Source organism: Halictus rubicundus, chromosome 1 (genome assembly GCF_050948215.1).
Source record: "Halictus rubicundus isolate RS-2024b chromosome 1, iyHalRubi1_principal, whole genome shotgun sequence".
Lineage (NCBI taxonomy): Eukaryota > Metazoa > Arthropoda > Insecta > Hymenoptera > Halictidae > Halictus > Halictus rubicundus.
Genome location: NC_135149.1, coordinates 11,327,205 through 11,444,060, shown reverse-complemented (window position 1 = coordinate 11,444,060; position 116,856 = coordinate 11,327,205). Strand labels below are relative to the sequence as shown.

Below are 116,856 nucleotides of genomic sequence, written 5' to 3'. Positions count from 1 at the left end.
ACGAACCAAAGCCCTGACCGTCTGCGACGATGATTTATAAGTATCAGGAAGGAATCTCGATTCTCGATTAGAGCATGCGTTCGTGACTTACTGTCACAGGCTTCAACCCCAGACGCGAAAAAACGCGCGAATAAACACTTTGCGAAAGTTAAGCGCAATGTTCCATGCTCGACATCAGAATAAATCGCATACAGTGCACTACAACAAACAACGCTTATCGCCGGTTTTTGAATTAGCGACTGTTAACAGATAGTGACACTTGATTCAGCGCCATTTTTAAATTGTATTACGAGAGGTCCAAGGTTAAGAATCTCTAGGCGATCATAATTTCTATAAATCAACATTTCTTGAATCCCTCCATTCTAAACTAACATTTCTCTGACACTTTAAATACACTTCCGTGGAAAATATGATAGTTTGTAGACTGTCGAGAAAAATGACTAGATCAAATAGAAAACGGTAACAACATGTGAAGATTTTAAAAATACTGTTCGATTATTTCCAACTAATTAAAATTGAATGAATGCTTTTCCAGCTCTGCTATCTCACGATTAATGCAATTTTTATTCTGCATAAAAATCCGCAGTCTAATAATTCGTATTGCTTTAAAATCAATGTAAAATAAAAATGGAAATTACGATGGAAAGCTTCAACACCTCGAATGATAAAAATGTTGTTTAAAAGCAAAAATTATATTATGAGAGTTTCTTTAAATTCTTTTGAACATTTGAATTTCGTAGCTCTGAACTATAATACTTCGAAGTACTTAAATTTTTACGGAATTTTTAGGAGAATCCTAATATGATAGTTACACCATAATATATACAGTAGTATACCATTCGAGGGTTGAATACGACCAAAGTGGGAAAGTTCAAATTTGAAGGATCAAATTGAATATTGATCTCTTTGCAAGAATATAAAGAAATATTGGAATATTGGTCTCAATCTAGTTGATGGTATAATTCATCTCTTTGATGGTCCCAGTAAGTGACAAGTAGCAATTTTCATTTACCCTGCAAGTTCGCTTTTTCGAAATTTGTTTCAGAGTATTTTTCTTCGGGTCCTTCGGAGAGGTCTAGAAGTTCGAAGGTTGGTTTCTGGACTGTTGCGAACCTCGATCAAGCCTGGATCCATCGTGCAACGTTTTCTCCCGTTTTCCATCGCGATACGCATTTAACTCGAACCGACTGCGCTCGGCACGTTGCCGGGTCGTCGTTGCGTCGGCGCGCCGTCATTGACGCCGACTCCGACGACCTCCGGCGCGTCCAGGACCGTACGACGAACCATCGAATTGACATTTCAAAAATTTCCAATCCACACTAGCCCTCACCATCATCATCGCACACGGCCACAACCGAATCTCCCTCGAAACATCCCATTTTTCCACGATCTTCCGCCGAACGACCTTTCTGAAACAAGCAAAGACAAACTCTCCGCGCACAGACCTTAATTACGATACAACAACTATATTTTACAGCCTCGCATTTCCTTCGTAATGGAATTACGTTGCACAACGGAGATACACAATCGGATATAAATAGAACAGTTTTCCATGGAAGATAAGATAAGCATCTACCTCGCAGATGAATATCGTGATCAGCCAATGCAAACAGCATTCCGTCCCGTCAACAGATGCCGAACGCGTCTCGAAAGTTTTTCATCCTTTTTCGAGACTGATATAATGGAAATTAGAGAATTTAACGGGTGGACAATAGAACGTTGAACGGTGTCGCGTCTCCAGTGTTTGATAATATCTTCGATAAATTCGCGATGATGATCACGAGCGCCCCCGTCGTGTGCAGCCCTGCGCGTAGGGTGACTCCGCCGCCATGTCGACGTTCACCCCTATAGTTGGTGCACGCCGCAACCCCCGATACGTTCCCAGTTGACCGTGAATAGAGAACGGGGCGGATTTCGCGGAGGAAAAAGGTCGGGCTAGTTTCGGGTCTGGTTTTGTGGAGAATAATCGCTCGCAGTAGCCGACGTGCCGGTTCCGTCGCGGCTGGTCGCACTCGCGAGGAGTATCTGGGCTATGAATGAAGACCCAACCCTTTCATCTCGAGGTAATTAACGGGGAACGGTTTTGACGGGTGGCTGGTTGGTCAACCGATGCGCCAGAATGGTCATCTTTCGTCACGTCGCCGGGATTGCGTCATTGCGAATCAATTTTTTCTTGGCCCCGTCGAGATCGGACGGACGTCGAACGATCGATTTATCAGGGAGCCCCCCGTGAGAGCTGCGGAACGATGACGAAAGTAATCCGAGTGCGTGAATATTCATTCTCTCGCCAACTATAATATCATTTCTCGTTTCTTTTCTTTCTCTCTCTCTCTCTCTGTCTCTCTTTCTTTCTCTCTAACCCCCTCACAGTCTCTGAAACCATTTTTTTCTTTTTCTCTCCACCGTGTGTGTGTGTGTGTCGTTTAAAATTATATTCTCGCTCGCGTAGCACGACCGTGTTTTGCCCGTGGATTCGCGGCCGCCGGACACCCGGTTCGCGGACAACGCACGCGACGTCGAAAGACGTCACACACCGCGAAATCTAGGACAACAGATTGCACACAGTGTTACGAACGACGCATTTGTTACGGGTACGTCCGACGCTCGAACACACCGCTTCGGATAGAAACGTGCCACGGGCACGCACGTTCTGCTTCTTCTCTTCACTGTCTCTCGACAAACGAATAAAAAAAAAATATATCGGACACGGACCGTACACGGAATTTTTGCATCCTCTCCCCTCTCTCTCGGAAACGATATCAATCTGACTGTTATGGGACCGTGTATAGTTCTCATCCAAACAGAAACAGAGACTAAAACCATACTCGCCAAAAAAAGATCAATAAACAAAATCCTACCCGACGACGGAGACATTGGTGTGAACGTGGTCTTTTACGTTTCGTAGGTATTGATAGTGTTACTCTTGTCCGTAATCCCCTGGCCAGGACCCAGCGTCTTTAAAATATCATGCCCCCGCGATCGAGCGTCCGTGGTGAGAAGGATAGTCCAGAAGGTAACGATACAACCCCAATTTACTTTTAGTCTGGTAGAACAATTGGTGCGCAGCGACGAGCATAGTTCTGTGTAGATTGCACCCCCGGTGCCACGGGTTTAGCTTATAGTGTGGTTAGCCGTGTGAAACGATGCTGGCTCGGAAGCTCCGCTGCCTCTGGCAAGGCGATCCCTTCAGCTCTGTCGAGATTTCAGAGATGGATGCCCATCCTGAAGAAGTATCAGGTAGAGCTGCCGCTCGAGTGCCCGTTCCACGAGAGCCGGGACATTTTCCGGCCGCAGCAGAAGGCCAAACACCAGCACAGACCGTCGCAATGGACCTGCGGACTATGCGGCAAGTCATTCTACGCGGAGAAACACCTGGATGCTCACTTCGATAACAGACACAAGAGCAACGTTAACACGGTACGGGCACGCGTCATTTTCACCCCGGATCACGAGCTACATTCGTCGTTCGAGCTCGCCTGTCAGGAACTCTTCGTTTTCCTCGCGACACGTTTGCGACCAGCGCTTGTTTCAACAACAATGCTCGTAGTTATAGCGTTCCATTAATGGTAGTCTTATACATTATATGAAAGAATACTGGAAAGTTACAAATTCTTCAAATGTCACATGTTACAATTTTAAGTAATATCGTGTACAATGTTAATTTGATTTTCCTTATGTTGAACGGAAAATGTGTGACGTTGGTCGTAAACGTGTTAACACCTCCCAGCGACTAGTCCATGATTTTTGAAAGCCATGGCTGAGGAGTTTTTAATAGACCTTCCAATAGTAACAGTAACTTCAATCATAAACCAACAACTCACCCTCAACGTAATCTAATAATTTAATAATTTCGTTTGAGATTATTGTATAAAAGGAGATTTTTAAAGTTCCATTTTGATACAGCACGATTATTGAAAAGCCTATCACAGGCTTCCTGTAGATAAAGTGTTAACTCTTCCGGGACGACGCTCGACTCTCGGCTTCTTCCTGCACAACCGAGTCAAACTGCAGCTGTCGCAGTCATAAGTTGATTAATTAGACTTTTTCATATTTCCCACAACTTCGAAGAAGCAAACAGTAACAAATAGACTGCGGATTTTGTGCGTTTATAGGAAAAATGAGCAGGTGATACTTCAAATGAATTTGACTGGCACATTATTTACAACCTATTGAAATTATTATTGATCTGTTTTCGTGTAACTCCCTTTTCTTGTAATTGATGCGGTCCATGATCGTCAATGATTTGAATGAATTAAGTTCGATAAATTTCACTTCGTTGTGACACAGTATCCATATTGGCATAAACTGTATTGTACAAGAGAACCTCGATTATCTAAACTAGACAGGGAAACGCGTGTTCGAATAATAGAACAGTTACTTAGTTACAGTAGTAGATTCAATCTTTATTGATTTGCTCAATGTGTTGCAGCTGAAAACGTTTTAGATTGGGCTAACGTGCAGCGGGTTGGAGTAATAGAGAATTCGGATACCAGAGGTACGGATAATCGAGGCTCTAGTGTATTTACGTTGATTGTGGTACAATTTTCGGCATCTAAATTTTACTTGCCATTCAGATTGTTTCGTTTCTTTACGACATTTCTCTACGCAAATAATTACAATTTGATTCGCGTTATTCTACTTTCGATAAATGCATCATTGTACATACAGTGTAGTGAACATTGAAAAGATAAATTGTATCTTCTAATTCGCCTTCCAATTAAATCGCAAGATAGAACGAAGTTTCTCTCTGACCCAGCAGAAGGGTGTCACCGTGTCATTCGGCACAAGAATGAATAGTTGAAAGTGTCGATTGATTATGCTCTTTAATACAATTGGTGACGCAAACTCGCCACTGCAATGCACTCTTCCATCGTTGCATCGTCAATTTAGAATTTTAAATACCGATTTTACGCAAATACACGCAAATGGAGCATCGAGTATCTCCAAGTCTGATCCAGTGTTTACTTGTACTACTTATTATTCAGACACACAATTTAACACTAGAACTACCGAGCCCTAAGCGTGACTTAGACTTATCCCTTTATAATAACAGCAAGCTTGAATTTGCTCAGGTTTTATACGATTTTTATGGTAACATGTACTCCAAAGAAGAGATATATTAAAAATTTCTCGTGAAAACGTTTTCATAGTTTTACTAATCGTGAAAGAAAAAATCATCCACCAGCCATTTTGACTGGTTCGGTAGTTCTAGGGTTTGTATATTTTATATTCTCGTACACAAGGCCTCGTAAACAGCAGAGATTTTAGATAACAAGCGTTGTGCAGTTAATTCTCGTCAACCGCAGACAGTAAAATGTTATATAAACAACACAGTTAATCGGGTTATAAGTGGCAACAGATTATTTTCATCGCAACTTAACGTGTTAATTCCTTGTCGAACTAGTGACACGATACGTACACTTATGCTAGCAAATTACTTCGCTTCCATTCATAGTAATTTACCAGGTGAGCTAACAACTGACTCCAACCTGTCTGACGATACGAACTCCTTCCCCGAAGAACCGACGTTGTGGGCAATGAACAAATTCTCTCTCTTTCCATTTATGCGACAAAAGAAGGATTCCTGAAGATTGTTAACACGCTTGTTACCTGTCAAAATTAGCCAAAAACGTGGAATAAGATTTTATTGTCCACAGTTTCGGTTCCAAGAAAATCGAAGTTAATGTGTCCGGTTACGACCAGTCAATTCTACTTCTTGCGTATACTTGTGCATGCGAACCTGACAACGAAGATGATACCATAATCCGTTAAAAAATTTACGAAATAGAGAGCAGAAAGACGAACAGAGAAAAAATGCTGGCCACCTAATATGTTCCCAGTCGACCCAGAAAAAAACACCTCTGATCGATCAAACTGCAAGCGATTTGACATTCGACATTTGCACTTCCAAATAGAAAGCTATAAATACCGTTACCAAGGGAAGCTCTGATAACTAGACTGCGGATTTTATGCATTCACGGCAAAGTGAAATACATAACAGACATTGGAAGAATCGGAGAATAATAACCCATTACGCACCACGATCCTCATTTGGGATCACGCACGCGGATTGCACTAAGGAATGGCATAAAAAGAACTAAACACATTCCAAGCACCGTCATCCCCAAATGGGGATATTTTTTCAATCGATCAGAAGAATAATTAATTTTTCACATTTAATTTAACCTTTGGCGTAAATCGTCTTGGATGTATAAATATTGTACTAACCATCTAGAGTAAAAATTTAAAAGATTTGGTACTCAACGGGTTAAGCGAATAAATACATTTATATTGCACTCCCGTGTCATACAATGTATACAGAAGATTTTTATTTTTCACAAAGATCCGCAGTCGACCGATAACGAACGTACTAGTAAATAAGAAAAAGTTTCACAGAGGAATATACCTGCTGATGATACAAATTCTCTGAGCAGGCGGAGGACGCGGTGTGCCTGGCGGACTATTGCGACATCATGCGCTGCGACGTCCTGGGCAACCGTGACTTCGAGAGCTCGCTGGTGGACGACGAGCCAGGACATCACAGCACGGACATCCAGGTGTGGAAAGAGAACACGGAGCAACGTTCGACCACGGTGATCGAGTGCAACCTGCGTAGTTTGTCGAGGACGCACCCGGTCGAGAAGTTGTGCACGATGTCGGACGGCGGGGCCGTCAGGAACATCCAACAGTACTGTCATCGAGAAGACAACGGGGCCCTTGAGAATCACCGATTGCCGGGGACGGCGTACTACGTTGAGATCGCCGGCCCCGACAATAAAAGCAACGCATGCGACAACGAGGACGACGAGGACGACGAAGACGACGAGGACGACGAGGAGAACCTGGTCGAAGCCGCGTTGCCCGCCGTGGACAAGAAGCAGAGACGCAAAAGCCTCCACCTGAGGAAGCTCAAGTCCAACTGCAAGCCCGAGGAGTTGCAGAAGCTGAAGCTGCAGTGCGAAGTTAGTTGGGGACAAGGGGATTTGATTAGCACTAGAATCATCGGGCATTATACGCGATTGATGGGCAAAGTGGTTCGTCTGATGGTCGCGGTGATTCAGTCCTGATAAGGAACATTGATCCTTCGGACTGCGGATTGCATGCATCTATGACAAAAATGTGTAGGCGAAACATAAAATAGTGGCACTATCAAAAGATTATAAGAATTCTAATTTATTATTTGTGACTTGTCCGAACTTCTTTATTCAGAAAAAAGTGTATGCAGGCCCTGTTACTTGCGATCGGTGTACACAATTTTTATTTCGCATAAAGATCCGCAGTCTAGTCATGACAAAACTACATTCATTCCGGTTTCTCGGAATTTTGGCTCTAATATACGTTTCAATGAAGAAGCTTGTCCATGAAATTCCTTTGAAAATATTTTTCTAATTTCGATAATCAAAACTGAAGACACGAAGAGGTCAGAAACAAGTAATTTCGTGGCGTGTTCGGTGGTTCTAGTGTTAAGCCTGCTGTTTCGAGTCGAAAGAACTGTCGAATATTGTCCCCTTAAATGTCACTGAACTTCTTCCGAATTGTTTGAAATGGTTCCATTCAGTTCTTGAACTCGCTAGCTAGGAGATTGTTCAGCCGTGTTTGCTTGGAAACTCGTTTTAGTATTTTCTCGTGACTGTGTGTTTGTTGTATAAAGTCTACTCAAATTTCTGCGAACCCTTCAGTCGCAGAAACTCGTATTCGTCTCGATACAAATCTTATCAACCGACGATAAGGATTGTTGACTTATAGAGATTGTAAAGCTTGATTCTTTGGAAACGATACGGTTATTAACACTAGGTTTACGAAGCACTGAAAGTGACTATTTAAAAAAAAAATATTTTAAAAATAACAAGAATGTGCTTCCCATTTTTTTTTAATGACATATACCCAAAGAAATAAATTTGTTAAATAATTCATGGATATTCTTTAGAATCATAATAATTTTAAATTAAAGATATTAGAACCCGTCATTTTGATGAGTCCCGTAAACCTAGTGTCAAATGGGACCATTTCTCTGAATCGATCATATTATGACTAAAGAGATAGAAACTGTACAAATATTTCTTTTATGACAAATGATTGCGTCTGAACAATGAGCTAAATAGAGGACGAGGAGCTTAGAGAATGGACGTCGAAGAAATTCTGCATGCGATTGAAAAGTACAGGTACTGGTCACTGTTTAAAGGTTTCGATCCCCGTAAAAACGCTTGACTAATTAATTCCGATTAATTAGAGACAACCCTTGTAGAAAGTGAACAGTATCCTCCGGCTAGATCCAATTTCTAGCTAATGTAATTATTAAGTTATCTATGATGTGCATCGAGACGCTTCCAGGTAATCGATACAGGCTGCAATTCGTAAAGTATCTAGACTATGGCTGTAAAATTGCAATTAGGTACCATCAGCATCGCTATAGTCGAACAATCGAGTCTTTTCAGCTTTGAGTTTGCTTGAAATATCTTTTCTGATGAAATATGCGATCGAACAAGGCTCGATTCATGTCCGGTTCTTGTAGTAAGGGTTAATATTAATTATGGTTGCTGTAATCACGATGATAATTTTTGTTGTCTTTGTAATATCGACAGATATTGGTCCGCGACTGCATTGCTGGGCTTCTGACGAACCTCTCGGTGCGGGACTTTCAAGAAATCGAAGGTACGTGGCTGCATAGCAATCGATAAAGTTGGAGGTACAGGGAAATCACTGACACAAAGTCTACCGACGCTAGATTCGATTGAGAACAATTTAAGTCGAGAACAGACTTGGGTAATTATCAATATTATTAATTGGTACACAGTCAATTTTTTACTCTTTGGATTTGGGATTAGACTTTAAAATCTGCATTTCAATTTTTCAAAAAGAGTTCAACAATATATTCGATGGGTCAGCAAAATAATAAAAGTCAGAGTTGTGCTAGTTGTACAGAAAAGTGCATTTAAAGTGCAACGTGAGACCCAGTTTCCTAGATTTTGAATGTGAAAGTTGATATTACTTTTCTTTCTCTAAAAACGACGGTTTACACTTTCATGCACATGTTTTATATCTGCTCGACTGTTTCTAAATTTTGTATTCTAATTTTTACACTATCTACAAAAACTTGAGGATTTGTCTGAAGTTGTAACATTGAAAAATTTTAAGATTTGTATTTGTTTAGAGATTGGTATTTATGTTATTAGTAAGGTCTCGTATCGGGTTTTAGGGGAGCTAAACCGCGCGATATGCTGGTATCTCAGCTGCGACAGGTACTGGGAGGACACGAAGAGGCAACAGAGGCACACACCTTGGTACCTGCTCACTATTTTTCTGACTATTCTGTCCACGTCGATTTATGCATGCTACTATGTCATCTGGGTCCTGTTCAAGTACGTACGTCGACTCCAAATACTTCTCAACATTCTGAAGCATGCATGCTATCAAACTGCATACATTGTAATCTCATGAATATTTCTTCAAGTTATAGATTAAACAGAACAACAAGAAGATCTGAGAGAATTATTTCTATCCACAGCTTGTTACTTTTTCAATCCATGTAGACAATTTTCTAGGCAGTGTGAACCCATAGGTGTTCCCACGATGCACTGGTGGTTTAGCGTAAAAGAATCGATACTCGAACGTTGAAATTGGTGTAATAGCGTTTCCAGCGATTTATCTTCGTTCTATATTTACCGAAGCGCAGCGATAAGAGAGCAGTCAATTCTAGCAGGATTTAACAATTTACCAATACGGTCGACGTGTTCGAAATAATCGACGCGTTTAAAACTGTACTCAAGGTCTCCCATAACAGCATGCAAATATAAAAGAAAAAAGAAAACGGTCCCATTTTCTCACGTCAACACGTTAATCGATATTGTTTGTCGCTAAATTTCTCCTCCCAACGAAACGCAAAAGATAAGATTGTATTTGTAAACACGGTCGCGTTCTTTTAAAGGGTGTTACCTCGTATTCTGTGTAAACATTTCTTCAAACGAATTCCGGACTCCGACATACAATATCTATCGAGCGATACTCGTATTATCGTAAAGTGTCACTTATCGCAAAGAATGATTCAGTTCGTTGCATTCTGAACGAAAAATCATTGTTGTGTGTGTGAGAGAGGGAGAGAGAGGGAGAGAGAGAAAGAAAGAGAGAGAGAGAGAGAGAGAGAGAGAGAGAGAGAGAGAGAGAGAGAGAGAGAAAGTGCTAATACGCACACGAAGATAAGCTCACTGAATATTACAAGAAGGCCATTAACATTGTTTCAACGCGGCCGTAGAATGAAAAATATCTAAAATGAATAATTAGCTACACGTGTTTTGCAGTGCTAAATCTTAATTTCGTGCGTCGGCAGTCGATCATAATTCTTGATGTTAAAAAGAAATTTACTTCAAAAATTCTTCGTACACAAGAACAATCTGTAGAGATGAACTAAAATTAACATTCTACGGATATGCTGCTTGCGTCAACCAGCTTCACGGCGTATACAACTTTATTTTCCTGAATTAGTTACACACATGCGACACACGGCAAGAATACAATCGACGCGATGCAAGAAATAGTTTAAAAATATTGCAAATTTAGTGGGAGTTAACCGTGTACAGTTTCGAATGTGGCCTTTAAAATGCTTAAGATTCTAAATGTCTTGAAAGCCTTGAAAGCATTGACGTTGCGCGTAGAGACATACTGTAAGCCAGACTGTAATATTGATCATGATTCATAACACCATCTTGCTAATGTCCTCCCACCTAATCGCAGAAGTGCTTCACGAAGACCTTTAAAAAATTCCAGGCCAACAATCGCCAAGACATTCCAGATTCGTTGCAAAAATATTTGCACTGTGTGCCGTTTAAAAATTATCGAGGTTGCAAAGTTCAAATTAAAATAATCAAAAAGTTTCGATCATTCGAGGTAACTGAACAAATGTTGCTACATGTTAACAGATCTTCTCAGTTGCAGTGTATAGCCTTTAAACATTGCCAAGGTTCCCAGAGTCCCAATTAAAGCAATTAAAAAGTTGCGATAACTCGAGGTAATTAAAAGTTCAGTGCAATATGTTAACAGAGTTTTCTGTAGTCCCAGTTGAAGCAATTAAAAATAGATGTAGACATCAGAATATGACAGACATCATCTCCTCAATTTCATTGTATCGAGCAGAAACAATTAAAAAGTCATTCGAATTAATTAGAAGTTCATTGCTACATTGTAACAACTACGATCACTTCCATTCCGCTGTCTACCCTTTAAAATTGTCAAGACTCTCAGGGTTCCAATCGAAACAATTAAAAAGTCTCGATCCTTCGATACATATCAACAGACACGATCTCTTCAGCTCCGCCATGTATTTTCTAAAAATTGTCAAGGTTCTTCGAGTTCGAATTAAAGCAAAGATAAATCTGCGAACATGATTGGAAGCTCGCTGCTACAAGTATGTTAGAAAATCCGATCTTTTCAGTTCCGCGGACGAAGACAGACTAGACGGAACCGGAAGTCTGGACTACAATGACGGAGATCTAGCAGCTGCGTCGTCGTTGCACAATCCGAGTGGTTCTGGGGAGGGTAGGTCGAGCGAACGAAGGAAATGCGATCTTGGAGACGAGAAGCTGCCCGGTTCGAACGAGGACATGCCTGACCATTACATTTACGTATCCTACCCACCAGAGCTAAAGCGGCGATTACTGGAGAGGTAAATAGACTGAGAAAATATCGGCTAAGTCGGCAGACGATCGTTCACCGAAATCGTACAGTGATCCCCCTGATTACAGCTGCTACAACAGAACCACTCGACTCTGAACGGGCTTGGGCCACGATCGAGAAACACGGCGAGCGACTCGATCTCCTTTCTGAATTTTCCTCCCCCGAATCTTCGTGTTTTCTATACCAACTGTGGGAATAAATTGTAAGATGTACACAAGATGCCTGCCTCTTCATTCTTACCCCTCCTCCAATCTTTAAAAGTACTATCTTCCATCTGCAATCCGTGGGTGAGTCACTGGAACTTTTAACCGAGTGACTTTTCAGTGATAAACATTTAGCGAGACGCAGCGTACGACAAATACAATTGACGTAACAACAATTGCGCCATAAGCAACGTAAATACAGTGTACTTTAGACTGGCAGACACGATATATCGAAAGAGTCACTTGTATTAAATTCAAAGTGTTGAAACTGCCTACAATGCCCGAGCTCGGCGTCTTTGTACTTGCGCAGAGATAAATCAATATAAAACTATCTAAAAATAGGAAACACGGAAACGATAGTAAAAGTAGACCAGAACTAAGTATTCAGTTGATGACGCAAGGGTAGGTTTTGAAGTCTAGTGCTTTCCTGACCAATCTTTCACGGGCCATTTCAAAGTACCATCTAATTAATCACTTCTTTCGAGATTACTGATTGAAAGAAAAAAAATAACCGAGCCTCTTTTTAACATAATAATCACTGAGAAGCCTGCAGATATGCTTGCAAATGCTTGTAAACAAAGTAGTAATCTTTCTGCTTCGTTTTCGACTGATAAGGAGATTGCAAACTGTCCGACGTGTTGCTGACCTAAACGGAGGCACTTTGGCCTATAATGAACGGGTGCGAGTAATGAACCACCTCGTTCGTTCTCTCAACTTTATTGAACCACGAAGACTCTAGAACCAGTAAGTCATTTTAATGGACCCGTCGGAGTCCCGCTGCGTGTCCATCACGCTGGACTGTCGAACCAATCGACGCACGCTGGCGCCACTCGGTCTCTGTTGCTCCTCCAACAGCCTCTGAGGAATGGCGATAGGTTGTTCAGGCACCTCGTGCATCTCCATCGTCTCTCTGGCCGATAGATCCTCGTAGGAAGCTGCTGCGGACGAAGGTCTAAAAGAGGGAAAGACTATAATACATTCCTATCCATGGCTGTACACGATGGACACACCTAAACGACTCGAATAATTCAGACGTTCGGTCTAACTACGTAGCTTTAGACTCTGCTGGTCTAACAGAAGCTCATGGCTCCATTTCTGATTGCTTATGAACACGATTCTAGACCACTGGGAGATTATAAGGGAGACATTGTGCTAAATCTAGAGTGAACACCACTGGTTCGTGTATAGTAGGGGATCATGCATACTTTATGGTGATTCCACTAAGTTTCGTGCATAGTTCTAGAACACTAGGAGATCATGAGTGAACTTTACACCAGCATTAGGTCATATCTATAGCAAAGATTCTTGGAAGACATAAGCTCCAAGTAATAGGAGATCATACAAACTTTATATGGCGATTCCACTAATTTTGGAGCATAGTTCTAGAGCACTAGGAGATCATCGGGGAACTTTATACCCGCTATTGTGCTCAATCTATAGCAGAGTTTACCGATTACTGGAAAACAGGTATGGCTCGAGTGTAGGAGGGGATTATACAAACTTTATGTTAATTTCACTAACGTTTGGAGCATCGATAAGGGGCAATAGGAGATCATAATGGACCTTTAGAATGACACTAACTAGATTTAGAACATTGTCCTAGAATAACAGGGGATTATAATGGAGCTTTCTCTTACGTTCCAAGGTAATAGGAGATCATATTGAAATGGTAACATTCTGGGAAACTTTATGGACCCTGGTTGAGGAATGAGTTCAACAAGTTATCATAGGAGCTTATTTTCCCTAATTCTTCCCTGCAGATGTAAATCTAAATTATAAATGTCCCATAGAACTAATCCATTTTGAGGATGCTGGAAACCCAGCCAACACTAAAACCAACGTTTCAGTAGCTAGATCTACCCCTAACTTCGGAGGATAAGGGACGTACAAATTGACAGGGAGTCGAGATCTATAAATAGGCTGATCGAATGACAACTCGGGACCCGCTACCAACGACTCGTACTTTATTGGAACGCAACGGAAGCAGTCGGCACAGGTCCAATCCTTCCCGAACAGCTCCCCCTCTTCGACAGTCTGGGGCAATCGATGATGCAGCGTCTCGGGCAAACGCAGGCCAGACAGTCCACCGATCACAGAGACGCATCCCAGTATCACGAGGGGCAAGACCAAGTTCTCCTTACCCTGCAAATGACGTAAATGACGCTCGATCCCGGACTGACCGAGGCCGAGCTCTGCCCCGATAAGCTTATTTACGATCACTCACCAGATAAGTAACAAAAGGAATGATGATAAGTCCGAGACCACTGATGTAAGCCGAAAAGCCGATTGCTACGCCGCGCAGTTGCGTGGGGTAAAGTTCACCAGCGAACGGATATATTATTAGGAAAGAGGCCGATATCGCCGATTTTGACAGCAGGAACAGAATCAGCGTGAGCACTACTGCGTCTAGAAGAAATCGCAATTGAACAGTCATGATGAACAGTGATAGCAGCTTGATGACGCTTTCGACCAGATGTTTTTAGCTTCTTTTACGACCCTGGTTGCATTTACAAATTTTAGTTTCTTGGTGAAGGTTCAACGTTTGGCACTTTGCTTCCTTGATGAATGAATAAACATGCACGACATACTTTATATTTTCTAAGAAAACATATCAAATTGGTCAACGAGGGGTTTTCTGTCGCCTTAGCATGTTGACTGCCGCCTGGATATTGTGTGTTTCATCAAGGGTCAAGGGTAGTCACGTGACTTTTTCAGAGTCAGCAGGTCGGTAACTGCTGTACAATTCCCATTCACAGCCATCAGACACAGACTTCAGATCTGTCTTGGTCTTGATCCGACGCCAGAAATGGGAGGAAAGTTTTTGGCTTCATTTTTCAGAGAATCAAGACAAAATATGGCTCAGTTTTTATCTAGAGATATTTTCTAGTACGCGCTACCCTCGGTTTCATCCAGAAAACTCATCCAATGGGATAAAAATGCTTGGATTCCACGTCATGTACATCGTCAATTTTTGGCATAATTCTAATGCTTATATTACAAAATATCTGCATAATTGCGTCAGCTCATAACCAGCGCGCACTGCATTGAACCTTCCCCTTTCGAATGAGCCCTTCCCCACGTAAAATATTCTCATATCAAGACGAAAATTTTCCTCCCGTGAAACCATTTTTCGCCTATTTTTGTCGGTAACGTGGTCACTCTACCTTACCGCGGATCTACGGAGACTTGGCCCTTATGGAGTTTGCACCTCACATTATAATCTAGTTCGTTTCAGAACGAATAAATTGACATATATATCTAGTGACATTAATTTTATGACAATCGTTTTCAAGCAAATGTGATCACCGTAGCAATGAATGTGTTATCAATCATTTTGAAATCCAAGCGTTCCCAGCATGAATTTCATTTAAATATCGAGAGATATCGATGAAAAGTGCTAAACATTGTACAGGTCCATCTCAAGCGTCATCAGTTGATGGATTAGGGGAAGTTAGGGTACCAGTCGAGAGGAGTACAGTGGCGATGCAGGAGACGCCAGCGACAACCATGCACAGACAAAGCGGCCATCGACGACCCCATCGATCCATCACCACCCAACAAGCCATGTAGCTGGGAATTTCTGCGAGGGATGAAAAGAAAAAGCTCAGATGCTCCTCGTTTCCCAACGCTGGCCCGTAATACGACAAGCCAACGTACACCATGTTGTTGGCGAACCTGAGGACCAAGAACTGTGTTCGATAAACTGTTTCTCTTAGGTCATCTCATAAATTGTGTCGTATTTCATTGAATTGCATGTGTACGCATATCAATATTTTATCTCTTGATTTCTGTCTATCTGAAATGTTCATTCGAGGCATTTAGAACGCTATTTTCCTTCACGATTATTGAGATTGTAAAGACGCATCCATGAAGAATTATTCAACGAACTCATTTCTTTGGAAATATATTATATTAAAAATGGCTAAAAATTTGAATAGACATATTCTCGTCATTTTTATAAAGTAATGTAAAATAGTCAGTTTTAGCGCTCCGTAAACCTAGTGCTTAATATTCAAAGATTAAAAATTCTAACTGAGAAATTTAAAGCATTGAAAAACAACACGATTGTCGTTCAATTGCAACCTGAATATCATAAATTGTTAGCTCGGATATGGAAACATCCCAATATCCCAAATGATGTTTTTAAACGGAGAATCCATCGCAAACGTTTTACGGCTTCAATCTGTTGTTGAACTTTGGATAAACTTCGCGACAAGACAATCTAGCAGTAACGTAAACACAGTCGCAGTTCAATGAAGCGTTCATATCATCAATTTCTTGATCAAGTTTACACTGCATTCCAGTCGTCAATGTCTCCCTCGACCGAAGTTCAACAGATTGCAACCAAGCAATTTTATCAACAATATCCCCAAGAAAATATCATGAACATTCTATCGTTCCTCTAATCTCATATCTCTGCTAATCAACTGATAATTATATAGCGAGAATTGCTTCATCGAAGTAGTTTATTGCGATCGGTCACTTGAATTTTGATTTACCAATTTAGAGTAATTAGACAGGTCTTCAGACGCATGTTTGGGGTCTTGAAGAGGGAAAGGACACCTGGCCCACTGCGTAATCGCTCTTCTTCGCTTTTAGACCGTGACATCATCATTCGCTGGCGAAGTTTCTGAGTGAAAGAAGCGGGTAGCTCTTTGCCGTTGACTTTCGCCAGGGTTTCGAGGATGGCGTTTGCTTCTACCAGCCGGCCTTTTGCCAGAAGCCATCTCGGTGACTCCGGAAGGAACCTGAAATGATCTTAGGCGGTTGAAAATGACATCGTGTGGACCAGTGTTCGTGCACAGTAGGGTGGTCTTTAATTTTTAATTCATTCAATTCTTTTTCAGTCTTAAACCTCCAAATTGTGACACTTTGCATCATTCTTTTCTAGGCTAGTCTTGGAGATATTCTCCTGAAATTTAGATGGTTTTAAAACCTATACTTTGAGGGGTAAGTTCATCCCCTAAGCCTGGATATCCTCCAATAAAAAAGATACGTGTCAAATGTTTTTAGATGATGTTCTGACAGAGTGCTGTAGCTAAGGACCACCATAATGGACAGGCACACAGTCATCTACTCACCACCAATAGAGGATGTACATGAGAAAAGGCGCGCTGGTTGTTATGGCAAGCGTTCGCCAGTCCCTTATCAAGTACGTCAATCCGGCTAGCATACACAGGCCCATTGTGTAAAAGCTGCAAGTCATCACCGTCACGAACGACCGATAGTTCGGTCCGACCAGCTCCAGAGCTGTCGCGAGAAATTAGAAAAGTGTTAGATAAAAACAGGTTCCAGTTTCCAAGCGATCGTTCCTTTCGCTCGTTTATCAGTTGCTCTTACATATGATGAAGGGTATCTGATAAATGGCCGGTATGGTCAGGCCCACGACCACACGCGTCGCCGCCCATGTCCAGAAGCTGTTCGATATCGACGTCAGGAATCCACCTGTGATCAGAGTCGCCAGACAGGTGAAAAAAGACAGCCTCCTGCCGATCCTAGCGAACAGAATACGACCTGTTAGACGATACACTCATTTCGAAGGGAAATGATCATTGATCGCGTTCTTTATTCAGATTACCTGTCGTTTAGGGTGCCAAACAGGTACACTCCTATGGGACCACCTGTGTTCAGGGCGACCAGGCCGATCGTTGGATAAATCGCATGATCGCAGACCAGGTCGAACTGCAAACGTTTCAACAGAAACATTAAACAATGCGTTATTCATTACTTTGAATATTTTGCTCTAATTAGATTTCTTTTGATTTGGAATTTTATAAGGTTGCTGCAAATGTTGAATAAATAAAGAAAAATTTAATTTTGAATGCAATCAAGAAACTTGTAGTTTGTTGACAGAATATGTTGAAAAAAGTCATGTTTGTTTAATGGTACTGTCAAAAATCAGACAGTCCATATGCGGCAACCTAATATTTGAACTTATAATATCTAGACTTGTAAATAAATTTTTGCGTTAATGTATCGAGTGTAGCGTAAGAGTGTCCTCAGCATCATAAATCTCAACATTTCAATTTTGATATTATTTTTTTTCATTTTGATATCATACATTGCATTGATTATGTGAAATTTTTCAGTCTACTAGGTCGGCACTCAAAGTGTTAATGAGATGAGATTAAAGATCGTAGATCGTCAGAGGAATAGGAACGTACATCGATGACGATCGAGGACGTTATCTCCGACATGTCGTACTCCCAGCCATGATCGCAGGGGACAACTGGCCACGATAAGTTCGGCATTGACGGCGGTTCCGTCACGATCGATATGTTTTCCGCTGTCCAATCGATATCGTATCGTGTGCACTGGCTGTACGTTTCATTGTCGTCCTAATCATGAAACCGATTGTTACAACGAGGCAATAGAAAGCTATTATGGGAGTTAGGAGCCAAAGTTGATACTCTACCAATAGCTACAACTCTACCAATCGCTCGGAAAGCGTGGAGGGTTGAAATGGGGGATGTACTTCAACAGAACTAATTTGTCTTCAATTGACACACCTGAAACCCACGATACTAGCGCTTAGAAAGCATACAGGGTTCAAATTAGCAATGATGAGCGTTTAAGACTTCGTTTACAAGTGGTTTATGGTCCTTTCTATTAACTAGAGCTGCTACACCACCCTGATTTAACCGAGGATTACATCAAATATGATAGATCCTCGTTTATCTGAAAATGTTGGAGAGTAATATTCTTTCTATCTACCATATCTACCTATACCTCATATATGCAATTATAATTGCACTGGCCCGGAGTTCAGATAATAGAGGCTCAATTATCAGTTCTCATGACTGACAGTAACAAAAAAAAAATTGTTCCGTCTACTAGAAACAAGAAGAAGTTCTACTGAGCAGAAACATGAAGAATATTTTGTAGATGAAATGTTCAAATACGGCTAAAAGGGGGCAGTAATAAGGATTAGGGGATTCGATCAGCTCCTTGCACCTGATGGGTCGGAATCGCGAGTCTTCTTCTACGGGACACGTCCAGGTTCTCCAATCCAGGTACTCTGCACCAATGGGGTGGCGTATTGGCCATGAACAGCTGATTGAAGGCGCAAAATCCGCAAGGTAAACACGCAGGAAGACACACGAGCCAAAGGAGCTTCTTCTGATAGGTGCCGAACTCGCCGACGGTCGGCAAGAGATCGTCAAGATCGAAACCATCCTACAAAAATCCTGCCTCTTAATCATAAATCATGACAATCAACAAATACGAGTTCCATCAAATACAACCGCTGACACGCACCGATGACGAGAAATACGAATCTCTATAATATATCCGTCAAGGTTCTCGATAACGAACAATATTTTGACAAATCATTGAACAAACAACTCTGTTATGCTTCAAAGACGATTGTTGTTTCGCTCAATATTATCTGTGTATACTGAGCACCGCAATCTGGCTGACCAAAGAACATCAGCTGTGTTCTTATATGAATACTTTGATAACTAGAACTAATTTGATGTTGAAGTCAATTTTACATACAGTGAATTTCCGATATAAGCCCCTACAAGCCTCGCGTTTACCGGTCCCTGGAACTACCCACACCACCGCGGGGTATACCCCGTGAGGGGCCTTAAAGCTCGAGAGTCACCGTCGCTGAGCAGTGTAACATAACACGGTCGAGTATATCGGTGTGAGACAAGAAGACCACTACTAATCCAATAACAAAACTTCTTTATATTTCATTATTTTTTTATGGGACTTTCAACAACATATTCGTTGCTTTTTTGAAATGAAAATGATACCAAATACGATATCATTCGAATCACATTTACACTAATTTTCCGTTAATATAATTGTAATGTAAAGCAACTTTTATCGCTCATTACACGGGTAAATATCATCGGAATTATATCAAATTTGGTTTCATTTTAATCAGAAAAATGCCACGAATGTGTTGGTGAAAGTCCCATAAAATAATTAAAAATAAAGAAGCTTTGTAATCGGATTAGTAGTGGTCTTCTGGTCTCACACCGATAAACCCGATCGTGTTCGGCGAGAACTACAGATTTCGTCTAAATGTCGCACGCCACAACTGCCAAAGGGACTTATAACGCGAATTCACATCTTGTAAATTGGTTTGCAACGGACTGTCTGGTTAGATTGCAACCCTAATCGCAATTTCCATCTATCGACAGCTTCGAAAATCACCGACAATACACGCTATCAAGATAAATTGATTGGGAAATCGTGATCCATTAAGATTCTTACGCCCCGATAACGAAAACCACCTAATAAATCTTTGTTCAGACAAATCACTTTGTTATGCATCAAGAAGCTGTCGTATTATTCGAGATTATCTACGTCCTCTGTTGCATCAGCAAAATGGCTGGCCAGAGCACCCTCTAGTCACAATGGACACTTTCATAATTAGATCTAACTTGATATCAAATACAAATTTGACGTCGTTTTCAATCTTCGAGGACTTTGTATCTGGAAAACTAACTTGTAAGGGATCGTATCGTTCCGACCCTTATTATGATTTCTATCGACCGCCAGCACCGAAAAAAAAAAGAAAATCGCTGGTGACGCGTCAAAGCAAATGAACGTCTGTCTGAGACAACTTACATCGTCGGCGTTGGTCGTTTGCTTGTTGTTGGCAGGCTCGGCGGATTGATAATCGTCCAGGTGCTCCATTCTGTTGAACTTCGGCCACGTCCACGGCACCGAAACGGTCGGCGATACCTTAGAAACGCGTTACGTGACGTGCATTAGCTCCCTTCCGTGGACGGTTCGACCTGTGTACGATTCGTTCCATCCTGGCCTCTTTCGTGTCCTCTTTTCGCCAGCTTGACCGTGACAGTGTCCTCCACGGACCGGGTTCGTGGTAGTAAACGTATTTAGATAGCGTGCCAGCTCTCGCAGTCGATCTAGTCAGTTCTGGTAAGAGACGGACCCAAAAGTAAGTAGTGAATTACGAGCACGTACGATATCGGTACCGAACGATTCACCTCGACTCGATCACAAAGACGCCGATCTCTATCGACCGACGCTCGACACTACCGTTCGAGGAATCTCGAAGCTCAAACGGAGGATTCTACGGAAGCGTGACGCGCGACGAACAAGGAAATACATATAAAGGAATCAATCCGTGTCGTGTTTCACTTTCTCGAACTGCGGATGGGAACGATCGGATCGGGGTTTTCACTCGGGAATCTTGATCGCGAACACACCGATATTGTTCATCTCCCGGATATAGTACATGAAGCGGTTCCGGATGCGTTAAGAAAGTTCGGTGTTCGCGCACGCATTCGCTGCGTTTCGCGCGCGGAAAGGGAAATCGAAGAAATGCCAGAGAGACGACGACTTCAGGCGGCGCGTGCCACGGGGTCTGCCCTTCTAATTCAATTGGGTTAAGGGTACTTAGAGAAGATTAGGAACACTGCTGACACATGCTGCGTGGCGGCCGCGATTCATTCTTTGGACACACCGCGTGACTCCTCGCGTCAGCCTGATCGACCATTCAATAACTTTCGATTATTATCCTTCGACCCTGGCCGGCCTCTCGAGCCACCGAACGCGCGCGGAACTGCTTCTGCTAACTATTGCCACAAAATTCATTGTCTTTCTTTTTTAGCAATACGCAAATCAAAATGTTTCCTTTGCGAGCGGCTTCTTGATTTATAGAATGAACCTACTCCTGATTTTTCTAACGTTATTACGAAAAAACAATAGAATGAAGAGAGACAAATAACTGAAATTGTAAACTTCTTGGTCGAGGCAAAAGAATCGGATGAAGAAACAGGCTAAAATACGCATTTCAATTGACACAAGACACAAATTAATTAGACATTTTCTTCAATGGTCTTCTAAAAGAGAGAAAATATTTAGATGTATCCACCGCGAAAGAACAGAATTTTATTTGAAACTAAAAGAAAGGAATTCATCGTCGATAGCCCCTGTTTGTTCTTAAAGATTTATGAACATGATCTGCGACACGTGTATCATTGTAGCAGCCGGTTCCCACGTGGGATAACTGCGACGCAAATGGGGAGGGGGGGGGGGGGTAAAAATGTGAGCGGATTTTTCTATTTTTCGTACGGCATCGACGATCACGGGAATTTACAGTACCGCGTACGGCTTCATCCTGATCCGGACTAATCCAATTGATCAAGTAAAGTAAAAGAGGAGCGAACGGGCAATTGTTAGTTTCCTATCGACCGGGTGTCCAACGTTTCCCGTCCAATCGCCCAATAAAATTTTCCGCCGGTTTCGGTCCGTCGATCCTGCTTTATCGAATCGACCGCGACGGGTCGAGGTGAACGATTAGTCGAAAACAGAAGGAGGGATAAAGAAAGAGCGATGCGAAAGAGCGACGGACTGGTAATAATGGCGTCACTGCGTGTGTACAGATTCAAATTGAATTTTATTCACGGTCAATTATCTCGGTTTTGTTTCTCAATTTTGTTTTCTGTGTGTATGTGTGTTTTTTCTGTTGTAGGTTCTCGCGAAACAGAAACGGAACGAAAAAGAATTTCATGCTAAAACAATCGTGTCGGAAGCAATTCGCGTTCCGGCCGATCGATAAGAGTCTCGCCATTTTCTCGAATCGGCAACGAGACATTGCATTTTCTTTTTTGTTTTTGTTTCTTTTGCTTTTTCGTGGGGTAAGATTTTTAGTGTCGTTCTTTTCGTTTCTTTCTGTTCAAGACGACGAATTGAAGATTGCGATGTTAATAGCAGATCGAAATGATATCGTATGGCACTGTCGCTTGGCGATTCGTAATTAATATCGGTGTTTCTTGCACACAGTGAGGAGTACAGCCAGCCACATTAATGTTTTTGCGAGAACCGATCGGCGCTCGCAAACAGATCCGAGCGAACCCGCGGAATCGTTCGCCGATAGCACCGAGATAAGAGATTGATTGGCCGAAAAAAGTGGAAGAATAACAGAAGAAACATAAACGTGAAACGGATTCGCTCGTTTTCGCTCGCTCGCGAACTTCGAATTTTTGCGCGCGAGCTCACTGTTTTTCGTTTGCCAATTTTTCCGCCCCTTATCTTCCGTTTACGAGAGGATTCCTCGCTGTGTCTCCGTACCATTAATGTGACCGATCCATACACGTTTCTTTTGTTTTTTTTTTTTTTGTTTTCGAGCACACAGTATTCCCCATATGGGAATTTATTCGCCTCTCCCAGTCACTCCACGATCGCTCTCTGCCACTCAGATTCAAGCGATACAGCCGAAGTCACATAGTCGTTGTCATTTAAAAATCCTTTCACAATGAACACAGGCTCCTCGCAAGACCACACGACTCTGACGCAGCAAACCGAAAAGGAAACGTGAAAAAACACGATTTGAGACAAACTCGAGCCGGCACATCCAGTATGCCGCACCCTCTCCTATTCTACGACTTTTACCAGGCGAACGAGAAAGGAGATCGCCTGGCCATGGTTACGCAGAATAAATTTCATTTTCTAGCAAAATAAAGCTCCGTCGCGAGAATGTTTTTGAGCGTTACAATCTGCTCTAGTTTACAGTAAGTTGGTGGCTCGCTTCTGTAAGGACAGCCACCTCGATCTCGTATCGATAACAAAAATAATCTGTCGAGTGCATCCACAGGCATCTTCTTCGTCGATTATAATATGGTCAAAAGTACCGCAACCACGGGTCATATAATTTATCCAAAATTATCTTGACTCGGTCCAAATAATTCTACGCTTCGAAATCAGCCAATTAATTGCTGGAGCAATTTCTTCTGCGAAATTACTAAAATAATTTTCTTCTATAAAATTGCTGGGAAAAATTTTCTTATAAAATTGCTGGGACAATTTCGTTGACGAAAACTATCATTGTCCATACAACAGAGTCTAAAAACTTGGTACCCGAGACAGCCATATTGGATACTCCGAGGCTTGTCAATCTCTCAGCTGTGCACAAAGTGTACTCGTCATCAAGAAATGACCATTCTTTTCGCTTTAACGAGTGCGCTCGTCGTGCGAGTCATATGAAAAAAATAATTGAGTGTAAATAATAATTAAGTGTTCTCAAATTCTCCTCTTTTGTGTTCTACCTAGTTATTTTTGTCGTAGTTTCAAGAAATCCACAATCTAATGTTTTTTACTTAAATTCATGTTGTCTTACAATATTTTAGAACAAGAACGAAATACGAAAGAACTGGGCTCAACCAGACTGATAAAACGTCTACAAAATTTTGCAACACAACGTAGGTGTAACTTGAACATTGGGCTCCACAGCTGAGAAATTAGTAAAACGATGCTCTGGTCACATTCATAGCAAACCAACATTTTTTCATTATACTTACTACATCAGCTTTTTTGTTTTATTCCAAAGAGAATTTAGAATCGTTCAGGAAAAGAATTTAGTGTCGAAGATCAATGTAATTTGAGGTGGTCCGTTACTTTTGATCATCACTGTATATTCAATTTAGGATTACATATCATCGAACGATACGAGAGTAGGCCTTGGTCGTACATTTCGTTCTTTTTTTTTTTTTTTTTGAATATCCCCATTAGTAGGGCGATTTGATGTGACTATCGATTAGCGGAGGAAAAATTGGAGAGGGTGAGCAAATTACATATTGCAGGCTAAAACAGGACTCCATCATTCAACACTCGTTCATTTATTATGGATTACTTTTTATGGTCTCTTTCTCTCTTGTTTCAGCCCACGTATATATTATAGAATCCGAATTGTTCGCATGCGTTAAATCATAAATCGTTGGTCCGATCGTCGATCGGCAGCACTCGACAGCAACAGCATCAACAGCAGCAGCAGCAACAACATCATCGGCATTCTCTCTCTTTCTCTCTTCGCATCGCCACAGAAAAAATTCAATCTTCTCACACGTTCTTAAAGACCTGCCTTCTCTCGCACTCTTTCTCTCTCCATTCATCACTCTCGCTCTCTATTTTTTTTTGTATTTTTTTTTTGTTCGCTATTAGCTATTTTGTGTTTTCGATTTTTTTTGTTTGTTTGTTTGTTTGCTTTCATCGCTAGTTTTCCTTTTAAATCGCACGGATATAATGCACGGCAATGGCGATCGATCCGCTCGAATAATCGAAGAAAAATATCGAGGATCTCACCATCCATACACACGCACATGTATACACGAGTAGGCGTTCGCGCGGGCATCGATCATCCACGCTTTTTTTTTCTTTTTTATTCTTTCGTCCCATCGCCGTGCAACAGTTTCTCCCTCTGACGCTTTGGAACAACAACAGCTCTACGCGTTGGCCTCGTGTTTCGCGACTCGATCGTTTAAAAAATATTATCGAAAATATTGTCTCGTACGTACAACGGCACCGCGGTCTCCGCGAGAGATATCGGAAGAATGGAGACGCTGCGTGCAAGTCCGGCGGTGTCGCTGAAATCTCTCGAAAAATAACTCGTGATCTGCGCGCGCGGAACTTTATCATTCTTGTCCTTTCACCACTTTGCCTTACTTTAATAACTTTATTGCGAGTGTCTGTTCATTCTCCTGCTCCTCATCCCCCTCCCATAAATTGCTTAAAAGATTTCAGTGACCGCCGCGCGAATTACGATCCCGATCGCGGAACAGCTCTCCGAACTTCAGACCGCGTCACGATACAAAATTTATATAACTTTTTTTTTATTTCCATTCGTTTTGCATCTTTCTCTTCATTTCTTTTTTTTTTTTTATCATTTACTTTTCACTTTACAAATTCCCATCCCGTGAATAGTGACGCCGCGATTCACGACGAATCACGAGCCAACTCCTCGACATCCTTCTCGCAGGCTCTCTCTCTCTTTCTCTTCATGGTTTCACTCTTTTTCTTTCTCTCTCTTCCTCTCTATCTCGCGCGCTCTCGCACACTCGCAGTCATACGTACACGCTTTTTAATTCTCCATTTTAGTCTCTCTCTCTCTCTTTCTTTCTTTTTCGTTCGGTCGCTCGTTCGCACAGCAATCAGTAAATTGAGTTTTTACTTGTTTACAGCGCACATCATCACTGATACAGCGTAATGCACACACCCTTCTTCTTTCTCTCCCTCTCTCTCGCACTTTATCTTAATAATGCTTATAGACTTAATTACGCTCTCACGTACGTTCCCTATTGAAGCATCGCACGCACTCTAGGAGTCTCGACGATGAAAAGGCTAACAACTAATAGTTCGATAAAGTATTATCGTGTATGAGTTTACTTCATCCGCGGAGCGCGGCTCCGGCGATTCTCTGAAAGGTGCGAACACCGTCGTTTCCTGATCCGTGAACTGCGAACTTGATATGTTTCAATAGAAAGCGAATTTTCAAAAACGTCGGCACTCGAACACAATTAACCCCCTGCCGTACAACAATGAGTCTAGACCCGTGATCATCTCAAACGCAAGCTACGAAACATGAACGTCGCTCCTGTCTTTTAGGATAAAATAAAATACTATTCTATCGCAATCAACGTTAACCCTTTGCACTCCATTGGCACCACTGTGGAAACATTCATAATCAGCTACCTGATAGCGATAACAGTAATATTATTTCTTTTTCTATTAGAATGAAGCAAAAACATTTCGAATTTCCTCCGAATAAAATTGTAGGTGCTCAAGAGAGCTCTGCTTGTAACCCTTCAGGGACGAGGATGTCAGTTTGCCTCTGCATAATGTTGCAATAATCCGCTCTATTGACATCGCCTCTGAGGGGTTAACAATTGGGGTTGCTGATGACATCACAAAATGTTTGGAGTGCCGAGGGTTAGGCATTCGAATAACTACAGTGATTTCTCTATATATGTCGTCAAGGCCAGGGTGATAAACGTCACGGAATTATCCCCACTACCGCGGGGTATACCCCGTGAAGCTCGAGAGGTCTCGGAGGCCGAGGAGTGTAAACATAACACGGCTCGGGTATGTCTCCTGGACGATACATGAGGTTGGCAAGACCCGCGCTGTTGGCATATATCGAGAATTCACTGTATTTGGCATACAATAAATACAAACTTACTTCTCTCTTCTGCGATACGAACGAGGATAAGTTCGACTCATTGTACCCGCGAAAATGATCGCACGGCAACGGGTTAAGAGACAAATCACACTCTGGTAGAAAAGGTTAATTCTCTACGTCCGTGAGCAATTTGCTTCTCGATGGAAAAACAGATTTCTCGCTGGTACAGCACAAATCGAGGAATTTGTAGGAAACTTTTGGTCTCTGTCAAAGTCATTCGAGTTCACGGGGACCGTCAGCGAAACGTGCTCGTCCCTACGTTATGGCGCTTCTCTCCGTTTTCATCGTTTAGGAAAGTCTCGATGACCCCGGGCAACGATAAGTGTGCGCGTTAGGCTAGCCCGAGTGCGTGATCGCCACTTGCCACGTTCTCGCCAGTGTGAATAGACAAAAATAATTACCGTAGGAGGAGAGCGAAATTGTCAGGCGCCCGAGATCACGAGGATGATTTCGTCGATCATCGCCGAGGATTCAGAGATCATGCTTTAGAGACCCGCGAGAACCACCGGCAAAAGCCGCGCCGCCTTTCAAGGTAGAACATCGACCCCTCGCACACGAGAGTCTCTCCAAAAGATCACAGTCGCGTATATAATATAATTTTCTTCTCTCTCTCTCTCTCACTCATTCTCTCCTCCTTTTGCAATCTTCTCATTTTTCGCTACTTCACAGCACGACCGGCGTTTCCTAGTTTCCTCGCCTTCAACCTTTCCAGGCCAACACATCTCCCACGACTTCCAACACATTCTTCTTGATCTTTCTCGCTTCGAACCAATTACCTCGAACCTGATAACGCGATTCGCACGTTCGAGAGCACCAGAAACAGGCTCATGCGATTCATCCTACCACTGATTCGTTTTCTTTGCGATGCCGAGAATCGTCAGACGAAATCAATCTTTGTGCTACCTTGCCGAGAGACTTTGGTGTCTAATGTTTAACCCTTGGATGCATGGGACCCTCGAGTCCATTTTGAGTCAGGGTTGCAAATGGTCCAGATCAAATTGTTACCTATTCACGATCAATATCGATCTCAACGAAAGGGGCTGCAAAATGTTTACAAGAAAATTGGTATGTAAGTGTTCGAATGTATCTAGCTATAAAAACCACCAAATACGTCCTTCTGACACTGATAATATAAAACCTCTAAATATTATAAAATAGTCTACACGTAAATTGTAGCAAATTATCCACATATAGCCTCGTTTTAATACTCTTCCACGTCTCTATACTACCATCTCCTACAACCGAAAAATGAGCAGATCATTGTTCAACATTCTCTAACGCAATAAACGAATGAATAGAAACTCTTGAGCAATGAAAATTTAGATCACAGTTTCGAACCAAGTCTACAAGGTTTAAGTTCCCTCTCTTTTCTAATTCGTTGTGCAGTTTATGTCCGATTGTCCCACCGCAGTGAAAGGATTAATCGCAAGATAGAAAAAGGTCTTGTAAACAATATAAAGATCGTCGATACTTGGGGGGGGGGGGGGTCTCTCTCTCGACAGATTTGCGAATCGCGATCACAGGCGAGCGATCGAGTTCTTTAGCAGGTTGCGAAAAAAAACACGCTCACCGCTCTTTTCTTCGTCGTGGTTCTCTTGTTCTCTCTTTCTCTCTCTCCCTTTCACTCTCCTCATTAAATACTCTCTTGCTCTCTCTCTCTCTCTCTCTTTCTTTCTCTCCATCATTCTTCCGTTCCGCACCTCGTTCACCCTTTCTCTCTTTCCCTCAATACTCTCTGCTACGTGGAATGTAAAATAAAAAGGATACTTTTCGCCTCGGCGTTTCATTTTTGTTTTCATTTATTTGTTTTTAAATCTTTTCGGGTTCTTCGTATCTTTATTTTGTTTTCTCTCTTGTGTTTTCGTTTGTTTCATGGGATTCGTGGTTCAGGCCGATTTTCTTCGGCAGGGTTTCAGCGAGGACAGTGACAATGTCTGATCGCGATATTTGTACGAAGCTCTGTTTCACGTGGAGGTTCTTTTTTTTCTTTTCTTTTTGTTTTTTAGTCAGTAAAGTGGAAGACACCGTGTGTGTTTCGTCGGGTAGAGTAATTTTCGAAAGGATCCTCCGCGAACGCAAAGTCGAATACATAGAACGAAAAACGAAAGAAGAACGGCTACAACAACACTGAAACGATACGGCGAATTCGCGCGAAACGGCAAAGAGATCAAGGTTTTTAGGCTCCAGTCTAGCCAGTGGCTCACCGAAAAACGATTTCACCCCCTCTTTCTCTCTCCCCCAACCCCTGTGTTTGTTGTTTGTCAAACGTTTACTTTTTTTTTCTTTATTATCCCTTTAAAAACTAGATCGACTCCCTCCTCCGTTATCCCTTACACGCTAAGTTTGGCAATATCGATCGTTAACAGTAAAAAAATTATATATGTATATATATTTATTTATACTCAGACGTGGAGCAGAGACTTTGTTTTCCATCCTCGATATGTAAAATCGTAAAAAAGATAATCAATTTAATAAAAACTCTTCTCTTTGTTTCTCGTTTCGTTTTGTAGTTCAGTCGAGAGTCCCACAATCAATTCCCTTTCCATCTTTTTTTTTTATTTTATTTTATTTCTGGTTGCCCGTTTATGTCGCGCTACGCCAATGCACGTAAATACTATTATTTTCTATATTATCCCATCGCTGTTCTCGCGTTCGGTTCGAAACACGTTTCGCAACGAAATTTCGTGTTTTTGTTCCTTCGAACCGGCCCCTCGATATTTTCGCGTTCGCCGACAATGGCAACAAATTGCATCTAACCGCGTTTTTCTGCAAGCTCGCGAGCGTGTGTCGATGTGTGAGTGTCGTTTCCGTATATGTTTGTGTGAGTGTTGTCACACGGAACGAGGCGTTCCCCGAAAAACAGAGAAAAACGTAGAAGAATTGAATATCACTACGAAACGATCGAAATCTCGAATGTTCAGTCACAATGTCTGTGTCTGTCTGTATGTGTACACGAGAGTGTGTTTCAGCTGGCAAAAGTATTTGGAATGCATGGCACTACCACAGCCACGTTTCGAGCCACGTGACGCAACGTCGTTTTATATTATTAGAGTGACCGTCCGTCCGGTTAATCTTTCGCGTAAAATGTTGCTAAATATCGCGGCCGTGCGAGACTCGAGCAGAGTCTCGGCCACGGATACATGAGGAACAGAAATTTCTACGTTCCCCGTTCTCGAACGTCTGCGAGACGTCTCGGTATCATTTCTGAGACGTCTTCGGGACACGACAAACCCGTAAAAATGAAAACGAACGTGCCTAAAGGGGTTCTCGCTCGAGACACCTTTTGAAATAACCTAGTCCAGGTCCGAGTCTCGAGTAATTCATCTATCAATTTGATTTTGCACCTCAAACCAATCGTGCTACACGATTACGGACTAGATTATGTCAATTACCTTCATCTGGATTCACGCGATCACCGTGATCGTCCGCAATGTAATACTACTCTGTGAAAAATCGGTCGCCTGATTCTCGATTGTTCGCCGCCCCCTTGCTCAAGAAGCTCGGAAGACCAATTTGTCTCTGATCATGATCCACGAGCACCGATGGGACAGGAAGAGAGAATGCTCAAAAATTGTACGGTGTATCGTCTCGATAATGGCAGTGCGGAAAGTACTCAGCCGACGTTCCTTTTCGTTGGTAACGCTCGTTAAAAAATCGACGATCAACACAGTGACCGCGTGAAATCATTCTCAGTTCGCGCAGGACTATGTGTGTATGATGTGTGTGTGTCGACGGGGGTAGTCGGGGTCTCGATCGTTCAATCGTATTATTTCTTTAGTTTTGTTTTGTCTTTTTAGTTGGATCGTTTCTTTCTTTTTCTTTTCTGGTTTTTTCTCGAACTTTCATCAGGCCGAACGAGGACTTTCGGTACAACTCAATAATTTATGCCAGCAAAATATTAATTTTAATGAATCAACAGCAACGGACATTCACATACGGGTGGGGGTAAAAGTAACATACACGTCATCATACTACAACAGATTCATTTCAATTCTCGCGCAGCACGATCGGACCAGGGGTCACCAAGGTTTCATCGAAGCTTACCGACCATTTATTGCCAGTTACTCGATCATCCCTTTCTCACCCTTACCTCTCTTTCGTTCTCTCTCTCGTTTAGCTCACTCGCTCTTAGTTTCTCTCTCGTACAAACACTCGGTTGCATCGGCATGTACGACAGACAGCATCACTCCGTCAAGCAACTATTTAATTTGCTCTCGCCCATTTTCGAATCACATCTCTCGACAACCATACATGTCGATACACGACCACATTACTTTCCCGTCGATTCCTCCAACGAACAGTTGGCGATCGTTTAAACGAGAAATCGGGGAAAAATTCGGAAACACGCTGTACAACACGTCTGCGAGCTTTAGCTGGCTAGAGTCTCGCGACGGATCAACATAATTTACTCTCCCTCTCTCTTTTTCTCTCACTCTCATCAAACGTTCTTTCATCAGTGACAACGATTCTTTATTTGTACAACATTCTCTCACTATCACTCTATTCTTGTTTACTTCTCTCCCTCTCACGCATACATACAGTTGATGTGTGTTCTCTTTCTCTCTAAAAAAAAAACTGAAAGAACATGGAAAAAGAAACATTCTCCCGTTCAATTGCTCCCACACGCTCATCAACATTATCAGGTTCCGCAGTCTCTCATGGTCTCCCTGTCGCATACTAGTGTCTCATTCTCTCGCGTTCCTCTTCCGTTCAACTCATTCTCTCAATCTCTCTCATTCTCTTTCTCACTGGCCACGATCACCGTCCATCGAGGTCGTCCTTCCCTCAGGTGCAACTTCTCAATCACGCGGGTAGAAGCCTCAGGCTCGTTATCAGGCATACTTGCATCACCGGAACATCTCGGGCAGGCTTCGGCCTTGGCCTTCATTCATCGGCAACATATCCACTTGCACTCCTCATCATCCGTGGTTTTCTTTTTCTCTCTCGGCATCCGGGCAGGCAGACAGGTATTATTCATTATTATTCATTTATCTCTCACTGCATATTATTTTTTTTTTTTGCTTTTTTGAAATCTCGACCAATGGGCTGCGCTCAGGCGCCGGTACTCGGAATACCGTCGCCAGACAGGGACACGTGCAGACTCATCACCGCATCATCGTCATCGCTTCGGAACGCTCACGCACATCCATCAACTCGCATCCGCACCATCCAATCTTGTTGTCTTTGTATTGTGTTTGATAGCTTTCTAGTCAAATCAAATTGCACGACAGTACAACCGTGGGGTGATCTGTAAACAACAAAAGCGAGCCAAATATCAATAACCGTCGCTCACCGGTGCAATTATACTTTTTGATTGTCTTTTTCCGGTTTTAATTCTTATTTCTCTCTCTCTCTCTTTTTATTTTAATAGGCTGGTTTCTGCACGGAGGCCTATCGATTGCAAAGTAGAGGCCACGCGAGACAAATTACTGTAAACCCGCGCACGCCCAAGCCACCCCCCCTCTCTCTGTCTCACTCTACCTCAATCTCGCTCACTTTCTCATTCTCTCTCTCTCTCTCTCTCGTTTGTCTTTGCTGTTCGGAGCTACCTATCACTGATAATCTCGCCCATATGAAAGGACACGCCGCAGAGACGGAAACGATCGTGACACAGAGTTGAAAGGGGCACCGAGAATGGATGAGACGAGCGATTAATCGATCATGAATCGGCACGATTAAAAGATGAGAGTACATTCACCACACATCGTTCACACGAGAAAAAGGCTCGGTAATCGTTTACCAAAAGGCACACATCTTCGATTTCAATGACCTTGAAGTGTGCTACAATGGTCATTATGCTGAGCCAACATCCCTTATACAGTCTAATACCTTATAGAAGTCTATACAACTTTGTACTCTGAGATATTGACACATTTTATTGACATTGAAACATTTAATAAAATCAGTCTTCATTCAGTCAGAGCTTCAGCAACTCTGCCTCACGTTACCTACGAATGGGTCAAATTTGGTATCGCCCTCACACCTGATTGTGAAAAATCGTTATTTAAGTGACAAACGATAGAAACATTTAATCATTAGTCACAAAATACATTTTTTTGATCTCAATACTGTCGGCACAATGTCTAGTGCTAAAGCTTCGAAAAATACAACAGTTATCCAACATACTTTTGTACACATTCTCCTAAACGAAGACCCTGCGGCGCAAGCAATGTGGCTCCGTAAGTTGGCCACTATAGCACACTCCAAGGTTATGGAAATCGACGAGGAGTACCTTTTTATCAACACGAACCAACGGTTCGACGTACAGGAAGGGGAATAATAGAAGAATAGGTCTACTCACCAACTGGACGTGGAGTTGGCAGCATTGTGGAGTTTCCGAACCTCTTTGGATGCCCAGATTGCCAAGGCCTTTGTCTTCTGGTTGCGCGATCGTTTAGCCTTATCTAGTAGGTCGGCGAGCGGTTTGGTCTCTGCGATTGGCAACAGTTTAGCCCCGAAAACGCTCACCAAATCGCCCAGCAGACCCACGGAGGCCGCGATGTTACCTTCCGAATGCTCGCGGTCCTGAGCTATCGACGTGATAAACTGCATGATGAAGGGAACATGCGGTTCAACAAGGGCGACCGACGCGTCCGAGCAGTTGGTCGAGTCGCCTCTGAGACCTTGAACGATACCGGTATAGGCCTCGAGGACGCCCTCTCGGAGCTCGTTCAGGTAGTCAATCATATCGTAGTCGCTTCTGTCGACCGTGGCCTGCGAGGCTTGCGCCAACGTTTGCAGAACAACGTCCAGATATTTCTTGAACTCTGGACCGATGCTGAGAGCGACATCACCGAAGACTGAGAAGATTTGCGGCTTCACGGACCGATGGACCGTGTTGTTGCCGAGGTTTTCCAGCAGCAGAGTCATGATCTCGTCGCAGTAGGGAACCATTTTGGTCTTGAGGGCGCGGCAGATGTCGCCGGTGAGGCCCACGGCGGCGCAGCAAACCTGGTACTCGGCGTGGTTCTTGAGCCCGAGGATGAGGTACGGCTTGAATGGGTCCATGTACTTCAGGAAACCTTCTCCCAACACCTCGACCAAGGTGGACACGGCCATCAAGGCGTCTTCCTGCACGCCCTCAGCTTTACAAGAGTTCGAGTTAAACATGGATAACAACGCCATCATGATAACGTCCGAAATCTGTGGCGCGTCCTCCGGAGTGACCTTGCGGAGCACTGACTGCAGGGTGGCGCAGAGCAGCGACTGGAGATCGTTGTACTGAGCCCGATCCGAATGGGTCTGGATATGCGTTTCCATTTGCAGTACCTGCTGCAACCTCTCCAAGATCACCATTGTCGTCTTCTGCACGGTCACATAACAATCGCGCGGCGAGTTCTTCACCATCTCCATCAGAGCCTCGTACGCGGCCGACCTCAGGTTAGCCTGTGCCCCGTCCGGACGATCCGTGGTCTCCAACAATCTCTGAACGATGTAGTCGAAGTACTGAGACATGCAATACGTGTCCGGTTGTTCTCCGTGTTCCGAACTCTCGGCGGACTCGTAGCTGGCCTCCGCCAGCCCCGTGAACGCCCAGCAAACGTTCGCGGCCACGCGAGGCTCCGCCTTCAAGCCGTTAACCAACGCTTCCAGCAGAGGTTTCAAATACGTCTCGTTAATTGCCGCCTCTGGTATGATCTCGCATATCCGACCGAATGTCCACGCTGCTGTATCTCTAACTGCCACGCTATCGTCGTACATCAGCTCGATCAGCGTCGACATGGCTTGCTCTACCAGCGGTTTCACCGTTCCAGGGTCCAAACCACCCAGGACCGATCCGAAGGCCATCAACGCGGCGTCCCGGTACCTCCAATCGGCGTTCTTTATGTTGTCCTTGACGAATGGAAGAACATGTGGGACGATGGCCTCCTCGCAGCAAGAAGACAATAACATCAAACACACTCCGGCTGCTTTCGAGGGATTCCAATCGTCCTCGTCATCGAACTCTTCTTGCTTGGTTAGTTTCTTCATTAGAACAGGTACCAGGTACTGCAGAGCACCCTTTGCATAATGCCTCGATACTTTGACCGGTGGCCTACCCCCATCGGACGCCTCCCCTTCTTCCATGGATAGATCAACCTCCTCGTCGGACACGTTCGACCAAAACTCAATTCCTTGCAGTGCAACCTCGTCGATATCTGATTTCATAGCTTCCAAGGTAATAGGAAAGAGAGCTGGGCCCATGTAGGGCTCCATGTATTGGTAATATAAAGACATAATTTTTACAAGACACTGTAAAGCAGCTACTTTGATCTGAGTATTCAACGACTGGGTCGCTTCGCATACTACCTCCATGATGAAGTTTCTCTCCCTCTGTAAGGACGAACGACCGAGTTACACGATAAAGCCTGCTGATCTAGAGAAAAGGTATATATTGTATACTAGATTTCGCGAGATACCTACCTCTATCTCGAAATTCCCTTTGGTAAATTCTAAAGAGTTGTAGAGCGCACTTGTTGCGGCCAGGCGAACGTTATGCGAAGTGCTAGACCCCTGCATGCCGTGAATAATTGCTGTGAGAATTTGATTAGACTGAGGTACCAAAACATCGCTTTCTATTTCTTGACATATGTAACCAATCGCCTCTAGCGTTGCCTCCTTCATTATCTCGGTGCTGTTTGGATTCGCGACATTGTTGACTAGTAGCTGAATAATATCACCCCATTGGCCAACTGGTAATTCGGCGACTGCGACGTAGGCGACGCATTGAGCCGCTGAACTTGGCCTGTTGTTCTCTGTCCCAAGTGCTCCCAAAATCTATCGACAAACCAATAAGTAAAATTATCTATGTTTTACATTCTGCGTACAACTAATTTATTCATTCATGACACTATCGGCTTACATTTTTCTTGATAAATTCCCTGATTTCTACAGGAATTGCCAACCAGCGTTGCTGGTACTGGTACTTCAACTGCGGGTCTTTGGACGTAAGTTGATTTTTAAGTTGCAGACCCGCTGCCATACGGGCAACAGGAGTTGCCGCTGCTGTAACCAGTACGGCGCTGAGTTGTTGCATGAACGCATGCTAAAAAAAATGGAAAAGACTGTTGAGAACCATAGCTAACTCGAATCAAGTAGCTCCCATCTAAACTAGACAACTTACGAGATTAGTTTGTGCTGCTTGCTCCAGAAAATTTTGAGCTGCCTCCAGCTCATTTTTGTCTGAAATTGCAAAACAGAAATCATGACATAGCGTATACGATGACTCTATCGATTACCAAGGAAAATCTGAGACTAGCAAAATATGTGAGCATGAAGAAATTGACCCCTAATGTGGATAAGGTAAGAAATATATTCAAGGAGGAAAACAAAAGACGAAGTAGAAAAACTGTAGACATTAGATCCTTGGCCTGCAAGTGTGTACATTTGATTATTTATTACTGGAGTACACGTAGAGTGAAGGAGGCATGTGGATCATTATTCATATATTTTAATATTTAATTAATGCAAGTAAAAAATGGATAGAAGGAGTTGGAATTGAGGTTGTAGTAAAAGGTAGAAAGACAACAAGATACCAGGGCTGAAAAGAAAAGAAAAACGGAGGAAATGATAAACAAAAAAGGCAATAATAAATACATAAATAAAATAAAGTGATAGTAAAAACGAGCGAACGAGCGAATATAAGAACGTACGAGATAAGGTAGTTTACAGATAAGTAAGATCAGGTTATTATAAACTTAGTCGCAATTTCTCGGTCGTACGATCGAAACGAATAAATATATGTATAAATCATCGATGTGAGAGGGTGTAACAGGATAAGACCGAACACGCCGTCGAAATTCACGTGAAGGATAGAGGTTAGAGAGACACGATGCATTGATACCCGCGCCGTGCCAACCGACAACGGGGACGTGCAGTTTCAGTAACCGTCACCGCGGGACAATACTTTTCCCGTCGCGACAAAGCCACCTAGCAACAGCCAAGCGGGGCCGACCACGAGACACGATCCTCTGACAACGATATCCTAAACGAACGACACGATCTAAACGCTGAGAAATAATCGACAGCCCTTCGAAACTAATTAACGCGAATGCGAGCACGGTGGGTCTGCACACCGGACAGAATACAAAAGGGACGCGCACGCGGCTGGACGTTACTTTTTCAGGCAAGGTCGTGCGAACAGGGTGAAGAACGATCGTCGAGCTCGCTGAACGAAAGCACGGTTCGTTGAATCAAACGGAACGTCGTCGGGAAGCCCGGCGGAAACGTTGGGCGAACGAACAGCCTCGATTTCATGATGTCGCCTGGCGGAGGCACACGAATTGATCGAACGGTGCTTACCTGACGAGACGGTCCTCTCGAGGACCTGGATCAGTTGCACCGCCATTGAATCCATCTGCATGATTGCGGCTGTTTCTCGGTGATTACCGTGCTGCTTATCGTGAACACTTATGCCCTGATAGGAAACGTCTCCTCGTCGCGACCGGCGGACAGCCACATGTAGCCACCACCGATTCAACTGGCTCGACGACGTACCCCCCTTCTACCCACTTCCTGCCAGTGCTCGGTTTCTGCTTCCTTCCACAACGTGCCGCGTAGTGATATCCGCGCCCTTTGATTATCTCGCGCCTACTACGCACCGACCCCGACACGACTCGCCTCGAGATTCGCCACCAGGTCCGGACGTCGAGCCGCTAGATGGATTGATACGTCCCACGACGGATACCGCGGGTGACGTCGACCCTGCCAAACCACTGTCACGAGCGTCAAATTTCTCCGACGCGGTCGTCGTATTTTCTCGAGCGCGGACTATTTTCTCGGTGCGCCGTGCGAATCCGCGCTACAACGCATGCGCGGCCAACGCTTGCACCGCCATCTTTACCGCTGACAGCGCCTCCCGCGACTGCGCACTCAGACCAGCCGTTATGCCACCAAATTTGAAACGCTGACGCGCTAGCACGACAAACGCTGCCACGCGATTCGCACTCGCGCGCTTCATTCGCACGCGCCATTTTATTGCTAATCGTGTCTTCGATTTCTTTCTCTCCCTCTCTCTTTCTCCCTCTCTGTAAACAAATTTTTTAGTTAGATTGCAGCTTTTAAGAGGAAAGTATTGTATTTGTTGTTACTATCCTGGGAAAGATGGATTTTTGTTTTTTAGAGACGGTGGAAAGTTCTTTGATTTTTAAGTAATTGTAGACGGCAGAGCCTCTAGTTTGTTTTTATAATAATACAATCTAGAAAAATGTATATTATACAAGATGTAGAAAAAACTTGTCAAATTTTAAAAATCGTTGCTTTTTTTCAAAATTAATTTAGTGGTGCATCTTCTTGTTTATTTTATATTACGATAAATGTTCAACGAAATGGGTATTGTCTTATAGAGAAATGTCTCTCGATAAGGAATTTGATGCATAGAAAATGATTTAGAGTAGGTAAAAAATTTAAAAAGAAAAAGGCAAAGTGCTTATAGGCCGATCTTGCACACAAGCGCAATACAATATGAGCATCTCACAATAAATCGTATCAAGAAATTGATTTCAACACAATTCGAGTCTAATATAGTCGAGAGTGAATAAAATTTTGTACTTTACAGCTTATAGGAAAAGAAACGACATGTGTTTTTATTTTTTAAGAATTACAAAAAGATTGAAGCCTTGCAAGTTTCCTCGCACACTGCGATCTCTTCTGGTATTTACGAATTGATATATAGCTGTAAAAAAAATTAATTTGACGGCAACTGCAGCCCAGCTTAGTCGAAACCAAACGAAAATGAGTACTTCATGGCTCGGGACGATTCGGGTATGTTGGCTTAGAAAATAGAGCTGCCACGTATAAGCCACGAGATGTACACGTTCGAGAACTGGTATGGAGCACCAGGTGCGTCTTATGCAAACTGGCTGTGCCCCTGACAACCGTCGTATTCCCTCGAGACTATTGACAATCCTCCCGAATACTTGTCCCGTCTGTGAACGAGCCACAGAAAAAAAAGGGGTTACAATGTCTGGCGATCTTGAGACGCTGCTGGAAGCAAAAAAGAATCGCAACGTCAAGGTTATTTTAATAGATTTAATGAAACGATATACAGAATACATTTGCTTTCGTAATGCATCGCAACGCATCGTCCGCGTGCCTTACCATCTATATCACATATCAATTTCTTTTATTTATAAAATATAATGGTCATAATGTTTTTTCGCACGTCATCCCATTTGAACTGCTTCCTTGTTCACATATCGAAAGTATATATATATATATAATATATATATAATATATTCATTTACTTCTTTTATATTAAACATTATATTTATATATTTATAATTATGTATATGTATATATATATAATATATTATATTTCATTATATTATATTATATTCAAGCGAGAGGGAACAGTGTGTGTGTGTAATTTTTATGGCTCGTCGCAGAATTACACCGAATCGGGCCGCGGAAAGAAGGTTTCGTGATCACGTGTGCGCACATTGTGAGGAGAAAATAGATTTTTACAGTAATCGGAAACATTGTTGATCATATCGACGGTCGTAGGGATGAAAGCCATTATTTACCATTTTTAGCTACTTCATTTCCTTTTCCGTTTATTTTATTATCGTCGCAGTGAACGATTGCAACGAGAACACACAGCGAGAAAGAGAGAGAGAGAGAGAGAGAAAGATTGATCGATGAGAGATTGATCTCGAACCTCACCTCCTTTTCAGTAGTACGGCCGTCAATATCGACGATCGATTCGTCATCGATTCGCTCGCTGTTTCGATCGTTTCGCAAATTCATCCCCTTCCGCTGACTTCCGCGAACGATCGCGTCGATGCATCGAAAGGGGAATGGATCAAAAGGATCGATGGATCGTCGGAATCTTGCGCCATAATATACAAATTTCTATAAACGGTACTTTCGGTGCAACATCTACCGTTTCCGGTGTGCGGGTGCTTGTGATTTTTGTGCATTCGTCGGTACGCCGTCTCCGCAGGATCGATCGATTGATCGCAAGAAATCTCCGTGCGAAAACCGACAACCTGCCGCATTTCGTTCGTGTTCTACCACGAAATGCCTCTCCGTTTTCCATCTACACAATAAATCTGATCACGGGATGGTGGAAACGATGGAAACGATACAAACGGGAACCTTTCCCTCTCTCTCTCTCCTCTCCTCCATCACTTTTGTGTTTGTATCACCTCGGACAAGAGAGAAACGATAGTCGAACACGGTTCGATAACGCTACCCTAATCAATGGACGGAAAGGGGAACGGCTATCGATCTCGATCTCCCTATCACAAGAATCTCACGCGAAGATAAGTGTGCGGCCGTACGGATCGGAGAGAAACGGAGTTCTTTTTTTTTCTTTCTTTCTTTATTCAAACGAAACACGGTAAAAAAAAGCGTGATCTCATCCGTTGATTGAACATTTATTGTTACATCGAGGGAAGAGGATAGTACACCTAACGGAATTGGCCGTTCGTTCGTTACAGCGATGACAATTAATTATTAACAACAGTGTGCTCGGACGATCTCGCTCCTCGTCGAGACAGATCCCTAAACACGATCATCTTTTTTTCTCGTTCGTCTCTAACCCTTCTCGCTTTGTCTTTTGTATCATCTCGTTTCTTTTTCTTTCTTCTCGTAATTTTTTTTCTTCTTTTTTTTTAGAAATTACACGTCGTAAAAAATAATACATCGCTTTAATTGAAGCGTCGAGTGCGGTACAGACGCAGCGGAAACCGGAACACGTTCACCACGAATCGATTGTTTCCGCTCCAATAGGGGACTGGAAACGGTCGCAAGGGCGTCCTCGAAATTTTCTTAAGTAATAGGAACGAAAACACCATTTCCCTTTGCCCGCCGCCGCGCCGGTGGAGGGCAAGAACCCGAGAAGCCCTCGAGACCATTAAGCGCTCCTTAATCGCAATTAGCCTAATAGCACCGTTTTTACTTGACAGATTCGCGACGTCGCTGAATCTCTGCCGGACTCGACGCAATCTACACGCACAGCCAACGATTGGTCCGTTCTCGATGAAACCATCTTCGAAGAACAGTCGATCCGAAGTTGATGCTCATTAATCGGAGAGACATCGGACCAGTCGCTTCAGCGTAGCGTGACCCTAATTTTCGACCGGGAGGAACGCTACGGCGGGCGTCCGTCGCGGACTTTCTTGTACCTTGCTTTCTTGCCGGGCATTTTGCTCGTGCTCTACGAACACCTGCGATCTCGTATCCATCCGCAAACGTCTCTTACACACCTGTCTGTGGCTCATTTACACGGAGGAAAGTGCTTTCATCCTGACCAAATTAGATCTTCCTTTAACACTTTAAGATTCGAATCATTTGTATCGATCCTGCGTTTGTTTCCCTTGTGTAGATATGAAAAATGCTTTGATACAACAATACTAATCTTTTTCATGCCAATAAGACTGAGGAACGAAGAAGCGTCCAATGAAAACGAATTGTTCGACCAACAAAACTGTTTCTACGTTAACCACAGCTAACCACAGTTAACCGAAAAAAAAATTAAATTTCGTGCGTGGACATCTTGTAAATAAATTGCAGTGCAAGCGGTCAAGTCCAATTACGAACGAAATCTGTTTTATTCAATTTTGGCAGAAAAATATAAATTCTTTCAAATTCGAAGTCGAAAGATCATGAATCATTTACTAGAAACTGAAAACTCCCAGATTTGAAGTGTTCGTTTCCTCGGACCGACATAATCGAATTCGCATTCGTCCTCGGATAAGCGCAGCTCTATCCCCCGTGTATTTTTTTTTTTTTTTTTCATGACGAGAGATCGCTGGTTGCATAGGGAGGCTGGCGAAGAAGAATTACAAAAACCTCATCGAACGAACAGTATAAAACAAATCGGTATTTTTCCAAAGGAACCATATGTTACAAAAATTTTTGCGTGCACGCGGAGATCGAAGGACAGAGTTCCTCACGAAGCGTCGAACATTTTGCGGATATCGCACGGCGTTTTAGAGGTTTATAACGTATACACACGTAATTACTGTAATATTACCTATTGTGCACGTACATGCAATATTTCAACGTGTTACGCGCCCGATTCCGTGAAACCTGTATCTGTTTCTGCTTCTGATTGACTCTTGGGTGCACTCTAGTGGTAATCTTGTATAACGTTGTATGTATATCGGTTGGATCGGTTTAGCTGTACATAGACAGAGGAAAGTGTTATTGCCGAAGAGTTCGCGGTGGGTCGTTTGCGAATACGCTTTTCCGGACTCGAGCCGAACGACGACCAATTGATAAGAGGGCCTCCGTTCGTCGACGAGCTAGACGACAAGGTTACGATACATTCTCCAGTCTCCCCTGGATCCTCTGGATCGCGCGTCGATCTTTCTGCTCGTTCCCCGATGTCGCCTCTCGTCTCGATCCTCGGTCGACGTCCACATTTTGTGTAGGCTGAGACTGCGGCGAGTAGAGTGCTTAAACGTTGACGGTGATCCTTACGCGTAGCGGACAATGGTAACACAAGGTGCTGGTAAGAAGGTAGCGGATGGTAACAGTGGTAGCAGCGGTAGTAATCGCCGTAAGATCGTGTGTAGTTTAACGCCTAGCGCTTTGAGTAGTAGTAAGTAATAACAGTAGTAAGTAGTAAGTAATAGTATAAGTAGCAGCGGCGCGGTATACGTATAAATAGGACTCTCTACGTTAGTTTGATTAAAAATAAATGTCATAACGTAATAGGTAACTTTATGCCGGACCTGTACGAGCCGGCCCGCCAGGCGACTACGACAATGGCCGCCCTGCGTTACGGCAACCTTATCGACATCGTCGTCGGCGGGCCGGTTGGTTTGGGATCCCGTTTCATTCTTCTTCATCTCGCCCTTAGCTGTCTAAAATCACATTAACGCAAGAGTAGTGGTAATCGGGCCGAGCGGTCTCGGCCGCCGTGACACGGAAGACACTCGCACGTTTCCAATGACGCTAAATCCACAATCGACACTTTAGGGGATGATGATTCTGGACACATGTTTTCATCGATCGTGGCTACACACAGACGTCTACGGGAAACGGAGGTAGGTGGGGTAGGGGGATGTCTTCGACAGTGTTCATTAGCATCATCGCGACGTACGAGTGTGATTACGATCACGCGCCTACGTCTAAACTGTCAACACGGAAGAGCAAAATCCGGGGGATTCATCAGTGGGGTTGGAGGGAGAATAGGGGGAGTCCAGCTGCGACGTTCCACGTCTGCTCTTCCGTCGTTGCGCTTGATATGTTGCGAGTCGTCAATGTGTTTGCTCTTCACTCCTCCACGACTTGTGTGTGTGTGTGTGTGTGTGTGTGTTTTTAAGTACGTTTAAATACACCGAAGAGAGAGGAGGATCGATGCTCGCCGATGCGACGGACTGTCGAGACGGAAGGACGTCGACGACGGGAGAGGCGTGGGCGTTCGTTGGCGGCGGCGACGTATACAAAGTAGGTAGAAAAGTGATAAAAATTCGTGTATATATTTTTCCTCATCGTTTCCTTTTGTGCACGCTTGCGAGAAATAGACGAACACGCCGACCCCGAACACCCACCGCGCCTCTCAACCGTCTAGACCCTAGGTCCTGGAACGATGACGAAGCCTTCTCTCTGCCTTCGCCTCTGTTTCCCCGTCGTTCCCTGAACCCCCGAAGAGTCCTCCGCCAGGACGGTCCGCGTGATCAGCTCTATAGTAAAAGAATAGCTGTTGCATCGTGTTAAAAGTAACCGCAGCAGTTAAGAGTAGTAGTAACGATAGTTTCGGGCAACTCGTCCTTTGGACACGCACATGTCCCTCGCCCTTTTGAGACATACACATATGTACACACGCACAGGGAACTTTCAAATAGTTAACCTTCGCCTAACTCATCCATTCGAACGTCCAATTACACGTTGGGAGCGTTGTCGCAGAGGATTGGGTGCACCTGATTCGATGAACAGGATCGAACCCTCGTTGAGAACCGTTCGAGGACACACGCATAGAACATAGTAAAAGCTACGTGGTACGTATAGAGCTAGGAAAACTGAATGGTGTTCTGTGCGTCTGTCTGTCTGTCTGTCTGTCTATGTGATGTACCCGTGTTTTCTCGTGTATCTGTGTATATAACCGCACGGGGTCAGCCTCGAGAGAGAAAAGAGAGAGAGAGAGAGAGAAAGAGAGTGTGTATGTGTGTGAATTTTTCTACGCGTTGATAGCCCTAGTCTAGGTCCAGAAGGCGAGTTAGAACGGCAGACTACCGACGAACATCTTCTGGATCAGCGGCGGCGCCGGGACCAGGTCCAACAGCTTCAGATAGAATATGTGCTGAAGACCTTGAACCGACAGACTCCTCAGCTCCGGTAGCTTGCCCAGTAGTCGGGAGAGATAGTGCGCCTTCTTCTGTGCCTCGGAATTGTAGGTCACGTGGTCCCGCAGGGAGGAGATGATCTTCATCTGCAGCTGCTCCATGCGGTGAGGCTCTTTCAGGCCGTACCTTTCTGCAAAGCCAAAGAGGACACGCATGATTTTTCTCGGTCGTCCATTTTATCCGTATCTTTGTAGGGTTTTATCTGTTCAGAAAGTATTAGCTTAGCATCTTCTATCGCGTCACCAACATGAACGTACCCTAAGGTCGCGTTCACATTGCAGCTTCGATTCTCGATAAGAGCGAAGCGTAGAAAAAGGACTCGTTGTTTTACCATGGAAATGTTCGCGTCGGAACAAAGCGAGTAAAGTCGACGAGCATCTATTCATTCGTCGAAACGTGCTTATTTCCGGTATAATCCTTTACATAATTTAATCCCCACCAAATTGACTATTTACAATCCTTCGCGATGGCTGTAGAAAAATGTATCAACAACAGACAGAGCTGTATCTTGAACAGCTTCTATCGACGCAACGATCGACGCTCTTCTCCGCCAGTATCGAAGGTGCGATGTAAACTGGGCGATAAGGCGTTACTGTATCTTTCCCTCCTTTTCCCCCCGAAGTTCCCGGTACGTAATCATTGCGACGACCGCGACACGCGTGGATCGATGTTGCGTGCAATCCCGGGGTCCGAAAAGCCGCACGCACGTGAACGCGCTCGCGGAAAATCACTGTGAGACGTATCGCGTGCAAGCAACCAACCAACCAACGACGCCGGCTGGCTCCTTTCGTCGTCGCATCAATAACTAACCGGCCGATGGATAAATAATTTGTCTCGCAGACGGACGCGCGTAATGAAGACTCGCGGCTCGGAATGGACGAGGGGAAATAGAAACCGATCCAATCGTCGGTATCCCCTTTTATTATAAATCGTGTTCGATCTCGAACGTAAACGGCCGTTTGTTCATTTAGTGCGTCGGACAACGACGACGGGCGGAAGAAAACTGTAAATTACAGACCGTTCAAATGGAAAATAGGACCGCTCAGCTAAATGAGAATAAAATCGTACTCGGGCTTTGTCGCGAAGGACACGACACGTTCCTTTCAATTAGAGTGCATTCGAATTATTGTAGAATTACTTTTGGCTGATCGAGAGTTGAAGGAGTCTAGAATTATTCGAACCGTTAACACGTTGACTGCCATGTCACCCATATGTGGGTGACGGAACTATTTGTCCAGGTTTTAAAATGAATTTTTACGTTAATATATTCATTGTACCGACTAGGATCTGTAAAATGCAAGAAAGTTGGAGGACTACTTAATATCATACTTAATTCATTTCACTAAATAACTTACTTCGATTTTATGGAATTTTTGAGGTTTCTAGTTTGGCAGTCAAAGTGTTAGAGTCCTGATCACGTCCTTCGCGCTCCTTTTAACCTCTTAAGCACTGTACACCACTATAGTGGCTTCCGTGGAAAGCATCAGCTTTTAACAGTAACGTCACTATGGCGGCTTTTGTGCCGTCCGCGGGCCAGGCGCGCGAGGTTAATCAGAATTACCAGAAAACTTTTCTTAGTCGAGGCAGGAGCCGAGTAGAAGCGATTGCGAAGGCTAAGACGCGTTTCTTTCGATTAGAATGATTTTCTTTGGACCGTAAGCTTACCAGTAACGAGGGTGAGGGCGCACAGACAAGCGAAAGCGCTGGTGTCCACATCTAACACGTGGAGGGCCTTGGAGAACTCCAATATACTATGCAGCCAGTCATCGAAGATGCGCTGGCACTGTTCAATCGCTAGTACGACACCGTTGCAGAACGTCAGCTGGGTGGGTTCCAGTTCCGTGCGATGCGCCAGTCTCAGAACAAAGAGCTCCAGACTGGCCGATTGGAATAGCAGCTCCTGGAAACGCACAGGGAAAAAAAAGAAACGACGATCAATCTCTGACAGTCTCGATCCGCTAATTGCTTGTGATCTCTTGACGGAACGGAAGAAAACAAAAAGTGAGAAACATCGGGAAGACGAGCGTCGTCCGTGAGAGAACGTTTCTCTCATCGGCAGCTCGATGCAACTGCCAGACAACCGGCCAATCGAACGGTCGATTAAACATGTCGTACACTCGTCAGGGATGACCTTTTAGAAAATGTACAAGCTATCGATTTCTTTAACGAAAGCTCCCCGAACGGATAATGCCCGGTTCTCGGTCGATACTTAATAAGAAATGGCATAAAAATTGCTACGCGTTTTTAGGTAGACTGAACTAGGTACCTGGTCCTCCCGCAGCAGATCCGTGAAGCCTGGTATCTTGTCAGCGAAGTTTCGGATCACGTCGATGGACGGGGTGAGGAGATTGTAGAAATGTTGCGTCTTCTCCGCGTCGTCGATCGGCGGATCGTCGTGGCTCAGTATTCGGTACTGAGAGTAGTCTAAACTGGCCGGCATAGTGTCCGAATGTGCCCGCAGCAGAGCCTTGATCAACGACACCGGAGAACTAGGAGGAGATTCCTGAGGAGACTTCGGCTTCGAGGGTAACCTACCCCGCCGACCCTTCAGCGAGTCCGTCCTGACCACCTGGGGAACACACGGTTCTTCAATTTTCCGTCCGGACTTGCGTAAATAATTTCTGTTTCTAACAGGATTCTATCAGGAGGATGTTGCATTAAAGATAACAATTCCAGATGGAATCGACAAGAACTAATGCTTTACGATGCTTCTTCACTTCGAAAAATTTGGGGGATCGGGATGTATGGTAAATTTATGCGAAAGGTGTAAACTCACCTCCTTCACCATGCCGACCTTCAAACACTTCTGGTAGCGGCAGAATTGACAGCGGTTCCGCCGGCGTTTGTCAACGGGACAGGCTTTTTCGGCCAAGCAGACGTACTTCGCGCCCTTCTGCACGGTCCTCTTGAAGAATCCCTTGCAGCCCTCACAGGTACGCACACCGTAGTGCTGACACGCCGCTGTGTCGCCACAGACGGCACACAATTGACTGGGACTCGGTGGTGCTCTCTCGTTGCTGGTTCCGCTTCCGGGCGAGAGAGAACTCACGGAACTTCCGGATCCGCTTCCGGCACGCGCTTTCGGCGACTCTGTGCTGCTGCTACTGTCAATTAAAGGATAATTCGTTAATAATCTGTGCCAGAGTGTCAATCGATAGAGAATTCATTGGCACTGTGCTGCTGCTACTTTCGGCCGAAAGAGTTTGACAATTCATCGACAATAAGGGACTGTCGGACATTCGGCAGCGAATAGTAGACGCTGTCTCTTCCAGATGCAATTTAACCTTTCGATCATTAGCTCGCAGGGGTTGAGCAATTATTTACCAGTGAAGATACACAAACACGGGAGAAAAACGTATTGCGGCAAATTACGGCGAAATGAGTTGCAAAACAACGCCGCGTATCTAATTAAATTGCACATTCGCGGAAATCGATACCATGTTTTGACGTAGGAATCGATTAATCTCGTCGTCGGACACGCGCGAAAAACTAGAAGCCACAATATATAGTACAAGGTGTGAGCCTTGTAATCGTGTCAATGCTATTAATCTGTTCTCGGTACGCGAGTTATTTAATCCCGGGATAATTGTGTAAACAAATCGCTGATCACGACGATCCGGATAGGTAATCAAAGTTAATCAAACGTCTAATAAATGACCGCGAAGTCGCTGAAACTTCACACGCTCCGCAAATCGTTCGCGAGGGTTGCAATCTGACCGTCGAGTATCCATCATCAAACCCCTTTAGTTAGGCTAATTTCGACGATCGCGAAAGGAGGTGTTAACCTTCTCGATTGGTCTCGTGGATTACATGCGCATGGTCGGCCACGTGGGGCACGTTTATGTACACCCCGTACGAAGAATGCTTTTTAAATTAAAAGTAAGCTGTAGCATGTTATCTGTATTCTCAAACTATTGAAATAAGACGGAGCCTGGAATATTCTCTTTAACAAACGTTTAAAGGTGACAGGGTCTATCAACCCTTTCAGTTCGAACGTCGATAAATCGACAACATTGGGTCTATACGTGTAATTAATTATGTGCATAATAAAAGATCAGTACATATTGTGTATTTCTCTGTTATTCAAGACTCCGATACTTCTAAGTCTAGTTCTCGGAGAAAGAATCCTCGTTTGAAAAAAACAAAGGTTTGAACGCCACGTGTTCACTCAAAAGTTAATCAGATAATAATAAAAATTCCGAGCCGGCCAGCAATCGCGAAGGACAGCCGCGAAAATTTTATAAACCCCAAAAAGGATCCGTGGGGGTTGCAATGTGCTGATCAAGTGTCCATCATTACCTCGTAGACTCTAGCCTCTGCGTGGGTAGCGACGCCCTCCTTGACCGGGACGTGCCAACGACGACGTTGTCAACGTTCGGGCACAGTTCTGTGGGAGCAACGGGGGTGGCACCTCCAGTGATGGCTGGAGGAGGTCCATACACCATGGGCACGCTGACAGCAGCCCCGTACGGCGAGTCTTGTCGATGGTTTGCCGGGGATGGGACAGCGGTTGTCGGTGTAGGTGCGGTTTCTGTAGCGAAGTATCCTTGATGATGGTGATGGTGTTGCTGTTGGGGAGGCGGCGGGGGCTGCTGGGGCTGATGAGGATGATGATGGTGGTGATGGTGGACCCCGCCGGGCTGCTGGGCCTGCTGCTGATGATCGTGGTAGGGGATCGTCGGCGAAAATTCGGTGGGATAGTGACCGGTGGCGCAGGGGTACACCGGGTTATCATAGCACTCGTCGTCCATCTTTATGCCGAGGACCTGGAGCTCTTGTCTGGTGTACCGTGGGGCCGTGTAAGTCTCTTGGAAGCTCGGCAGGGGCGTAGAACTGCTTGAAACGGGTTGGGATTAACCCTTTCGCTGCCAAACAGCTGGGACATGCAAAAACTGCCAGGGCCGATTCGATGTCTCTCTCGTGTAGGAATTTTACCGTGGCAGCTTTCGTATGTGCATTGTTAAATTGGCACGCTGCCAGTAAAAGGATCAACCTTAGACAACTATCGTCCGGGATAGCTCATTAACGAGAAAAATATTGTTACAAAAGTAGTTCATAAAGAAACAGTTGACGTCTAGAAACACTTGGCGGATCGTCTGATGTCAGAAGATTCAGATGTTCCTATTGTCATTTTCACAACAGTTGTCTATGGTTAAATGCCAGCGGGCCAAAAGCAAAATCCAAGTCTCAAAATACCATCGGTACCTAAGCGAGTCCGCCTGGACATCTTCTGGAAGCGGCGCCGCGGTCTGAGGCGGCTGAGGCGGTTGCTGGTGGTGCACTGCTGCCTGAGGCTGCGCTGATTCGTCTGCTGTTGGCACTCCTTGAGGATTACCGAGCTGCAGCTCCGGAAACGGGTCCAGCTCTTCAGGAAGGCTGCCCGTGTCCGATGGGTCCGTGTACGACGCGCTTAACAGGTCCGCCAGAGTACTACATCCGAAAGGACTCTGCGGGCAGACGGGCAAACGTCCTGTAGAATCATTGGTCTAGACCCTGGACTCTAGTCTAGGATTCCGTACACTCGGACGAGCACGTTGGAAATGCACAATCGATTGTAAAGTCTCGGATACGTACGAAGGAACGCAGTGACTCTAATCCTAGATTTTATGCGCAATTAAATCTAAAATTTCGAGTAACAACTGAACATGAAGATGACCGCTCACTGTATCCTCAGCAACAAGCAAACGAGACGATCGTTCACTGTATCCTCTCTACCGAAAATAAAGTTCAACTGAAGTCACTAGAAACCACCGGCGATTCAACAGTAGGAAAACTAATCACTTGAGGTACGCGTTGGAAGTCGGACAGCCCCGGACCCGTGCGAGCGGCAAATCGGAGTGCTCGACTGCAAGGCGGTAACATTGTTCGCCTGCAATTGCAGCCGGTGGTCGAGACATCGATGTACAGTTGAGGTGCGCAGTGAGGCCGTCGGAGAGGATTGGCGAAGCGAGCGCGTATCGCGTGTTGCCTATAATTCAACCGGCCGGGGAACAGTGAAACGTCGTAGAACGTCGCGAACGAGCACTCGAATCCTTTCTAATACGCGCACTGAACACATCAGTCGCTTTTTCTTGAATGGAATCGCTGCGATTCAGGCGGCTTGTCCATCGATCACGGAATCAGCAAAATCAAAATTTTGTACATTCACTGCAAGACAGCAGCAGCCATTTAAGAATATCTTTCTTCCTCGTAATAATTTGAATGTGTCAAAAGTATAAAATTTTTCTGCTGTATCAAATCACAGCGTAAACATGAACGCGTCCGTATCCGTTTTTCTCGTAAACGCATATTGACAACTTGCAAACATCAGAACTCAAGAAAATATCAGGAATGCAGTGCGGCTAAATCGTGGGGATGATGTTCTCGAATGTTTCAGAAGAGTTACATTTAGAAACGTTAAAAAGACAAACGCTGGCAGCGAACTAGTATTAATTAACTGGAGCAGCGTGTCGCGTCGTCTATCATTCTCGAACGTGATTGAGCCGCGATCGTTTGCGTCGAGCACTGACATCGTCGGACCCGGAGACGTTCCTCCGCACCGTTCAATTGTTATAAATAATACCGGTCGTGGTGCCCGTCCTATGAATACCCGGCTGACATTTCGCACAGAGATTATTCGGTTCAGCGGGAGATAACGCGATTAGAAGGAGATCGATGGGAATGGAGGTGGACATCGAACGAGTCACACACGATTCCGGGGAAACATCGACGACGCAACGGGGTGAAAAACAAAGCCGAGAGTCCTGAAGGAAAGAAGAACAACGCGAGGAAGCGCGAGCGATAAACAGGAATAGACGGGAGGACGTCGTCGGAAGAAAAGAGGGATGGGGTTGGATATTCAATTTGCCAGGTTGGTTCCGGTGTTGGGCTGACATTTCGTTTCATCGCTCCCTCGGGGACCAGCGATCGGAGCTCCAGCCTTCCATGGTCTCCACGGTCTCTAAACCGCCACCATTTTTCTTCACCACCCTTCGAGAGCTTCCTCTAAGCAATTACGACACGTAGCGAAGGGAACCGCTAATTTCCTTCGACCAGCTGTTTAACCCTTTGCACTCGGCTGTCCCCTCCAAGGCACCGCCATAAATTACCATACCAAGCGTCTTTGCTTTTCGCAAAATTGCTAAACGTTCCAAGCGTGAAAATATTCTAGATTCGACGAATCGTCCGAATTCGAGAATCCGAATAGCTTTGAGCGCAAAGTGTTAATTAGCCGCGGTGATCAGACATGATTCGAAAACAAGTGGGAAAATAGGGGAACGGCGGGGGAAGGGATACGAACAGGTAGGACGACACACAGGATCCGGGTACGTGGGCAGGAATGCAGATGGTGCACGATAAGCGAATGCAGATGACGATCAAGAACGCCGGGACGTAGGAGGGCAGATCTTGTTACAGGTCGGGCTAGACTCGCGGAGTTCGCGAAGTGCGGATAAGATACTGAAATAGTGAAAGTATCGCGCGCCTCTAAATACGGGATTCGATAATTACCGGCTCGACCAGGCCAGACGCTGCGAATTCCGCTGGGTTAACGCCGGGGTAATCGGTTTTCTAAAGATATCGAGCGGAAATTGTCCGCGTAAACAAACTAAAACATCGAATCGATACTGACAGCGAGCAGAGAAGGCGCACCGGTGTTGAGAAGTTAAGGAAGTCGAGCAAAACTGACTTCGCAGCGAGAGCGAGATAGAGAGAGAGAGAGAGAGAGAGTGAAAAGGTTGAAGAGGATGAGCCCTGCTCTTTCCTATGGTATCTTTAGATCCAGCTATTTCCAAGTACTAACCCTGAAGGCAACCAGTTTGAAAATTAGAAGAACGAATCTGGGCCTACGACTTTCTCTGACTGTACCTTAAAACAGCACGATCTGTTTTGACCCCGAGAGTCAAGGTCGTCATTTCGGCGATTACATTAAATGAACAGCTATCACATAAGGTACAACAGAAAGACTACTGAGTCTGCAAGAAATACTTCTACAAAAATATTTTTAAAAGATTTTTTAGACTGTAAAAGAGGTCCAGCCAGAGGTTCAGGATCTACTACTTAAAATTCTAACTACGAGTTTACTGTCAATCTCTGCCCTAGCCTCGAGAAACACTTCGTTTCTTTCTGGTCGACTAGATCGCTACGAGTGATCGTTGGAAACAAGAAGCTCCAGGAAATTGTGTCTGTCCGAAATGGTTCCGTCTAAGATTTGACAGTGGAGGTTGGTGGGAAGCACACGAAGGTGGGAGGATCAACTGACCTGTGTCTGCAGAAGAAGCATACTTGACGTGAAGGCGGTGGTTGTGGTGGTCGGAGAAGAGTGATTCGTGCAAGCGAGAACTGGAACGGTAGCTGTCAGGGGCCGTTGCTGCCGCTGGCGATGCGGCTGTTGCTGCTGGTCTACGTCGTTCCTCGTAACAGCAACCGCGCGTTGGCTACCGTTGCTGTTGTCGCTGTCGCCGTTCGGCGAATGTAGCTGCCCTGCAACAGAATACATCACCATGTAGCAACACCCTCTATCAACCCCCACACATTCTCCGAGCTAAAACTGTCCCAGTCCTTCAACTTTTCAGGTGACTCGAACAATTCTAACCGGAGTCACTAACACAATGGAATGGTATCAAAGCTGTGGCTGAATTTACAGTGGGTGATGGAATCGGCAGAATCAGTCGCTTCGATTAACGATTTTACATTGAAGCAGTTAATTGTTGAACGAAAATCGTGCTACGCTGAACGAGTAATTCTTCTTCAATGAATTAGTGAAGTTCAGGAATTGAATATAGTATCGGGTATATATATATTGTATAATTAATATGGTTACTGTGTGGCTCTTCGTCATCCCATGCGGTTCTCTCTCGAAGTGATTATTACGGAGACGATATCGATAATGAAAGATTTTTCTCCCTCTCTCGCAAAGATGATATTTAAAGAAGCTAAATAATTTTATAAAGTGAAAAATTGCCGGCCACCGGAGAGCGTTGATTACGATTGATGGACCGGTCGTCGTTTGATCGATCGTGTTCAATGGATGACGACCTGTCAGTGCCGATATTCGAAATAGCAGAGGATTGATTATAAATAATGAAACCGGTCTGTCTGCAAAGTTCCCGTCGCAACGAAGACGTTCATTGTTCCCGCCGCGGACGACACCGCTTAGAATGGAAACTTTTCTGACAAGCGTCGGACTCGTTTTGAATGCGTTGGCGATCGCGCGAAACGGGCTCGCGGACAACAACGAGAAACGCTTCGAACGCCGACGACCGGAAGAAACGGAGGAGGAACGTGTATTTTTTTTTTCTCCTCTCGGTACGTACAATATCTGTGATACTGAGAGCGACCGGTGTCCATGGTGATCATGTCTGCGTCGGATTCCGGGCGTGAGATCGCGCGTAAGATCTCGTGACTCGCGCGAATGATCTTAACGAGGATCGACTAAATTCGGACCGCCAGGCCAACGGTGGCCTGGCAGCCGATGGGTTTCGGAAACCACTTTCACTGGTTCGAAATTCCTGGTCGTCGAAGCTGGCTGCAGTTTTGACTCCTCGAATTGACTCGGATCGGCTTATCGGTGCCCCGAATCCTCGACGTCGACTGAGGTCCTCGACGTCGACGGTTCTTCATATATAGGGGATGCTCCGACACCCCGGGGAGACATGAAATCATTGGCATTTAAAGCGCCTAGGCCCTACACCGACAACCGCCATACCCCCTCGATTATTATTACGCGATATTATCCTTAACGCCCGGGGGATGACTGTGTCGACAACGAGCGCGATGCTTGGGTTTTATTGGTGCTAAAAAGGAATCAAAGTCACGCTTAGAAATTCTGTCCTACGTGTTTTAGTGCCTCGGACACCAGAATTGTTTGGCAAAGGGATTTTTCGACACTGTTGAAATTCCTGGGAAGCAACTAAATCTGTTTGTGGTCGATTGGATATCATTTACGATGGAGATCTTTTTGTGATGTTAACCATCCTAGTCTCTGCTGGGAGGTAGCTGAGTTCGAGGCACAAGAATTATTTAGTAAGTCGACTGACAACTCTCCTGATACTGTTGACACGTCTGAGACTTAGCTATCGCTACATTGGATAATTTGAACGTTATTTGAAATTATATCGAAATTACCCCTATTTTAGCTGGGACATTTAAGTCATTAACTTGACGAGAAATGAATTGAATAAAAGATTGACAGTTCATTGAAAAACGAGAGGACGCTGGAAAGCGATATGAAAATATGAATAAAGAGTTAAAATTAATATTTTTCTCGGATCAAATGTATAGAATACTATATCCAAGCTGTATTCATTTATTAATCGACGAGAAAAGCACTAAATCAACGATCTCTCTACCTAGGCCACCCCAATCGGACTCCTCTCTTGATCCATCGATCACTGCGATTAAACAATGTAAATGCCTTCGAGAATATGTTCGGCACACAATACAAGACCCCCAAAGACCCCGGTAACCCGATCGAAGTAAACAGATGTCCTTCGCACCACCCCGAGCGCAAAGATCGAAATCCTAGATAGTCGGAGCTCGGAAGTCTCGGGCTCGATTTAATTTCGCATCGGACCACCCAGTGTTTACCTCATGGTAAAAATCATCTATTCAACTCTCGACGCGATTAACACGGGGTGCGGAGGGGTGCAGCGCGATTCGACACAATAGCCATACCGATACGGCGAATTATCAAGAGCTGGAGGGGTCGTTCACCAGACAGCATAGAACACAGAACTGGTCTCTACGATAGAGACAACGATCTCCGCGCGAAAAAAGCTGTCGTCGTAGTATAAATCGGCCGGAGAAAAACGGGCCCACTCTCTCCCACCTCTAACCTTTCGAATTCCCCCCCCCCCCCCCCCGGCTCTGGGTAACCTGTCGCTGCGGGTAAGGTGGCCGGTTGCCAATTAAGATAGCTCGCTCCAAAACAATGAGAGCCCTATCAGACAGCGGTGATCGGCGAATCCGCTCTCGGTTACCGATCTCCCACCTACGGGAGCGCCTGCGCGCCTGCACAAATGAAAGACAACCGTGCGGCGTGTCCGTACGTATAAATGAAAGAGACACCGTGTGTGCACCTGAGACTGGGTCTGGCACACGTGCACGGAAGGACCCGATTAACTCTAGAAACGAGAGCCCCGAGAGCACCGTAGGCAGGGTAAAAGCAGAGGCAGCCCGGGTAGGGTAGCGAACGGAACGGGAAAGAGTAGGGCTAGCCGAACAGCGTGTGCCAAGTGGATTACACCGGTGTACACGGCCCTCCCACGAACCACGCCTCTCCACGTGCCACCACGTGCAGCCACGCCGCAACAAGCGCGCCGCGCCGCACCGCGCCGCAACGGGCTCTTCCAAACCGATTTACTCTCTCATGAATTAACCACGGCCGAACCCTTTCCCCCGCGCAGACCCTTCCGCTGAACGACGCGCCTCCGGCATGCGTGCACGATACTCTCCGCGAAGGAGATAACGGGTCGGGGTAACAGGCCCCGGGATCTTGCTCGGGATTGATGGCAGTGTGGGCTCGGGTACGATCCGATCGAACGGTTCTATAGTTGTGCTCTGTTGGTGCAGCGTTTCTCCTAGTTCCAGGTATGGACCCACTTATATTTTCGCGATTTTTCTTCGGGATTTTATCGGGCTGATTCGCGCTTTCGACCGCGGATTTGACGCGTTTACGAGAATAAAATTACACATTCGAAGAATTCAAAAATACTATTGCACCGTCTTCAACTCTGTACAATTTTTTCCAGTAAATTCTATCATTTATCCAGAGTTTCCGGACGTTCCTTATTTCGCGATAGAATTCTCCCGTTTCGTGTTTCGCAACGAATTTTTCTAATAAATCCTACCGCTTATATCAGACGTTGGCGAAGCATTCGTTCTTCTGCCGAAGTACTCTTTCATTTCATACGTCATTTATGACGAAAATGAGTAGGTGAAACGCAGAACAGTGAAATATTACGAGCGATTACATTAGTAGTGAGTTCTTAAAATTGTAAAAAGGAGAATAAAGTCTAGCGATTAACTCCGATCACATCTCGGACAGAGAATGAATATATCAAAAGCCCTACTAACACGAAAGGCAGTAAATGTTACAGTAAAAATTCGAAGCGACTGAGATCTTCTATGCATTTCCAGTTATAGAACACTTCCCTGATTCTTTCCCAACTAACTGACAGTTCTGAACCCGTCGATTCATCGAACAGGTCAGGAACGCGTTTCCACGTCAGCCGGAGGGCGCGACGATGACGTCGTCGAAGAAAATGAATCTATAAATACCGTCTTCTATCTCCGAGGAGTATTTTTCCCCGTGAAAAAGCCGTCAAAGAGACACCCGCCGATTGAATAATTCATGAGCGATATCAATTATCGCGGCTCGAACGTAAACGCTCGCGACCAAAGGAATAAAACCCTCGTGCTCGTCGTAATCAGCCGGATAATTTATCGATCATTTCATGCCTAATTGTGATGCGCGTCTTGTGACGTCACCTGTCTTCTTACCTCGAGGGAATTAGAAGCGCGGAAAGTGGGTCGTCGTCGTTCTCGGCGCCGGCAAAAAACTCACGTTTCGTGGCTCCGACAACTGTTACGCGATTACTTGAAGAGATTCGCGAAGAACCGCTTTGGTTGGGTATCGCTCGATAGCATCGTCCGGTCCATCAGTCACTGATAAGCGAAACCGAAGATGGCACGGAGATACTTTCCCCGCGATACCTACCGTCGACGACAAACGTCTTTCGCAATCCCCACGGATCCACGGAATTCCTGCGTCCGATTTCGCAACGGGAGAATCCCCGACGTGTTTACACGATCCGCGACCGTACAAGTTTTCTCCGGCTGCAACGCGGACGTCGATCCTGGGCGCGGTCTGTCAACAGCTTCCTGACAACGATCGCTCCGTCGTTAAAGTCGACGCGAATGATTTTTCCCGAGATTTAACGACGGGACCGCGTCCGTCAGACTGACGGACTTCGGGTTCCTCATTTTACGATTATTACGAGACTATAAAATGGTAAGTTGACGGATAAATTTGTGAAAAGTGTGTCTAGTAACTGGGTCCAATTGCGATAAAATTATCGTTAAAATTTCTATTCCTATATTATCCGATATAACATTTTTAACGTTGTGAAAGAAAATTGATTTTTCAACAGACTTCGAGAAAAAGGAGGTATGCATGTTCTTTTATCAGTTCTATCTGAAAGCCCACAGTTAAGTGTCCATATCAACACCCCCAACTATCGAGCTCAACATTCATCCCCATTTCTTAGAAATAAAATTTGTCTATATACAGATGAAATATTAGAGCCATGTCTATTACTGGCCAATAATACCTACACTTTAATCAATCTTTTTTCAACAACAACACCAAAGTCAGAGATTTCCTAAGTTGTACATTTATGCTCGATCCCCTCGTATACCCTAAAGTGATCATTTCTTCAAGAAAATTATTTTCGGAGAAGACCTCATCTAAATGAAAAATGTCTGTGCAACCTCATGGAAAAGGTGGATGTACGAAGGTGTGAGAGCGTCACCGTGGCTGACGTCTTCGAAGTAGAAAATAATTTAGTTAAAAATAGTGGGGCATTTAGCGGTCGGTTTAATGAAATGGCTCGTCTCTTATGCAGGCACACCTCGCCTAGCAGCGTTAGGCAGGCCAGGACGGCGCTGCGGGTGCGCGTGCGTGTGCACGAGAGAAAGTAGGACCTGATCGTGTCCCGGAGTCATACGACACATAATCGCGCAACGAGATATCTTCGATTCAAGCTCGCGCTCGGTTCGCCCACACGAGCCAGACATCTCTCCGGCTGGACGATCGTAATTAACCCTTTCACTGCTAAGTAAAGGCAATCCCGGTGCCGGATCGTCCTCGGCTTTCCTCTTGGATCGCAGTTTTGAGAACCTGCTGGCCCGACTCCGTTCCAAACCAGCTTTTCCGGCAGGACAGCATAAATTACGGAGGCCAAAAATTCGAATTAAAATTTCGATTAACGGCCGAGGAACACTGTGCCACATCGCGAAGAGAAGAAGCAGGTATTCGCCTACTTTCCTCCACGACGTTCCGCTTGGATCCCACTTCTTAGAACCTGCTGCTTTGACTTCGGATCAGAAACAGCGTTTCTGGCCATGGCGACGTAAACTACGTTACCAAAAAATTTGGATTCTTTTTTTTTTTATTAACGTTGCATGTCGAGGCACTGTGCCACATTGCAAAGAGAACAAGCTGGTATTCCACCTGCTCAACTTCTGCTGCCCTCCGATTCATATAAAAATGGAACTACCGAGCAAAAATAGACAGTTTTAAGCACAGTTTCTGAATGTGGGCGCCGAGAGGATCGGGTAGGCGTTCAAACTTTCCAGCGACTCTATTTTCCATGTTTCCAATCTGACCTTTCTAAAAGTCGAGTGCATAACCGCGTTTCGAAATTTTGACGATATATAAATAATCGAGCCCATAGGTGGTAGTAAACAAGTCTGTAAAAAAAAAACATCCGCTAGGAAATGTCGACGATTCAGGATTGATAGCGCTCGCACAGAGTCATACAGGAGAGCGAAGAAAAATTGGTACAGCAGGAAGCACGCTATAAAATCGAGAAGCTCGTTCGGCCGCGCGATTTCGAGTGTAACACCTGCGTGTAATTCGATTGGAAAAGAAGACGTTAATGCAAACTAGTTTGCGAGATTAACGCAGCGCGACGGCAGCGGCGATGATCGTCGATCAGTTAATCATCGCGGACGTTTCATCCCGTTAGTCCTGTAACAGGCTGGCGTTACGTGTTTTCCGCGTCAACTGGAATCACCAGTGAATCATGGGACCGATGTTCCTCTCGATACGTACATAAATTAATTTGAAAGTTTCCAGGCAACGGTCTAAAACTGGTCCGACGTGTGTGCAGGCCGCCGCAGCTTTCTCCTTCGTTGGATTTAGTGAGAGATCGACGACACCGTAATTAGGGGTTCTCGCTTCGAAAACTCTTCATTCATCCACGTAATCGCGGGCTCGATCTTCGGTAGATCTTCGGTGGATAACTTCTGATAATCTTCAACGGGATCGAATTACCGTATCCCACTTCGAACTCGACGAACTCGACCCCTTTCGCTTGTGCTCCGTGTTTCCCGGCCGCTCATGAAGTTAGCATAACAGACAACCTGCAATTCCTCGGAACATCGATCTTCCTCCGCGATACTCGGAGAAGATTTTATTCAGTCTTGTCCTGTGTCCGGATCGACTCGATCGTCCGGAGGACATTTCTCAAACGGTTGGTTCCAAAGTTTCTTATCGATCCTTTGCTGGTTGATTGTTTCCGCTGGTATAGTAATCGGTGGATGAAGTAGGCACGGATCAGTAGTTTTCTGCGTTTATACAGTTGAAATTGACTCCTGTTCGTTGTAATCGATGCGATTTTTCTATAAAAATCCGTATTATCATTTGCAAAGGGGTAAACGTGTGGAACGAACACACAGCTTGCCAGAACTCCCAGCGATAGCGGGATAGAAAGAAAGCGGCTGTTCGCGCGAAAAGAATCGATCGGTCCAGGGAACAATCCCGGCGGATAGCGACGGTTGCATCGGTTACGAAACCGTACGGAGCGCCTCGCTCCTGGCTTTGGATAATCCTGGCGTGCCATCGGAGAGCCCAGGAGAGCATCGGATCGTCCTGTGCGCGCCACTACTGAATGCAGTCGGGGCCGCATTGCAGCTGCACCCACGAGTCACAACATCCTTCGTCGTGTCGTTCCCTTCTCTCCTCTCTTTTCTGCTGGATGGTCGTGGTGTCACGCCACCGTACCCTTCCCACTTCTTTATTCCACGGCGCCTGGATGCACACACGTACTTACGTCTGCATACGCGGTGCACCGAGAGAAAGAAAGAGAGAAGGGAGCTGGATGAGAGGCGAAGCGAGAGAGACAAGAGAAGAGAGAAAGATGGAGAGAGAGAGAGAGAGAGAGAGAGAGAGAGAGAGAGAGAGCAAAGGAGAGTGCTCCGACCGGAGCTAAGCCGGTCTCACGGTAGTTCTTCGGGGTCAGGGGGCGATATACCTACCTACCTACCTATCAGCCTGGCTGCTCGAGCCTGCGTGTCGCAAGCGACTCTCCGTATCCTCCTTCTCTCTCTCTCCCTCTCTCTCTCTCTTTCTCTGTCTTTCTTCAGCAAACTATCTCTCCTCCCTCGCCTAGCCGACGTCGAACCTCTTCTTTCACCTCCATCGACACCGTAAGCCGCACTCTAACCCGGACCGCGCGAGAGCCGCCTCGCGAGAGCTAAACTCGCTTTTGTATTCTTATTGGCGCGCGCGCGCTCGCGCGGAGGAATCTTTTATCGGGAGAGGTCAATCCACCGGGAACGTATCTAATCTTTCCAGGGTATCTGGACAATTTGTTTCAGACGGCTTTCCTGGTCCCCGTTGCCACTTTCACAAATCCTTGATTCCGACGAGTACTCCTGCTTCGTCCTCGCGCGACCCAGAGCGGAGGATCCTCCGCCGATCTCGGCTCTGGAAACATTTCTTTCGAGCCATTCTTTGCGAACGTCGCTGAGCCGATGCGTCCTGGAACGGGCGTCTTCTTTGGACATGTTCATTGTGTCCTTTTACGACGATTTTAATTAAATTCGTAAGCAGCATTCGATCGCAGGTCGACCGGAGCTTTAAAGGAGCTTGCTCGGTGTAGCAACTCAATTATTCGCGCTCGAACACTCCGTTGCGTCGTGACACTGCGTCAACTAGTCCGGGAATGTGTCCTGCATGTCGACGCCCGTTCATTGTGTTCTTTCACGATGATTTTCATTATACTCTTATTCGTTTAACCCTTGTCCTTCTCGCGGAAGAATACGAAGAAAATTGTACGAAAAAGGGTGAATCTTCGTACACAGATACATGGAAAACGGCATCTGTGTTTCCTAGGGTGGTCAAATGATCAAACGTATTAGCCACCGAGTCTCGAAAATAGCATTGCTGTAACACGATTGCTTTGACACTGATTTTTTAAATAGAAATTGGGACACATCTTTCACATTTTCGACCTGGCAACAAATGACCCTTGACAGCTCTTCGTACATTGATCGAAACCCTACCAGCCGACCCGCCGATCCCCTATCCTCTTGAACTCGCTGCAAGCGATTACCGATTAATGTTCTTCTAATGATCAGCATATCGTAAACATCAAAATGTTCGCTTCGATCCCGACGCCAATTTATGAATCGCGCGGTAGCCTCGCGCGAATAAATTGGACGTGTTAATCGATGTGTCATTTATTCCAACATATGTAAATTCTGGTCGTTAGAATTAATTCTCGTCCTGGGCAAAAAGTCGATCGAGGATTCCCCGCGAGAAAAAAAAAATCCGAAGGAAATGGTACAAAGAAAAGAAGATGCAAAGAAGATGCTGACGCGGATCCGCGATACCGTCACGCGATGTTCGACCAAAATGTGTTGGCGAATGAACATGCTATTCGTCCGATGGCAGACAACACTGAAGAAAACGAAGATGAAGAGAACGAAGAGAAATTCAATTTCTAATGCATGCGAGAGACTTGTGCGAGTGCAACATCGATTAAAAGTTGCTCGTCGTTCAACCGGTGTGGAGGCAGCTTTAGATTCGACGCGGAAGAAAATCTGAAGATACTATGTAAGCGAGAGAAGATGTTCGCGCGGATTCTGCGATCGGTTCACGGTTTTGAAGAGAAAGCGACGGCCTTCGGGCGACTTCGATGCCAGGCTAGTCGAAACTGCAGGCGAGCCCGCGTCGTCGGATGATAAAAATGCCGGTTCTCACGGGGTTTAATGACTTTTGGATATCCCGGATTGGATATCCCTAATCGCACGGATAGGAGAAAGTCCCCCGTGCAAGCATCGCGTCGCGCCGATACGAGAGACCGCTCCATGGTCGCGAACGCCTCGAGCCTCGTGGTACGCAGGAATCTTGCGAATCATGCGAATCGCGATGCGTGCTATGCTGTGAACAGCTCCGCGTATCTTCGTTCGAACACCCAGTAGATCTCAGGCGAAAGTACAGGCTCGAAGGCGTCGAATAGGTTCCGATAGGTTCGAGGAGATTCGGACGGGCCGGGCTGTAAATTATCGAAGAATCGTGAAGCGAGAGAGAATCCGAAGAGATGATCCAGAGAGAAAGAGAGAAAGGCGTGCATAAATCATTCGACATAGAAAAGAATACCGGGGGCTCGTAATTGCAGGCCGCGGAATTTTACGAGGAAGTTCCGAGGCCCGTCCCGCGAAGTATAAAACACCGATCGACGATCCAAGCAACGTAATTCAACGGCATGCTAATCGACCGGTTAATTCCTACCGTCTGGTTTTCGCGTTTTTTTTTTCTTTTTGTTTTCTCTCTACACTCTCGCGTTTCGGCGAGAGACAACTTTTTCTACGACACTTCGCGCGACCATGCCGCGCATACCTCCGATGAAAGAATAAGCAAATAGAAAACTCGCCGGACGAGCTGTAACCCGACGGTGCAGTGTACGAGCACAGAAGAGCTTCGGATTTTGAAGTATGAAGTTGAACGATCCCCGGAAGTCCGAAGTCTGTTTGAACGTTCCATCCCTTCCAGCCAGTTTGTGTTTGTTCTTGACTTAAATGTATCAAAAGGGGCAAAAGCTTGTATGCGATTCAGAGATTGCGGAACGTCGTACAGTATTTTCATAAAGCCAGAGGTACTGAAGCATGAAATTCTGTTCATTTTTTAAGTTGGACAATTTTGTTGAGATCGGTCTAGTTAATGAGCCTCCAGAGAACCATAAAATAAAAGACTCAGCACATTTAAATCACACTCGATAATTCCTTGAAGATTTTTACACGTTACGAACCTATACCGCAATTTAAGCGGGGTGGAATTATTTAGAACATTTTTTAATGTTTCAATCACTTTGCGAAACACAGCGAGGCTCCCGGACATCTTCAGACATGTCCTGTACATATTGGGCATGTCCTGTACCTCGGGACATTGATCGAAATCAAGCAAAAATTGCAGGACATACACGGAGGTTCTTAACTGGAAAAATGACCGACCAACTAAGCAACACACAAATCGCGAATTGGGAAACATCGAGATCCTCGGACCCTTGAATGGCGAGTGACGCAAAATGGCCGTACGAAACGGCTCCACCCACATCCTGATCTTCGCATGCGTGTTCCAAGCTCGCATATATCGATCCTTCGGTTCCCTTCGCGGAGGAATAGAGAGAGAGAGAGAGAGAGAGAGAGAGAGAGAGAGAGAGAAGGAGAGGAGAGCAGGCCGAGCATCGCTTGGGGTATCTCTTGTCAGGCGTCGAGCTCACCGGGGCTAATGGAGAGATTTTCCCGATTCCGTGCCGCGACCATAAACTCTCCGGCGCGTTCCGCGAAACAGTACGCGCGAAACCATACGATACCTTGGAATTCGCCTCGCAACGAAATTAACGATCGGAGGTGTAATTAACGCTGTCGCAACTTCCGCGAGAGGATATTGTTTGCAACAGAGCCGTTCGATCGATTCTGCTGGACTCCCGAAACATACCGCGCGAATCACCATAGAGAATCGTTCTCTGTCATTCGGTAAATATAGACGAATAAGAAGCGAATTTGTTGACAGCCGATGTAGAAAAATGGAATTTTAATCAAGCGTTTTGGGGAACCCAGTAGACACGGTTATCGATCAATCCCTGTGTACAACGTTTCGAATGACACTGTGAACGTTTCATCGAGTTTTATATACGACTTATCAATCCTTTAAGGCCGAGATACAAGCACTATGCCGTGAAATATTCAGTCACCTTAAATTATATTTAGGCGCCCTCTTCATGCTATAATCGGCCGCGTAGATGCTAGCATGTGCCGTGGATGGTCGAAAAGTGTCCGAGGGTATATTTTTCATTTGACGTGTATATTATGCAAACGTCGAATGAGTCATCAAAATTCGTGTCATTTCGAAATAATACGTAACAGTTTCATGTCGAGAGGATTCGCACTGGGATCGCAAGAAACCCGCCGGTAGCAAAGAATCGAAAAGTTTAAACAAGAACTTGACGAGCCGATATAAAACCCAATTTATATACAGACTATACCGCCGGCTGACTGTTAATATTTTACGATTTCAATTAAATCGAAGTTAAACAACTGTAACCTGAATCTTTTTATGGGCGCGCGAAGATTTATGCGAATCGAAGCTATGAATCTACACGTACAAATTAATAATGAATATTTACTAGGATATCTCAAGCACGGGACGAAGAAAGGAGTGCAACGGAACAAACAAACGGCCAATTAAAAGACGAACCTATAAACTTTATACTGGCATTAATCCCTCGTATGCTCCCCAGAAGTAATTGCGTAAAGGCGGTACTAAGACAAATTCATTCGCGCTTTCCCTTACGGTCAACACACTGTGATTCATTTACGAATGTCGTTATTCGATGAACACTTTCTTCGAACACAAATAGGAAGAGATCGAGCATTTTACAGCGTCAAAATTTCGTTCTGTGGAATAACGACGGACCAAAGGACTGCGAAAACCACTGAATTCGAAATTTCCTCCTTCCAAGATCCCGAAATCGATACCGTTAACAATTTTAGTAAAAATGTACTTTCTCGTTACACACGGTGGGACAACCAATTGGTCCACGCTACACTAGTTTCCCCCGCATTTCAATGCCAAAAGAGTGCGCTTTGGATTGTATTGGGCGCTCGAAAGAATGCTATTGAGCACGTTCAATTAGACTTAGGCGGAGACAGAGCTAGCAAGCCGCGTTTCTTTCATCGGTAAGTATCGAGCTGGTCAGCTCCTTTCTCCGGTCTGCGCGCCGCATGCAACATTCTCATTAGGAATTAACGTTCGCGGAACCAGGCGGGATCGATCGAATTAACGCTAAATTGTTTCGGTAGAGCGCACCGTGGTCTGCAAGCCTCTTTAGGTGGGCAAATGGACCAGTTTTTCATCGGGGAACCGAGCACGTAGACCGGTATATATGCATTGGCGTGAGTCGCGGGCTCCGATACGCGGTAGCCGGACACGTGCCGATAGAGAAATAATTTATTAATATTCGCCGGTGTGGCTCCAGGTGAAAGGTGGGGGGAACCTGTGCGATCGGTGCACGTTCGCTAGGTCCCAAAACTAGTTTCGAAGCGGTCCGGCCTGTCCCGATCGCAATTAAGACCGGTCGAACCTGCCCGAGCGGACGCGCCAAACGCGGCCTCTTGCATAACTGTCCACCGGCGGAGTTTTGCAGGATGCGAGATCGGTGCACGAAACACGCGCGAGGATCATCTCGTAACACGATTCCCCTCTCTCTCTCTCTCTCTCTCTCTCTCTCTCTCTCTCTCCCGACGATCGTGTTCCACTCTCTCTTTCTCGTCGCGATCGTGTCTCCTCTCCTCGTCCGATCAAGCGGAAAGTGATCCGACCGCTTCGCATCGGGGATTTCTTCGTCTGGCTTATGCTCTTTTTTTTTTGTAATACCTCACAGCAGCGCGTCATCCCGCGGCCGCATTGTGGCCGATTGGACGCGTGAAACGCTCGAGGATTTTCCTATCGGGGTCTCGTCGAACGTTGGCTCTTCGATGACTCGCCAGTAAGCAGTTTCAATTTCTTCACGCGCGTCGACGCGTGGTGCCAGCGGCGGAGCTCGCGCATGTGCACTGTGGAACTGCAGCACCCCCTATTTCCACTTGATCTTCTTGATAACATTTAATACAAGGTGTTTGGGAAATCTAGTTGGAAATAAGGAATATAGTTTCTTTTCGTACGGGGCTTCGTTTTCGAGAAAATCGAGTTTGAAGATTCGTTAGGTACGCGTGGCACTTAGACAGAGTCTACTTTGTTCGCCCGATCTGGCCCGCAATTCTCATTGCCGCTTGTGTTTACAAACAATGCAGAGACTCCTTGTTATTCGCTAAAGTCATACCATATCCTAGACGATACTGTTTACAGATGCAAGCAGCAACGGAAATTGCGGGCTGGACCGTGCGAACAAAGCAGACTCTAAGTACAGTGAATTCTCGATATATGTCAATAACACGGGTCTTGCCAGCGTCGTGTATACACTCCTCGGAGTCCGAGGCCCCTCACGAGATATACTCCGCGGTAGTGGGGACAATTGCGCGACATTTCTCATCCAGGCCTCGACGACATACATAGAGAAATCATTGTACACGCGTACCTAACGAATTTTCAAACTCGATTTTCTCGGAAATGAAGACACGTATGAAAACTATAACTATATTCCTTATTTTTGACTCGATTTTATGTGAGGAATTCCCTCGCCGGTTGTACCACGATTTCCTGAAGAACACCCTGTATAATAAAAAGATACAAAAATCTTTCTCAACGGGGTGGTGTTCGGCTATTGTGTTCATGCGCACGTAGGAAGCTGAAACTTTCTGGAGCAGCACCCCCATTAATTTTAGCTACGAGCCGCCACTGCGTGGTACACATTTCGAAGCTATGGGATTGTTCTCGTGTTAGCCTATGCTTTATGTATATTTTTGGGTTCGTGCCGTGGCGATTATTACGTGTACACTGTGGAGGATAAGAGTCGCAGAACATGTTTTTCTAACCGTGCTGACGAATAAAATAATATTGTCTACAGTGAGCGCCGACACATGTTCCATTCGATTTTGGTTTACTAATAGGATTGTTGTGCTGTTCAATTCTGTAAACACGCTCGTAACAGTGTTTACCCTTTTCACTCGACGTTGTTGATCGCGCATCTAAACATGCGTTTTTAATTAGTCCTATCCTTATACTTTATTTAATTACCAGAGTTGCTTATGCACTCCATCGAGTAATTAAACAGACACTGAATTTATCGCGGTGTGTGCCTAAAAAATCCGTCCTTGACGAGATCGACCTTTCGATAACCATCTATCGACCCAGTTTGTTCATTGTCATTGTTTAACACGATCCTACATGCAAGCGGAAGAGTAATCGTGCCGCGTGCGCGTACGAGCGGGTTTTATTCGAACGGAAAAAATGGCGATACATATTCTTGTTTTGCCGATGTTTGACGATGATATGCACTAATTGTTTACTTTGTGCATTATTCTTTTTGTTGTCTCGTATTTTAGCCTAGTCATCGAATCGACGCGTCTTACGCGTCTTACAGACGAGCGTCGACGTTCCTTCTCTCTTTTTTCGGCGAAAAGATTGTGCACCTGTGCGACGCGGCGCGGCGGGTTGCGACACGTGCGCGATATGCACCGATTCTTGAGAAACCGGCGTAAAACGGATCACAATTTACGATTGCCACATTATAAACCGGGCTGGTTCCACGCGTTAAACCGTATCGTTCGACGCGCGGCAGATGCTGGACGGAGAGACGTTTTCGAGACGGCTTCTCTCGAACATTGCCGGGCTCAAGGACGACCACGGTTCTTCGTTCGTTTTCGATTAAACGGTGGGTCCACGTGCGTACGCACGCGATTTCGTCTCTCGAAAGTCTTCTCCTCCTCCAGCTCCCCGGTATACGTCCGACGTCATTTGCATAACGAATAAAAGAAAATGTAATAGCTTGTCCGCGGTTCTCCGGGTACGATTATAAATTATGAGCGTCTACCGCGGATGCAACACTGTTTTCGCGATGAATAATTAAGTAACAGCACGATGAAATAAATGGGTCCTTTGAGCGTCGAGCGAAATGTGTTCCCCTTCAGCATAAAATATAGCCTCGCTGGTTAAACCGATGTTTCAGGTGATAATGGCACATCATCGAGTCCTTCAGGGGCGGATCGTTGCATTAAAGATTACGCCGCGCAGGATTTTAAAAAGTTTCCACATCGCCGGCCTTGAAAAAACTTACTGAAAATGATACATCATCTTCCCGAACAAGGCGGACCATTAAAGGAGGACTTTTTAAAAATTATGTACATTATTTTGTCCTTCGGAGTATCGCGTTTACGATTTTGAGAAATGTCGCACGTTTGTCCATGAGATCATGTCTCCTTTCCCCGTTGTACCGGTACCGGTTGCTTGTCTCCTCTCACTCTCGTCGCGAAGATACCGGCCGATGATGTACGCACAGAGAGGGGACTAGGAACGACTTTCATCGAAATCGATGCAGAAACGAATTTTTAATCGAGCGAAGAAATAAAGAGAGAGGGAGAGAGAGACAGAGAGAGAGCGAGAGAGAGAGAGAGAGAGGAGAGAGATCGGTGCAAGATCCTGCGAGCGTGGGTTTCTAATCGTCGTCGTCTCAGCAAGCCACGAAGGAAGCTCGTCGCTCGGTGCCAATTAATGTTTACGAGGCGGTCGCGTCGAATTGACCCTTCAGCTTCAGCCGAGACGCGAGAAATATTTATGGAGTACAGGCTCCGGGAGACTTTTACGCTATCTCCGAGCCCAATCAAACCCGATCTTCTTCTCTGGATCTGTGCGCTCTGGCTGCGCGCTCATTTAAAGGAGGACGGAAGGATCGAGGCTAGCTCGTTATCCGCGGCCTTTTCGGATCCAGCGTCTCAAAAATGTATCTATCACTGTAAAACAAGCTGGCGTGCGTCACGGCTTCGAAAAATCATCCGACCATCGAGATCGAGTAAATTGATCCTACCAGTCGATAGGAAGAAGCCTCGTACGCTCCTCGGGAGAAAATTCGATCATATTCCAATTGTAGTCACGGATCAATTGCGAAGATTTTTTAACATGTTTCGCTTGAAACATGGACAAATATTTTGATGGCCCTTCAGTTTAAACAGAAATTGCGAAATATGAACACGTACAGAGTTTTCTATGACGGATAGTTTGTTCATCGATACGGAGAAGGTTCTAATTCGTTGCGGAAAATACTGAATATTATTTTATAAATAGTACTAGTATAAATATTTATTTTTATTTTTATTATTAATTTGTAAGAATTTTTGTTCGTGAGCACGTTAAGGTAACCTGTTTCCGTGGTAATTTCGACACGAAGGTTCGAATATATCCTTTCCACGGGAATATTTTTTAGAAGTGCTCCTCGCGGTGATATTTCTTTCACGCGAATCCGACGAAAAATTTTATAGAAACGATACGCGACTGTTTCTTTTATAGAACGGAATTGGTCTCCGAGTACAAGTCAAAATCGAGTGAAACATTGTACGGCAGGATTTTTTGCGCGGCTATTTTCGAGGACCGCGAGATCGTCGAAAATTGAAACGACAACGAATTCGGACGTCGAGAGACACGGAGCTTCGAGTTGTGCTTTCTCGGAACGTCAAAACATGCAATTTATCCTGTCCTGCTTTAAATATTACCCGCAGCCTGGAATTATTCACGGGGTGGGGAGTATAATTAGTTCGCCGGTATGCTAAATAAAACATCGGAACATTTGAGAACGTCGGAACGTGCAAGAAATAGAAATGTGTTACGCTCGTCACGGTGCTACGATGCGTCGTTTCGTTTTGTTTACTATACTCGCGTTCGTCGAATCTGCTTACGACAGAGGCGTAAAGTAGCTTGGATGTCGCTCTTTTAATATGCGTTTTGTTCCACGTCAATATGCCAATTCGTTCCGGGGGATATATTACGCCTCGAAGTGGAAGCTGCCACTAATAAGAAGCTAATACTATGCCGTGCGTGGATCTGAATGAAGATCATGGTACGCACAGTAGTATTACGAACCAGGAAGCAGACACGTGCCGTCAATGGAGACGAGCATAACACACGCCGAATATTTGCCGATGTACTCTGCACCCTGAGCAACTGTCATCGTCATTCTTCCCTGTCCCAGGAGAAATTTCAATTTCGCCCCCACATTTTCCAAAGTATTAACTTTCTCGTTACGCTCTACCATTTCACTCTTTGTCCCTCGTTCGCTATCCAATTAATTGCTCATTTCTTCACTGTAATCACTCCGATTACAAGCTTTTTTTATTCTTCCCCACACTGTTATTATACGAAATACAATTTAGAACTACGGCCGCGTTATTTCGTGCTAAAACGATCAAGAGAACAAGCAAATTTTTAGACGACTGTTACCCTCAATCGGCACAGATCATTTTTATTTTGCATAACCATCCGCAGATTATACGTTCCGTCTCGACTCCGTAATTTCTTCGCTTTCGGTTACAAGCATTTGTTTGTCCACTCTCGACCAGACTGGCGACACGTTGTTGTCAACTCTCTCTCCCCAATCGAATTCACCTAACTCGTCTGCAGCATTTAATTTGGTTCTAGAAAATTTTCGATTCTGCCAGTAGCGTGATTTTCCATGAAGTCTTTTATGCTCCTTCGAAAGGGACATTCGAGTTCTCGAACAGATTTGAGATTTTCGAAAAAAGAACAGCGTCATCGCCGAGGGCTCCGCGGAAAGACAGACGACTCGCTCGAACGCAGCGCTATCAGGATCGCGGATTTACGTAAGTGCCGTGGAAGCGGCGCCGGTAATTTATGCAACGTCTCCGCGTAAACAATAGCAGAAAAACGAGCCGGTTTACGCGCCGCTGCCGGCACGCGCGACGATTTATCGCATCGCGACGATCGGCAAAAGTTCCGGAGCGCGAGTCTCGCCATCAATTACCCGAACCTGTAGGTTCGCGGCGAGCGAACTGTACGACGACGATGTCTCGTCTTGTCTCGAGCACACACACACACACACACACACGCGCTCGCGCACACAAACGTATCGGCTACACAGATCGTCATCAAGGGGACAGGATGGATCCGCGGGACTCCGGAGACGAGACGTCGTCGTCGTCGTGGCCGTCTGCTTGAAAAACCACACGGCTAGATCCCTATCGGCTCGATCAACGCCGCGAAAGGCCGTAATCGCGGATCATCGGCTCGCGTCTCCTTCGCCGAGCGATCCTCCAACTTCCAAGCTTTTTCCTATCGCTGTCCGACCACGTTTGTGCCATCGTAACTCGCGGAAATTAGCGATCCGAGTGATCCGCGATCGCTCGCCAGACAAGGGAACACTGATAAATCCGTCGGAATTGGAAATACGATTTTCTAATGCGATTTTTCAATTGCCGCTTCGCCTGCTTTCCGAGATTTATCGCGTAACCGTGTAAACAGTTTCTGGTAGAAACGCGCGAGAGAAATTGACGGAATTAGAGAGATCGCTCGGACGTGGACGGAAAATGTTAGCGGCCGCATTTTTGTGTCTTTTCCTCGTGTTTCTGGGTTTTCCCGGAGTCGATCGAATCAGTCGCTGCAGGCAATTCAGCTGTCACCCAGTCATCTCTTCATGTATTCTTTCACGTTTAGCAAGTGATTTACTGCTTTTTTAGTTACGGCACGAAGCATCCTTTCGCAGTCGTGTGACCGAAAAATATGGCGTCACGGGACATGCAGGTACACGTTTAAAAATTCTTGGTAAAATTCAATGGTCTCGCTGTACTGGACCGCAGATGCATTTATGACAACAGGTGAGATAACGCAACTCGAGGGCCATTAAAAGAATTCCAAAAATATTGTTATATTATTCTCCACTTTTCGACAGAATTGAAAGAGAAAATACATGTGATCTTGACTTAGGTTTCGTCAAAATTTGCCCGGAACAATTTTTATTTCGTCCGAAGATCCGCGTGTATTGTTTCTAAAAATACGGATGACCAGTCTGTATATCCTCCGTGTATCTATGATTCTAAGCGTGTGACAGAACAGTAGAAAAAGTGTTACTCGAAACCGCTCGTCCCCTTGTCGAGGTACAACAGTCGAGTTTCCCTGATGAGCGCAGAAGGGTTAAATCGCGACGATCCACGACTATCTATTTCCAATTGCACCTGCGGTTCGCGGGACAACGAGGCCCGGCACCTCGAGAAAGAATAAACACGTGTCTATCTCGGGTTGGCAGCAAATTGCTCGCGAAATACGTGACTGTGCGCGGCGTTCGGCTGGAGCGAGGCGCACGAACCTCATGGGACAGGTAAGGTGTTAACGACAGTCCGATTGCATCACGTAGAACCTCCTCCGAAAACAGCGGTCTGCGATGCCCTCGCGCAGGTGAGCAAGAGGAGAGGATGATTACCTGTGCACAAGCAAGCAAGCAAAGCAAGCGACGTAACGTTCCCGACCCTTAACGAAGAGGATCGTCTCTGGCACGGCACGACCGGCGAACCCTCAATCTTCGCGTCGTCGGCGTGTAAATCAGCGGACGGGAGGACACGCGCGAGTGTTACGCGCGCGCTCGCTCGCGCCCGCGAGTTACAGGACGTGCTTGGCACCTATAGGCTTTTACTCGCGCGAGTCAGCTCGAGCGAGCGAGCCTGAGCCTAAGCCTGGAGAGGCCTGCAACCGGTCGACACGTCGAAGAGAAAGGATTTACCGGGGTCGCCGCAGTCTACGCGGCCCGTCACGAGGAAGATAACCGCCGACTAATAGGGTCACTTAGGCTAAAGCGTGTGTGTTCAATCAAAAAGAAACTCTGTCGGACAGGTTTCTTCGCGGCGCAGCGCAAGCGCGCGCGGTGTATTCGCCGCGCTATGCGCTACGGCGCGCAACTCACCGGGCCCGAGAGAGCCCCCGACCTGGACGAGAGGAGAACTTCGTGGGAAACGTTCGCGGATATCGCCGGCCGCGATCTTCTCCGCGCCGTGCCACGGCTGCGTCGTAAATCCACCGACGAGCCGATGCCTGACGAACGTTTAATCCCAAGCGTCTCTGTACCCGACCGTTTAAAAATATCCTGTCGCTAATGATCGACGTCCAGGCAGCGAGCTATTAATTAATACGCGGCGACAACCTGACTGAAACGGCCCGATCCTTCGGACGACACCTTTCTACCGGCATCGGTGAGGCAACGGTCGATATTTTGTCCGCGATCTCTCCCCAAAACCGAGTTAACCCACGTTGACAGCCTTGTCCGACGCGTGGGGACGTTTCGCCTAATTTGTTTTTTTTTCTTCTAATTAATTTTCTTCATTACACAACTGCCCGAGCCGATCTTCATCAGGATTCGCACGGTCTTGTTCTTTTGAGATCATCGAAAGATTTTATAATTCACTTGTAGTCACTCATGAATTCGACATGGAGCGATTCTAAAAGAAAGAAATGAGAAGGAGGTGTAGAATAAAAGTTTTTGTGAATAAAGCTTCGTTTTCGAGAAGATCGCCAGACGCGTTTGCGTAATTGCTCGAAAGTAGATACAGTTTGTCATGACCAGACACTTGCTCGATAACACCGCGTGCTGCGGTCATTTTTAGTCTCGCACTTCATTCCGTACTCTCGACTTATTTTTTCGACTCGTTATAGTGCGAGGATCGCTGTTGCCAATTCGCGGAACGATAGAACGCAGTTTCGATTTCGCATCGCACTTTTATTCACGGATTCGTTCCTCTGAACAGACACGTGGCACAAATACTTTTCCGCGATGAAATATATATGATGTCCCGAGCCGCTCACGTGAGTGAGTGCTTCCATGTATCCGGCGCTAATTGTCCGTGAGAAGAGTTTCTTCTTTCTTTGAACGATCGATAATCGTATTTAAATCGAGCGTGCACTCGCGTAAAAACTTGCTCCGCCGATTTCCAATCGGTTTTGACATGTCCGTGTTTGCTACCGTGCGGAACAGATACTGCGCGTGGAATTGCTACCGTGTTAACTGGACGGTCGACGTTTCATTTAGCAAATGGCCGTGCTGCACTGAATTCCTTTCGGAATCATAGAGACTTCCGTCTATTAAAGAGACTATCTAAATTACTGGTAATTTATTGGACATTTCTGTAACTGTTCTAATCAATTAACCGAATTATTCCTGGCGTTGCAATCCCGACGAGTGCATAGGGTTATTACGCCTACATATTTTTTGTGATCTGTTAACACATTGTTAAGCGGTCACGAGTTTACTCGAGCTTTCATGCCGAAATGTTGTTGGGACAATATGGAACCAGAAAAGAATATGAAAAGATATTCATTTCAATGCATCATGTATAAATAAAGTTTATTGCAGTTTATTTTAATTGTTTCACGTCCACATTCAATTACGAAATAATAGCTGACGACATGAGATAGCTTATGCGTAAATTTGTCGATCAACAATGTATTAATACAATATTTCCGATGTCCTGTTGTCGCTAAAATGTAATTTCGAGACTATTCTGTTTTCATGTCCATCTTTAGCTTTCGCTCAGTGATTATTACAATTAAATTTTCAACTTTCCTTCGCAGGACTGCCAAGCAACAAATGCATTAGCGAGCTACAATGTAATAAAAACCATAATGTTATTAAAACTGTGTAGACCGCCGATTAAAGGACTTCTGCCAATGTTATTAGCGTCGAAGTCTCGGCATCCTGTAATTATCGTATCAGGCGAGCCATGAAAAAGACAATTTGAATCTACCGTCTCATCATTCCCGGCGTTGAAAAAACAAATAATTACCCGATCGTTACACGCTTAACACTGGCTGCAGATGTAGTATTAATTGAACTACGCTGCACGAGAACTGTTCGATCCTCTCGGGTAGAGGGAAATGCGAACGGTTTCAGGTTTTAGGGTAATCCGAGGGGAATACGAGGAGAAGGAGGAGGCGAGAGACGAGACTGTCTGTTGCCATTCGCGGTCATCTAACGAGGAAAAATAAGCAATCGCCAGGTATGGCGACGCGATGGAATGGGATGGGATCGATCCTCGATCGGCAAAAAGTCTCGATCGAAGGAAGAGACCTCGTCGGCACGGCGCGAGGCCTTTCTCGATCCGATCGGTTCGCGGGCACGTCTGTTTCTGCTTGTCGGATGTCGCAAGCCGGTAGCATCGGCACGCTCGATTAAGCGATCAAAGATCGATTAAGGGATCCGGTTTTTCCGACGCTGTTTTCTAACGGCTGTCCCTCTGTCTCTTTCTGCTTCTCGCGTTCCCCGCTCGTGGAAACCAAGACTGCCGGCCGCTCCGGCACCGTAATTGAAATCGCTGACGCCTGTTTGCGCGACCGTGTAACGACAACGTGTCCGACTCGCGCCGCTCGGATGCCGGTTTAAGGAGAAATATGATAATAAGGCCGCGTAGAAAGCGGACAGACACGGAATCGGCCCGGACCGGCCCGTAGCCTTACACTCATTTACGGTTCAACCGATTTTCACGCACGAAATCTGCTTCTCTTTTCGAACGATCGACTCACGCTTTGGCCATTTTTCTTAGATCAACCAAATAAGGCATCTCCCTGAAACTTTACCGACTTATTTACGCATATTTTAACTACGTTCACGAATTTTTCAGGTCACTATAGTCAAAACTATAGCAGCTATTCACCGAAGAATTGGACTATTGTCTTCCGATAGAAAATGTAACTCTACCATGAACGACCCGATTAAACGTTCATTTTAGCAATTTTTCATTGACAAACTAGACAATGCATTTATATGAAAATTTACTGACTTATTTACACGTATTTTAACCACATTCATGAATTTTTTCAGGTCACTATAGTCAAAACTATAGCAGCTATTCACCGAAGAATTGGACTATTGTCTTCCGATAGAAAATGTAACTCTACCATGAACGACCCGATTAAACGTTCACTTTAGCAATTTTTCATTGACAAACTAGACAATGCATTTATATGAAAATTTACTGACGTATTTACACGTATTTTAACTACATTCATGAATTTTTTCAGGTCACTATAGTCAAAACTATAGCAGCTATTCGCCGAGGAAGCGGTCTACTTCCTCGAACGATTCGATTGATCTACTCCGTACAAACATGCAAAAATTACTGAACGTAGCGTAAGAACGCTCGACAAAAGCTCAGAAAAGCTTCATAACGGTAAGTTCTTTGGTACTCCCAAGAAGAATTTGCAAAGTATGTCCATCGAAGAAAGACGAGGTGAAGAAGAGTTCGGAGTGAACATTGGCTTTTCGGACGTCCCATTACGAAATTGGTAACGACGACAGTCTCGTGGCAAACGCGTTAATGACTCGCGTGTTTAATCAGTTTCCACCGGTAGTCGTAACTTTAGAATAGAAGGAGCTGTAGCTAATGGCAGCGATACCTCGCGCTGATAATTTCGTATTCGCGGCCGTCCGATGTTCCCCGATGACTTGATTAAGCGAGATATTATTGAGAAATTTATCGAGTTATCGGAACGACGTTACTTCGACGACGAAGACTGAAATAATATTGCGGCAACGGGTCGGGTCACTACAATATAATCCTTCGCGGGGAGCATTCTTTAAATCTTAATTATTCTATCAAACGCATTAATTATTAACCTGTACGAGAAACGAAGGAATGAAGCCGTGACCCAGTTGCATTCCGTAGAATGTAGAACACCGGTGCATCGCTTGGCGTGCAATTCGGCAGTAGAATGAGGTAGTCACTGGTCAGACGGTCTACGTTCCAGTTCCGTTTCTCTCGCAGCTGTTATATCACCGTCGTTATCGACGATTAATGCGTTAGATGGATTCGTTAGATAGTCCGTTAGATAGTAATTGTTATACCAACGGTAAATGCCTGATAAATTGTTGCTATCGTACAGATCACTTCAATTCTGACGATCTGAACTTTGAGCAAACACAATCAGCTGTTTCGACCCAGTCTCTTCAAGTTTCCCTTGTCTTCGTTCACTTTACCACTAAACATACTACTTGCCAATCAAATGGCCTGTTCCAAATCTTTAATTTTATAATTATCGACATTACAAAGCTGCTTCTTCCGTAAATTATAAAATTACGAAAAGTTTAAATAAGTCTTGTAATTTTTATAAGTCAACATGTACCAGTCGCTGATATTGTTCGGTGCGTTTACCGTTTCTTGCAAGTATGAATAAAATAGATTTTGCATGATTTCAATCAGGAGCCAATAGATCCTCCTAATAGTGTTCGTTCGTAAATCACCGTGAAGACGATTGAATCGCTAATTAGTTGCTTGCAAAACGATTTTCGACGAGTCTTTTTGTCAGAACAGCTTTCACGATGCGATCGGCGTTCGTCTCGTTTTAGGCGAATTCGAGTGCGGAAGTCGACGACCAGGCAGACGTAATCCATCGAATATCGTAATAGGTACCCTAATCCCAGCTTTCTACATCGCCCGGGGCGAGCGATCGCGCACGACAGCATTCAAGGGCCGATTTCCCATGGATTGCGTTTCCACTCATTCGATTCCCCATCGATTACGATAACGAACTCCGTCACTCGAGTTTCCCCACGCATATTCATTTAGGTCCGCCGCGGATCTCTGAACTCGGAGAGGCTCTACGAAGCCGGAGAGGATCTACAAACCCGGAGAGGATCGACGACGATCCGTGGATGCGTCGATCGAAAGTTTCACGCTTTCTTCCGTGTGTTCGGTGCTTGGCGATTTGGTAATGGGGAATTTCCAATTTCTCTCCTGTCGATGTCCGATTCAACGGGGATTCGTGACAAATTCGACTGTCTTTCTAGACGCACGATGGACAGATGATTTATACGCGGGGCAGAGCCGATCGCGTCAAACGCTCGCGAACCTTTCCACGCGAAATTATTAATGGACGTGTTACAAACGAGGAAATTATTCAACGGGCCCCGCTGACTTTCCTTCCTCTGGGCTGCGATTACTTTTTTCGAATACTCCAGCCTGTGTTCGACTATCATCCCGATTATCTTGATCGTTTGAATCCCTATCGAATTCAATCTAAAAATTTTTTACGAGTTTCCGTAGACCGTGTCTCTCAGTGGAATTAATTAATTTTATATCTTTTGAATTTTTATGCCGGTAGATTCGGACTCTGCATCGTAACTTTCGTTTCTAACTCGAATCCTACGAGAAATTTACGTCCCCACGATGTAATATATTACAAGCGGAAAAATATAATTTTCGTTGTTACGGACACTGGTAGATAGTTTACGATTCATTAGAACAGCGTTAACGCAAATTCGACTTTCAAAAAAGGGTATTATGGAGAAGCTTGCCAAAGCAACGAACAATTCCGCGAAACGAAGGATATTAAATCTGTGTTGGGCTTTATTAAATTTTTTACGTAGCCTGACTTTATCCTGCAGCGTTTGCACGGGGATCCGCAGTCTAGTTATTACAATAATTAAATGTCAGAGCTGTAGGCAACACCTTCGCCCTCTCAGTCCTATTGAACGGGTTAAAGAGGAGAAAAGAGTGTTCACCTTTATAGGGATCACGGGGGAACTCATTGTAATCAGAAGGCTCGACAGAAAAGAACACTTTCGTGACAAACATAAGCGCAGTAAAGTCTTAATTTAAGCTCGATCCTCGTGCTTGTAGGGCTACTATTTTCTTGTGACCACGTCGACCGCGTCGAACGTAGAAAAGGACAGCGCGTGTAAACACGAACCACGCGGCCGGAGGCGCACCAAATACCGTCGATTAAACCGCTAAATAACAGTTCAAATTATATCGTGTTTAGTGTCATTTTAATCAGAAAAATCTCACGAATAAATGGGCGAAAGTCCCACAAAAAAATAATGAAAAATACAGAAGTTTTGCAATTGGATTAGTAGTGGTTCACACCGATATATCCGCCCCGGTATCGGATTACGACGCGGCGTGTTTACATTATAGTTCGGCGACCGAGGCAGTTCAAGCTTCTGGGCCCATCGCGGGGTATGCCCCACAGTGGAGGGGATATGCGAACTGACTAAGATCGTGTGGCTCCGTTCGGCTTAGATCAAGACTTTACTGTATTCTTGTATAAACAAATATAATAAAATGCTAAAAATACTAGACTAACCACTAACAATGTCTCTTTGCCAATTCATCTAAATCTATAAGACAAGTTGCTGCACGCTTTCCTTATTCGAAATCGTTCTGCTATGAAAGCGATAACTTGACACGTGCACATTGCCGCCCAGAAACGTTTAGACCCAGTATTTCGAAGGCATCGCCATTTCCTAAAAAATTTCAATCAAAAGTTGTTGCAAATGTGTGCGATAATGGCTGGCAAAATTGTGAATTTCGAACGCAGAGTCGGTAACAGCGCGTTCCGAGAGACCCGACGCCCGCGATCGCTGTCGCAACGCTCCCATTGAGAATAGAGCTCTCCCAAGCATGGTCGGAACAATGGCGTAGAAAGTTTGCCGGCAATTTGGTCGGCCGTTTAGCCGATATTAAAAATAAAAGCTCACCCTCGGCCGCGGGCGAGGTAACGGGACGGCGAAGCGTTCGCAGTCTCTCGAGCGTGTTTGCTCACGTAACTCGCGCTAATGATACGTTAAATCGCCACGAGGGAGTAATTGCAGGGACGTTGATCGCGTACAAGCCGAGTAAGTGGCCGACACGTACACGCCGGTCGCTACGTGATACGTTTTAGCCGGCATCGAGCGTGTGATCCCGGAGACAACGCGAACCGACATCGGCCGATTCGAAGACAATCGGCCACGAGGATCACGGGACGGTTCCCATCAGCATGAATTAAACACGGACTAACGAGAACATTATAGGTCCCAGTCGTAATTCTTAAAGATCCCCGGACGCGTGGATTAATGTCGTGTCTGCGAATAGACTGCTACGTTAATCCTCCGTATGCTATGCCCGAAATATTCGTGACCCGTCAATATGTACAATTTTATTCCGATATAAGACTTTTTATTTTGAAATAAGAAAATTTCTATCTCTTCTTCTTTTTCTTCTTTCTTCGTCCGAAATATGTCGAAAGCCGGTTCCGAGCCGTCGCCTTATATCGAAAGAAAACTAGTAAGATATCGATGTGGGTCAGAAATGACTCAGATACAGACTTCGTCGGCATGATCTTAATGGACAATAATTTTCATTGACAACGACCCGAGTTAGATCTCGGTTGAAACAAAGGCTTTCTATTTCCAAATAAGAAAGAAACATTTATGACGACATAATTATTTGAAGGAAATGTATCTGACAAAATAATAATGAACCTTCGAGAGTTCCAAGTTCCGTTTTCAGCCTCTGTGAATCTTCTATTGTCATGAAGCTGGATATTTCGAGGCTCGATATACTAATTTCTTCTTGCATAAACAGAGTAAATCTGAATACTGAACGCGATCTGTTCGCTGATCTGTTCCTCAATTATGTCGTGATAACTGTGACTCTGCTACTATTTCCAAGCATTGTGGATCTTGTATATCATTATAACAGGAATTGAATTTAACTCAGACCCAACCCAGTCGATCGAGACAGTTATGGGTCGAAACAACATCTTGACGAGCAAGATCGTCGTCGATTACAACTGGCGTCGATGAATTCGTACGAACAGAGACGACATCGATAAAATTGGCAATGCTAATGCAACTTCCGGTAAACATCATTCCTTATTTGCACAAGAAGAATAATGCACCGGGCATCCGAAAATATCCGCTGTCCCATGTCGACGCTCCGTTACTCAAAGCTGCGTGGTTGATTGTCATTTAACGCGTGGACAACGCGACACACATCCACACCGGGTACAGTCCTCTGTAAAAGTTTCACCGGAGATCCAGTTTTCAAGATCGCAGATTTAAAATAAATCCTGGATCCAGAGCGACGTTCTATTGTTAGATCGCGCGGTGTATAGTTTCTTGATGTATTTTCACGGATGCCGGAAACGGAGCCTGAAGGATTCGCCGAGACGAAGCCAGAAATGGGCTACCGGATATTTCGATTGACCATTCAGATTTCTGACCATTAGCGATTTATTATTGTATTGGGTTGTTCCCCTAACATCGCATGACTTTCACCTCTGACGTTCTTAGATCCGGATCAGTTCAACTACGTTCGATGTGAACCAATTTTTAAGGATTCTACTTATAATAATAGTTAAAATTTTTAGCCAAGCCCGAGTGTTATATTTAGGTTTCTAATTCTGTAATAAAACTAGGCTCGTGAAATTATTTCTCCAAGCTTTCTTCACTGTCTCAAACGAAACAGTTGGGTCCGTATGTTGCAATTGATAAAAATACTCCCTTAAGAGAAGTTATTAAAGTTGTTGAGCATACAGGACCTAGAGGCACAATTGAATACATGACCAACGAGCTGCGATAATTATTATATTACTAACAAGTCATTTTTAATGCTCGGTAGTTTCGCTGTTCGTATAGTTAATGAATTGCCTGTATTTCTGGTATGAAAGAGCTAGAAACCTTCGAGTAAAATAAATCGTCGGGATCTCCATTGAATTTCTACGGTGAAGATCCAGGCGAAGTTCTCAGTCACGCTCGTTGCGTGTCAATTTTTTAACCGTGCGAGAATTGTTAACAAATCCTCAACGACGCGTCAGATTCCAATAAAAATCGCCATCTTCGGAGCGGTTATTTCTCGGGCGAATCGTGGTCAGGACGCGAAAGGTCGCCTCCTGTCGCGTAAATCGCATCGTGAAATAGTCGTCGGCCACCCGAGCGGCCCGTGGATCTCCGATAAGAATCGATCGGCACAATGCAGACAGTCTTTGAAAGCGTTTGAACCCATCTGACACGATCGCAACGCGATGAACGCGGCCCGATAGAGAGGCGAGCATCGCCCCGGCAAATTATAGTCGCCATTTTATTACGAAATCCCTGCAACACACGCGGCGCGGGCCGTGAGAGACTCGAACTTTTCATCCCGAGACCTTCCCTGCCTCTCCCCAAGCCCATTCCTATTATCGAATTTCTCCGGAGAGCGAAACAGGCGTGACCGGCTTATTGCACCGCGGCCAATTAATACATCAACGCGTTACCTATTATTATATTATATTTTGTAGACACATTGCGACCCTTTCGCGCCGCCAACAGCCCGCTTATTATCGCTTATCGCCTTGCATCTACGTTTAATATTATAATCACCGTCCCCGCGACTGGCAGTTTTCTCTCTCTCTCTCTCTCTCTCTCCCTCTCTCTCTGCCTGACCCGCGATCATTATTACACGACGCGTTATCGCGGCTTGTCGTAAACGATCATCGCCAGCGAAACGAGTCCTTTGTGCTCGCGTTGGATTGAGCTCGCGATACAGTGAATTCTCTATATATGTCAACAACACAGGTCTTGTCAGCGTTGTGTATCTTCCTGGAGACATACTCGAGCCATCTTATGTTTACAGTCCGAGGCGTCCGAAGCCTCTCGAGCTTCGAGGCCCCTCACGAGGTATACCCACTATACCCCGCGGTAGTGGGGATAATACCGCGACGTTTATCAGCCAGGCCTTCGCGACATATATAGAGAAATCACTTTACTTCGGAATATTCGGATCTCTGTTGCATAGATAGTGAAAACTAGGAGCCTTCGTTCGCAGGATTCTCTATCCTACGGTGAACAATTTTCAGTGAGAATAATTCGGGTTTGAGGACCTTCGAATCAAGACGAACGATTTATTTGGTTAAGGATTTTTAAGCAATGGAGATGAGAATCATTTAAACCAGGATGTCCTCACCGGAAAACAGCAAACTTGCTACAAGTTTCCAGCTTCTCGGGAAATTAGAGATTGAATTTAGTTGTAATTAAATTAAAATAATAATTGATTGATTTAATTTAATTTTTCTTTCTTTACATTTTCCGGGCATAAAAATGTGCTAACTCCAAAAGGTTCAACGATTGTATTTGTAACATATAGAATCCTAGAAAATTGTGGGTGCTTGTTTAAGAATTAATAAAAATGGTCCCCACCCGGAAATATTATAAGACAGCAAATTTGAATAGGAAAATAAGAGAAAGTAATTGATTAGTTAATTGCTTCAGTTGCGCTCCCATTTGCAAAGCAACAACGAGAGCATGAATGAAACAAAAATGCGATGCAGCGTAGATTGTGAACCGTGGAAGAATAATGACAAGCTAAAAACGACTGATAAAGCGGTACGTGATCCATAGGAAACACCTCGGATGATCTAAGGCGGTCCTCGCGATGGAAATCGGTAAATGGAGACTGATAACAATAACGAGGTTCCGCGTGGTAGTCAATGGACTGCAATGAGCAAAGTCGGAACCGGTTGCAGTCCCGTGTAATTGCTACGAGTAAATTTTGACGGAGGCGTGAGAACGAACGTGCAACTTCGGTCTTGGTGTCTACTTTTAAAAGCGATCGAGCGACTGCTCCGATCGGACGTGGACGCGGAGGCGAGGAATCGCCTAAGCTCGGGGATAGGCAAATTTATCGCTCAGATAAAAACGGTTTCGAATGATGAATAAAAGATCGACCGTTTCTTTTTTTTTGTTGCGCGCGCGCACGATCTACAAGATAAAAACTGGGAATCTTGGCGGTAAGACGGAGCAATATTTCATTTACAAAAGAAACAAATCGACTTGAAGTCGACTTCGCGTCGCGGCATAGTTCTTGCACAACGTTTTTACTTTCCGTATGTTATTTCGATAGTGGAATAGCTCTGCGACGAAAAAGCTGCCGAAGTATTCTTGTTATACTGAAATGAATATTCAGCAGCAGATATTTATACCGAATTCCCTTCGAAATTGTTTTATTATATCGATATGTTGTTGTGACAATCGCGAAGCTGTAATACCAGTATAATATCAGTATATCATACCTTCTTGTTGTATACTAAAAAGACCGTGACAATTTGATTGCGCAGGCATGAATTTTTGTGCAAACAATTTCTGTGAGCATGAATGATTGTGCAAAGAATTTGTGCAGCAGAAACAGAAGTCTGCATTTCAATTGGACGTAAGGATGCAAATACTGGATCGTTTATGTTCACGACTAATTTTTTTACTGTTCAAGGTTTTGCAAAATCTCGAAAAAAATTCTAGAATACGTATTGACGTCTCTATGTGAACATGTAATCGTTGAAACGTCAAACGTTTGAAGCAACAGTGAAATTTCGCTCCTGACGAATTTTCCTTCAACCCTCCGTATGCTATGCCGGAATCATTCGTGTCCCGTCGCGGTATCGGTGGGGATAAACCCGAGCGACAGTCAATACGTAGAATTGTATTCCGATATAAGGCTTTATATTTCGAAATAAGAAAATCACTTTTCCCTCTTCTTTCGTCCGAAACACGGTGAAAGCCGGTCCCGAGCCATCGCCCTATATCGAAAGAATACTGTACCGAAATATCGGTGCGGGTCAGAAATGACTCCGGCATAGGCGTAGAACTCGTAGGACTGAAATCAAATTTTGTTGTTGTCGATATATGGTAGTGTAAGAATACAGGTAGTAAATGCAAATTTTCTTTTTCTCCTACGAAACTGCGAAACGACAAATTCCAATTGTCACCGCAAAAGGAATCGTAGTTCAAGGGGTTAGTGGGCTTCCGGTGGATAAAGTGTTAAAAACGCGACAACTGCGTTTGCAAAAGTGCGTCGGCTTGCCAAGCGAAAATCCCTGCAGAATTCAACGAGAAAAATGGCGAAACTGCTGGAGTGGATGGTTCGAATGCCCTTGGAGAAGGTTGTACGAGAGCCAGCGACGAAAATCGATGGTGAAGCTGGTGGTGGGTCGTGGCGAGATACGCGAGTATAGTGAAACGGTTGAAGGTGAAGGACGAGCGTTGCAACCGGGTGATACAAGTATTCGGTAATCGTCTTCAGTGATCGTCCTTGCGGATTGTCGGGAAAAATCGATTGGCCAAGTTGGCCGGCTCCTTTCGAAGGTAAAAATGTTGCGCCAGACGATACAGACGCTCGCGGACAATCTCTAAATCGCTCTTCTGGATCCTCTAATTAACGAGCGCGTTACTGCAAACACATTTGTTACGTCGCGCGTGGAACGTTCGGCGTATTTGTCGCTTTTAAACACCTTTTGCGCTATTAATGCCACGAAAACGTGCTCCGCGCGACCATCAGCCGGGACTTCGGCGTCCGGTATTCAATAGTATTGCGCTAATTGAGAGGAAATGTTTATTGCATGTTTGCCGAGGTGTAAGCAAACGGGGTACTTAAGCCTCGTCGTTTCTGACCCACGCTGATATCTCAATACTATCTTCTTTCGATATAAGACGACGGCTCTGTACCGGCTTTCGTCGTATTACGGATGAAGAAAAAGACGAGGAGATTTTCTTATTTCGAAATAAAAAGAGTAATAGTTCAATTCGAAATAAAACAGTGGAATCATCGGAGAATTGAAGAATCATCCTATTATTTTCCATGTGTCACGACTGTCAAGGGTGGAAATACATTTCTGTTTATTCTGTTCTTCTCAGATATTTTTATTTTGCTTAAAGATTCGCAGCCTGTAAAAGTACGAAAGTGTCCAACAATTTGACCAAGTGTAATCGATTTTTAATGAGTCGGTACGGTGTACTGATAGTTAACCCAAGGGCTGAATTCTGTTTCACTATGAGGGTTCGATGTGTTATTTTTGACGAATCTTAATCGAGTTCTGAAGGCATTAGCAAAAGTCTTAGCACCTTAGGAGCCGTTTCGAGTCGCTTTCGCTCGAGACACGGCGGAGATCTACCGGCGATCGATCAATCGGGTCTTGGATCGTGACTGTCAATGGCCGTCACGGTTCGTCCGCCGGGCAAATATAATATTTAACAGGATTATGTGCCGGTTGGGAGCGGGAACCGAAGATGAGACGATTTCTTAATATGCACGGTGTGCGCAAACACGCCGCGCTCCGCCGGATGATTTATAGGGCTCATTAATCAGCGGGATCAATGGGAATTAAGGTACGCGCGCGGTGTGCCACCTGTCAAACAATTTCGCGAGGCGTTTCGTTGCGCCGTTCACCGTCGATCCGCGCGAGTTATTAGCCTCATTAATCAGCCGCGGCCTGGCATTAACGTTAACGAAGAAACCCAACGCGCCCCGGGAACCTGTTGCTGTCCCTTCGACGAGTTAATATCATACCCCATCGGACTGTGTTCGAACACCGCGCCCTGCTCCACGATTTTTAAACCCTTCCTGGCCCCTGGTGTCGAATCTGCGCACACGTAGTTGCAATTTCGACTTAGGGTACGTTTACGTCGGACACACGTATTCTATTGTGTTTCGATGGGAATTGTTTGCGATGCGAGCGGTGAGAAAATATTATTTTCTTCGGCTACTATTGATTAATGGCTGATTCGCCATTTTCATCGTTGAAGCATAACCTAGGGACTTTGTGCATTCACGACAATAGGCGAGATAGACAACTGTGAAGACACTAACCGAATTTAAGAACGGCATTATTTCCCACTTGTTAAAATTATGAAATGAAGATATACATTTTCATTTAATTTCTGTTCGTTGCAGTTTACCTGGATAGTTTTTATTTGGCATAAAGATCCGCAGTCTATCGACAACACTCTTTCCGTTTTAGCGTCCAGCGATTTCAATCGTACCGACGAAAACGAATATCGGTGTTGGATACATAAAACATAAGTTCTCAGCAGAATTAGTGAAAAAATTGCGAAAGAGTTCGCGGAAAGAGTGGAGAGGCATTTTAAATGCAAGACATGTAAAAGAAAGCCTGCGGCACCGCGAGTCGCAAAACGTTTTGGACGAATGCGACGAAAAATTGCAATCACTAGATCGCAGATCCTTAATGAACATCCTCGCATTTGCTTGAACGATCCCGAAATTCTTCGAATACTGCTCCATATTCCGTCTACTTATTGTTGTTAAAATGGCATAAGTGTGTACACGGTTATTACTAGACTGCGGATGTTTATGCAATTCTCAATTTTTGTCGGCAAATTTTAGGAAAGTGGAAACGAATAAATTCTAATTTTCAGTAGTATTCACCTATGTAGATCTAAAATAAATAAAAATCCTACGAAATTCTGTGGAATTTTATGTTATAGCATTTTTCGAACATTTTCAGAAGCGACAAATACATAAAGATCCGCAGTCTAGTTATCACTGTACGCAGCAGCCGGAAACTGGTCCAACGAGCGCGGGAACGCGAGAAGCTGCCAAGATCATCGAATGATCAACGCACAGGGTGTTCCGTTTCCAATTACGCCTGTTTACACCTGTCGGCTGGTATAATGGCACGATGGAAGTCGACACGAGATCCGCGGGATGATAGAGTGCGGCTATTATCGTAGTTACACAAAGCGATAGACACAATAAACGCTTCGATAAAAGCCCGGCGGTTCGCGCGGTAATCAAATAAACGTTTACGAGAAGATAAATTTCTGTCGCTCCGACCTGCGGGACCGTTAAACGGCGATCATCGCCATTCAACGCCCCAAGAACGGGCATAAATTAACACCGGGCAAAGGTCCCCAGTACATTTTTCACTTTCCCTCGTAAAACAGCTCGGCCGCGCGGCGCGGGATCGAACGACGGCCCTTGGATCTCCGTGGATCTAGCCCGCGGAAAGCAGCTAGATCATCGTCCACGGAAATCCGTTATCGGAGAGCCGCTTTCGGGCTTCGATCCCGTATCGATTTCGATTTCTCCTTGAAATTTCTCTGCCGAGACCGCCGATCCCGCGGACACCGGCTGGCTACGAGACCTGGCTGTTTTTGCCTCAGAGAGACGGAGAGAGAGGGCCAGAGAGACACAGGCAGAGGAGAAAAAAGGATCGAGTAGGAAAAGAAACGTGTAGCGTGCGCACGTGTGCGTGCGTGTCGCCGCGACAACGCGCGCCAGATAGGATCTCTCTGGTTGGTATGCGCCAGAGCGGGCAATACGCGACACCCATACCGTGGTCGGAAACGAGCTGCAGGTTCCGTGACCCCGAAACCGGGGATACGATCTCCCGGTGATACCATACAGCCGATTCGATCCTGAAAGCGACCTAGTGTAACCGCCCAGGATAGCTCGAGTACCTACTAAATTAATAAAGATCATGTCAATATTCCAACCATTCGAACGAGGAGTGTCGTATTTATTTCTACCGATTTTACAGGTACCGATTTTTCTCTGTTGCGTTCGAGGCAATACTAATTTGCCTTCGAACAACTACACCGATGGAGATTCGATTATTTTCAGAAAGAATTTTTAACCCTCGTATGCTCCTAGGGTAATTCCGGAAGAGACGCGCGATAGGGTAAGATGCACCAGTTTTTATTGTGGCAATACTAGACCATTCTCAAAACAAGGAACACGTGTATTATATTATTTACGTATTTATTTTTTTTTTTAAACTTTTTAGTGCTCTGATGAAATATTTTTGTAAGTGGTCAGTACAAATGTTATTACCTTCTTATGGTATGGTTTTAACTATCAGTATCGACTTAAATAGTGACAATGGATTCTCTTTTATGATTTTTCATTGTGTTTTGACAACATTTTTTGTACCGGTTCTTGTCTTTGTACAAGTGCGTCTCTCCCTCAATTTAGGAAGAGACGCACCATTAATGTATGTAAATGTACTAGACAGTCGTTTTTATAAAAAATGAAGCACCTTTCTTTTAATTAAGTAAAAAGCGATAAGTTGAACATGAGATTTGTCCTTTGCCACGCTATTTGTGAACATCTTACACTTTAATTAAGTGAAATTAATTATTTCATATTTCTTGCTCTGTAATTAAGTAATTAAACCGGAGATGCTTCACTTTTGACAAAAATGACTGGCTAGTAGATTCTAATAATTGTTGTATTGAATGTTTAGAAGTTTATTATTTAACCACATTTAAAGTAGATTAGATTTCTTGATGTGCTATTAGATGTTTTTATGTACTCCTTTGTGTAATATGTGATAGAGAAAAAAAAAGAATACAAGTAGGGAGAAGAAGGTATAAACGAAAGGAGTCCATCTATCCCTAATCAGGTGTGCACCTAACTCCAGGCCCTAGGGAGAGATGCACTTTTTCGAACATATTTAAATAGCATATTAATATATTAATATAAAAGTTTTACTCGTTTTAAGTTATATTATCTGAAACAGATTGAAATAAACTATTGAACTATGCCTGTCTAGTTTTTCAATTGTTTTCAGTGAAATTTTTATTAAACAGAAAACAAAATATGGTGCGTCTCTCCCGGAATTACCCTACATAGTAACCGCATGGAAAATACTTGGCGCTTTCAGAAATTATACCACTTCCCTCCTACGAGTCCTCCTAGGACTCCTACGAGTTCCAGGCCTAGTTCTGCTCCACTGGGAACGATACAAGCAAAGTACGTGAAAGCCATTCAATGTTACAGAGAGTATAAATTAATAACAAATAATAGCCTTTTCACTCGATTCGTCCTACGACAAAACGTCCAGACAAGTCGATAAATCTCGAATTTATTATAGTTCTTCGAGGACAGGGGTTAGCATCAAGATGCATCATAAAGCTTGACATGTTTACAGCACGTGAAAGTCTCTACAGAAATTGTAGATTTAATTGAAGTTAGTGTAACTTCGACTTACTTTTAACACTAAACCTACCACGGTTAAAATGGCCGGTTTTCTATTTCACAATTATTGAAATTATAAAAACGTTTTCATAGGAAATTACTGAATTGACTTCTTTATGAAAATCTGCTGTAAGACGTTTCACTTTTATATGTTTTGTGCTTGGTAGGTTTAGTGTTAATTTGTTGGAGGAAACGACGGAAAAGATGGCCTCAGATGTCTCTGCGAAAGCGAACTAAACCTATATAAATTTCTATGGCAATATAGATTATGGCAATTGCTCTACCATCGTGGTATTATACGTCTGATTGATGCACGAGGAAACGAATAAAATTGCCGTGAATTGAATAATCAAAATCATTCAACCCGAAGCTTTCTAGACGAGCCTGGGTCCGTGGAGAAAGATTCCTCGCGCCGTCGAAGAAAGCTGAGATAATGAAGGGGGACACTTTTGATTTTGTCATTGGAATTTGCCGAGTCTACGTTTCGAGGAGAAATGTTGCTTTTGGGAAGAAGAAATTCTCAGACGGTCGTCACTGATGGTTGATAACGGAGTCTGTGGCAATGCTTGAACGATAGGGAGCCGAAGCAAGGCCCAAGTCGATCTAAAAAGTTGAAGCTTCGAATGAACAAATCAATTTTGCCATCTGGATATTGCGAATTACAAGCCATCTAAATTTTAAAGGGCACATGCATTGCGCATCTTCGCGTCTTATCGATAATCTTTGCTTTCTGGAAGATGCATCGGAGGTGTAGTGAAGCGAGTCCATCTTGTTCCCAGCGAGAAAAAAAAAAGTTGGGCGACAAGTCTGCATACTTTGTTATCTAAGCGTGAAGCGTGCGATGCATGATTCAGGAGACTTAATGGACTCGTTCGTTACGCTTTTTAGCGTCCGATTAAGAAGATACAAGCGTGTTAAGCGAGCGTGCTTCTATGACCATCTATGGGACAGAAGGAAGGATCCAAGTGCATTATTAGCGCAGCTTCAATTGCGAAACTCGAAATGCAAATTACTGTTTTCGCGGAGGCACCAATCAGGTCTCTCTCTCTCTCTCGCTCTCTCTCACACACACACACGCGCGCACACACATCCGCGACCGTTCTAAAGAGAAGCGAAAGCGACACGCACGATTTTCAATTAACGTTCCCAGCCGCGGAATATTCGCCTAGCAAGAGAGCAAGTCGCTCACTATTTTCGATATCGGCGCAAATTAATTATGCTTACACATTCCGCTCATTATGGCGTCCTTTACGACTCCGCTAAACTGCCGTAAACTAATTAGTACCCGCCTGGGTAGCGTGCACCGGTCGCTTCAATGTCCACGATCAAAAACTCGATGTTTGCACACTCGGAGGCTACAGATCAATCGCCTAACTGCAGCAGAAAATGTTTAGATGAAACGTCAATTTTTCACGCAGAATTTCTTTTTTTTTTTGCTAATGCGGTGAACTCTCGAGTGGACTGTTCTAAATTAAAAAATTGTGGAGAACAATGAAGAACGTATTTCCTATCTCGCTACGAATGAGCACGTAGAATTTGATGAAGAACAAGCGATCCGTTGCGCCGGTTTTCGGTTGGGACGAAGATCATTCGTCGCGCGCATAATTATTCCAGCAGCATCGTTAATCACGGAAGCCAGAAAGTTCGAGGTGAGCGTTAATCGCTTCGCCCTCGCTTCGACAGCTCGGTAACGTCGTCGTCGTCGCGAGTGCGTCCGCGAGCGCGTGAGATGCGGGGTAGATACAAACGATCAATAGGATCGAGACGACCGCATAAATCATCGGGTGAAAACACCGATAATCCTCAGATCGGGATTACTCGCGAGGAATCGCGATTCCCGATCTACAGAGACACCTTTTAGCAAAATGACGACGGCCGACTGACGAGCATAAATAAAACCGGACGCTCGGTGACTGATTGACTGATATTACCACGGATGTCATTGGTGCAGATACGGAGATTAATTGTGCTGTTTTAGCCGTGAATAATTCTGGTCGCGAAGTGATGTCACATTAGCGTCGAGAGTCCCCTCTTTGAAACCCGACGTGGTTGGATCTCTGGTTTCACATTGACAACTTCTTCACTGCAGGAGGGAGATTCTGCAACTATCTTATGCTAGCTAAAACACTTTTCTAATTTTCAATCTCCTCTTCAGCTCCTTCTACGAAGGATTGGCCAAATCTCACATTTCCAGCAACGATTTTTAGAGATCGTTGGTCAGACGGATGATAAGGACCAATGAACAAGCAGGATATTCAGGATTCGAGAACAGGATTCGGGAACCATGCGAGAGGGGTCCAGCAGTCGCCGATAAAGTGGATCCAGGAGTCCTCTCGGCGGAGGTCGAGGATTCGTTCGTACACGAGCGACGTATCGTGCAACGAGCAAACGAACGGGTGATTTAGTCGCTTAGATCGAGGTCCGCATACCGAACGACTGTGACCGACTCAGGACGGATCGAGACCTCGTTGAGCCTCGAGGCCTCAAGGCCGGCGAGCTCGTAAAGCGAATTCGTGCCTCTCCCTCGCTCTCGCCGAAGCGGATTTTCATCGCGCGAGACGAAGACGAGAGGCGTTTCTCCGCGACCGGTGCGCCGTGTCCGTTGCAACCTGTCGCGGGTAACCCGGCTGCCACCTCCGAGAATATTCATCGTTAACATTAATGTTCGCAAATTATTGCGTTACGCCGGCCAGTGCCGGGAAATTGCAGGCTGCGAGCGCGCCTCGATCCTTTGTCCCCCCACCCCGTAATTTTCAGCGAGCAATTTCACTCGCGCATCGCCGCCGATCGCCGTTCGACGCTTCGACAGATTTCGTCCGCTTTCGATAACCCTCCCTCGATGTTTTATACTTGAAACGGTCGATCTCTGTCCATCTTGTACGCTTTTGTCCGCGTAGTTCAACGCTTTCCAGTTAACTGCCCTCTTCGAAGCATCCCGGGAAATGATTGTACTATTAAAACAATTCGATTCCCACATTGTCGAGTGTCTTTGACGAATTGCTAAAAGTTTAAGCGTGGCGCCGTCAGAATACACTGGATTACTTATGGATAAGATGAAAATGGTCATATAAAGTATTCTGAATGAGATGAAATGTCTTGATTCTGGAATCGATATAGAGGTGAAAGGTTAAAATTCTTTATTGAGTCAGATGTAATGGTGATGCTACTGAAAATATCGTTCCGTGTAAATCGGGCTCCTATTACTTGGAGATGAAGCAGAACATATTCATTACGACCCGCAGTCTGTTAATTCTGATGAGATTTTTCAACAAAAATAACAAAGAAAAATGATTCGCACTACTCGGAGGATTTGTGCTGATTACCAAAATTGCAATACAATCACTGCTAGACATTGCTGCATTAATCCTTAGACGGTGATCATTCGCGGCAATAGTATTCGAATCCGTTTGCACACGAACTGTTCTATCGCCAACAGGAATTCTCTTAACGCCGCATAACCGCTCGAACAAACTCAACAACTACCATAAATCCTGAAAGTGATCTAACAAGCCCAGAAACACATGTACCACACCCCCCTCCCCAGATTTATCAATCGACACCAAAGTCTCCTATTCTAAGAGACACATGCGAGCTTTCTTGGCTTTTGACACCGCCCGGAGTGATCTACATTGCGGCGTTTCCCCAGCGGATCGATCTCGAATGCAAAAGAAGCGTGTCCCGCGTCTAACGCCAAGTCGGCGAAGCGAGAAATAAATTATTTAAACGTTGACTGGAGATTGCTTCGGCCGAATATGCGAACGCCAGAGCCTTTTCGCCAGGATACCTTGGTCCCCAGAGTTTTTCCGCGTTAAAGTCTCGGAACGAACGCTAATTTACCGTTGTCGGACAAGCGTTCCCGGTCCCCGCGGAAAGTCGCTAGCGCAGATTCACGAGGCAGATACGCGCGAAGGCGAAGGCACAGGCGAAACTGTAGAAAAGCAGAAAATGTGCGCGCCACGGGTAAATTGGGACACGTAGCACGATTCCACGAAATTTATCTGATCGAAGCCGCTCGGGCAAATCAAGCCCGGGCAGCACACGCTCGACGGCGGATCACGAGCGGGAAAACAGAACGACAACACATCTGATAACGCCGCATCGACATACCGGCGCGGCGGCCGAGTTTCTGCTCGATCCGTTGTGAAACAATCGAACCAGGCCCTACTCGGGCTGGGCGCGTGGCTGATCGAGCTAGAATGCTCGATACCGTCTCTTGAACCAACCCCCCGCAACGATATTCCAAACGATCGAGTCGGAGGAGCCGAGAAATTGATGAAAATCGGTCCGAGAAACGAGCTCATGGTGTTTCCGAGACTGGAGAAGCGGAAAGTTTGTGGAAATGTTCGCCTTGGTGCGTGCGGTTTATGTGAGGTTGAAGTTTCGAACTGGATTAACTAGAGACTCTAGGTAAACAACCCTTATTTTCTGTAATAGATTAGATATTTCAGTGCTAACTAATCAGTGAAAAACAGGCTCTCGAACGTTGTCTCTTCGAGACACAATCACCCTCTGTTACAACAAATTTACCATTCCATCTTGAAGATAGAAAACTACCCCTATTTTGTGCGATAGTAGATCGACTAAAGAGAAACAATATATTTTAATGATAGTATAAAAGATCAACGAAGGATAGGCTCTGAAATGTTGTCGTTACATGACAGAACTACCCTCCGTCACAACGAAGTCACCACCATGTCAGGAAAACACAAACTCAAATTGATTTCGAGGGGTAGAACGACGCCCAGATTCCCAACAATATTTATAAATCAGCCGCCTATCCGCGAAACGAGGACACCTTTAAGAGAGCCATCGCCTTTCACCTAGTTTCATCCCTTATCCTCGGAGAGGATTCACCCCCTTCTTCCAGGTCGCCCGCAATAAAACCAACAAATTCCGAACGAAAACCCTCGGCACAGTTCTCTCGCGTGTCCTTCTAAAAACATCGAAAAAGTGCGAGAAACGTGAGGGAGTAGAGGGATGAGATCATCCCTTGAGTTTCCACCTGTTAAATTTCGACGCTCGATAACGCATCGGGCTATCCGCTTTAACCGGCGGCCTTGCTCGCCCCCGTTAAACAGACTCAGGTGCACACGTACACGTGCGATCATACCGCCACCCCTGTGTGTGTGGGTCGTCAACACATCCTCGGAGGTACGACCCCCTTCACTTTTCCACCCCCTTGCACAGCTGCTTTCCACCCGTTTCCATCCCTTGTTCCCACCAGCTCCACCGCGCCTCCCGACCACCACCCCCAGTTGCCTCGTGACGTCATACTGCGACGTCGTCGATGACGTCATTGTTGTACCGCAGTTCCGTTCATCGATCGAGCATCCCCTTGCCCAACCCCTTGGAAACAGTGCAGGGGCGGAAGCCCGGTGCCCCCGCGCGTTTCCCCGGCTTCTTTTTCCCGCGACTTCAAAGAGCCCGGAACACACGTCCGATCTGTTTTGACGAGACTCATCGTCGAACACGTCTTCGACGATGTGTCTGAAGATATTTCGAGTGCGCTTCGACGATCCCGAAAGAAGCTTCGTACTCCAGACAGAGGCATCTTCCGTGTTGATCCACGGTGATCGACGGCCGAGACATAACACAGTCGAGTTTACCTTGAATTCGCACGAAATTTCCGCTCTTCCGGAATCCGAGAAAAGTCAAGTTACAGCACAAGGTTGACACGAAGATGCTTTTCCTGTTTAATCTTGGCCTTTGACTGTGGAGATTTATTTAATAACAACCTGGCTCTTGCATGGACTGGACTAGATCAAGAGTTATTTTCGAACTCTTTCAGGACCAAGAAAGATCTATGCCTCATCTGTTGACCGAAGGACAACGGAAGGGGAAGGGGGGCGCATTATTCCTCTATGATGTAACTTTCGAACTGTATTAGTAGATTATCAGGCTTTCCAATGACCGCGTCGACGTTACCGGCACGGCGAAAGTATCGCCGGAAAAAATGATCCTGATCGGTAACGGTGGAACGGTGACGTTGTCCTTGACTCCTTCCGCGGAACTGGCTCGCTCCGTTACCTCCGTAACATCATGCTCCTCGATTCCATTGCCCCGTCACGTGTTTGAATAAGATTAGCGACACGATTATTATGCATCGGCGGGGGACGCTAATGAGTCGACTTTCAGCCGATCGCAGGCGAAGCTGCCCCCGGTCCGCGCGGATCGACGCCATCCATAAATCAGCCGGTCGACCGGTCGCGAGATGGAACAGCATGGAAATTTATTAGTGGTATCGGCGCTGGTTAATCGACAACTTTTCAAATAACTGTCCCGAGCATTCCGCGGCGAGGTCACGGCAAGAGGACGACAGCTTTCTTGCATGAAAATTAAATGACGTGTCGCGTGTATGCGCAACGCGGCCCCCGTGCTTGCGGTCGGATTCAACTATTCCTTTCTATCGTGATCGAACGACCGAGCATCACCCTACGCGAGCATTGAAATTATCATCGCGACGGTAAACCCTCTAATTGGGTCGCGACTCGCTTCTGTAAGAGAATTCAAGCTGCAGGGGAATGGCCCTGGCCCTGGCCAGACGAGGACGTCTGGCTACTATAGGCGAAAGACGCCTTTCTGCGTGAGGCCGTCCAAAGAAAACACTTCCCTTCAAGATCGACAACACGAGACGTATAACACCGCTAGTTTCAATTTAACGGTGGTTCTCGTGCAGAGCAGAAAAATACATCGCAAAGATACATCCGAAAACTTGGAAAAATGTTTTTGTATTTATCTTTTTATCGCTATTACAAGTTTCATATAATTCTAGAAAAGATAAAAAATTTTTTTGAAGTTAGACAACTTGTGCTGGGATGATTCCAAAAATATGACGAAAAGTACGATCGCCATAACTTCGTCATTTCGATGAATTTCAGTATACAATTTCGAGAAAGCAATTTCAGGGTCTATACTTTAGATCCTAGATCCATCCGGATCTCCACCGATTCTTGACTGTTCCAGATTACCTAGCAGGTCTACGAGCGTTTTGTTAGTCCCAGCTCATCCGCGTCATACCTAAACGGTTCCTTTCGAAGTGTGCGCGCGGTGCACCGATCATGACCAGTCTCTTCGCAGCAGCACAACCTCCTCTCCATCTCCTATGATGGCTCCCGCATTTCTACTTGATGACATCACACGGAATCACTTTCAGACGGTTAAAAGTGCCGTTATATTTACGACGGTGAAATGTACGACGAAGAGTTTGACCTTCGATCAATCAACGCCTTCGAAGTGCATTCTTGGAAAACTGATCTTCTTCCATTCATTGCTCACCTCTCCATAAGAAAACTTTCCTGAATACATTTGCGAACGACGGATTCATCCTCACGATCCTCCAACATCAATCCACACCGCTCTACGCCGTCCATCCTAATCTTAATCTGCGAATTCCATCGCGTGAATTAGCTCTTCCGTTCCTAGCACGTCGATGACCATTTAGCAGCTCTTTGGCGATCGAAGATTATCAACAACATAATTGATTAGTATATACAGTGTTCACTCGATATCCGTCCAAAACACGGGTCTGGTCAGGGACATATATCGGCTAGGAGATACTATTCTTTGATCCACGCCGAACGTAGAAAAGGAAAGCGAAGATCTAGAGGGCCACGGTTTATGGATCTTCACGGGGTATACCTCTCGGCATTAGGGTCATATATAAAGTAAACACTGTACAGTGAATTCTCGATATATGTCAACAACACGGATCTTTGCCCCTCACGGGGTACACCCCGCGATAGTGGGGATAATTCCGCGACGTTTATCATCCAGACCTTGGCGACATATATACAGAAATCACTGTATCTAGTCCCATCGAGAAATTCGAGATCCGAAGCAATGAATTCTCTGAAAAATGGCTCTCCAATTGTAATTCAACACTAGATTCAGCAGCCACGAAAATTTTTGATGGATAAGGCGCAGAAAAGAACGGAACTCGGAGACAGTTCGACGCAGTTTCGATTAGGATAATGCATCGAACGCGAGGCGCAGGCTGCGCTTAGGCGACAGAATCTTTTCCGGTGGTCGGTCATTCACCAAAGACTGGCACCGTACCGGTATTTACGTTTCGCGACGCCGCAAAAAGCTTCGCGTCAAAAGCACGCGCGCGATGCGTCGTCACAAGTCAGCTTTGGCACCGGTTACGACATCCCTCTTCCCTCTCGCGCCGTTTCGGCCCGTAGCAACGTCACGCGGAAACCAGTCGCGACAAGCTAATCCTGAGCTTCGGCCGTTAAATTTAACCACCGCCACGCCGACGGTTACGCGACCAGCGAGCGAGGCTCTCGCGCGGCGATTCGAACCTGCCCGCCTCGCTCTTTCGTTTTCGTCAGTCCGACGCGGTTTCCGGGAAACCGATTACGTCCGCACGCCCGTCACACCATTTGCAAAAATTACGAACACCACGTGACGCTTTCCAAGGTCGCGGCCGAATGCGCCAAACCTCCTGAGCCGAGCTTTCGGACGCTTTCCGACGACGAAATTCGGCATCTTCTCCCTCTGCACCGAGAGATTTCAGAGCTGGAAACTTTAAAGCTTTTGGCCCAGATTCGCTCGAAAAATTCGGCTAGTTTTTGGAAAGCACAACTGTTTTTAGAAGAGCGCGAGTTTCACGGACGTGGTTGGACAATCTTCTAATACTTATGTCGATAACTACGTACCCAGTGACCTAGTTTTCATTTGGCTTTGAAATTTTCTTACTTGTTGACAAACAGCAAAATTCCTATCAATTTCTATTCGCAAATTTCTTGGATAATTGATTGACTTTTAAGACCGAGAAAATATGTATAATGTAATTTATACGAATGAAAAATTTTGCTATCCGAATCGCAACAAACTGATAATAGAAATTTACTTTGTTTCTCAATATGTTTAGCAGGTTGAAAATAATATAACAATATTTTCGAATGCTTCTAATGTTTTTACTGTTCTCAATAACATACCCGCTGATATTGGTGTGATAAAATGCTCGTTGGCTGGCTTGCCAGCAATCAGGAAAATTCAGGTAAAAATTTGTTCAATAGCTCGACGTTCTAAATACAGGGTATTTTCGGAACATTTACAGGACAAGAAAAGAGTTCGAAATGTTCTTTATACTAACACGATCAGACAGTTGCTAACAAGAGGCGCTATCGTGGCAAAGCAACTCCGCCAACTCTCTACCGGCAGAACACTCGTTTAACTTGTCAGCAGCTTTTACTTTAAGAGCTGGGGGTAGTTCCAGCGAGAAGAGATTATCCACTTTACTCGGCAGGTGTTCCACAATCTCCATAATATTTCAAACAGAGAATACGCTTCAGCAACCGGCATGCTACTATAAAACGCGTTCCCCGCTAACAACATAGAAGCAGAATCTCTTTAAACTAATCACCCCGACAAGAGAGGGTAAGTTGTTCGACAGAGCGTGCCAGCACTCGTTCGACAGTTCCGAAGAATCAATAAGCACGCTGACAGACGATACGCGGCAAAACTTTTCGCTCTGTTTGCATCCGCTCGTAACATTCGCATTCCGGAATCGCCTAACCACGCGAAGACATAGAACACGGAGGGGAACCGTCGTAAGGTGACTCAATGTTCGCGAAATCGATAAGAAAAACGGACGATACACGGCGAATCGATACGGACTCTCGGCGTTACCTCATTTCACAGGGTATCCGGGATCGAGGATTCGCAGCACGTGTCCTTCGTGGGAAACGTCCCAGAAAACGTCGGTGATCTTCATGATCGGAAAAAAGAAACGGCGAGACTTGAAACACTCGAAACTAATCGAGAGTCTTAGACACGTCGACGTTCTCGTCGAGCCTTCACTGCGTCATCGTTGCACAGTGTTCTCCGAGAGTCAGCTACCTGGACAAAACTGCGTGTTCTTCAACCTTACATTGAATTAAGAACAAAATCGATAAGGCCCTCAATGGCTATTTCTTGGAACAAGAAAGATAGCAGAATTACAGTAACAAATTTTACTAGCAGGCTCCTGAAATAATACGATTTTATAACAGACTTACAGAAGTTCGAAAGAGTGAACGAAAAACGAGTGGATTCGAACCGACCGGTAGCACGGTATCTCCTCGTAACTCGGTTCGGTCTAGTCCTATGTCGAGCCAGACTTTACATAGACTCTCCGCGGAAATAGTTCCTTGTTCGACCGATTCGCATAACATTTACCAACAACGCCACAGTACGCGAGAAACAGCGTAATACTTCACAACCGTTCTAGATTAATAGACGGCTAAAACTATATACGGCTACGTGATTGAATTAAAGTTGTGGTCCTGAAATCGGGGGACCACTCCGTGTTCCGACGGGGGGGGGGAGGTGGGATTCAATTTTGTCCAGGCAGGTGCACTCGGATACACTGTGCCGCCTCGATGCACCGGATGCACTTGGACCGCGTGGCGGCTGACGGACACGCGTCGTCGTTGTCAGACGGTGACGCGGTCCGCGGAATCTCCGTTTGGTGACTGAGAACGAGAGACGAAGAATGGTCGAACGACGATATCGACGGACGGGGGCTCACGACGTCGTTGTCGACGGCCACGTCGAAAGGAGGTGGCGAAGACGGCGGCGAGGACGGCAATGCATAACGCCCGAAATAGCGTCGTCCTTGGCGGTACGTGTGACGTCGTCATGCCGTCGGTCGGTCGATGACGGACGGGGGCATCGCGGTGACGTCAGAGTTAATGCCGGGGATACAGGAGAGAGACGGAGAGAGGGAGAGAGAGACAGGACGACGGTGGCGTCGCGACGCCGGAGTTTGCGCGCGAAACCGCCACGTTCGTGCGTCAGGTTTGAATGAAACGACCGTCGAGGGAATACTCGCGCACTTCCCCGGCGATGTCGTTATGTATTCTTTCACGGTGGGGGGCGCACGAGATAAAGAGAGAGAGAGAGAGAGAGAGGGGGGGAGCCGCATCGAAAAATCGATCGGATAGACACACGCTCCGCTATGCAAATTGCGCTTAGGATTACGTCCCCCTCTCCCCCTCTCTCTCTCTCTCTCTCTCTCTCTCTCTCTCTCTCTTTCTCTCTTTCTCCCGGTTCGGTTCGGTTCGTTTCTCCGTGACGTAGCTGCCCGTTAGTTCCTGGTATAGACGCGTCGTCGTCGTCGCGACGGGAATTTCGAGCCGTGCGGTTTACGTAGGCGGAACCACCGAACGATCCAGCCGCGCTTCTGACGCGCGGAAGCACGCCGGAAACAAATCCGGTTGCTATTCTCGGCCGATAGAAACATTCGGTGTATCCTAGAATCGCGTCGATTCGACGCACCGCGAATAGATGCACTATGACACAGCCGACCGTCGTCGAACGCAGACGCTTCCACAGAACCCAATCAATTCACCCTTATCATTTTCCCCTCTCTGCGATTACAGGTGGACATTTTCTATCGTCGCGTTTCTTATTCTACATTCTGGAAGTCTGTCAACTGTCTGGGAAAACTCTTCCCCCCGCTTGATGTCAATATTACGTGTTACCAAAGCGAATTAGGTCCTTCGAATCTTGTCCATGCGCTCGCGAGAATTAGGTGATCTTTAGGAATTTTTTCTGAGGAGGCTGTGCGAGCAATTCTTTTGAAATTTTCAGGGTATTTTGTAGGACTATTCAGGCGACTGTAGAAATTTTTTCTAGTTGGAGGAACATGTTTGCTGTCGAGATGAAAATTATTTTGTTAGAGAATAGACTCGTCAAGGCTCGACGCGTGTACATTATTATATGCAATTCAAAATGCGACCACCTATCTGTGACAACACACAACATCGATACTCCTCTTTTACCGTTTTCTGACCAGCAGATTTATTGCTACTTGCACAAGTTACCCCCTGAACCCATGCCCCTATTAAATTTTCTTATTTCTTTCTTATTTAAGTCAACCGTCAACCATTGGTCCAGTGGTTTGGACGACAGTCCCAGCACCGAGTGTGGTTCGCCTAAGCGTTGTTGCTCGAACGGCAGCGCACCCGGCCAGCCGTGGCGGAGAAATTACGGGCTCCGTTGCACCGTGTCAAAACTCGCGCGCGGAATACGTTTCCGCGGTGAAATCTATTTCAGGTGAAACAAGGCCACGCGTCAGCTGGTCGGTCGCGTTACACATTTTTACTCGGTTCGGCCGAATTACCATAAACCTCTCGGGCATGCGGCCGCGGTCGCCGAGGCGACGCGACACGTTGCATGCATCGCCACGCCGTCTCTTTTTCCTTTTCTCCCCTCGACCCCCCTCTCTTTTCGCCGTGTTCCGTTCCCCACCGATCCGATCGATCGGAGAGCCAAACCCGCGATCCCTATCGATCCCGCAGCGTCGATCAACCGCGCTGAAAACACAACGAATTAAGTCCTCCTCGGTATTTATAGCGCCACCGTCTGACTACTGACCCTTTCACCGCTGGCACGCGCGTTCATATGCATCAACGTCACTTATCGATTCGAGAGTCATTATGCGCGAGAGTCACAATCTCATTACGCGGCTCCGGTAATCTTTTTTTTTTTCCTCCGCATCGACGTGCAGGCGTTCCCTTACGTCCGGGTCAAAATCCACAGAAGGTTTCGCCGGCATCGAGCACGCAAGAGAAATTATCTTCTCTACGGTGTTTCTCTCCCTATCGTCGCGCCACCTGTAACCACCGAAGCCGCTACAAAGAACGGTGCATGCGACTCTACGTCCGCTGATTCGCTGAGCTCTCCCACTCCTTCCCCTCCTAGACGAAAAGGAACGCCTACTGTGTACAGTGGTGGGAATCAGACTACAAAGACGTTTTGCCTATTAAGCGTGGTCCTGCAGATACCAGGTTAGTTTTAAAGTATGGCTCTGGCTGTGACGTTATTGTACTTTGTCAAATACAGTCTTCGACTAAAAGATGAATGAATATTTAACACTAAACCTACCACGGTCAAGATGACCGGTTTTCTATTTCACAATTATTGAAATTATAAAAACGTTTTCATAGGAAATTACCGAATTGACTTCCTTATTTAAGCACATATTATAATGAAAATCGTACAAAGTTTAAGTAAACTCAATCTTTTCCCTTCTATAAGACGTTTCACTTTTATATGTTTTGTGCTTGGCAGGTTTAGTGTTAAGGTGCTTTAAAATATACTGCTAACAAAACTGATCACTGGTCTGCGGATCTTTGTGCAAAATAAAAGTTGTGTGTTTACAAATTGTACAGAACAGGAGCCAAATAGAAATGTCATTCTTTCTTCAATGATTTCAGTCGGCTGAAACCAGCACATCTTTGAATTCTATATTTTATAAACTGCACTTACTCGTTTTCGTCGTAAACGCATAAAATTCGCAGTCTATCGATCGCACATCTGTTCAACTGTCCCCAAAGATATGAAAAGCTGTCGGCGCGAGGCCTCTTCGATCAGGTTTTGGTGGAGATCATGCTTGCGACACGGGTCCCTCGCATTTTCAACGCTTCGTCAGCCGGCAGGCCTGTGTCTCGAGTAGGCGAGCAATTTCGTGGTTGCACAACGACGAAATTGCGATCGATCGGCGTTTATCGAACAGGCATCGCGTTCGATTAATTATAATTATCGCGACTCGGAATCCGCGTGCGCGTCTTGTCTTCCCGGTCGCGGATACGTGCGCACGATGCCCGAGAGCCTGGGTACGCGCGTTGTTGCGTTCACCGAACGAAAGTTACGCCGGTTTCGAATCACGGCCGGTGCATAATTGACGAAGCGGTATAGCATTTATGCAATATGAATCGACGGGGCCGCCCACCAGTATATTCCCGTAGCCCGGGGCCCAGGGGCGGGATTCGATTGTTTCCTGATCGCGTGTCTCCCGCCGGAAACAAGGGGCCATTCCCGCGCCCACGCGAGACCGCAGCCTCATGAAAAACGCAGCGCCGCAATCGAGCAACAACCTGTCATCGGCTGCCTCCGATCCGACGACGCCTTGATATCCATGCACCATTACTTCCCTCAACTTCCCCATTACATCCTCACTCGCAGAAAAAAGTACCTACCCCAAAGTATCATGTTCCTACGGGAACACGATTGCTAGTGAGATTGAAACTAGGGGTGGAGACAGCCTAAAATGTTACTAACTTGAACCAAAGACAGACAGGTATTTTTCAGTGAATTATTCCACACCCTTCGACTTGTGGGAGAATGAATAAAAAATTGTTAAGAGAACCAGAGTCTGCAAAATGTCTTAAACTTCCTGAAAAATGTTTATCAAACGTTTAGGATATTTGCAACCCTTAATGAAAGGGTACAAATCTCTATAGATACAATTTCGTTACATTTGCGTCGCGTTTTACGTCATAGAAAAATATGGGAAGAAAACCGATCAGTGATCACCACCAAGGGATGGAGATCAATATATAGGCAGCCAAAAATATAAAGAACTCGGTAAAAGGGCAGACGGAAATTTTTAATTGAGTTAACGTTATCTATCGCATTCTGTACAAATGTGTGCATTGATAAGATGAACATTACTCGATTTAAAATGACATTGATGTGAATTAAGTTGATGGGACCTCTCAAACTTTTCGAAGAACACGTGACAGGGGAAATTAATCTAATGCTACCCTGAACAAGTTTATGAATAACTGTTCTCCCATCTCAGCTTCCAGTCAGAAGAGTTCATAAATCTAAATGCAATTTCGTATTTGTCACGAGCGTAAAGTTGACACTAAATCGAGTGCTAAAAGTGAGTGATATATGCCGGCTTCTAGAAGTGGGAAAATGGAATATATTTATTAGGTGTGCAAACTAATTCCTGGCCATTGCCCCATAAAGCACGAACCAAATTTTAATAGGATCTACGCGACGTGAGAATGTTTAAAGAACCATTGTTATGATTAGACTGCGTATTTTATGCATTTACAATGAAAATATGTAGGTGGAATATAAAATGCGAGAAAGACAAAAGGAATTTAAGAGTGTATTAATATCCTCACCTTATGATATTACCATCACCTTATTAACCTCTTAAGCACGGCGCGCTCGTCCGCAACTCTATCTCCCAGGGACGGCGCGCCTGGCCGCAGATTGCACAAAAGCCGCTATAGTGGCGTTATCGTTCAAACTGATGCTTTCCACGGAAGCCACTATAGTGGCGTAGAGTGCTTAAAAAGTTAAAATCATTAAAGGAAGAAACAAATTTTGATTTCGTTCCAGTACCTGACAATTCATACAGAAAATTTTTATTTTACATAAAGTCTCGCAAGTATGATAAACTTTGTCTTTTCTATCCCTGTGTTATCAAGTTATTCCGAATTTGCGTGTCTTCCACGGACATCGGCGTGGTATCCAACATCTTAATAAAGCTTGTAGGGTTTTTTATCGTGAGATATTAAAGCGTCTTTATAATGTCACCGATTTCAGACTAAAAAATGTGTGATGCGGCCATGGTAGATCCTAGGCGTTAACTGGCTGGTAGATTCGCATTCCAGCGAAATGAGTGTCGAACGAAACCGGGGATGAATCGGCGGTCGTTCATCGTTCTAGCACGACAGAAACGTGAAAAGTGTAACGGCACGTGATGACGGTCGTATTGGTCGTCTCTTTGGTCGCCTTTGTGTCCCAGCCAAGCAGCCGCGGATCGCCCGCCTCGCACGTATATTTAGTTCGGCCAGTAAAACAATGCAATTGGCCTCTAGGAAGCGCTGCCCGCCCCACGGGCGCTTGCCGTCAAAATACTATCCAATTTTATGATTCTGCGAACGATTTCGACTATTCTGTCCTCGGCCGCACACCGTCACCGTCGCAGTGACCATGCCGGTGGTTAAACCCGCGCTCTAGAACTCCTCGTTACATAACCATGTCAATTATCGTCTAAGAAAAAATTCGTACCTATGAATAGTGTCTTTACAGCTTGAAGAAGGTCAGCCGCGGATATTTTTAACCGATAATATTTTCCTGGAAGAACTAGAACTTCCACAATACCGCCGATGCGTGAATTACACATTGAACCCCTGACTCTCGCTGTAGCCGTGCTACTAGACTCGCGTAATTGCAGAGCGCGAAATAAGAAACCTAATCAGACGAATAAATTAACGGTAAACACGATTTCCTGAATTTCAACGCGCGACCGACGCGAATATGTTTACACACCGTTTGCAATTTTTATTACGATTTTTGTCCGACTGCGCGAAGTCTGACGTTTCTTGCCTCGCGATTCTTGTACGATCGTTACAATTAATTCCGTATTTTGTCGGCCATCTGCAAAACAAGAACTCACCGCAGAACGAGTAATCGACAGTGCCGGCAATTACTGATAAAGTTTAACGAGTTTTTTTCTCTTTTATGTGAAACTTCGTTATAAATGGGAAAAATGCCGAGTCGAAACCAGTTCCCCGTGGATCGCCGTGCCGACGTGTTTCTATTAGCATAAACGCCGGTGGTTCGATTGCGTCTAATCGATTTATAATGTTTGCACGCGCGAATCTGCGGTAGACCGGCCGAACGATGATCCGGAGATGGCGAATACAATGTTATTACCGTAACCGATCGCGCGACGACCCACATTCCGCGTTCCGCGTCTTGCCGATCCGATAATTATTCGTAATAAAATAAATTACGCTTCATTATTTCGCGGAATAACCACACGAAGATTTTATCGTCGATTGCGTATGCAGGCGAGGATCGCGCGCCGTCGAGGAACACTGGGCCTCTGGCGAACGGTGCGCCGAGCGTTTAAAAAGAATTAAGTAGTTACCGACGTGCCAGCTCAGACGGCCGGCCACGATGCACGTCCCGCTAATGTCCGAGTCTGATTGCACCTAACTACTTGCGAGGCGAAACCGTCTGCCGCGCGATTACACCGGGGCCTATTAACATACACTCTCGCGAACTGGACGTGTCACTCTAACACGTGAGCGTGAAATATAAGAGCCATACAGTACAGCTCGAAAGTTTCGAACCACTTGTTCACCCGCGAACCCGGCCCCCAGCAATCGTCGAATGCGAAACATAGTCTCACCCCTGAAACTCGCCACTTTAACTCTTCACAGGCAAATTAACTAATTCGCGGCGCATGCTTTTACAATTGTTCGCCACAGGAGCCAAATACAAATTTCTTCTTTTGAAATTGTTTTAATCTCTCGACCATTTTAAATTTCACTTACTCATTTTTCCCGTAAATACGTAGAATCCGCAGTCTAATAATTAGACTATACTACTGTGACGAGAATTGTTGGATTTTCTCAGTTATGTGAACTACTTTATGCTGTTGCATTTTTTAATGAAAAAAGTTGAATCAATCGATTGATGTATGAACTATGTCCAACAAACTATGAAATAGTCTGAGAACTTTTCTAAATTCGAAAACATTTGCTAAAGCAGCAGTGGTTCTAGAAGTCTTCGAATATCTCGTTGATTCTAGAAGTGACAAATTTTTTAAACAAATAAATTGTCATGTAATTTCTGTGATTACAGGGTGTCTCGATACTCATACAATTGTATTTTTTCGCACTAATCTTCGTTCTGTAATTCATAAGTCACGCTCGCTACTGAATAGGCGTCAGCGAGTCTGTCTGTGCACGACCATCCCTTTCTACTTGCGAATTTTCAAACACAATTATCTCGGAAACAGAGCCTCGTATAAAAAAATTTTATTGGGCATATCCGACTGCTTTGTTCACGTAGAATCACCCCCCCCCCTGCCCACCCGGATTTAACCATGACTGCACACCCAGTATGTAAATTACAACCACAATTATAACACGTCGAGCATAACAAGGCTGATCGACTGTTTACTTCCCAACTACCTAATAAAATACAGTGTGCCCACACTTAAATGTAAATGAACCACTGTCCTCTAAAATATCACAGGTACCAGGAGAATGATTGTACGAAAATGATACGGTACCACGAAACTAGTGGTCGCGAATCATCTTCGAGCCGTTTTTCATACTGTACTAGTTTTAAGGTACTAAACTTTGCCAAACATTATATTCTAAGAGTTTGTTTCTTATTCAGAATCGCAGAATATATCGGCAAAATTTGGCACCTGAAACCTGGGACAGCCTGCATACTTAACCCCTTGGAGTACCAAAATATCGAGCAGATTACACTAAATATAGTAGTTACTGAATGTTACTAAGCACTCGAGCAAACGTAGACATCGAATAAATTACAATCTTTCTTTCTCTTCCAGAAACTGGTAGAAGTGTTTCTAATCGTGACAGCTCTGGAAAACAATGTTATAAAAGCGAAGAGACAGAAGGGTTAATCAAAAAATTCCAGATGGCGCACCTTGCTGACCGAACCTCGTGCGAGTCAGCAAATTTCTGACAGAAAATTGCGAACGAGTATATCAGATCCGCTGATCACGGGCCCGTTCCGAGATCCCTGTGACGATACCGTTTATCAGCCGGCAAGCATTGCTACGGTTCCCGATTTTTCCCGATGTCCTAAACCAGCGTATATCGCAATCACGTGCCCACGTAACGGTCAGACTGACAGCCGATCGACTATCGATAGCGAAACAGCCTGGCTAACGGGCCCGGGGACCGCGAGAAGCGACGCGCGGAGAGCATAACCGGGCGTTCGACGCGCGGAAGTCATAAGCGCTGATTTACCATTGTCACGGCCGTTAGTCTCGCGAACCTGGCAATCGGTTTTCGCAACTCGAGCAACGAGAGGACGGAGCCCCCGGTGGGGGCCAGAACACGAGAACCGGTGACCGCACCTGCACCGCACGCAGTACGCGCACCACACGCACCGACTCGCGCGAGTTATATTTGTTCTCGCCGCGGTCTCTTCTTTCCTGCGACAGGTCTCGTGCGGGCCAACTATGCACGCGGAAAAGAAACGCCTGCCTTGCCGCCAGCCAGCCTGCCTGCCTGACTAGCTGCCTGATCACCGGCCAGCCTGACTGCCGTGCACTCGGCCCACTGCCAGACTATATTTACCTTAACGTGCCGATTACACCTGTAAAGCCGTCCTATCGCGCTGCCGCCCGAAAATAAGAGAGCCGCTGTTTATCTTTTACGTTTTTCCAACGCGACGAGCAACAAGATCGATTCCAAATTATACTGGCCGCTATAGGCGGCTGATGGGAACACTTCTCGATTTGTCCGACTGTCATTACTTGAGAAATTTTTCGTGACAAAAGCGGACAGTTGCAATTCGAAACATTGGAAATATTGAAAGAATTGAAGACTATCGACATATCATTTTCCAGCTGCTAACATTATTCAAGACGGAAAGAAATTCTGGGTTCTTGTAACAGATATAGAAGAGTTTTACGTTTTCAAAGAGATCTGCAGTCTAGTCGTTACTAGATGCTGCATTTACGACAGAAACGAGCAGATCGAATATGAAACATTGACAATATTTAAGCCGTCTAAGAATATTGTACCTTTTCCAGTCCACTGAAATGATTAAGAAAATCTATAAATGTATGTGTAGTCCCTGTATGTAGCAGTTGATTCAAACAATTTCTATTCTGCATAAAATCCTCGTCGCCGCACTCGTCGACAGACAGTGTATAATTATTCTGCGTGGAGCCTCGAATTCGACGTGATTTAAAAATCGTTGCTATTACACTGTTCTTCGGAGCAAAAATATGAAAGATGAAAGTGGCCTCTCGATTTCCTTAGCCATTGTAAATCTTACGTGAATAGGGTCCCATTGAGTACAAAGCGTGTTTCATCCAGCGCAAGGGCTACAGAAAGCATAGAAGTTTTGGATTCGATTGATTTCGAAGATCGACGCATCCTCTTCTATCTTCGGAGCCCTCGTCCTTCTATTTTTCGCGTCTGGTCATAGCTGCGTACTCGCAGCGAGAAGACTCTGCCAGTCATTTCGGATTTATGAGCATAATAAGTTGAATAATTAAATAGAGAATATCTATTCCCGAAGTTTGAGTTGGTTTTGGGATTATTTTGGTGGCCCGGTACATGTCATATTCTTGGCTGGCTCGTTTATTTTTAAAAAAGGGTACCGGAGGGTACCCACCCCTAACCGACGCGATCGTCCTCAAATAAGGAATCTGTTGCTGGGGCCGAATATACAGGCGCGGTTGAATAATTTAGGGGACCAGCTCCGAGGCCTCGATCAACCAGAATCTGCGATCACTGTGTGTTCGATCGGTTAATTTCTCCGCGTTAACATCGGAGAGACGACGATGGTGATCGCGGGGTCGAAGGCGAAACCATCGCGAAGGAGAATGCGCCCGTAAGCGTAACTCTGTTTTTCTTCTTTTTTTTTTGCAAAAGAATTATATGCACCGCTCACATCAAAGCACGGATTCGCAAGCCAATCGCTGAGCCGCAACCTTTAGATCCTATTCGCAGCTGGGATCGATTGGTTGACGAGAATCGAGAGGAGTGGGGCTGAAATCGTCCCTTCGCTCTATCGTTCGCACCTCATCTCCTTTTCGCTCGCTCTTTCCTCTTTAATGCCATGCCCATTAACCTTTTTCGTTTTCCAGTCGCGAGAACGCACGCGACTTCGTTCCGCGCGCCATTGTCTTCGCCGTTTCGCTTCGGCCCGATTAAAAGGTCTCCGCGATTATCCACGATCGGACGACGATCGACAAATTAAGCCGACGTCGTTTCCGTCAAACGAAATCGCATGCAACCAGCGATCGTTCGCAAAACCTCCGATTTAGAAGCATCGTGTCTATCTTGTCTCGATATAGCCGTGGCTCTGACTAATCCATCCTAGCTTGTTTCTATTTCAATGCAATCTAGACTAACCGAAATCTATATATTTATCCCTAATTCAGATCATCCCGGCAGTGTTTACGGCTTCTAATCAAGACAAACTAAAGAGCGGGCCTAATCCATCCCAATTTCTCTGACAATACCTCGACTCCATCTAGCTTTGTTTGCGAATCAACCAGCTAAACCAGCGTTGCTTAGTTTATCCTATCAGCAGACTGCGGATCTCTATGCAAAATAATAAATTGCAAGAAACTAGAACCAGATAGACATGCTTACTTCAATCATTTCAACAAGCTGGGAACAATAGATCGGCATTCTTGAATCATTTTAACCTATCCACTCTTTTAAATTGCTCTTAACGTCGATCCACGATCAAAAGAAATTCCAAAAGCCAGTCTCTCGCAGCTTGGAAAATCCGATCGATCATCAATCGTTACGCCGATAATTAGGAAACGCGCGGAACATGTCGTCGATCTCTCGTGCGCGCGCGTGAGTGAGTGAGTGCGGAGAGAGAGAGAGAGAGAGAGAGAGAGAGAGAGAGAGAGAGAGAAAGAGAGAAAGAGAGAAAGAGAGAGAGAGAGAGAGAGAGAGAGAGAGAGAGAGAGAGAGAGAAGGAGAGAGTGAGAGGTATCGCGACAATTTGCATAAAGATGATCAGGCTCGATGACCCCGAAAAGGCAGATCGATCCATCTCCATCATCGTTACCACCGTCAATCCGACCGTCACCACCACCATCACCACCACCTCCACCACCGTTCGCAACCACAACCTGCCAGGCATCGAGCAGAGCGAGCATATATGTATGCGCTTTTACGAACATCATCCGTGCACCGACGAGCGAAACTATAACAGGACGGTCTCGAGGTCTTTGATGAGGTGTTTCTCCTCGCTGTTGTTTTGGTTCGGACGTTTTGTTTTCGTTTTTTTTTTTTTGTTTTTTTTGTGTTCGTTTAAATTCGTCAACTTACACTTGTTCCAATGATCGTGGCGTTGCGCCACGTGATGCTCGAGGTTCCGATGATGGTCATGGTTGTTGTTGGTGTCCGCCGCGATGGTGACCTGATGGTACGGTGTACCGGATGATGGCAGATGGATCGTCGCCGATCGATCTCGCTGATCGTGATCGAGCTCGTGGTTCTGATCAACGAGCAGATGCCTGCCGGTGGTAGCACGCTGGTGGGTGGTCGCGGCGTCAGCCGCCGCTGCTTCCGTGGCTGTCTCCTCCACGGTACGCATCGCACGTACGATCAGCACTCTCGCGCCTCGTTTTTGCTCGTCTCATTCACCGACCAGTCGCGAACCAACAAGCGCTAACGGGGCCTGATCCCTCTTTCTCTCTCCCTCTCACGGATCGAACGTCCCCCGCCGTACTCTCTCAAATGTCCCAGCGCGGATGATCGATGGCCGCGGCGATCGCGACCATCCTAAAAAACGGATCTCACACTTTTCTCGTTTCCTCAGCTTTCGTTATTTCCTGCTCCCGCGGGAAACGCGCAGACGCGCACGTGTGCCCGCGCGCGCTAGTTCGAAAAGCTGCACGTGCGACGGGCAACCCCCAATCCCACGCGCACCCTTTTACTCAAATGCACGGAAACAGAGTCCTCCGATGATAGCGGCGATCTCCGGATTCCCCGGGAGATAATTCCCGAACAGAACGATTCCGAGCGAGTTCGAAAGGTTGCAGGTGTCGAGCAACCCCTAATCCCACGCGCACCCTTATTCAAATCACGGAAACAGAGTTCTCCTACGATGATCGTGATCCGAATCCTCGAGATTCCCCGGAAGATAGTTCGTGACAAGAAACGGTCTCTCTCTCTCTCTCGAGCGAGCGAGTTCGAGAGGTTGCACCTGTCGAGCAACCCCCTGATACCACGGGCACCCTTAGTCCGAATCACGGCGATAGTCCTCCGACGATAATCGCGAATTTTCGGGAAATAGTTCGTGGAAAGAACGGCTGCCGAAAACCTGCACGCACCGAGCAACCCCTAAATCCCGCGCGCACGCTTTATCACGGTGCTCTCGGACGACGATCGCGAATCCTCGGATGATAGTTCGTGAAAAGAACGGGTTTCGAAGGATCTATCGCGTCCGTAGCGGCGCGCAGAAACGGGTGAAAGTGAAAGGGGATGAAACGGGAGGGGGGTGGATCGGCGCCGACGAAAGCACGCAGTCGATAATTCTCACGGCTCGTGGACGCCGCCGGTTCTGCCAGTGAGGACATGGGATTTCTCGAGGTGTGTGATCATCGAGGCGAACACGAACGACCGAAACGAGAAAAACGAGACCCGGTGTGTCGGGTCTCGTGATCCACCCCCGCGATACGCGGCGGCGATGCACACACAACTCACCCACAACACACGGAAAACATATAGAACAGCGATGAAAATATATGTATACATATATATATATATATATGACGATGATAGTGGTGCGATGAATGGTGTGGTGATTGATGATGATGATGTAGGACACACGTGGATCACCGACCTGTGTGTGTCGTCGTAGGGCTCGACGAAGCCTTCCGGACGTCTTCGGAGGTCAGCGCCCCATCAAGGAGCCCAAACACCTCTGCCCTGGGCACTCGCATGCAGGCTTCTCTGATCGGTACTTCAGAAAATTCCTAATTATCGTTCCTCCTTGAACGACATCATTTTCTCACTGTGTTCTCTACTTGGTCTGAACTGTGTCCGATCTGTTCACGAGATCGTTGAAACGCAACGACGTAAACGTTATCCTGTTCAGCATCCGCTGGTACAGGTTTCTGTGTGTGTCTCTTCGGCACGAGGCACGCGGAACCACGCGAGCTGCCTGTCGTCTGCCTGCCTCCTATCTTCTGGTCACGCGAAACTCAAACACAAACGTCCTTGGCTGCACCACGTTTTCCCCTTCGTCTTCTTCTTCTTCTTCTTCTTGTTCTTGTTCGCGCGTAATCCCAGGTCCTCTCACTAGTCCACGCGATCCGTCGATAATAACCGGCGCCGAACCAGGAAGAACACCGGGACTAACCGACCGGACGGCCGACGAGGAAATGAAAAAACACGAGGAGAGACAGAGACCGCGAACGGGTTAGAAGCCTAGCGGTAGACTGACTGGCGCAAAGAGCAAGGGAGAGAGAGAGTGGAAAAACAGCACGGACGTTTTGCAAGTAAGCGACACGCTCTCGCACGGGTGGCCGGCCGCCGCGTAACTGAGTCCGGATCGCGCGCGTTCCTCCGCTATATTAAAACCGTAGCGTGTGTAGCGACGGCGGCGGCGGCGGCGGTGGCAGCGGCGAACGGCGAACGGCGCTAACGATGACGTCACCCCGCGGACGTCATAACCCAGGACACACGACAGCAGCCGACGGATCGATGGACCTGGCACGAGAGAACGTTCCGATTGGCCCACGCGGCGATGATGCCGCTACAATGACGTCAGCACACCACCCACCGGTACCCGGACCCCCTACCACCTCGAACAACCACCCCACGCAACCAAACCCGATACAATCCGACCCGTCCTAACAGCGGCACGCGGACCACCGTTCATGATTCTTCTTCTTCTTCTTCTTCTTCTTCTCCTTCTTCTCCTTCAGTGTACTCCTCTGCTTCGTTTTTCTTACTCTATTACACGAACTCCACCGGAACCATACATGATCGCCCTCTTTCTGTTTTGGACATGGAAGCACTCTACAGATCTCTTTCTTCCTAGAAGGTTATTTTCAGCGGCGACACGCAGTCTGCTCGTCAGGATTGGGTTTCTTCTACGGCGTCTCCTGATTTTTCTGAGTTACGCTACTGTTGACGCGGACACGTGGATGTTGCATAGTATTCCACGTTGGCCCATTCAACCGCTGCACAGTGGGCTGGAAACACGTATTTTGTGGCGAAATTTCAAAGTTTAAGGTTATAGTGTAGGGTAAGGGACTCAATTACTGTGGGGGTACCAATCACCGTGTCCATATTAATTATAATTATTTTTGAAGCATAAGCTTTAAGTAGCTAGGGCTTCTATATATTCTATTATTTGAATAGAAGAAAAATATATACCCAGTAGAATTGTAAAAATTAATGGTATTATAGATTTTTTTTATTTTTAATTAATAAATTATGTCTTCATGTAATAGTAAATCCTGAAGAAATTAAAATAATTGAATTTAAAAGGGGGATATCATAGGGGTTAAATATAATAATATTTTTAGGAGGTCATATTATTCCAATTTCAATTCTTGAGGAAATTGCTGAGTGAAGATAAGTTCAAAAAAAGGAGATAAACAAAAATAATTCTGAAATAATAAATAAAATTATTCCAAATTTTAATAATTTTAAAACACTTAATGTATGACATCCTTGTATTGTTCTTTCTCGAACGATATCTCGTCATCATTGATATAGAATTAAAAGTAGAATTAATAAATTAAATATTATAATATTGAAGTCGCTACAAGTCGATATAAGTCGCTAGAGTAGTATGGTTGAGTAACTATCTTTTATTTGAGACATAGCAGGACAACAGTAACGGTACAGAGAATGACGATTACGAAAATATTTCGCGCCGAATAAACATGAAAATTCTGGTCCGCAATCGTGTTCGTAGCCGTTTGTCGGAATCGTATTCGTATCGGATCGCATCGTGTCGTATCGTATCGTTGGACTTCGTCGTGTCACCGTTCTTCCGCGATTCTTTTATACGTGCCTTCATCGAACGTTCTCAGTTTTTCCGTTTGATTTGGGCGTTAGGGTAAAGGGCCTAACGCCCGCCGCTCGTTCTCGCGGTCGCTACCGTTTGTTTTTGATATGCCGCGGTCACAACACCGTCAGCGCTCATGCAAACACGCACACATTTCATCGCGCGCGTCTATAGGGCGCAGGAGAGTTCAAGAACCTCCTTTGGGCGTTTTTATGCCTGTTTTGGCGTCCTCCCTGTTTGTGAACTCTCCTTTACGCGCCCGCCTCCTACATATCTAATATATGACATATGACATATGACAATAATATATAATATATGATATATGATACGTAATATATAATATATAATATATGACATATGATACATAATATATAATATATAATATGTGACATATGATACATAATATATAATATATTGAAGTGTCCCACCTCATTGCAGTTGAAACACCGTGTTTCGTCCTTCGACTCGTTCCTCTGCGCCGCTGTTTTGTTTTGCGACACGACCTTCGTTGGCGCGGTGACTCGTACTGGAACATTCTTTCCCGCCTGAATATGCGTCTTCTTCCTCAGCTTACCGTAGACTTCTAATTTTGTCTTCAACTCTTTAAGAGTTTGCGCTTCATATAAGGACATTTTACGATAAGGATCATCAGGAATTCCATCCACGATATACTGTATCAATGCTTCTGCTTCAATAAAACCTCTTGACGCCAATTCCTTCATTTGCAAAAAGTATTCCTGTACTGTTTCATCCCGATTCATTCTTCTATTAGATAGCATATTATGAAGATCAGCACTGTTGACTTTTTTCGAAAATTCCTCAAGCAAGCACGACTTTAGCTTTTCCCATGACGTAAGTCCTTTTTCACTCTGCACCAGAATTTTAGCCAAGCCAATCAAACGCTTTTTGGCAAATAATAATTTCTGAATATCTGACCATCCCAATAACGTGGCATTGTCTTCGAACTCAGCAATCCAATTCTCCACTAAATAGTCATCACCACCATCGAACAGCCTAACAGAATCTTCGACGTCACGAAAGCTCAAAGTAAATTTTGATGCAATCGCACGATTTTCTACCTCATGGAATACGCTTTCCTCTTCTTCGTCTGACTCCTCTTCCGGGTCACTTCCACACAATAAATCGAAATTTGCGAGGCACCCATAAATACGTTGTGCAATTTCCTTGGATGTCCCGTTGTAACTAATTTTTAGCACGTGACAAATAGCAACTAGATCACCAAACTCGAGCTCCTTCTCTGCCCACGATACCTTGGCTTCTGCTTGTACGGATTCTTCGGGTTCTGGAAAACCTTTGAAGTCTCTTAAACGCATTCGATTTCGTCGATCACCCACTTCACCGAACACAAATTTATGAAAAGCTTTTATCGTTTTCACTGACGCCTTCGTAATCCTTTCGTCTAGTCCGGGAATTTGCCGCAAACTTTCCATCGTATCACGTAAATACTAAATACTAAAGTACGTAAAATAATTCCACAAAATTATATAAAGACACCCGAATCCAATCCCACTTCTGAAAACTGTAGTGACCGTAATCAGGAAGGCTAAGGGTTCAAATAAAGACGCACCAAAGCCAACACGTGTACGAAATCTTTAGAACCTCTTTAGAACCCTTAGCCTTCCTGATTACGGTCACTACAATATAATATATAATATATAATATATAATATATTATATATAACATATAATATATAAACTGATTTTAATGAAAAAAATTTACTAATCTAATTTTAATAATTTAATTTTTGTTTTTTAATATTCATTATTCTTCAAAAATAAGGATAATTAATATAGTCACGGTAATTGGTACCCCCACAGTAGTTGGGTCATTTACCCTAGCAGGTCGTCGAATTCGTCTCGACACTAGCTAGCATATTATGAGGTGACCTCGATTTTTTAAGAAAAATTTATTTTGGAAATTGTTATTATCGCTAGAAAAGACTGATCAATTTCTGTTGGCCATCCTCTTTTATGCTAGCGAGGGTTATTTTCATCGTCGCCACGCAGACTGCTGTTCAGAATTATTTTTCTCCGTCATCTTTTGCTTCCTCTTTGTTCCTCTTCTTTTGTCTCTGATGCACAGACACATAATGCATCTTCCACTTTGGTCGATCTCACTCTTATGAAGATCATCATCTCTTCGTCGCTCCAAAGGATTATTTTCATCGACGGCACGCGAACCGTTCGTGTTTCTTCTGTCTTCCCCCTCTTCAGTCCCTGAAGATACTGAGCGTATATAACGATCTTCTACTTTGGCCCATCTTACTGTTACGCGCGATCGTCCTCTTCGTTCCTCCCGAAGATTATTTTCATCTTCTATCTTATCGAATCGTCGCTATTGTCCCCGATTTTCACAGAATTAGCGCGCGCGCGCGCGTAAGGAATGTTCTCGAGCTATCTGGTCGCCAGAAACGGATGATAATTAACCCTCTGCACTCGACTATTGTACCACTCTACTCTACATAGTAACTATGCCCTTTCAA

General features: G+C 45.2%; 4 protein-coding genes across 13 annotated transcripts; 1 reads left to right on the top strand and 3 right to left on the bottom strand.

The window, feature by feature from the left end:
* Nucleotides 1-1,819: 1,819 nt before the first annotated feature.
* On the top strand, nucleotides 1,820-11,884 carry LOC143354021 (uncharacterized). Of its 4 annotated transcripts, none has more exons than XM_076787692.1 (8): nucleotides 1,821-2,063; nucleotides 2,906-3,013; nucleotides 3,208-3,417; nucleotides 6,435-6,962; nucleotides 8,583-8,652; nucleotides 9,197-9,359; nucleotides 11,426-11,656; nucleotides 11,718-11,884. In XM_076787692.1, exons 1-8 carry the CDS (start codon nucleotides 2,037-2,039, stop codon nucleotides 11,761-11,763), a joined length of 1,383 nt encoding a protein of 460 aa, XP_076643807.1. In that variant the 5' UTR covers nucleotides 1,821-2,036; the 3' UTR covers nucleotides 11,764-11,884. The 4 variants fall into 4 exon arrangements, with proteins under 4 accessions (XP_076643833.1, XP_076643807.1, XP_076643824.1 ...); XM_076787709.1 differs by having other exon boundaries at nucleotides 1,822-2,063; nucleotides 11,736-11,884; XM_076787700.1 differs by having other exon boundaries at nucleotides 1,822-2,264.
* A 687-nt stretch (nucleotides 11,885-12,571) lies between these two features.
* Nucleotides 12,572-20,591, bottom strand: Cart (Carcinine transporter). The gene is made up of 11 exons (XM_076787564.1): nucleotides 20,454-20,591; nucleotides 18,825-19,046; nucleotides 18,035-18,208; nucleotides 17,449-17,552; nucleotides 17,211-17,365; nucleotides 16,952-17,120; nucleotides 16,370-16,618; nucleotides 15,331-15,545; nucleotides 14,095-14,276; nucleotides 13,834-14,012; nucleotides 12,572-12,822 (listed from the first exon to the last, which is right to left on the bottom strand). Exons 1-11 carry the CDS (start codon nucleotides 20,520-20,522, stop codon nucleotides 12,606-12,608), a joined length of 1,935 nt encoding a protein of 644 aa, XP_076643679.1. The 5' UTR covers nucleotides 20,523-20,591; the 3' UTR covers nucleotides 12,572-12,605.
* Nucleotides 20,592-20,630: 39 nt separating this feature from the next.
* On the bottom strand, nucleotides 20,631-37,787 carry Fs(2)ket (Importin subunit beta Fs(2)Ket). Of its 3 annotated transcripts, none has more exons than XM_076787477.1 (6): nucleotides 37,087-37,786; nucleotides 35,909-35,967; nucleotides 35,648-35,830; nucleotides 35,209-35,562; nucleotides 33,107-35,118; nucleotides 20,631-20,765 (listed from the first exon to the last, which is right to left on the bottom strand). In XM_076787477.1, coding segments are annotated over exons 1-6 (2,670 nt in total). In that variant the 5' UTR covers nucleotides 37,148-37,786; the 3' UTR covers nucleotides 20,631-20,764. The 3 variants fall into 3 exon arrangements, with proteins under 3 accessions (XP_076643592.1, XP_076643586.1, XP_076643580.1); XM_076787471.1 differs by lacking the exon at nucleotides 20,631-20,765 and adding an exon at nucleotides 24,868-32,053 and having other exon boundaries at nucleotides 37,087-37,784; XM_076787465.1 differs by lacking the exon at nucleotides 20,631-20,765 and having other exon boundaries at nucleotides 33,103-35,118; nucleotides 37,087-37,787.
* Nucleotides 37,788-40,321: 2,534 nt separating this feature from the next.
* Hr38 (Hormone receptor-like in 38) lies at nucleotides 40,322-112,872 on the bottom strand. Of its 5 annotated transcripts, none has more exons than XM_076787502.1 (8): nucleotides 112,173-112,872; nucleotides 52,321-52,541; nucleotides 49,278-49,528; nucleotides 48,381-48,914; nucleotides 46,858-47,185; nucleotides 46,348-46,650; nucleotides 45,747-45,981; nucleotides 40,322-44,211 (listed from the first exon to the last, which is right to left on the bottom strand). In XM_076787502.1, the coding sequence occupies exons 1-8, from the start codon at nucleotides 112,270-112,272 to the stop codon at nucleotides 43,955-43,957; spliced, it is 2,229 nt and encodes a 742-aa protein (XP_076643617.1). In that variant the 5' UTR covers nucleotides 112,273-112,872; the 3' UTR covers nucleotides 40,322-43,954. The 5 variants fall into 5 exon arrangements, with proteins under 5 accessions (XP_076643617.1, XP_076643602.1, XP_076643608.1 ...); XM_076787487.1 differs by lacking the exon at nucleotides 112,173-112,872 and adding an exon at nucleotides 110,654-110,957; XM_076787493.1 differs by lacking the exon at nucleotides 112,173-112,872 and adding an exon at nucleotides 110,654-110,957 and having other exon boundaries at nucleotides 46,858-47,182.
* Nucleotides 112,873-116,856: the final 3,984 nt, after the last annotated feature.

Coding starts and splice junctions, on each gene's coding strand:
- LOC143354021 (XM_076787692.1), top strand. CDS start 2,037: ATGAAGACCCAACCCTTTCATCTCGAG. Junction 2,064..2,905: donor CCCAACCCTTTCATCTCGAG/GTAATTAACGGG, acceptor TACGTTTCGTAG/GTATTGATAGTGTTACTCTT. Junction 11,657..11,717: donor AAGCGGCGATTACTGGAGAG/GTAAATAGACTG, acceptor GAAATCGTACAG/TGATCCCCCTGATTACAGCT.
- Cart (XM_076787564.1), bottom strand. CDS start 20,522: ATGGAGCACCTGGACGATTATCAATCCGCCGAGCCTGCCAACAACAAG. Junction 19,047..20,453: donor AAACGACCAACGCCGACGAT/GTAAGTTGTCTC, acceptor GGATTTTTGTAG/GATGGTTTCGATCTTGACGA. Junction 17,553..18,034: donor CGTCCTCGATCGTCATCGAT/GTACGTTCCTAT, acceptor AAACGTTTGCAG/TTCGACCTGGTCTGCGATCA.
- Hr38 (XM_076787487.1), bottom strand. CDS start 110,921: ATGCGTACCGTGGAGGAGACAGCCACGGAAGCAGCGGCGGCTGACGCC. Junction 52,542..110,653: donor CCACGATCATTGGAACAAGT/GTAAGTTGACGA, acceptor ATTCTGTTGCAG/GGCAGCTACATTCGCCGAAC. Junction 47,186..48,380: donor CAGAGGCTAGAGTCTACGAG/GTAATGATGGAC, acceptor TTTAATTGACAG/TAGCAGCAGCACAGAGTCGC.